We start from the raw sequence: 143,308 nt of genomic DNA on the forward strand, positions 1-143,308 counted from the left end.
AAGAGAAAAGTGAGCGCTGCTCATGGAGAACAATAGGAAGTAGTTTTTAGCTGGATTCGGAAAGCAGCGTGGCCTCCTCGAAACTAAATGGAAACAGCAGTAAAAAGAGAAGTTAATGCTCTTTTTAATTCAGCTTTATTCCGTGTGAAAATATGATTTGGGAAACTTTTTCAAAACTTGAGCCAGGAGTACCGACGCTGCAGCAGCCTTAAGCTGTTTAAGAACTCCAGTCACGTTCCTTTCCACGAAATAAGATCAATCCCCGCGCCATAAGAAAGAGCAGCTGCCTTTCTTGCTAGCTTTGGTTCGCGAAGGGAACTCGCTCCTGTCGCCTAATGGATGCTAAAAAGCGTGCCAAACTCTCTTGTCCTCCCTGGGCAACTTTTCTCGTTTCAAGCAAGGGAACGCCCCCGCACTTGTGGCTGTCTAGGTGAACCCGGAATCTGTGCTCTGTGGGCGAGTCTACATTAGTAAGTCTAATTCTCGTGACAAGCTCCTTCTTCGCCGAGGACAAAGCTGAGAGCGAGAGGCCGAGCGCGGGAGCGCGCGCGCCCTCATGGCGAAGCGAGGAGGACAATGCACAGCCGCGTGCGCAGGAATCATGGAGGGCGCGGGAGCGCGCCCCCGCCTGGGTCTCCTCGCCGCCGCCTCAGTGAATCATTTTCTTAGAAGTTTACAAAAAGACAAAATGCAAATAATTTCCCAACAGTTACCGTACGATAACCATGTGCGTTGTTAAATGCCGAGTTGCATAATAGCAGTATTTAATCTCGCATGTGCCAGACCCTAATGAACGCACAGTTTAAGAAAAAGCAAAAATCCGGGGCATTCGAATAAGAAGGTAAGAAGAATTCAGCTGGATTAGGCCATCATTGATCCAATGGTCCTTCCAGCCCAGCATCCTCTTCTCACAGTGGCCCACCAGATGCCTGTAGGAAACCTGAAAGCAGGATTTGAGCACAGGAGCACTCTGCCCTCCTATGGTTTCTCGCAACTGGTACTGAGAGGGATTGCTTCTTCTGACGGCGGCAGTGCATGGATGGGCATTGCGGCTAGTAGCCATTGATAGCTGCCTCCTTCATCTTTTGAATCCATCCAAGTTGGTGGCCATAGTTTGACTATGTACTGTGTGAAGAAGTATTTTCTTTTATTTGCCCTGAGTCTTCCAACAGTCAGCTCTGTTGGATTTTGTCCACGAGTTCCAGAGTTATGATAAGCAGAGAAAAACTTTTCTCTGTCCGCTTCCTCCATGCCATGCCTGCTTTTATAAACTTCTGTCATGTAACCTCTGACTTACCTTTTCTCTGAACCAAAAGATGGCAAATGCTACCACCTTTCTTAAGTTTCTCCATCTTGATCATGTTGATTGCCTTTTCCTGAACCTTTACCAACTCTATAATATTATTGCACACTGCCCTAATCTCCAAGTGCCCCAATCTCCAAGTGGTGTGAGATTCCAGGAGTTCTGGATGCTTGACCAAGGTTCAGTTCCCTTGGAGTGAAGAACTGCGGAGACAGTGGTATCTTTATGGTACAGTGGTACCTCGGGTTAAGTACTTAATTCGTTCCGGAGGTCTGTACTTAACCTGAAACTGTTCTTAACCTGAAGCACCACTTTAGCTAATGGGGCCTCCTGCTGCTGCTGCGCCGCCAGAGCACGATTTCTGTTCTCACCCTGAAGCAAAGTTCTTAACCTGAAGCACTATTTCTGGGTTAGCGGAGTCTGTAACCTGAAGCGTATGTAACCCAAGGTACCACTGTATATGATTTATTTACAACCTGAGCGTACAATGGAGGGGCCCACAGCATTGACACCCCAAGAGGGTCTTGCTTCTCCTATAGCTACAGCTTTGGATTCCAGCAGAAATCAGACATGACTCTCTCATACAGCTTCTCTCCCCCCCCCCAACTCAACCAGAACTGTACACAGTATTCCAAATTCAGTCGCAGCATAATTTGTAAAACTGCATTTTGATACTGAAAGATTGGGAGGTTCCTCTCTTTCTATTCTTCCCATGGAGGTATGTCTGCCTACTGTGCAAGCTGAGTGGTATCCCAACACTTCCAACGTAGTGGAGCATAAATTCCCACCGTGGTTCTCAGCCTTGTGCCCGATGCTGGGAAGTTGCCACTTCAGTTATAGGAACCCAGCCCGCTCCAATGATATTTTATTTAAATGGAGCAAGGGTGGCTCTGCGTGTACTGGGGCTTTTGTGATGGTGTTCTTTGAGTTCCAGGATGACAATGGGGCGTCCTCACTGGTGCAGGGGAGGGGACTAGTACTACAAGCTCATGTTGCAGATGTGCTTCTGGGACTGGCCCTGCATGCAATTTCCTCCTCTGGCTCAGAGTTCTCCATCTTATCCCCTGAAAAAGGGGAATCTGATCCCAAGGTCATGACACCAGTGGTCTTTAAAACTGTTCTCCCCATGTGTTCTCTGTTGTGCAGTCAAAAGGGTACTTATGAACAATTGTGTGTGTGTAGATACTGGGACTGGAACCCCCATGTGCAAGACTCATTTTTATTTAGTATTTATTTGGAGAATGCTTTTATCCCACTCTTCAGCTACGGATTGAGTTGTTTACATATAACAAAAAATACAGTCCATGCCCTCAGACTTACAATTTCCACAGACATAACACAAGCAGGAAATGGATTAGATAGAGGAAAAAATAAGCAAACTTGCATTCATATTCATAGGTAATTGTTCTGAAGACCAGATGGGATAGAAAAGTTCAAGGAGAGGAGACACCAAATATTGCTTTCTCTCAGCATAAGAACATAAGCCAGCTGGATTAACCCAATGGCCCATCTAGACTAGCATCCTATTCTCACAGTGGCCAAAGAGTGTGCCTGCATCCTTGCTTTTCTCTCTCTTACAGCCTGATGCAGTGGCTGCTGCCGGGCAACATTTAATGGAGGGTGAAATCTTACTTCTTAGCAGAGGTTGGGGCCTAGCATTCTTTCTCTTCTTTGAGGCAGGCATGGCTGTGCCGGGAGATATTGTGTGGGTGTATCACCATCTGTAGACTTGCTTGTTCTGTAGCGGTTTTTCACAGCAGCGCCATTGCCATGCAATCTGTGACTGATGATGGCATCAGTGGTGTTGCCATGGATGCTGATGATGCAGCTGGCATTGTTGAACCATTTTGTGCTTCTTGGAGTGGCATTCCCCCACTCCTGTTACCACAGATTTCTTTTGCGTGTGCTGCAGGAGCTACAGCCAGGACCCTGTGCTTTAAACAGTTGGGTAAATGGCAGGCTTTCCACAGGTGCTGGTTTCTTTCTCCAGCACAGAAAAACCTTTTTTTCTTACATTATTTCTGCCTGCTGTTAAAGGCACACTGGCCCTGCCAGAACAGTGTCTGGAAAGGTGATAACTTTGTGGAAGTAGATATTAACGGAGAAAACAAGCACATTCCACTGCCCCAGGTCCTCTTGCATAACTAGCATAACAGTAGCATAACTAGGACCAGGTCAGATGCCTGCAGCCTAACCCAAGAAAGCACATTCAGACACAGAATACCTCTGGTGAGGAGGAAATTATCATAGATGCATAGGCATCTCAGATGTTACTATCTACCTCCCCATGGTAAACTTTCCATGGGATGGGGACCTGGAATGCAGAAAAATATGCCTCAGTATAGAAGTGGTTGGCTAGAGCATTTTCTAGATAAATTCCAGATGGGTAGCCATGTTTGTTGCAGCAACAACTCCAACTCATCCTGTGGTGCCTTTAAAAGACATGACCGCTTGTTGTTTCATAGGCAAGAGCCTACTTTTCTGGAAGACATTGGTCTGGAGGGCCTGTGCTAGATAGCTAGTGATGGAGTGACCCCAGAGATTCTTAGTTCTTTTTTAACACCCCTCATAGATGTTGCCCCCCATTAGATTAGAACACTATTCCCCTGCAAGCATATCTCTTGTGTTAATGCAATGGTGGGGAACTGATGGCCCTCCAGATGTTTTGATAGACTATATCTCCCATCACCCCTGGCCATGCTGGCCGGGGCTGATGAAACAAAGCCAGTGTGGTGTAGTGGTTAGTGTGTTGGACTAGGACCTGGGAGACCAGGGTTCAAATCCCTACTCGGGCATGAGGCACACTGGGTGACCTTCGGCTAGTCATTGCCTCTCAGCCTAACCTACCCCACAAGGTTGTTGAGAGGATTAAATAAGGAGGGGTAGAACTGTGAACACCACCTTCAGCTCCTTGGAGAAAAAGGTGGGATATAAATGCAATGAATCAATAATAAATCAGTTATAAGCCTACAACATAAGGAGGACCAGATTTCCCTTCGCTGTTTAAATGGCTCCTCCGTTAACACAGCAATTGGATGGTCATGGCGGTAGGATTATAAAAAGTCCCACCTAGTTCAGTAAGTTCAAAGGTAACAGGTGTTCACAGAGCCCTGTGCTAATATTCCCAAAGACAAAACATGATGACCATCTAACAATGTATATTACTACTGAATCATTCCTTCCCAGCATGGGAGAGCAGGCTTTCTCTGCAAGTGGAATGTTGATTCCTGCTGCTCTCTAGTGGCAAAAACTGAAATGTTGCATTTGAAATGGAAAAGCCAGCTTCCCCCTCAAGTCTAAAAAACAAAATTAAGCAGACCTCGCAGGATTGTTGTGAGGCCAGCTCTATAGTGTGTGTGTGTGTGTGTGTGTGTGTGTGTGTATATATATATATATATATATATATATATATATATATATACACATGAGGAAGTATGGGATAGAAAGCAATAGAAAGATAAATATTGCTCCCTGTCCTCTTCCTTCAACAAAGCCTTTTTTTAACTACTCTGGCCTCATCTTACATTCCAAGTGCAATGGTCACTGATATTAGCAGCAATACTGTGCACTTATCTGAGAGAAAGCCACAGTGAATACAGGGAAGAGGGGTGTCTCAACAAAATGTCTCTGCTCCCTGCCAGTGTTAGGAAGTGGCAGCAGTTTCAAACAAAGGTCAGATGGCAAGCCACCATTTTAATTTTCCACAATGAGAAATGTCAATGGCAGGCCTCCAGGGCAGTCTGAGGTCTGTCATTTTAATGTCCTACAAAGCCCTGGACCAAGGTTACATTGGAGTCATTATAGGAAATTAAAAGATCAGCTCCCCAGACTGGAGGGAGCAGGAGTGGGCTCTACTATGGTGCTGGGGCCTCAACAGCTGCCCAAGAGTGCCACATGCTGATACCAGCCCTGGCAGTGGGACTTACTTCTGAGTAAACTTGCACAAGGTTGTATAGTTAGAGAGACCTTCACCAACCTCAAGATGTTTTGGTGTGCAATTCCCATCAGGCCCAGTCCTGGGAATTGTAGTTCAAAACATATGGAGTGTACTAGCTTGGGTAAGCTCAGTACAATCTGCCCCAGGGGTAGGGCCAGTGCTGCAACCTGCCTGCATTGGCCAAATAGGCAGGCAAGCTGCAATCCACTTCCCAGGCCTGGGTGAAGCTGAAAACAGCTCACTCAAACCCACGAAAACCCCTCGTCTTCAGCAGGACCACTGGATTCAGGGGAGGTGGTGTTGCCATCGCACAATGGCACCTGACCTGGCAGTAAGCATGATTACACAACAGATGAGACATGTTTTTCAAAATTTTATTCTCATCTTTCCTCATGCTTCCACCAGTCCCTTATTTTTATTCAAGGCCCTCCCAATTGCACCCGATGCTACTACTGCCCCCCTGGATCATTCCCAGTGCCCCTGAGGGGGCGGTATCACCCACTTGGGAAACACTAATCTATAGTATAGAAGCACTAACACATTGGCTTTCTGCAACTAGGTTGGAAGCAATTTGGTTTGGTTTTTAAACAGTTTGATAACCACGGTGGATTAAAATCTGTATGCATCAATGCATTAAGGAAGAGTATTCTAGTCATCATCTTTTTGGCAAGCTGCCTTTTTTTTACTGTGTAGTATATTTCTGCCAAACTACTTGAAAGACTTTCACTTTAAAACTCAGTTATTAAATTAATCTTCTGTAGTTGTAATCCATCAAATTTAAATGAGATTATATGCATGCAGGGAGAACCACCCGCTCATTCTCATTGGGGAATTCTTTGAACAGTACACTACTGGAAAGGCAAGCAGAGAAGGATCAGAGCTTAGTGGCAGAGCATCTGCTTTGGATGCAAAAGGTCCCAGCATCTCCAGGTAGGAGTGGGGATGTCCTGCCTGAAACTGAAGAGCTGCTGCCTGTGATATAGGCAAAACCGCTAGATGGATCAATGGTTTGACTTCCTGTAAAGCAGTTTCCCATGCTCAGTCTAGGTACATATGCACCTAGTTTAAACTGAATAGCAGACCACTTTTGCTTGCAGTTGGCATGCAGCTTTAAACACTGGCATTTCTCTTTATTAAATTAATTGTGATATCTTAGCATTTTATGCATTTTGTATTTTTGTTTTTATCTTTTCTGGTTGTAAATGGCTTTCCTGTCTTTAGGCTTTATTATATTTAAAGCAACATTAAATAAAATACTATTGGACAGTGATGGATCCAAAGTACCCCCAAGCTATGTAGCTTCTTCAATTGCAACATAGTTGCCATCAAAAGCAGGCAGCCACTCAGCCATCCGGTCTAGGGAACCACCCACTAACAGGGCCTCAGCCTTATCTGGATTGAGCTTCAGTATGTTGGCTCTTGTCCAGTCCATTATCGAGCGAAGGCAACTGTCTAGCACACCAACTGCCACACTTGCAGATGTGAGTAGTGCTCGCGCGTTTTCTTTTCCGAGCAGGCCGTACCACTCTGGGTCACGCCGGGGCGGGAACTGCGAGCGCCGCATCCATTCTCCTGAAAGGGGGCGGCGTGGACCATTCTCAAAGAGAGGGGCAGCTTCATTTGTGCGTCAGACCATCGCAAACGAAGGGAGAGGAGCTGGAGAAGAACGGCGGCGCCGCCTTCTAAGCCTGTACCATCACCCGCCGCGGTGCAGGAGGGGAGGGTGGTGTGAGGTGAGCCGGACGGTACCATTGTGGCAAGGCGCGCGACGGGGACGGGAGGTGCCTCGTGCGCTTGCGCGCGGGCGGCGGGCGGGGCCTTTCTCCCGGCGGGCCTTGTGGTTGGCGGGTGGCCGCCTGTCTGTCTTGTGTGGCTGGCTGAGGGGGAATCGCGCGTCGCGTCGGCTGCCGGTCAGGTCCGGTTTGGGAGGCTTCGATTACGCGGCGGTGGCGACGACGACGACGACGCGGCGGCGCTCCCTTCTTCCTCTTCCCCCTCCGCGGCTCTGGCCCGCTTCCGCGCGTTGACGCAGGTAGAGGGGCCCTCCCTGCCCGGGCCGTGTGGGAGGCGCCCGGTCTGCTCCGCGCCTGGACGTTCAATGCTCTCGGTGGGTGAGAGGACGACGTCGAGGAGGCGGCGGTGGCCGGGGCCTTTGCGGGAGGGGTGGATGAAGGCGCGGTGGGGGGAGAATGGGGGGAGGCTGAAGCACGACGGGGAGGGCCGCACAGGCGGGGGGCGTAGGGCGGGGAGCGAACGCCGCTTTGAGACCCTTTACTTCGATTGGGGGGTGTCCCGGTATTTGTGGGCTGCCTGGGGAAGGAAGTGGGAGGGGGCGGGGTGGCGAACTGGGGAGCTGCTCGGTGGGGTGGGGGAGAAAGGGTGGGAGGGAGGTCAAGACATTATGGGGGTGAGCGTTGAGGGTCAACAGTGGATCTGCACAGAGCCCTTTTCAGGCCCTTCAGCTTTCTTTTGATGGCGCTGTGAATTTTCCTGAGTGAAGAGTGGGTGAGAGAGGGAGAGCCACCCTTGGGACTTTCGAGTTAGGAGGTTTCCGTGGTGGTGAGTGGGTTCAGGGGGAAGAATGGGAGGCAGGCTGGCAGGGAAAGGAGATGGGGAGGATGCGGAATTTAAAAGGGCATGGGGATTGGGAAAGGGCCATTTTCATACGCTACTTCCTCTGGTGGTTGTGCGACTTGAAGTGAATGGGGCCACGCTTGAAATTTGGAGTAGGAGGAAGCGGCGTCTGAAGGAGAGAGTGGTTAAGCCTAAGGCAGACACTGGGAGCTGGCAGAGGGGGGATGTCTGGGACTGGGTCTGAGAAGCTGAACTAGAGGAGGGGCCTGGCCTGTTCAAGTGTGGGGAGAGAGATGTCCATCATAGTCATATATTTCTTCTTGACGTTTGTAAGCCTTTTTTTTTTTTGAGTGGTTGCTTATAACTTGGGATGGAAGATTGATTGTATGGTTAATGGGAATACCACAGGAAGGTTTGCAGAAATGGGGTAGGCCAAAGGGAAGAGAAAGCCTGATTTGGTGGAGGGAAGAATAGTCTTTTCAGACCTCTCGGTTACTCTTATATATTTATTTTTACATTTATATCCCACCTTTTCTCCATGAAGCTCAGAGTGGCATGCATGGTTCTCTTCCTTAATTCATCCTCACAACAACCCTGTGAAGTAGGTTAGGCTGAAGTGACTGGCCCAAGAACACCCAGTGAGCTTCATCGCTCCATTGTGAAGGAGGATGAGCAAAGTTGTTGATCTGTGGAGGAGTGGTGAAGCTGGCTTGGCCTGGCCTAGGGGCAGTACTTTGTTTTAAAAGATTACTTTTAAAAGAGTGGTCATCATGGAAAGGAAATGTACTGGAACAGCATAGAGCTTTAGCAACATGTGAAGGGAGGAGAACTGAAGGAGCAAAAACTTTGGATTTGGAAGTAATACAAGTCCTCCAAGGAACCTAAAGGTAAAGGGACCCCTGACTGTTAGGTCCAGTTGCGCACGACTCTGGGGTTGCGACGCTCGTCTTGCTTTATTGGCTGAGGGAGCCGGCGTACAGCTTCCGGGTCATGTGGCCAGCATGACTAAGCCGCTTCTGGCGAACCAGAACAGCGCACGGAAACGCCGTTTACCCTCTCGCCGGAGTGGTACCTATTTATCTACTTGCACTTTGACGTGCTTTCGAACTGGGATAATTTTTTGTTTGAGTAGCCCAGAAAAACATACATACAAACTTGGTAAAGGAGAGTCAGTGTGTTGTGGGGGATACTTAGACAAAAAAGTGGAGGCTTAAGGAAGGATTTGTAATTTGGAGGGGGGGGAAGGGAGGGGCTGCTAGACCACAAGGAATCAGTAAATGTTATGATGGGGAAATGCTACAAGGAAAATTGCAGGTTAGGTAGGAGCAGTAAGAGAGTAACAACATAAAACTGAGCCTTAGGATCAGGCCTGTGGAAGAATGGAGGAAGTGGGTGTGTACTGAAGAATGTCTCACAGGGGGACCTACAAGTCTCTAGAAAGGAGGAGAGATTATGCAAGTGAGCATCAAGGCTGCAGCTGCAAAGATGTACCTATGGCTTGGGGAAATAATTTGGAAGCTAAGTGGAGGTTTATGGAAGGTCTGTGTCGGAAATACAGATGTTGAGGAAGGTATTTACAGGAACTGACCGTGTTGAAAGACCAAGGAGAAGAATGAGTGTGTGTAGGAAGAGGTGGTGGTATATTGGAATGGAGTGCAGGACAAAGCCTGGAGTACGCATGCCACCACATAGTTTAGAGGTTTGTCAAGGAAAGCTGGAGCAGATTTGAAAGAAAGAAACAGAGGCAGAGGTTGCTGGGGAAATAAATGGGAAGTGAGGTTGCATTGAGTAGTCAAACCTAGAGTGAAGGAGTACAACAAGGAAGTGTTAGGTGATAAAAGACCAAGATGGTGTAAGGAAGCATAGTCTAGTTAAATCATTAAAAGGGGAGTCTTTGTGCTGGAGATAAGTTTCTTGGGGGGTGTATGATATAAAAGCACAGGACAGCCCTTGACATTTGAAATCTGCTGGCATCCCCTGGGTTTCGTTGGCCATGGTTTGTTACAAACCACTTTTTCCATGTGAAATAACTGTGTGTGTGATTTTGGGTACCTATGACAGACTAGCACTTTTCACAAGTTGTAGTATGAACATTCTCTCTGCTTGTTGAATGAACAGGGAAGGTTGTGACTCAGAACTGCAGTAGTAAGGAAAAAAAGGCACCTCCCTATGTGACTCAAAGTGCAGAAATGTTATCTTCACTTAGACTTCTGTGGGGTTGGAAAGTCTACAAGAGGTGGGAGTTGAGGTCTCAAACTAATAGATGATTTTATTTGTGGTAGTGAAGAGGAATCTTTTGAGCATGCCGTGGTTTAGCTATAGAACATCTAGATACGACTAAATTGAAACAGTTTTCCCTAACACTTTGTGAATAATTTTCAATTTACTGTCCACATTTTGAACTTTGTCCTTCCATAGAACACTGCACTAGTTAACTGTTGAGGGGATTAAGGAATAGAGCTGATGTGATTGTAGTGTTGCTTGTAATTTTTTAAAATTAAAAATAACCTTCAGGCTCCTGCTTCCTTTAGCATCAGAATCAGAAGAATCTTTATTTGCATCAACCACTAGCCATAGCATTAAAATATAATGTACTGATTCTTTTTGCATCTTTTCTGATATTGTGGTATAGTTTTACTAAAAAAAAAAAAAAGTGTCTTTGACAAAGACACTTTACTGATAAATGCTTTATAACAGGGTGGACAAAAATGATAGACCAATTTAGGTGAAACAAATCTGATTTTACCAAATTTAGTTTTCAGCTACAATGTTTTGTTTTACGTATACACTGGTCTAAAATTAAATCTGAATTTAAATTGCAAAAATTATTATTAAAACTGAATTTTTGACTCACTTATAAGAAGCTGCTTTTCTTTGTAAAAAGAAAATAGTGGGGAAAACATACTCAGTTATCATACAACACTACTGTTCATCTCCTTATATTTTTATATTGCGAGGAGATGACTGTAATCCTCTATGCTTTCTTGGGAGTAAGAAGCTCCTCTGAAATTGTGGGATTTAACATCAGAACTAAAGTAACATGGGATCAGGCAGCAGCACAAATCTAAACGGACAGGGGACAGACTATAATTCAGTTTTAGAACACATGTTTGGCCTGTAGATGTAACAGGTTCAGTCTCTGGCATCTCCAGGTGGGGCTGGAAAAGACCTTGCCTGAAACTCTGGAGAGCTATTGCCAGCCAGAATGCAGTATAGAGCTAGATGAAAGAGTTGTTTTTCTTGCTATAAGACAGCTTCCTATGTTTCTAAAGTGAATAGAAAATTTATTTTCTTAACAAGTGACCGGGTTGCATTCTTAAGAAAAAAGCTTTTATTCTTTCTAAATCCAGATAATTGCTCTGTAGAAGTGTATAGTGTGTCCACATTTAGATAATTTTATGGGACTACCGATAGTGATAGCCAGAAGTGCAAAATTGTGTGTGTGTGTGTGTGTGTGTGTGTGTTTTCTTTAAAGTATCTCTAACTACCAGATGTTGTAGGCTAATAGAGTGGATATTGATTGTGCTATGGTATCTGGCTGGCCATTTCTGATAATCAGAATGCAGAGGATAAATGGACTTAGTCTAATTAATGGATGCAGTCTGGTCTAACATAGTACTATGTTAAATAACACAATTCTATAAAAATATTATCCACTAAAATAATATTTTGGGTTTGATCTCCCTGCTATAAGCTCCTTATAGTAAACTTGCTTTTTGAAAATAAATTGCACTAACTTAATTTTCCGTGTGACCTGGAGGACATCAAATAATTAGTCATTTGGGTAAACAAAACTGCTGTTGACATAGGTCATAGAAGCTTGTGGGTGGGTCATCAAGTTGCTAGAAGCTGACATCAGGCTTTGAATGTTGACTATAGAAAGATTGGCTATTTATAAAAACAACACTTTCCATCCACCTACATATTCTACCCTCCATTTGGAAATGTAACTGGGAACACATTCACATAATTGGAAGCTTAAAATTGGGAATCCATCAGCTATCTTCTAATGATGTTAAATTTAATTTACTTTTGAGAATTATTTGCGTTCTCTTATTTTTAAATTCTGGAAAATACTGCACATTTCAGAATCAGTTTATGAAATAAAAATGCAGCAAGTGCTTCCCAATTTTCCCAACTCTCTGCCTCTGTCTGTAAGAGAGTTTGGTCAATTAACCTAAAAAGTGTAACTAAATTATTTTGTACATCGTCACTTTGGTATAAATACTGGAGTTCTCCAAAAGGCATGCTATTTACATAGTACTTTGAATCAGAGAGAGAGAGTGTGGCACTTCATAAATACTAACAGAATTTGGATCTCGGGCCACTTCAGAATTGGCCTTTTTAGGGAATCTGAGAAAAATAGTGCTTGTCAGCATGACACCTGTGGACACACATAGGTGACACTGATGCTTTTCCTGGTGCCTGAAAGGACCATTGAAATGTGAAAGAAGCATTTTACTGTAGCCAGTTGATTAAGCTGCGGTGTGTGCATAGTGCCCATTACAGTTTCTAAGGTTTGTAAATGTACCCATGATTCCAAAAGGGGTGAACTCTGATGTAGAAAGAGCATGTCTATACAGTATAAATAATGTTTCTTTGTCACTCTAGATTATTCACGTTAAAAGTATTTAAGGGGTAGACTGAAGTGGACAGTAACCTGAGACTGTTAGAAATATTGTGGAGTTTGCACAGAATACGGCTTGTAAAGGTGAATGAGGCGTTTGTGGTACAGTCAAACCTCAGTTGTTGAATGTAATACGTTCTGGAAACCCGTTCGGCTTCCGAAATGTTCATCAACCGAGGTGCGGCTTCTGATTGGTTACAGGAGCTTCCTGTACTCAAATGGAAGCCGCATTGGACGGTCGATGTCCGAAAGCCAGAGCATTTACTTCGAGGTTTTTGGCGTTGGGGAGCCGAAACGTTCCAAGGTTTGACTGTAATGGGAAGGAAGTGGGCACAGTGACTGAGGGATAGGAAATTTAAGGTGAGATGGTGAGTTTGCAGTAGAATATGTTCTTGTGCACATCCTCCTCTTCTCCATCTACTGTGGATATCTACTTAGTTCCATTTTTGAACTTGGTAGCAGTTGGGAATGAAATGTTTGTCCAAGAACTCATCTAGGATAATGGGCTCACATGCCCTTGTTACTAAGCTTTCAATAGCCTGCCAGTTTTTGTTTCACTCCCCTGTTTTTTATTTATAAAAGTAACTGACATTCCTTCTAGGCAGGTGAAGCATGGAAGAGTGTTGCTCTTGCTAGCCTGGTCAGCTTCACTTCCTCTGTAGTCAGTATGGGAACCAATCATGGTGGTAAAGCAGAAAGACTGCTCAGCTTTGCCAGTCAAATCTGTTGAAGGAAAGCACCAATGTTGGCCAAGCGAATGGTTAAAGACAAGGCTGTGCTTAATGTTTATGTGTTTTGTATACAGGCATCTCTCTCTCTCTCTGGGCCTGGAAACTTGAAAAATTCAGGGCACTTGGTTATCAAAACCTCTAGAACTTTGATAGCACTGCCTGGAAATTTCAGGCAGATCTAGCCACAGCTGGAAAACATTTATTTGTATCTGGTCATTTGTGACAACATTGCTTTCCATTTTCAGCACTTCAATTATATATTTTTTGTAATTGCTTTCAGGCTGTTAATCCTTAAACCCTCTGTGCAGCACCAGGATTAGGTTTTTGCATCTTGGATTGACCACATTAAAGCTTGCAGTTCTATGAAAAAACTATAAATATATTTTGTGTAGAACCATTTTAAGCACTGGCACCAAAATGAGCATATGTATGTTTTAGGCTGCTTTGCTTCCGAGGTTGTAAAAGGGAATGAACAAGAATGGTACTTTTTCTGGGGGTACTCAATGGTACGCACTGCTGGCACATTTTCCCTTAGAATAAAAGCCCTGTTTAAAAGTGTGGCACTTACTGTAACAACTTCATGGTGAGTCCCAGCACCCTTTTTTCTAGAGGAAAAGCACTGTACAATAATGTTAAAGATGACCAAGCAACTAACAGTAGCTTTTGTTAAGTTATTGCAAAAGGGCTTCTTTGTTAAGATTTGGGTAGTATTTGGGTAGCAGATTTCTAGAGAGTGCACTGTTAGAAAAGTAGAAATGGAAGTTGTTCATGATTACATCAAACCACAAAATTACATTGAAATTAATAGGCAGTGTTAGTTGAGTTTCTCAAGGGCATAGGCCTGCAGCTTTGCAACCCATGTCCACACAAAGGGCAGGAAGTTGTTGGACCTCTGTAGAGAAGAACAGAGAAAAGATAAATTTGTTCCCAAATGTGAGCAAACTCCATTATACAGTATAAGGCATATAAAAGAACTTCAGAGGAGGAAGTGCATGGTTGCATGAATGGACAAAGAGCAGGCACCTCTGTCCATGTTAACCAGCACCATGAAACTGTTGAAAAGCTGGCTGCTGTTCAGAATCTTGGCAGACTCTGGCGTGTATTTATTATTGGCTTGCTGAGATGTGACAGTATTTGATCATGGTAAAATTATATCTAACAACATTCCAAAACCTGTTCTCTTATTTCTGTGCTATTACAAGTTAAGTTTTAAGAAACAAGGAACTTTTGGAGATTTGTCCCTCAAATAATTTTTGCTGCTTTGAGAAAGCAATTTTTACACTACTCTTCATGGCAGTTCATTCTAAGCATATGAAAAATAATCAAGTGTGGAATTCAGCTAGAAGTAAAATGAGTTCAGATAAGCTAATCTTACAAGAGGTTGCTTGCCTATACCGGAGGGTAATCTCTGATGAATGTCTGACAAATTAGCAGGTTTTGCTTTGTACTATGTTGTTGTGCTATGCTATGTTGAAAGGTGATCCAAATAACCTTTTCCAAAGTATGTCTCTTGCAGTCCTGGAAAGGTACAGCTGGTGCAGTCCGTCTTATGGCCTCAGTCCTGAAGGCAACAAGCTGAAATGCAAGCTGCAAGGGGGTCTTCAAAGGCAGGGAGTATTTTTGGACTAGTTCTGTTTGCAGTAGAAAACTGAACTAAAAGTTGGGTAAACCAGAAATGTGGGCATCTAGTACAGATGAATTTGTTACTTTTAAAAGTTTATGGGTCAGCTAGATGCCATTGTAGTGATCCTGGTTAATCTCTCCTGGACAGCTATAAGCCCAGTGCCAGGCTGTTGGCAGGTTGCTTTATCTCGGACTCTGCTATCTGTGATTCATGAGATGAGACTAATGGCCTGCCAGGCCACGTTTATATAAAGTTTCAGTCAGTGTGTAAAAATTATTTAGGTCCCTTCCCAAGCTTCTCTGGGTTCCCTAAATCACAGATTACAAAACTTCCTTGTGTTCACCCCCGCTCTGCTTGTTAGTGTTACAGAACTCTAGTTGTTCTGAAATGGTGTGCGCTACCTTCTTTTGGGCCTATATTATCATTTGCCATTTACTTCACTACATGCTGTTCTTTAATTGCTACTTCTCAGGCAGCAAAAGGCTCTCATGTGCACATAAATTTATTGTGTACAAACCAATCTGCAAAGAGTAAAGCCCTGTTTTAGGCTTCATTTCTTCTAGGGCACAATAGGGATGAAATCTGGAATCTGCTTTGCGTTCCTAGACAGAATACTGGACTCCGCAGAAGGTGCCTTTGTGCATGTTGATAACACATTTTTCCGACTCTGAACTATAGGTTATTTGCATAGGCCAGAGATCTAGCACCATTTTCTCCTTAAAAATTAAACACCCCACACCGTATAATGTGCAACCTGGTCCTTTCCCACAAAATTCACTTCTGGTTCTGTTCAATCATCCTTTTATAGCCTCTTTCTAAATATATTCTCACCCACCTCACAATCAAACAAACTTCTTATTCTCTCGCTTAGTCCTAGAATTCAGTAGTAGGGCTGAACCCAGATTTGTAACTTGCCTTGGGGTCTTTGGGATAATAAAGCAAAATAAATCTCTCTTTATCCTTGGGAGACTGTGGTAGTGTTGCTAGTTCCCTTCAGTTTCATCAGTAGGACAATAAGTTAAAGCATTAGTTAATTTATCATGGTCAGTTTTAATTGGTGGACAAATTAAGATGTTGAGTTAATTTTGAGACTTTTCTGATATATTCCTGAAGTAAGGTTTGGGCATGTATATAATAGCTGGATGTTAAGTAGTTGTTACCTTACACTTGAGTATCAAGAGGTTTTGATTTTTAATAAGTGGGTAGAATTAACAATTTGACTTGACAAGCATATGTTGATTATTTTATGTCACTTTAAGACGTTCTGTGGTTTTGGCAGGAAAGAGAATTAACTTGAGATGCTCTTAAGCAGCTGCAAATATTTTTTTCTGGATGAATACCTTTGTAAGACCTCTTGCTCTTAAAGTTGGCTTGATAATCCAGGATGGTAGTCTAGGAACACTTTGTCAGCAGGAACTATGTTGCTCTTAAAACCTTCATTGCCAGGGAGTTGATACCCACATACAGATTTTCAGTTGTGCAATCGCTTGCTTAATAGCTAGACCTTGGGAGTAAATTCCCATTTATTTGGGAGAGCTTTGCCTGGAGTGCAGAAATAAGGAAGAAGATCTGGTAACTTTCCCTTGATGTAAGCGACTTACCAGTATCCTCTCCATTCAGTTTTGTATGACTTTACACAAAACTACTGGTTTTTTCATTGTTAAAAAGGAAATAAAAATGGATCTCTTCCTCTAAGTATTACACAAAACATCAAAAGTTCTTTGGTACCTGTTTATTCTAGCTGGAAGAGAAGAGGGGCCAAGCTCCCAACAGCTTTTGTTCTTCTCCTTAATTGGCACACTTGTTTCCATATTCTGTAGCTGCAGGTCTAGTGATGGTTTTGAAGTAGTGATAATGCTAAGATTCAAGTGTAGCATTCTGTAGGAGAAGATTCACAGTTGAATCCAGTTAATATTCCAGAGCTCCACTCACACAGGTGGTGGTGGTGCGGGGAAGACTAGACCTCAGTTAGGTGATTGAGCACACCTCTGTCCTTGCCCCTGACAACTTAACTAAAATGTTGTCTTGTTTTGGAGCATCACTTAATGGAGGCAATTAAGAACGTGCAAAGGAGTGACTAAGGGCATGCCAGTGGCCCACTGTTATCTGAGTTAATTTTTTTAATTGTACTTTATTAAAATTATATGAACAGTGAATAAAGGCACACATGACAACTGGGAGAATCTTTTCTGTGATTTGCCCTCCTGCTTTTGAGTACATAATGTAGAATTCTTCTACTTGGTAACATGTTGCCTAGTCACCACTGGTGACTAGAAACTGCCCCCTCCCCTGGAGACCAGTTGTTAACCCAGAGCCCCAGATTTGCAAACAAACTTTTGGACATGCTTCATGCTGTATTGATTGGATTTTGGTCAGTTCTTAGACCTAGTACATCTGGACCAGAAGCCACCTTTGTTTTGCAAAGCTCTGCTGTTTTTATCATCTTAACATTGATCAAGATCCAGTAAATGAAGGCAGAACCTCAGTCAGTAGATTTGTCTGTATTGTGTGACTATAGTCTTTGTTTTTGGAAGGAGATTCTACCTCTTTCTGTGTACATTTTCCTTTCCTTAAGGCCGTCAGACGGTAAGGTGTGAAATAACTCTAGCTGGCTGTTATTTTTGCTTCTGCCATGTGAAATCTATTTGAGGGCTAGCTCATAGTTACTCAATGGCCTGGTTTGGGCTGTTATTTAAGGCTTCATAAACCATGGTTGATGGAACAAAGGTCAGGGCTGAGCACTCCTCATGCTGGCTTTGGTGCAAAGATGCTAGCTTGTATTGAGCCAGAGTACCCTGTTGTGTTTGAAATGTGCCGCTCTGGCTTAATATATGTTAACAAATCAGGAATCCTGGCTTATTTTTCTAGTTTGTTATCAGATACTAAATCAGAGTTCCCTAGTTACAATGTAATAAGAAGCCTTCAAATAAATGCCACACACCCAGCCTCATAAACCATGAATGACCATCTGTCAAGCCAAGGAATAAAAAGACAATTGATTACTTCTTAGAAACACCTTTACTTCACAAGTTTGTGGACTGAGCTCTGCCAGTGAAAACACCTTCTGGCCTCAATTCTAGCAAACACAAGCTTAGTTTGAAAGTGGAAGGGAAGAGTTGAGAACTGAATGTTCATTAGACAAAACTGTGAAGAGTAAATTGGTGACAATTTGAGCCAGAAAAGGTTTTGATCAGATAGGATCTGTGAAAGGGAGCTAGTAATGAAGTTACTGTGTTTGTGCCACTGACCTTTTTGTATACTCCTGTGAACATCCATCTATGTATACTTTTTTAAAAAAACCAACAACCTGTAATTCTGGAACATTTGATTTTTTTCAAATTCCATTTTCTAAAGTTTGAGATTCCTCACTCCCCCCACAAAAAGTGGTTTTTTTATTTGTATGTGTTAGTAGACAGTTCACTAAAATATAGTAACCTTTGCGAATTCCTCTAAAAGCCTGGTTTGAACAATACATTTTTTCATGTTAAATCTGTGCCTCTAGATAGCCCACACTCAATTTCTTAAAATGTTTCTACCTTTGTGTTCTTTTCCTTACCTAGCTTGTAAGAGTTCTATAGTAGTTGGACCATGATACCTGATAAAGTCTCATGTAAAAATTAAAAAAGTATTACAACTAACGAAATTTAAGTTTTTCTGATAGTTGTTGACACAGTTGCAGGTGGATTTGCATTCATTTTTGCTGAACATCTTGCTCAGCATTCCACAGGTGAATTTTTTGCTGTCATATGTTGGTAAGGCACAGCTGAAGAAACTGAAGAGTAGGTGCATAGTCTAGGCTTGGTTGCTACCCATGAGAAATTTCATCCCCATGAGACTACAGAAGAGAACTACAGCAAGCATGTTTATATGCAGGCTTCAGTGTCTTCTGTGAACAGCAGCAGTTATACTAATTCCTTCCCTCTTGCATCAAGCTTACATAATTGAATCCCCAGTGCTAAATTGACAAATAGATGCTTTGCATTCCATACCCTTTAAATTAGAAAGTTTTCCTACTACAGTGCAGGCTATATGTCTCTGTACAACTTCAGGATCTGGTAGCATTGAGACTTTGTAGGGTGATGGACTGTCTGTGATTTGTTTACTGGCTTAAAGGTTGAACTCTGTTTTTATATGCTTTTGCATAATGATTTACTGGTTTTATGCTATATTTTTGTTTTAATTATGTGTATTGTTTTAGGTTGTACACCACTTAAGAGATTTTTAAACTACTAAGCAGCTTCTAAAAAATATGGACTCTTGAGTGTGGGACTCTGCCTCACTCCCTGCCTTGGAAGTAGGCTTTGAGACAGAAAGATGCATATGCATATGCAGCCTCCATCATACAGCATGGGTTTCTTGTACTGGAGCTGCTTGTTGGAAATCTTCCTTTCAGCATTGAAAACCAGTCATTCTTTAAGGTTAGAAGGGAAAGACCCACACAGTTCTGTTTCTGCAACAGGTGAACATGAGATTAGGCTGCTTTCAGCCTTTCTGAAATTTATATTTGGAATTCCCATGTTGTGAGGGCTAACATACAGTAATTTTCACATGTAATAAGTTTTGTAATTTGATGTGGATGCTTGGTAGCACTTTCCAGGACAAAACTCATCTGTATTAACCATGCAGAATAGTGTGGAGGAGGATACTGTTTGAATGTTTAACTGGAATATGTAACCAGGCTACATAAAATCCTTTCCTTGGTGCATTGTCTTAGATGATATACGTCATAACCTTGGTAAGGATCAACACTGAAGTGAGCAGGTTAGAATTTCCTGGTATTTGTTTTATACTGTGCGTCACGGAACAATTTGCCTTGTGAAAATGTGAACTGGACTGCTCTTGGCTTTCAAGTTCCTTTTGGCACAACTTGTGTGCATGTGGTTGAGGCAAACAGAGCACTTAATGAAACTTTCAGCTCACATGTTTGAGTTGAAACCAAATCTTCCACAAGCAGGTTATGAAAGGTAAAAGATTTTTATGGATAGCATATGTTTCTTGATATGTATTAAGGGTCATATTTGCTATACTTAAGGACTAGTTCACACTAAGTTGTGATAATTGCTTGAATCTGCATGCAGGGGAAATAGTGCTGTGTGAGATTTGGAAACCCTAGGATTGCAATCACAGACAAGGCATAAGGATCAGATAGTAATATGAGCACTGGCCTTGATTAATCGGAATGAGCATACAGATCACAGAAATGTTGTTTCACTTCGTTAATATATATTGTTCACTCTATGACTAAAGCAATTTCAGATACTTGTTTGCCATTTGAAATCTTAATGCTGTAGGTGTTTTGATGCTTCTGTACATATAATCTGTGCACAGCTGTCTCTAAACATGAACATTTCCCCCTCTCTTAGGTTTTCCATTCGAATCCACGTCACACATTTATGGCGATTCTGAGCGTCAGGGCAGATTTCTGCCGGGCCCAGCACAGCACCCTGGCTGACAAGTGAGCTAGGGGCCAGGGTCCTACGTGCCATAACGAAACTTTGCCTTGAAGACTCCAGACACCAAGACATAAGCCTCAAATATATGGGGATATTTTCTGCACATTGGACACCTTTTCCTCTTGGTGACACTAGAGAAGCAAAGCTTGGCCAAACACAAGTGGAAAGAAGATCTGCCCTTAAATTTTCTTTGTGCCTCACCAGTGCCTAAATGTAATAAAGGCTGCCTATTTTGTGCATGTAGTAGGGCAGAGTCTTGAGGAGAACCGCCTGTAGTAATTGAGGCTGAAGTTGAAGTGCAGCACGTTTTAAGCAAACCTGCTTTTCTTGAAGTGAAGAATCATCTTAAAGAACTTAACAAGGAAAGCTCTGATCTATCCCCAGACCCTTTAGTGATTTTTTAAATGTTTTCTGCTGTGAAACGTTGCAAGGTTTGATTTTTTTTGGGGCCCCATCACTCCTCCTGCCACTATGAACCGTCCCGCTCCAGTGGAGATTACTTATGAGAGTATGCGCTTCCTAATTACTCACAACCCAACCAATGCAACCCTCAACAAATTCACAGAGGTAAGGAGGCTATCTGTTATATTGTATGTTTGAACAGGCAGCCAAAGAGTGCACAAAAGATGCAGGCCAATGTAGTAGTCTACCTAGATGAGTGGTTTTCAAATTTTCTTCCGGGAAGCCTAGTGGAGGTGGGAAGCTTATCAAGGACTCTTCAGTGGAAAGACCAGTAATGGTAGACAACTGTACCCTGCAGTTATTGAGACCAGATTCCAACAGATGATAGCTAAAAGGTAACTTGCCCAATATTTCCAAACTTCCCCCTGGCAATACACAGACATAGAAATTGCTGGGTGAGTTCTAAAGTAAGTTCTTGATTAATGTGGGACTAAAGTAGGGCCTAGTAGAGAAATTCTCTAGAACTCTTATCCAAAACCCGCAGTCCCAGGATTTCTGGAGTGTAAAGCTGCAGTGACTCATATCTTGCATGGCCTATTTATTTCTGGAATCCCCATGCACTAGGGCTGCTTGCTAGTCTTTCTCCCAATTCACCTCTCTTCCTGTAGGGTTACCCCCAAGAAAAGGCACTCTTCAAGCAGACCCCCTCGCCTGGAGCCCACAACAGTATGTGGGTTGAAACAAGTTAACACATGAAATATGAAATATGAAAGCAGGAAAGGCCAGAATATAAATACAGTGTTCACACCTAGTCCAGGGGATAGTCCGGCCATTGATACTCCATGTCTGTAACTTTGTCACCTCAGTCAACAGAGCAACAGGGTTAGCAGGAATCATGAGAGAAGCGATGACCGGCTTCATGGTCTTTCAGGATTGTTTACATAGCACACACACAAACATTGTGATTCTCAGAATATCACCATGTTGAATATTATGAAACCGTTACCATGATGTGGACTTCAAACTGATTTTGGAAAATGTATTGATACACCATCCAGCCCTAGAAGGCACAAGACTGCAGTTACTAAATTGACCTACAAAGTGTCCTCCTCTCTCTTTTCATTCATCCTGTGTTAGCCTCTACACCAGATACTGGAATTAATCAGTGAGACTTAATTGAGGAATCATTCAGACACTAATAAATTTGGGGTGGCTAATCACCTGAGAGTTCTTCAGGGTGTTGTCACAACCGGGGAATTTTGCTCTCATTGTGTATTGTGGGTAGAATGTATGTTAAAAGTAAATTAAGGGATTTTGAAGTTCAGCTTGTTTTTTTTCACGTTTTGCAACTAAACCAGAGTTGTGTTTGTGTGCCTTAGAATTTATACTTGTAATGCATTTCCAGGAAGCCAGAAAACAAGGCTGTCCTTTAGACCAGAAATGTCTGAGGCTACATAACCCAGACAACCACATGCTTCCATTTAAAGAAGATTGGGGTGCTAACTTTGCTGTTCCACTTTGCCTTTGTGTTCCTTTTTCTTGTTTAGGCCACTTTACAAGTAATACTTTTCAGTACTTACCTCTCTTCTAGCTTGTAAAATGTTAAATGTGTTTTCTTTTATGCTACCATATGTTCTCTCTCTTGTTTTGAATAACTCGCTTCCAATTTAAGGACAAGGGTGCTTCTTAAACAAATGGGATGGTATCCAGCTAAGTCTTACTTGGGGTGAGCACACTTAAACCAATGGTCATGACTAACTTGGGTCCATTAATTTCTGTGGATTTACTCTGAGCAGAACTTGGTGGATACAACCTAGTATGATTGATGTTGGATATCACCTACTAGGCTTTAGATTATGTTTTAGATGATTTTGTGCTGCAGATTTAAACTTTTTGAAATAAATACTATTATTCAAAGATTTTCAAAATATACAGATAACAACCATGGTAACAAATATTAACAATAAACACTGTTGCAATAGTGTGCAATGCAAAGTCAATTACATTAACCTAAAGAGTCTATCCAAAATTTGCACACTTAAACTTAACCAGTTGCAAATTAAAAAATGAAGGAGAAAGGAACAGGCTTTGTGCAGCTAACAAAGCTTTTAAGAGCTCTGTAGTTCCAGCTGTTTTAAGAGAAGACGCTCGTTGACTTCTCAGTCTGTCACACCCATTGCTTCTTTGTGGATCCTTCCATTGGCAGGTCATCCTTTCTGCTTATCCTCCTTTACACCCTGCTGTTTCTGGACAGTTGAAGTATGTGCAGCAGTAATTCAAGGAAGAGATAGTTTTCCTTGGAAGGCTGCCCCAGGCTGTCACCTGTCATCAGTTATTCATACAGCTTTGCATGCCTCTGGAAGCAAAGGTATTTTTTCACTTGGTATGAAAAGTTGATTTGACTTCGTTTTTTTCTAAAAGGAGCTGAAGAAGTATGGAGTGACAACCTTGGTGCGTGTCTGTGATGCTACCTATGATAAAGCACCAGTTGAAAAAGAAGGAATTCAAGTTCTGGTGAGTATAAAGTCCTGAGAGGGTATTATGATTCAGCAGAAAATGGTGGGGTTTTTTGAACTGCCTAGTGGTCTTGCTTCTTAGTGAGATGGCACTGTCTGGGCTAGCCTGCAGCTGTGGAACTGTTCAAGACTTGGGCATGGATTCTGGGTCACTGAGCAATCTACAGTCCTGCCATATCAGGCGCATTCAAGTATTTGGCTAATCAGTTTGGGGGATTGAGTTCCAATGTCTCTGTGTTTCTCTAAAGATAGACTTTTGTGAGTATTAACTAGATAAACCTTGCCAGTGGGGATACCCATCCGCCTTCAGCTTTAAAGCCAGGAACAAGTGTGTGTGTGCATGAGAAAGTGAGTGACACGGCACAGTACTATGTTTTCTTGGCTGGAAAATGATTTTGTCCTGGGAGAAGGTGTGTGTGTGTGTGTGTGTGTGTGTGTGTGTGTGTGTTTGTGTGTGTGTAAATTGCAGTAGTTCAGGGCCGGGGGGACTACAGAGGCAGCAAAGTAAGCCTTCTTTGCTGCCTTCACTGTCACTAGGTAGGCTTGATGATGAGCCCTCACCCGTATTTGATTGCATTTGACCAGAGTTTTCTTCCACTCGCATTCGAGCCACCTCCCAGCTTGTTTCCTTGACTTAAGCTATGGAGTATAACAGGGAGCCAAGTGGGCTCCACAAAGCAGGAGGGGGCATTCAGGAACAATTGTGTCATCAACAAACCCAAATTTAAAAACACATGTTAAAAAGCGGTTGAAAACATTTTAACATTCTTTAAACAATTAGGACAATAATAACAGCAACAGAATCCACCAACAACCACCCCCCTAAACAATACCCCAACCCAAGATTCTGTTCATCTGCCTCAGCTTTTGTAGCTGGAGTTGGTCAGGGTCCTACCCTCCCAGGTCAGGTGGCAAAGGCCTGCAAGGGAGCAGGTTCTCCAGAAGTCACAGCCAAGATCATCTCTTGTGTCAAGCAATGCCTGGAAAATAATCTCTGCTGCAGCATGAAAAGGTAGTCATGAGAGAGATCTATGTTGCCTGATACTCAGACTACTCTCTCCTGGAGGTCAACAGCATCATCTTGTGACTGTAGGCCAGCCCTTCCTCTTGCCCTTGTTTTCTCTAGTGGGACAGAAGAATGGCCACATATGGTGTCCTTGATCTGAGCAATTGCAACAAGCAGCTTGCTGTGTATACCTCATTCCCCACCCTTGCCTCCACTGCCTGCAGCAGTAGTTCAGTCCATTCTGAGCAGACTATCTCTAAACCAGTTCCACAGGATAAGGAACTCTGCCCAGATCTTTCCAATGCCTTGACTTACCTCTGGGCTCTTAATTTGCCAGCAAAACCTGAAAAAACTGTTAGAAGAAAATGGAAATAAAAAATCAAGCTGTCCACCAAGATGTTCTAGTCTCCCAACAATTGTGTCACAACCATCCTGTGAGATAGGTTTGGCTGAGAGATAGCTACACTACCTCAAAGGATGGTTGCAAAGATAAAATGTTTGTCCAGACTTTACTTGTAGAGATGCTTAGGAGATGGGACACACAAAGCAATTGCTTATTCTACCCTAACATATGGTAATAGGTCATCAGAATTAGACATAAGCTGATTGAACTGGTAGTGTTCAATACATTTAATGCAGGAAAAGGCAAGGGAGGTGGGGTGGATAATGCTGGCATTGTTCCATGCCAGCTGCTGACACTTCACAGGTTCATGTGTCTGATTTTAAAAATAGCTTGTCTAAACAGCAGACATGGCTTAGGAAAGACAAGGTTGAATTATCTTCTGAAAATGTTTCTGCAATATAGTGCCTGCAGAAAAGCAGGTGTACTTTTGAAAAAACTGTAGACTTTCCTGAGGCTGCTGTGAGATCAGGATTGGCCCAAAATGCATGTCTGCTGTCATTAGGTGCTGAGCGATAACAAGCTGAGAGCAGAGTATAAGCTGAATGATTTGGTTGAACAAGCTGAAGTTCGATCTAGGAGACTCGTTGTGTGGCCTTTGGCAAATCCTTCTGGCTCACCATCAGTTCCCTCATATGTAAAATTAGGATAATTGGGGCCAGCTTCACAGGCTTGTTGTGAAGGCAAATAAACATGAAGCAAATGTAGTACAATATAAATATTACTCCCAGTAGCAATGAATGGCAGCGTCTATGCTTCTAGACTCTTTTAGGGCTTGTTAATCTAAAGGGTTGATCTTTTGAGCTGTGGAATTTCCTCAGCGCCACTTGGCTTGTTAAAAGAAGCACTCAGTGCTTTCCTGGATGAGGCCATGCTTAATCAAATTTAACTGAATGTCTGCTAGGGGGAACTTTTCATTTGAGTGATTCCACCACTGAATGTCAGTTCTTGTACTTCCTTTCATCGGCCCATTGGAAGTCCCCCTGGTGCTGGCATCTGGCCTGATAAGCTGCTGCAGTGGAAGCCTTGTTTAGCTGTTAACCTGTGAAAAACCCCAGGCTTTGCAGTCTCAGCATTGGTAGTCTTATTGTGGTGCTTGAGGTCTATTCTGGGAACTGTGATCAGTGGCTGACAGTTTCATGCTGATAACGTGGTGTTCTGTTGAGCAGGCATCTCAGCAGAAGAGATACAATGAAGGATTTGCTCTTTCCTTTCAGCTCTCAATGGATCTTTCCTCAGGGTGCTCAAAGGAAGACATGTTTTATCTTTCTGCCCTATTTGGGGGTCATATCTTTTGTCTATGGCCTTGGCTCCTCCAAGCCTGCCACCTCTAAGTTTCCTGTTTTCTAAGAGGATTCTACCCATTCTGTCTCTGCCCCTTCTTCTCAGAACACCTTTGTAGGGTGGCGTTCTTCCCCTTCCCTCCAAATCGTGAAAATACACTTTTGACGTTTTGGTTTCCATTTTCTAATAAAGCAAAAGCAATAATGGCAACTATAAAAAAGTAAGAGAAGAAATCAAAGCAAGAAAAGTGGGATACGAAGAGAGAGGAAGGAGCAGTAATAATATATAATAATTATAATAATAATAATAGCATTATAATTCCGGGCAATTGTCCTTCATAAACATAATATCCAATAATGCTTTTTCATAGGAATCCATGAGAAGAGGGGGCTGCCAGTCATGTTCCTTAACTTACACTGCACTTAAACAGATAACATAATTAAATATTTTGTTATGGCTAAAACAATAAAACTCCCTCACCCTGAGCCATGTGAACATTGTCTCCTGTCCCTCAAAAGATACCAGCCTTTTCTCCTTACTGCCCTGTACTGTTTGGAACTACCTCCTAGAGGTGTCCTACCTTATGATCATCAAATCACTCCTAAAAGCTCACCTTTTCCTTGAAGCTTTTGGCACAGCCTTTAATTTCAACATTGTACTGTAACCTAGCCTAAACGTGCAACTGAAACAACTGCATATTGCTTCCCTGTTTATCCCTGCCTCCCCTTCCATGTGTTTGATTTACCTGTGTTGAATTTAAGATTATAAGCTTCTTGAGGCAGGAATCTTTCCTCATGTACAGTCATACCTTGGGTTACAGACGCTTCACGTTGCATGTTTTCGGGTTGTGCACCGCGCCTAACCCGGAAGTACCGAAATGGGTTACATCCGGGTTTCGGCACTCGCGCATGCACAGAAGTGCTGAATCGCGACCTGCGTGTGCGCAAATGCGGTGCTGCAGGTTGCAAATGTGCCTCTCACACAGATCACGTTCGCAACCCGAGTGTCCACTGTTTTTGGAAAGTGCTGTACACACTAAAGGTGCTATAAATAAAATATTTTTAAAAATATACTATATGAACCAAATTAGCATCAAAACAGTGTATTGATGCCACAATAAAATGCAGACCATAAACGCTTACAACTGATATCCCTCCCAGATATCATATTCAGTATTCAAGGTATTGCTGTCACACACATGAAAGTGAGAGTATGCTTTTTTCTCTTGTTATTGCCAAAGTGGTATAATTAGTTGCCAAATTTGTTTTGTTTAATGTAAAACAGATTTATATCACTCTTCGTTTAAAAATTCAGACACAACACATGGAAAGTCAATTAAAATCCAATAAATACAGGTTGCAGGTACAACAATTTAGTGGTAGCAGTGCCCAGAGTGGGAGGGAGAAAAGGAAGGTGCAATGATTCAGGCAGACTTAAGTTGCATCTGCCCGAGAAATGGGATGGTTACGGGTCTTCTGAAAAGAAGTGGGGTGGCATTCCACCATGCTTTGAATACTGAGAGGAAGTAACATGTTCTGTCTCCTTCTTCCAAAGGACTGGCCATTTGATGATGGAGCACCACCTCCAAGTGAAATCGTGGATGACTGGCTTAACCTTTTGAAAACAAAATTTCGTGAGGAACCTGGCTGCTGCGTTGCTGTACACTGTGTTGCAGGGCTCGGAAGGTAAACTTCCTGTTCTCTGATTGGAGAGGTTGATTTCAGGATTTCCTGTTTCTTGCAGTTGAATCTGTGATTTGAGGTCTGTAGCACAACAAACCCACCAGTATATTGAGACACATTTGGTTGTCTGCTAGGATGCTGACTCATTGGTTTCAAACACTGCCGTCCTCCTCCCCAGCGGTTTTTTCAAGATTCCTAAATCAACAGGGATAGTTCTCATCTAACACCAACCCCATGCTCCATTGCAAAGCACTGCAATTAAATTTTAAGTTTTTTACACCATGAAGAAGAATAGGCCCTTGGGTTTTTAAGAGGAGAGCTTTTAAATCACTAAGTTTGGCTTAGGCACTCTTGAAGCAAGCTGCCCACAACTAGGACAGCTGCAAAGTAGTAAATGGGTAGATAGTTCCTTCCCTTGCAATCATGCTTATGCACAAGGTAAGAATTGTAATCTGCTGGTGCGTGCTGTGGCTCTTGATGATTTGACCTCTCCAGTGACCAGTCATTTTTAAGTTGCTTATGATAGCTGCTGGCACTCCCTTCTTAATTGCAATTGCATTCCTCAACATAATCAATATTGTGAAACAATGCACTTGCTAAAATTGGAGTGCCAGGAACCGCTGCCCTGAGCTACTTTGTGCCACATGCCAGCAGGACTGTTAACATTTGGTCAAGTGGATCAGTTTATCAAAACATTTTGACCTTAAATATTCCCTTGATTAATTGGAAAAACTTTAAAATAAATATTTTAAAGTATTTTTAAAAACTGCAGGTCGCAGGTACTTTTCTTTAAGATGCATTGCCCATCTAGTCTCAATTATAGTTGATAAACTTTTAAACTGAAATGTGCAAACAGTGTTGCTGTCCTATATTGGGCACCCATAAAGCTATCGATTTCATACTGCACGCAGCATTAAACAAAGCAGGCCAATATTGTTCTGTAGCTGAGAGAGAGAGAGAGAGAGAGAGAGAGAGAGAGAGAGAGAGAGAGCGCGCGCGAGCGAAAAGCAGTCTTGGGCCCATGGCTGCACTAATTGGATCTATTTTTGAGAGGTTTACTGGACCTAGTTTAAATTTGTATTGATTTCTCTTCTCCTTCCAGAGCCCCAGTTCTGGTTGCCCTAGCACTCATTGAATGTGGAATGAAGTATGAGGACGCTGTGCAGTTTATAAGACAGTAAGTGTTGCCCCTCTTCTCACTTTCTATAGCATTCTTTGCATTGAGCAATCTTCTGTCACAAGGTTGGTTAGCAGCTGCTGCTTCCTCATAGCATTGCTGAGCTTGTGACATACAAAAATGTTTGAGGCCTAGGCACAGTCCCTCCTTCTGGGTGGTGATTAGACAGAATTAGCTAGGCTTGTGACTTGGGCCACTTGGATATAACATTCACTTAAGAACAAGCAAGCTACAGAACTGCCCCCCCCCTTTTCTTTATTGGGAAACTGACCAAGTCTTTTGGAATACAGAATAAATGTAGCCTGTCTTGGCTGGCACTGCTGATCTTAGGCATTACTTTGCTACAACCCAGCTAGTAGAAGCCAGTCATTCCAAAGGAATCCAGAATTTGGGGGGGGGGGCTAGCAGAGAATGGAGCCCCCTCCTTCTGCTTTTAAAATAAGAGGCAGATGGCTCTTAGGCACATCATGCTTTTCTTTATTTATTTTAATGAGACACTTTGCTCCACATGAACTATAGCCTGATGAGTTCACCTCAGAGCAGAGATAAGCATGTCAGTACGGCCTGTGTTTACTGATTATTGCATTCTTACCCTACCTTTCCTCCAACAAGACAAGAGCAGCGCACATGATCTCCCCACCCCATTTTATCCTGTGTGAGGCAGGCTGGGCTGAAAGGTCATATTGGGAGTCATGCTAAAGTTAAAGCTTCAGCTTGTGTATTTAAACTGCAGTTCCCTGTTTTGTCCAGTTAAAGGCAAATTGAGTTGTGCAAACCATAATTAATTAAACCAGGATATTTATACAATCATACCTCGGGTTAAAGTCGCTTCAGGTTGAGCGTTTACAGGTTGCGCTCCGTGGCGACCCGGAAGTAACGGAACGGGTTACTTCCGGGTTTTGCCGCTCGCGGATGTGCAGCTGCTCAAAATGATGTCATGCGCAGAATCGGAGAATTGCGACCCGCAGACACGGGTTGCATTCTGCTCAGGATGCGAACGGGGCTCTGGAACAGTTCCTGTTCACATCCAGAGGTACCACTGTAATGGACACTTTAATAATATTTGTTTGTGCTGAAAGGAGGAAGAAGGGGAGTGCATGAGCCTAAGGTACACTGGAGTGTGTTCTCATCTCAACAAACGATAGATTTATTATGTCTGACACTGGTGAATGACCCAAAGTCACATAATGAGTTTCATAAACTGAGTAGGATTTTGAACCTGAATTTATTATTTTTCCTCACAGATTAGAATTTGGCTGTCACTATTTAGACTGGGTTCTTGGGTTACCTTGATGGTGTAGGAGCCATATCTTTCCAAACCCACCGGGTAACACGATAAGTCTGGGGCCATATGAGTTCCTTAAGGCTCAATATAGGGTCTGGGGGGATCTCATCAGAATGAAAAATGCACCTGTGTATGGTAAGCAAGTTTGTGGACCTCCCTGCCAGTGTTTAACGCATTTTCCAGAGACTGACACTAGCATTGGGAGGAGCTGCAGTGAGCTTTTCCTTTGTGGTTTAAGGCTAACATTGCAGAAAAGAAAAGAGTGACAGTAATGTAATAACTCTGTCTTAATTAACTAAAGCTTTTGTTGATCAACCTATTAAACTGATCAGAGCTTGCAGTCTTAATGATACTTTATAGATCCAGTTTCATCTGCATATGCACCTCATGTTTTCTTTCTCTTGGCTTCTGCCAAGCTTGAAATGAAGCAGAGGTACCATATAGGAAGTTAGGTGTGAGCTGTGCAGGCCTGGAGGTCTGTGCAGGTCTATTAAGAATGTCAGACAAACTTGCTGGATGATGCCAGGATCCTACTCTCACAGTGGCTCAACAGTTGCCTGTCGGAAACCAGCAAGCAGAATTCAAGCACCAGAGCAACTGGTATTGCTGCCTCCAACTGGAGAAATGCATTTAGTGTTTGTGCTTGAGATCTAATGTCTTGGATGTGCTTCTGTTTCAGGAAGAGGAGGGGAGCTTTCAATTCTAAACAACTGCTCTACCTTGAGAAATACCGACCGAAGATGCGATTACGCTTCAGAGATGCCAACGGCCACTGCATTATGCAGTAAGGGGGTGGCCCTCCATGAAGTCTTGACGCTATCATGGCTGTCTTTTTGGACTCGTGGAACCTGGAAATGTAATTCTGGAGTTGAACGACATATTTACCGTAGTGGAGTGGGTGCTCCTCTGCCTTTGTCCCAATGATGATGATTGTGATAAAAAATAAAATTAAAAGTAAACATTTCAGTGAAGGATTGTCTTCTCATGTTGCAGTCTGAACATCTGCCAAGAGACGAGCATTATTTGAACCTTCTGTATTTTTAACTTTTTGGAGAGAGATAAATTAATAAAATGAATTCTATGTCTCAAGGAAAACCAGAGTATCAGACTGTGCAGAAACCATTGGAGCAGGACAGCATCCCTCACTTAGGTCCTAGCCCAAATTTATTTTTTAGTTTTGTACTAGTTATTCCTCTTACTGGTGAAAGACGGCAGACAGAATTTAAGGAGCGCCTGTATAGCTAGTATGTGGTTGGCAGCCTTAATCCCAAGTGGGTGTTCCAAGAAGTGCTGTACATTGCGTTTGCAGCTGACAGGCATTTGGGGAGAGTTGCTTTTGGTAAACCTATCACGATGGGTGAAAGTCCTTTTCTTAACTGAACATTTTCAGTTATCATACAGTTAACATGTAAACAGTCATTTGAAATGAAGGATGGCCTACTTTGTAACCCTTGGGACTCTGTAACTGAGGATCTGATCCCTCTAACAGAGTGATGTGTGAATGTCCAAATCACACGCATTAAGGCAGATATTTCAGATGGGATCCTCTGTGCTGAAATGTTGCCCACCATTTGGCTGCAAATAGATTTCTCTAAATAATTTGGACGTTAGCTTCCTGCCATTTAGGCAGAAAAACTGACACAGCATAGGAAGAGAATAGGCATGTGTGTTTGATTAAGGTTAAAACAACTCCTGTTATAAAGTCTGGATGGGAAGGCTGTGTGCTGCTTGTCTGAATGAGCCTCGCCTCTCTGAAAGAAATAAACTTGAATGAAGTCTAGTTCTAATAGGGCTTTGGTGCCCATTGGCATCTCTTGATCTTGAGTTCTCAATGCCTGTATTTTTCCAGACTGGGCTCATGTATAGTTTACTGTAACCACTGATTGCCTTGTTTCTGACTTTTCATCGGGTTCTTAAGGGAGCCTTGCTGGTTGCACACAACCAATGCCTCATAGGCATATGCTGTATTCAGAGTGTAATAAGTACAGAGAATGTGTCCTGAATTTTGGTCAGAAGGGCAGAAGAGCATTGCTTGTGCTTAGCCAGTTTTAGGTGACCTCTCTAGGAAATTGCTTTCGCTAAGCTGGGTCCACAGTTGCAGTGCCAACAGAACCCATGTCCCTTTCTTCTATTTTAAAATTTGTTTGGCTACTCAAAATTATGAATTAGCTTTCAATTTAGTCTCTTGCACAGTGTCAAAGGCTTTGGTAAGTCACTCTCAGCAGCTCTTTCAGTGGGTATAGACAAGGCCTTACAGACCTTATAAACAGGGCACTATTTCTGCGTTGCATCTGGTCACTTAACATTCCCTTTAAACATTTTGAGTGCAGAATGTGGATCACAGTCTTTAAAGCTCCATACAGACTTAAATCAATCTAATTGTGAGGGTACTATGCCAATCAGTTTAATTTGTGGGTGGCTTAATAGACTTAAGTCTGAAACTGTTGGCCACAAATGCTATCTTTCCTTTAAAATATGGCATATATTTGGGGTGGGTGTTGGCATTATATTTAAAATATGCAAGTGATCATAGTACCATGGACTGTGCGTTAAAAAAAGAGTGCTTATCTGGAACAATGATTATAGGTTGAGAAATGTGGAAAAGAACAGGTTGTTGAATTTTCCTCCTCATTTTCTGTCTCATTTTGCCCTCATGCACATAAAGGCACAAATTGTCCTTGTAACTAGTCTCACTTCTACAACACATGTAAGAGTTTTTTGCTTTAAAAATTGCTACAACTTAAGATGTTGTAGCCAAATATAAAACAGCCCCAGACTTGTAGAACAAGTGGATTACTTTTGTTTTTCCTATGTATAGTTTTGTTTCTCCCCCTTTTAATTTCACATCAATGTATTACAGTATATTAGCTTGTATTGCAACCTTAACAGAACTGAGAAGGTGGGGCGGTTAAGCGCACAGGGATGCACGTTCTGTCATAGAGTAGAAATGCTAGAGCTTCATTGTGAGTCGGGCTCAACAGGCACAAACATTTCTGGTTCAGCACTTGGAACACAGTGCAATAAAGTTCTTACTGTATAAAGTCTCCTCCCTGGTTCTCAGTGAATTTTTGTTTACAACTACTAGCTCTGGTGATATGTCAGGGCAAGTACCTGAGGGTGGTGGTCCTGTGAATCGGATAGAGGGGTTTGTATGCACCACTTTAGTAGAATAACCATGCCAAACTGGTACAAGATACTTTCTTCAGACAAATAGCTGTGTGTGTCAGGTATGCAGTCCAACAAAAATTGATCCAGGAATGAGCACTTATGTTTTGCTGTGCCTCTTGGTATCTGGGAAGCTAGGAATGAAATGCACCATGATCAACATCAGATTTTTCTCAGGTCCAAGCTTTGGCCTCATACTGGCTTGTAAAGAGCAAGAGCCCAATGATCCCCTGTACTGACAGAGCCTACTGACAGAGCCAGTGTGATGTAGTGGGCAGACTGAGTTTGGGCCAGGATTGATATATATTGCTAAGCGATTCTGGTAATACGATGTTAAGATGATGGTTGCGATAAAGGACAGTCACATGAATGGTGCCCTTGGCACCTTGCATGAAGAGCAGTGTGCAAATGTGATATTGGGCTGTGGAAGCATCTTTTTCCTGGATGTGGTGAGCTGTGGCCATCACATGCATCGACATCCACAAGACTGTGCTAAAAATACGGCTGTTACCAGCTAGTACGATAGTGCTCAGTAGAACACAGTTGTCAAAAGTCCTTGGCTGGGTCTCACTGCATATGCGATATAAAACCTGGCAATTCACTAATTACACTTCGGCCCAGCTCTGTTATGGGAAACCATGATTTCCTGCAATGTGAATGAGTTATGATGAATTTTGTACACTCCAAAACCTTTTTGTGCACCAAAGGAGGGAATCTGAAGCATATGCTTTAAAAAAGAAAACAGGATTTGAAACCACCATAGCTCAGTTGGTAGAACATGAGACTTAATCTCAGGGTTGTGCACCACATTAGGTGTAAGATTCCTGCATTGCAAGGGGTTGGACTAGGTATCCTCGTGGTCCCTTTCAACTGTGATTCTGTGATTTGATCCTGGCTTGTTCTCACTGATTTGAGTTTAAGCCTGCTGCAATTTAGCAGTATGACTGTCATGGGGAACTATAGCTTGTTTAAAAATGGAAGCAAATGCTTCTAAACCCATCACGTACAAATCATGAAGGGAATACACAGTCCCAAGTCTCTGCAACTTATCCAGGAAACCATGGTTTTACACTAGGTGAACATTAGATGTTACAGATCAATATCTGCTGCTTTCAGAAAACAACTGGGTTTTGAGAAGGTGGCGCCTTCCATATTCTGACTCTATAAAGGCTTATTCATAGAAACTTATTTTTAGGTAGATGAAACTCTGAAGTTGCTCTTTATCTTTGCTTAGAATACAATCAATAAGCAGTGAGTACTGAATTAGTTTGAGATCGGAACTCCTGCAAGGATTGGGAGGGAGGTATTTGCAAGCTTATTCAGTGCTGGAGCTTGCATGGGTGTACTTGTCAGCTTACAAGACTAGTAGTGTTCATCTAAATAGAAAAACCTTTAAGGGAGATGTGGAAGTTCCTTTTCCAAAGTATCACCAATCTATTGTTCCCAATCATACCCCCAGTCCACAAGATAATCATTTTTTTAAATTCATACATTTATATGGGTATATTGACACGTCAATAACCCAACTTTCATAAGAAAGTCATAGTAGCTATACATTCCACCATTTCTTTCCGTCTCTTCTCTGATAAACATGATACCCTATTGCTTACCAATATAATTGTGGATTAACTCTGGAAAGAGACTGAGACTGCAGATCATAATGAACTGGATTTAAATACATTTGTAAAATACATGAAAAGAAGCAGACTATCCCTGAACAGGTTCCAACTGGATAGTGGCAGTTCACCCTCCTCAGGTGTGGCCTGCAAGAAATCTTTTCTGACTCTGGTCTATCAGGGTTTATAGTGGTACTTAGCTGCCTTCTCCACCCAGCAGTTTAAATTCTTCGATTTTTTTTTTAAGGTGGGTCATTGCTTCAACACTGGCTTATAGTACCTGGCATGCAAGTTTTCATTGAAAGGAATGGCTTCAATTGTCTATGCTTGGATAACTTACAGGTTAGGCTATTGCAATGTGCTGGATGTTGGGACTGTCATTGAAGATGGTTTGGAAACAACAGCTAGTGCAGAATATGGCTAGAACAAGAAGAAACGAACATAAAACTGGTTTTGGTCTGGCTACCAATTTGTTTTTAGAGCAATTTAATGTGCTTTAGAGCCGTACACAGTTCAGGACCCCTATACTGAAGAGAACTGCCTTTCCCCCATATGAACCTTGGACTCTTGGGATCAGCATCTGAAGGAAGGTGACAAGGAAAATTTCTTCCCCAGAGCCAATTTGTCTTCGTATTTTTTTTTTTAATTATTTGTACTGTTCTCTCTCTTTTTACATATTGGTTCTTGTGGGGTGGAGGCATTCTGCACATACCTTTTAACTGCACTTTCTAGTAGTTGTTCTAGGGGTTGTTTTTTTAAATGAAAAGTAACCTAAAGCAACTTACAAAATAAAAAGAACATACATTAAAACCAACTGAAAACTAAAACAGAGTCAAAGCTAATAACATGTTCCTATCTATAAAGACAGACCTAGGGCATCCCACCCACAGAAGGATGCTGCAGATAATTAAAGGCCAATGGCTTGGTGGACGAGGAACATTTTTGCCTGGGGCCTAAAAGACAGTAATTGTGCCAGGTGTGTCTCCCAGGGGAGAATGTTGCATAGGTTGGAAGCCACCCCCCAAGCAAGCCGATTGTGTCAACACCCTCTGCAGCCCCCTTGTTAGTGAACGTGGTAAATGAAAAAGTTCACTCGTGTCAGGTGAATTTCACCCCTTCTCTGATGTGACCTGTGAAAATGCAGCATTTAAGCGTTGATTTTTTTAAAATGCTGAATTATTTATTAATAGTTTTAAACTGTTTTTACTGATAATTTGCGCTTATGTCCCGGAGACGGGCGGGTGCCAACACGCACGTTGATAATTTTGTGTTACTCTTTTTTGTAAACCACTTTCGGAGGCAGGGAGGAATCCGCTCCGAAGGGGGGGGGAACCCCCATTTTTAAACGCTCCTGCTGCTTTTCTGTCAATTTTGCCCAGGCAGGACCCACCCACACAACTCTTAACAGCCGGCCAACGGCCTTTCGCTTTCAAACCCCAAGCCTCGCCTCCTCCTCTTTGTGACGTGCGTCTAGGCAAAGAATCTGCAAGTTTCCCGCTTGATCCAAGGTCACGTGGCGCAGATTCCTATTTATCCCCGCCCCGTCTTGGCGTCGTGCTGGCGTGGGCGGCGCTGCAGGTGGAGCGCGAGGAGGCGTAGGAGGGAGCCAGCGCCCGGGAAAGAGGCTCGTGTGGCAATCGTTAAGGGAGAAGCGCGTGCTTGTTGACTCTGCATTTTCCCTCCCCCTCCCCCCAATTGTTCTTCCCCATCCTGCGCCTGTTTGGCACACCCGTCTCGTTTTTTTGAATCGTTTGTGAGGAAGGGAGAGGGGTGTTCTAGAATCGATAGGAGAGACGGTGGTCAGCTCTGGAGGGAAATTGGAGTTATGAAGAGCTCTTTAGGTTCCAAGCCAGCCTATCCTCTTCCCAGATCAATATATATTATTTTACTGACGGTGGAAGTCTGGGCAGCTTTTAAAAGCAAAAGTAGTTTAAACCTGCCTTTCTGCGCATGCTGGCCTTTCAAAGTAGCTTGCAAGACACTTAAACACATGGAAATTATTTAAATGGGGGAAAACGTAGGTGTGTATGTGTATATTGTATACACGCACACTGTGTGTGTGCGCGTGTGTATGTGTAATATATATATATATATATGCAACACAATTCTGCCAAACAGGCTTGAGTAAGAACGCTTTCATTAGTGTGGTTTTTTTAAGTGATGAGGCTGTACCTATATTCCTGTGGAGGGAGTTTCATAGAGTGTACGATGGTGATATTAGTTGTTAGGCTGATATGAACATGTATTCTATGTGGATAGTAGCATCACAACATCTGGCAAGAGGGAACACCTCTAGATATGCTGGGCTTATCTGTTAATGTGAACATGTACATTCTGCACATGTGTGGCTTCTGCAGAGCATGTGCAAAGCTGATTTTAAAAAATGTTACTTTTGGTTCAGCCTATATATTTTGAGCGTGCATAGGGTACATTAGTCTTTAGAGACATTGAGGGGGGGGATTAGGAGGCAGAGCTGATGCTGTGCCTTACACCACACCACTACCATAATTAAAACCTTTTCTTTCCTACCACAGTTTGCAGCATTTCCCGAAATAGGCAGGTTGCAGTCAAGGTGGAGAAAACAACATGGGTCAATGAGCACCTTGCAGGAAAAGAACAGTACAAGCAACAGTTAGCTCTTACTCTGAAAGACATTGCAGATAAGGTCTCAGAAAGGAATCTGTACCATCTGAAAAAATCTCACACAGACTGTTGGCCTCTGAAACTTTGTCAGAACCTTGGCCAAGCAGAATGAAAGGTATAGCAACAAAATTAACAAAGCCTTGCTATGTGCTTTTGAAAGATACCAACCAGCAAAGAAAACAAAAACATTGTTTAATGCATCTGAATCCAAAGAAATTGCCACAGAAAATGCAAAACAAAAGGAAGGACGGTATTTATGAAAAACTAAGGGTTGCCCTGTTTGACTTGTTGGATAAAAATTGTACTAAAAATCTAAAGACATCCCCCAAGATTAAGAATGCTGGGGGACAATTGGAATATGAAAAAGTGAACAAGGTGGAAAGTGGCTTGGAACTTGACACTTCTGTTCAAGTGCTAAGTTCTGGAGAACCAGACCCTGGGGAAACAAATAATGATTTTGGCATTAAAGCTGAAAGAGCAAAATCTACAGATATATCTGCCCTATGTGATGAAGGTATTTTTGCAAGATTTTCTTCTAAGGAATCATGCCATGATAATTCCATTATCCATCATTGTCATGAAGAAGAAATTGAAAAAGAGAAAGAGTGTTTAGATACTTCTCCAATTCATGAGACGCAGTATCAAGAGTATCAAGATCTGGACACATCACCTAGCTTTTTAGGAGAAACATCAGTCAGTGACACTAGTAAAAATCTGATAGCTACTTTTCATACAGAAGCTTTACAGACTCACAAAATTTATTCCTCTTTTTCATCTGAAAATTCATTTAGTGAAACCAAGGTCTCCAAAATATCCCGAAGAATGGGTGCTTCTTCTCTGTTGCCTGCTACAACCGTTAAGAAAGCAGACATATGTCAAGTAAACTCTGAATTTGAACCTAACTTTGTTTCAGGGGCCAATCTTAAATTAGACTTGAAGGACACAGTTTCTGACATAATGAAAAGTGAGATGTCCATAGGAGAAAGAATTGTTTCAGATTCTATGGATGCATCGGCTGAAGAATTTCTCAAAGAACAAGTGGGTGTGGAAGAACATGAGACTCTAAACCCAAACAATACCATGTCTGGGAACAAGAATAAGGATAGTTGCTGGTTTCTTCTGAAAATTGATGAAGTTATAGATCAGGAAGATTCTGTGTGTGCCATGGATGAAGAAAACAATTTCAGAGACCTGGAGTGTGGAGATGTTATTTTAGATCATGGTCTTGACTTTCCACAGTTGGAGAGCAAGTCAGGGTATCAGTCATTCACAGATGGCACTGCAGTTACCAAGCTCAGTGAGAAAAGAAGAATATCAAGTGATCACCAAGAGGACTTGGATGGCGAGATCAACAATGTAGAAGAAAGTGTGAATACTCAGCCAGCCGGTGAAAACAGTCCTGTGCAGGTGTGGTTGTAGTAGTATGTTCACTGTATAGGCTGGTGCAAACACTACTGTAGTTAAGGGACCAAGAGTAAGCCAATTAGGATAGCATATTCCCTCCCCCTATTCCACATGCTTTTTATTGTAAATCCTTCCTACCTGGCCTTAGCAGCCGTTAAGTAATACCCATGTTTGTCATATGTATCTTACCTTTACATCCCAGACAGGAAGCTCAAAGAGGCTGGCAGTCTTGGTAAAACGTATTAGTTAAAATAGTCTAAAAATGTAAGTCCCAAATAACCTGCCTTCCCACTTCACCAGTGATTTCTAATTAGCTTCAAACCTAATATAGAATAGGGAAAATCTGTGGACTGTTTTAAAAATTATTGTAAACAACTTATGTCATTAGCAGGATTGACATAAAAACGTGCAGTTACAATTTAAAGGGGATACAAAAGGAAAATTTAGTAAACAGGTTTGAATTGGATATGCAGGGGTAAAAGATACACCATAAGTAACAGCAGAAAGGGGGGAGGGGGTCATTAAGATTTGGCACGTTGACTGTAAACTTGGTCAAAATATTTGTAAAATGGAAAAATAAAAAATAATTAAAAAAATTTAATTAGTTTCAAACCTGGGTTAAGAATCTTGGTGAAGTAGAAAACCTGAATATTTGTATTTTTTAAAAAATGGGATTTGTTATTTTATGCTATCAAAGTTTCAGGACTATTTATAACATAAAAATATCATGTATTATCTGGATTTTGAACACTGATGGTTGGAAAGGTGTTCTTTGTTGATCTTGATGGGAAACAGTGAGTGTGGGGGACGGGTGATCTGTTAGATATTTCTCTTAATCAGCCAACTAAAAAACAGATTGCTTTTAAAAGTTGGTTTATAATTGGTGTGTTCTCTTTCTGTCCAAGGAGGAAGAAAGCCTGCGACCACATCAATCTCACGGTGTAAAAATGGTCTTTTACGTATGTCATCTTCTTACTGTCCTCATTGCTTTATGGTTATGGTTTGGTGAGGATTAAGTAATCTAATTTTAATGCAGTATTTGAACTCTAGGCTTTACCATCTTATTTCTCAAGTTGCAGTATGCAACATAGCTCCTTTAAATTTAATAATAAAGAGGTAGGATATACCACTACAGCACTGGGATAGAAATAAGCTAACTCTGATTAATTATCCCCTTGAATAACCATTAATTACCTACCGTAGATGCCTTGCTCCAGGTTAAAACTGGCCAGCTTTAGGGTGTTAATTGTAATTTAAGATTGCAGTCTTCTCAGAAGTCCCATTAAATTGGGAGTAAGTAGGGCTAGGACTGCAGCTTCAATTATTAGCCCTTTGGGCATGTTAACATCAGAAGGGCTGTAGCTCAGCATGCAGGTCCAATGTTTGTTTAATTTCATTTCATGAAATGTACCACCTGATTATAAAAAAAGGTCAAAGTGGTTTCATGTGTGGCATCGCCAAGTAGGGCTGAGAATGTCCCTATGAGAGCCTATGCCAACCATTGTAGGCAGCACTAAGCTAGATTGACATTTCTTCCAGTGTTCTCTGGAAATACAGCAGATAAAAGATTGTGAGGTTATCAGGCTTGACGTGAAGAGTCATATTCCCCTGAATCACACCAACGCCTAAAGCTGGGCCTGTTCTCTGAAAGTTAATAAGTAGTTCTGTCTCAGTGTTCTGAACTACATAGGCATTTGGTTATGTACACAACTCTACGAATTTGTAAACTGATGCAGATTAACTTTGAGCTTGCAATGGCCACTTAAAATCTGATAATGGGGCAGTTTGCACAGCACTACTTTTGAACCCCAGTGTGTGTTTGTGATGGCCTGTGGAGCAGTCTGCTGCTGCTTCATCTTGTGGATGTACTGAATAGACAGGTGTAAATCAGCTGTCGCACACGCAGGTTAATCTGTGCCAGCTCAGAGTAATTACTTGCAGCCCAGCCTCTTTCTGCAGCTATATTTGTGACTATCTTGTAGATGTGTCTGTGCCAGAGCCAGCTCATATGTAGGACTATTTGATTTGTCCTACCAACAGCCAAATGGAAGGGAGAGGAAAGCAAGAAGCTACAGACTTTCCAAGAGGACCAGTTTTGTAATTATGAAGTGAAATGAAGGGTGAAAATGATCCTAATCATCACAATGAGTTGACAAATACCAGTATTGCAGAACAGAGGAATCAGATTCTTCTAGTGGACTCTTCTTCCCTTGAGATTTGTCTCTGGGATGTTGAGATACCACACTTTTTCATCTCTCTTCTTTCTCTAATTTTATCTTTCTGTATGTGGATTTTTGCCCTCTTGCGTCTCTGCCCCCCTAGGGCTTGCATGGCAGTTGGTTGCAGCAGGCCTGGCTATAAGCTTCCCCTAGCAAATGGTGCCTCTGGGCTGGCCAGGGGGTGCTGGTTGCCAGGAACTGAGATGGCCTCAGAGTAAGCTAGCAAGTGGGTGAGGGAGCCCAGCCAGCTAGTCCACTAGTCCTTGCTGTGGGGAATGGATAGACAAGTGGGGAGTGAAGAGGCACCTCTCTTTGGGGCAAAGGGTAAAGGACTGTGGACTCTGCAGGCAAGGGGTGACATAATTGGGCTTCTGAGGCTTGGAGCGCATTTCCTCACAGGGAAGCCGCAGAAAGAATGTAGTTGGTCAAGGGAGCTGCGGTCCCCAAAAGGTTGAAAACCTCTGCTTTAGATAGTTGGCACTTCTGAAATCAGAAGTGGTTCAGTGTGGGACGGCCAGGCACTGACTCGATGAACTGACCACTCGTATCCTAGTGCTTTTGGTTGAAGCCTTGCTTTTCCATGATTGGCTGGATGTGGAATTAGAATCGTAGTTCTACACAGTACTTCATGTAACTCAAGCAATGTCTATTCCTAACACCAAGATCTTCTTATAATGTTGAGTACTGTTTAGCAAAGGTACACATCAACATTAATTAAACACTTACACCCTCTGACTCTAATATTGTTCCTCTGAGGTAACAGAAGATGCAAGGAAGATTTTTTAAATTTAAGGTGTAAAGTTCTGAAAAGTCTTAATGGAACTTTGCCACCATTTGCTTGTGCAGCGGTTGGGCCTGATGTCATCACATGATGATAGTGAGGCTGACTTGAGATCTAGCAGGTCAAGTCAGGTCAAGTCAGCCCTTCCCCATTCCCATAATGCCCTGTTTTAGGGTTTGATGCAAGCTGCCACTTGAGGTGGAGGGGATCCCACTTGCATCACTTTCACCCAACAGGCAAATTGGGAGCTCTGTTACCTGTGGAGTGACACCTCTTAAACCGGCTCCTCCCCAGTCCAATGCAGAGGGGGTTGTGATTACAGTGTTAGTTGATTAATCAATGAGTTTCAGTTTATAATTTGTGAGACTGCTAGTGAAGGGCACATGTGCTTATTAACTGGTAGAGAAATGGATATGATCAACAGTTTTTTCAGGTTTCAGTCACTGGGGGAGTAATCTCCACTGAATACAATGGGTTTTGCTTCTGAATAGGATTCTGCTGCATACTGATTGACAGCTGCCTTTTGTTGCTAAGATGATTTTTTCTACATAACACTAAAACTTTCCTCAACCTTTCTTTTTGCTATAATGACAAAGTGACTTAAATAAGGAACTGTCCATAATTTTAAAAAATAAAATAAAATTGTGTGACCATGTAAATATTAATGTGAGGTAGCAAGTAGAGTCACATTAAACTGAGTGTACAGTCTGTCCACTTTAGATTTTGCATCTGCATTACAGATGCAAAAAAGGGCAAAAAACACTATAAGAGCCCCTCTCTTGTCCTGCTGCTTTATTAATGTCCAAAGAGAAATCTGAGAAGAGGCATTTGTAATGGAAACAAGCGCTCTGATCAGTTTATTATACCTACATTACAAACCCAAATGTGTCAATTAATGCCTTTTAGCCTCATGTATGAATTCCTGTTCCTGGATCCAATAAAGCAGAAAGCTTAGCTGCCAAATATAGATCCATTTTAGGATCATGGTGGAATTTACGACAGTTCCCACTCCTCCCCCATACTCTCCTAGTCTTATATTTAAAACCATTTTCTGTTTGATTCTATTTGTTCTATAATTTACTTCTTTTAGGAATTGTCTGGGTCAACAGTCAAACTCCTTGGAACTCAGACTCGCAGTGATGAAATGTTCACTTTGGGGAAGCTCATAGAACTGGAGGATTCATCAGATGACGAGGTGCACATTACTAGATCCCATTCAGTATATATTTCCCATTACATTGCAGCATGATGAAATAACTGAGTAGAATGATTAGCAGCTGACAGCAATAAAGGTTAAGATAGTTGAGGAAGCTCCTTTTTAATGAAGATGATTGGATAGGAGTTTGCAATAAGTTTCAGGCCTCTTTCTGCTTCGTAGTGATGTCAAGAGCTTATTAATTTGTTGGAAGCCGAACTTGTCTCTGTTGCCAGTCATGCTGCAGAGGCTGTGTGAAAGGAGAATGTGACTGATACCTCTCAGCACTGAGCTGGCTAAAGGGAGTATTTGTTCATCCATCCCTTTGTTCATTGTTGCGTTTTTTAAATCTTGCCTCTGGTGTCAAGTGGATTGCCTTGTTGAAAAATCCAGCAAAGCAAATGTCATGCAACAAAAATACCCCCTTTTTAAACTTCCTTTCTTGCTATCCTTGCTGCTGAAATATTATTATTATTCACTGAAATCTGCATGCAGCCATTCAGTCATAGATCTCAGGGAAGTTCACAACACAAAAACACAATATAAAACCGACAAAATAAGTAATATAAATAAGAACAAAAACAAACCAAGTATCTTCCCAGCAGATTTAAAAGGGTATCAGATGTTAATCAACCAAAGGTTCGATTGAAGAGGAATGTTTTTGTCTGGCATCTAAAGGTGTATAATGAAGGGGCCAGCCATATCTCCCGGGGGAGAGTATTCCACAAAATGGAGAGCCACAACAGAAAAGGCCTGTTCTCATGTTGCTACCCTCTGGATCTCATGAAGGAGGCACAGGAAGAAGGTCCTCAGATGATGATCTCGGTTTGGGTAGGTTCATCTGGAGAAAGGTAGTTCTTGGGATATTGTGGTTCTGAGCCATTTAAGGCTTTATAGGTCAAAACCAGCACTTTGAATTGGACCCAGAAGCTAATTGGCAGTCAGTGCTGAAACCATCTTGCCCCAGTGAGCAACCTGGTCGCCAGATTCTGCACCAGCTGAAGTTTCTGAATCATCGTCAGAAGCAGCCCCATGTATCACACACATTGCAGTAATCCAGGCTAGAGGTTATCAGAGCATAGACAACAAAACGTAGGCTAAGTGGAAGGGAAGGATCACAAGGGGAGAAACCCATCTCTGCACTTCTCCCCCTTAGAAACTTACAAACCATTCAGAGTGGAAAGCTATAGACCAGCAATATTACTGACAGATTGATTTAGGAATGCCAAGAAAGGCACCAAGTTGTCAATTCCTATCATAGACAGAAAGTATCCAGTTGGTGAGATGGGTAAAGAGAATATGAAGTATTGTACCATTTCTATTTTGTCAGTTTGATTACTTATTTGTGCAGCACTCACACTGCTTTATCTGAAAAGAGAAATTTAACATAATGAGCAGATCAAGAATCCATTTATTTTCAATTAATTTTTAATTAAGAGAATTTCAGTTTCACAGAAGAAAGTGAAAAAAGAAAAAGAAGAAAAAAGTGCAAAGAAGAATAAAAAGAATAAAAAATTTACACCCATACCCACTGTAGATATATAGAGTAGGGTATAGCAGACTAAATAATAAGAATAAGAATAAGAATTTATTTATACCCCGCCCTCCTCGGCCAGAGCCGGCTAACACCAATAAAATTACAGTAAAAACATAATAGGAAAAAACTAAAATCCAGGTTAAAATGCAATTTAAAATGCAGCCTCATTTTAAACATAGCCCATAGATCAAAAACCATAAGGGGAGGGAAACAAGGGTCAGACTGAGTCCAAACCAAAGGCCAGGCGGAACAGCTCTGTCTTACAGGCCCTGCGGAAAGATGTCAGGTCCCACAGGGCCCTAGTCTGTTGTGACAGAGCGTTCCACCAAGTCGGGGCCAGTACTGAAAAGGCCCTGGCCCTAGTTGCGACCAATCTAACTACCTTGCAACCTGGGACCTCCAAAATGTTGTCATTTGTGGACCTTAAGGTCCACGGGGCATACCAGGAGAGGCAGTCCTGTGGGTCCTAGGCTGCATAGGGCTTTAAAGGTCAAAACCAGCACCTTAAACCTGACCCTTTACTCCACCGGGTAAAGCACTGGATGAATGTGATCCCACAGCAAGGACCCCGTAGGGTCCATTCTGCACCCGCTGGAGTTTCTAGGTCAGCTTCAAGGGCAGCCCCACGTAGAGTGAGTTACAATAATCAAGCCTGGAGGTGACCGTTGCATGGATCACTGTGGCCAGATCAGGGCGAGAAAGGTAAGGGACCAACTGCTTAATATGGCGGAGATGGAAAAATGCCACCTTAGCTGTGGCTGCAACCTGCGCCTTCATGGAAAGGGAGGCGTCAAAGGTTATACCCAAGCTCTTTACAGAAGGCGCTGGCACTAATTGAGCCCCCGCAATATAATCAGTTACACTTGCATTTTTCTATAGATATGTAAGTACTGTTATTGTCATAATATATATATGATTGTTGATAGCCTACTATATCCTGTATAAATTATTTCCAAATGCCAATATATTTCTCCAAATGAAGTCTGTGTCAATAAGCAATCCGTTCATATGTTGTGAGCACTGTCATGTCTTCAATCCATCAATTAAAGGGGACCATGTCTTTATTCTTTCCAGTTCATCAATACCAGTCTTGGCCATGGTTAGGGCTCATAGAAGGAATCCGTTTATGGCTATTCAGCAAAAGGTCTCTTACTTTATCAATTTTTCCTGATTAAAGGTCCAAAGAAACCAGTAACTTAGTTCCATTTTTCTTCCAACCATCCTCACTGCAATTCCCACAGCACAAGGAAAGCCAAGGCAACTGTGCTCTTCTGCTACCAAATAGTAAAAATGAAGGGAAGCTGTATTCAGAAACTGTCATTCAGCACAAACCTTTGAATTTAGGTAAGTTGCTGCTTATTTACTGAACATGTATGGCTTTTAGCCATCAGTCCCCATGGGTGGGCAAAAGGTAAAATTGACAGGTAGACATCTGGGCACTTTACAGAAGATCCATAAATTCCAACTAAAAATAATTCTCTATCATGGCTGGGCTTTTGCTAGTTGCATATCGGTTTCTGTGTTCCTCTTGTAAAATTTGAATATTGATTTGTTAACAATGTATATAAGAGTTCTTGTTCATATACCTGATTTGCCACGACACAGATACAGATATATATTTCTATATGCAGATTATTCTAGTGTATGGCTTTTGAGACACAGTAGATAATTGACTCGGTACACTCAGCCACAATTTTACGCCTGACTGGTTGGTGGATATTGGAGTTATCAAATAGAGATATAGCAAAAATACAGAATAGCAGAATAGAGCTCACAAGGCTGAAGTCTTCCCTCTCACCAGTGTTACAAATAATGTATGAATGAATGACGAAGACACAGATCTATGGAGAATAAAAGCTATGTAGCCAGGATGTCTTATGTTTGCCCTCCACTGGTTGGAAATCGCATGAGGCGAATGCAGTTGCACTCAGGCCTGCGACTTCCCATAGGACCTTTGGTCTGATCCATTGGGACTCATAGGTAATAAAGGTAAAGGTAAGGGACCCCTGGACAGTTAAATCCAGTCAAAGGCGATTATGGGGTGCAGCGCTCATCTCACTTTCAGGCCGAGGGAGCCGGCGTTTGTCCACAGACAGCTTTCCGGGTCATGTGACCAGCATGACTAAACCGCTTCTGGCGCAACGGAACACCGTGACGGAAACCAGAGCGCACGGAAATGCTGTTTACCTTCCTGCCGCAGCAGTACCTATTTATCTGCTAGCACTAGTGTGCTTTCAAACTGCTAGGTTGGTAGGAGGGGGCTCATGGTATCACTGTGCACAGTGCTATATGTGGTATAAAGCTGTGTACACGACATGTATTTAAAAACACAACTTCCCCAAAGAATCCTGAGTACTGCAGTTGTAGCAGAGAGCTGCAGTTCCCAACACCCTTAAACTACAGTTCTCTGGATTTTTTGGGGGGTGGGGTGGGAAAGTCATGTCCTTTAAATGTGCATTAAATAGATGCTTTATATGCAGGCCAAGAGGATAGGGCCCTGCAATCATAACTTCTAGAAGGGTCCCTATCCCTGCTCAGTTAGAGCTCACTAGCTACAGATTTGTGTGTTCTACTTCTATATAGCTCAAACATTTCAGTAACCAGTTCAATATTGAAATGGTATTTGATAAATCCCAGGATATTTTCAGACTGATGAAAGGCTTGTTGAGTCCATGAGGTGTTACAAAACCACCTGTTGGTGTCCTAGAGTCAGAAGGTTTTCTCAGGGCAGAATGTTCTTTTCTTTTTTAAAAAGCAGCCACTGAAAAATGCTTATAGTACACCTTGTCTGAAGCAGTTAAGGGTTGTGTGCTCAAATAGTTTCAGCTCTGATGCTTTTCCAAGTGTAGAGAAAGCTGTTGGCAGTGTGGCTTCCCTGGGGAAGGAACTGTGAAGAGGGCAAGTTCTTTATTTCTTGAATGTTTTATCACAGCACTGGCAGTAACCAAAGCAAGCCCATCATGGGTACCAAACTGTTGAGAGTCCTGCTATGCCCAGAACAACAACTGCTATGACACATTGTGGCTCACACTTTTTTTCATTCTGTGGATATTTTAAAACTTACTGTAGGGCTGAGGCTAGTACTTTGGAGGGGAAGTAAACTCAAATTTTGATTTTAAAATGCTGCAGTTCAGCAGCTGGAGTACATTAGGCAAATTAGACAGTGTTGATAAAAAAACACTGAATTTGCATTTTTGCTGTGGTAGCAAAATGTTCCTTTTTATCCCTCGGTGGTTCCAAGTACTGTGGAATGAAAGCAACAGCATTTCACAACATCTTCACAGCTCTAGACTCCAGGGCCTGCTCATGCTGGCTACTTCCCCCTCCTTTTTATAGGCTATATCAATGAATGTTCAGATGTTAAAAATGGGGAAGTGCTCATGTAGCTGACCATCATGCAGTCATCCTGTAGCGTCTCAGTGGCAACAGGTGTTAGCTTGAGGGTGAATTGCATTTAACCAGCAATACAAAGGTGTTGTATAAAACAAGCACAGCCTGGGGCAGCAGTGGGGGGAAATAATATTTGCGCCTTGAAACAAAATTGTGGGGCCATTACTCCCCAAAAAGAATTGTTTATACAAGTTTTAATTATGTAGTACTATGATATATTTTGCTTTTGGCTGCTGATTACTAGAGAGCAGTCTTCAGCTGGGAGAAGAAAATGAGTGTTGGCTGTTTTGAGTGCATGTGTGTTTCTCACTTCTGTAACTGAGAATGTAGCCATTGATTTTTCAGAAAAGCTTAACCCCTTAAACAGATGGGGAACAATTTTTGTTCCATTCTAGGCAAAGTTCTGAAGGCCACATGCCAGTGGTAGGTGGAGTCGGAGGCAAAACTGGGCAGAGCAACAAATAGAAATTTTACCTTTGTACTGTAGGCTACTTTCTCTACACACACACCCCCCCCCCATCAAGAAAAACAAGAGGCGCATAGTTCAAGCACACCAGGCAAAAATGCTCTTGCTTTAAAGTAAGGCCAGTGATGGGTGTGGTCTGGAGAGTTCAAAGGGTCATACAGAGAGGTCTTTTGGCCCCCATGCCTGAGGTTCCATACCCCTGCCTTAAAAGCAGGCAGTACTGAGTCTTCATATAATTTCTGTTCTGTAAGTTCCTTTGGGAGAATGTTGGAAGATCTGAAAGTTCTTTCTCTTGTTCTAAGATGATGATAGGACAAAGAAGAATAAGAGACGCCAGGGACCTAGCAAGGCACCAGCTCCAGTTCACAGTTCTCAGCTGACTCAGGAACAAAGTCGTTGTAAGGTTGTGGATGCCTTGAGGGAAGCTCTTTTGAAAAGGTAAAAATGCCTGGACGTCTCAGTCTACACAGGAAAGGAACTTATGTATGATTCTTGATTGTAAGGTGGTAAAGGTAATCTGAAACATTTGTAGCATTATTCTTTTTATCCCACCATTCCTTCAAAAAGTACAAGACATGATACATATCATGATATCCCATGATATCCTCAAAATGGCCCAAGTCAATAACTAGCAGTTATACCACACTGGCATTACACATTTATCTGTTGCATTGAGATGTTGTGGACTCTGGGCTTGGCCCACTGACCAGTTTATTTGTGAAAGTGCAGGCATGTTTGCAGATCAGCCCTTGTGTGGATGCCCTGTCTAGGTAAATCAACACATTCCTTGCCTTCTGTGTTTCAGGTTGGATGATTTGCCTGACCTGTGTGTACAGAAAAAAACAGTCGTGAAGATAGCAAAGAAAGTGGAGCAGGAGATTTTCAAACGGTTTTGCTGTGTTGAACAAAACTACAAGAACAAGTACCGCAGTCTGCTCTTCAACTTAAAATCTGCAGAAAACCAGGTCAGAAAAACAAAATGAAAAAGCACACAAAACTCTTTATTTGCCTCATGATATTTTTAATGGGCAGTGTGATTCTCCTTATTAAGCAAAGATTGTAAATCGTGGTGAAAGATAGACATTCCCCCCCTATGTTTTGTTGACTTGTACCCTTCGTTACACTTGTCATCCAGTAATCTTTATTCCCTCTCTAGGGTTGAAAGATGTGTCTGGCCATCACTGTTATTTTTTAAATTGGCTGTGCTAGTAAGATATCCTTGACTATGCAAAATGGCTCACTCTCTCAGCCTTTTTTTAAACAACATGCAAAAGTTGCTTTATTGTTATTCTAATAAATAGTCTTTCTAATGAGGATTGCTTGTTTCACTTTATTTCAGTACCTCTTCCGCAAATTAATACTTGGGGAGATTACCCCCAAGAGACTAGTTCAGATGAGCTCCTTTGAGATGGCACCCCCGGAACTAGCAGAGTGGAGAGCCAAAGAGAACAAACGTGTAAGTAATCATTTTATGCCCAGGAAAAGGCAAAGCAGAGCGAACCAGTTTCCAGCTTGGACCCAGAAGTTGTTTCAGAGTCAGCAGCTTGCTCTATGCTTATCTGATGGCAATTTACTTACTAGAGAAAAATACGTCCTAATAGAAGCCCAGCGGTGGGACATGTTTGGCTTTATTTTTCCATGTGTATCCTAGCTTTAGGACTCTTTCACACATACGTGGTGGCAAACCTGTGCCACTGAGTGTATGCTTCAGGTCATAGTCAACCCTGGTTCCATAACAAGTGTATGTGTATGATACAATCTTGGTAAACACATGTTTATTGCATTTGTGCATTATATATCAAGTGTAAGCCCAAAAGCATTATATGTGAAGTGCCCCCCCCCAAAAAAATGCATATTTAGAGCCATGCCTACATCACTGTGCTATTTGCAGGCGCTGGAAATAATAGAGAGAGAGGAACAAGAAGCACCAAGGTGTTGCTCTGCAAAATTCAACCACAAAGGCATTGTAGAGATAGAGAGAGAAGCAGAAGAGGACTTGATGTTCCAAGAAATATTTGTGAGTAGATAGTGATGTTCAGACAAGCACAACCAACTGAGCATATACTGTGCAAATCATTTCATGCTCAAAGAAAAATATATAGGTGCCTGAGATCAACCAGATTGCATGAAGCAAGCATTTGAGCTGCATGTGATGAATTTCTGTCACAGGTTTCTGTGCAGATTGTTGGGTAGTAGAGAACTACTTAACAGCACCAGTGCCTTGAGTCCAAGCAGGTGCAGCAAAAACAGAGCCTAAATGTGGCCCTAGACTTTTCCCTGCTCGTCATTAAAATTTCCTGTAATCACTATAAAAGAAGAGCAATGGGTTGCACTTGCTTGTACTACGGAACCTGCGTAGGGACCCTGGGGGTGCAGGTCTGAAAAGTAATGGTGCACCTCACACTACAGTCCCTTCGACTTTTTGTTAGTGAGTTTGATTATGCTTTCAGTAGTGCTTTGGTCAGAGCCTGTTCTGGATAGGATCAGAGAGCTGCATAATTTGCCAGATGCTGTAAAGGGGTCAACATTAGCTCTTACAAGTGCTGCAAACTTTTAATGCCCCCCCCCCCCCGATTAGTTGACTATTGAGTTGTTTAACTAATGAGACTAATTGTAGTCAGTGAAACCAAAAGTTAAGGGCACAGTAACTTGCCACCTTGCATTATTTTTAGGGATCACAGTCACCCAAAGAGGTGAACCATAGTTCTGAGATTCCTAGAGTATCTGTGAGAGACCCAGATGATGTTCAGCGGAATCGTTCTGAGGAACCTAACTATCTTAGTTGTTTTGGTAAGTTACCAAACTTGTTAAGATTCTGCAGCAAAAAGAGGCTTTGCTTTTTTGGACCACCGAATTAAAGATTCCAGCCATTCTTTATAAGACTGACCTTCTGAGTTTGTGAGTTTTTATTTATTATTTTTTCAAATACAAAACTCCAAAGTCAATCTTCAAATCCAAGCGGCAGTAGAAAAATCTTGGGCCTGCCAATTAAATTTGACAACGGAGAAAAAGGATTCTTGAAAATTGATTCAGAATCTTTTAATGTGGGGGAAAAAATAGCACTGTTCCTTCTGGCTTTCTAGGACAAATTACTGCCGGCGGCGAGCAGGGATTTAAGCCACCTACGTACAAGCACGCTTTAAAAGAGAAAGCAAATGCCACCAAACATTGGCACCCAAGCACCATGTTCTCAGAGGAAGGAGAAAGGCCTCTTCATGTGGACAGGTCTGTATAATTCATACTTCTCAACCCCCAGAACTTTAATATTGAAGATAGAAACCCTATAAATAACGCAACACTTTTAAAAATGTGATACATTAAACCTTAAAAGAAATAAGTCAGTCTGAGATGTGTGAAGCTTTGTTCATTTGGTGGATATCAACACAGTTACTTTTAAGCTGTAGCAGTAACTCAGGCATGCATTGCCATTTCCCCTTCATACAAGGGTAAGAGGAAAATTTCCATTGGATAGCCTTTTAGGTCCAAGAGAGAAATGAGATAATAAAGCACAGCACATCTAGATTTATAGGGGAAATGTGATTCTTACTCTTCTACCACCCATCCAACAGATAGAAGAAAAATTCTGAGACTTAGTCTGGTGTTTTTGGAACCTTTGTAGTTGTTGGCTGTCATATTTGGTATCAGTATGTCCTCTGTTATTGGCTGAGTTGTTGAGGAATAGTTCTGAACGTTCCGACTTAACAAACGTTTAAAAAACAATGATCCACAGAAACAGATGGCTTCCATTGCAACAACTTCCAGAGGGGTACTTTTGTTAGTCTTTTGAAAAGAAAAGGAAAAAAGCACTTTAAAGACTAATAAATTTATTATGGTGTTAGTTTTCATGGATTAGAGTCCACTTCATCAGATGCATTGCAATACCTCTCAGTTTGTTTGTGTGTAAGGGGGCGGGGGAGTGAGGGAGTATAAAAACTGGAGTTCATTGGTAAGGAAGTACAAAAGTACAGCCTGTACCAATTTAATTAGAGCTTAACTGTATGCAAACACTATGAAACATTACAACAATTGGTGATAACAGAATCTGCTTAGCATTGCTGAGTAAAATAACACCTGTAGTTGGACAGGAAACAATTGTCTCTATTCAGGCCCAAATGAACTAGAATCAAATTTCTTGATAAATTGTAACTCGGTCTTTCATGTTGGGATTTCCCTTTGAAGTTCCTTTGTTCAGGGATAGCTACCTTAAGGTCCACAACAGAGTGTCCCAATAGCTTGAAATGTTCTTCCCCAGCCTTGCCGATCCCGCTTTGAATAGCCAATAGCTGCACTCTTTGGGATAGCTAGCAGCGAGAGGAGCAGGAGGAATAGCAGGCTCCATTTACCACATTCCTTTGTGTCTGTTTGGATTGGACCCAATAAAACAAGCAGTTGAAAAGAATGACATTTAAAAACAGTTTTTAAAACAATAAAACCAGAAGTTCAGTTCAGGGGAATGCTTGCGTAAACAGGTGTGTCTTCAAGAGCTGGCAGAATGCCAACATTAGAAGACATTTCCTAAGAGCTATTTGATGGTGGAACGTGCATCCGGAAGTGGCGAGTTCTTTTCTGAAGGTATTTAAGCAGAGTGGATAGCCATCTGTTCGGGATGTTGTAGTTGCAAGATCCTGTATTGCAGATCCTACATTGAGCCCCGGGGGTTGGACTAGATGGTCTTCGAGGTCTCTTCCAGTTCTACAATTCTGAACAGAACTGGATTTGCATATTTCCTCATCTCTTTTAGCCCCATCTCACCTCACATTCCAAAGAAACATCGACGAGTGGAGAAGCAGCCCAGGAACTCCGCCATCTGGGAAGGAGTCATTCACATGTTCAGTGTGAAGCAATTTGTGGCAAAAGCATATCCTGTTTCTGGATCCAGCTGTAATCTGTCACAGGTATGAGCAGTGGTGGCTGGTAACACTTTGACTTGGTAGTGCTGTGTCATAGTCCCGTTGCCAAGCAACAGCGTGCAGAGCTTGGTGGAGTGCGAGCCCAAACAAACAGGAAATAAGAGTCTTTGAGATGCACCTGGCAGAGTCAGCATACAAAGTCAAGTCCGTTCCAAGGGTTGGGCAAACAGCAATCCACATAGACAATCCAGAGGTTGGGGAATCAGATGATCACGAAGCCAAGGGTCCAAACAGAGAGCAGGAAGCAGCAAGGTAGGGCCAGGAACCACAGGGTTTGTTTCCAGACTCACTGCTGCTGAGAGCTCTGTTTAAGAAGGCTGGAGCCAGCTGGTTCTCATCAGTGCCTTCTTTGTGTCCTTGAAGGCTGATCAGCTGCAGGTGGAGTCACTCTGCCTTCTCCCTCTTCAGGCTGCTGTTCAGCAGGAGAAGCTGATTCCTGGCCCATGACAGGTTGCAGTTTTTAACCTTGCTTCATCACAATAGGACTCATACAACACTTATTTAAGAAAGTGTGCCATTACAGACGTGCAGATTGCTACCGTCTCCTTGATGGAAAACACCCATTATTCTTTGCACATCTATGGACAGGGAAAGAGCTCCTAAGCAAGAGGGTTCAAGTATCATTTTCAGACAATATTGACTGCATATCTCTTATTTAGAAATTAAGGCAGACCTCACAGCATAAGTTTGTGAATTCGTGTATTGATTACAGCTACATATCCATTTCCAAAGAACTAAAGAAACATGCAAAAAGTTTTAAAATGTGAGGAACACTTGCTTCCAGTTGCATGTAGTTATCCTCACCCCAAATCAATTTTAACTTTTCATTATCCAAAACACATTTTTTTTCTAAATTAAAAGAATCCTTACCAACACCTGCTGCAGCTTTTAATGAGTGAGTACAGGGAAATGGTTAATGCACAGTTTGTTGCAATACATACACAAGCTATCCACCATTCTCCCAGAAAATTCACAAAAATAAATGCAAAGTGACCAAATAAAAAAATAGATATTTTTAAAGGAAAACGACTCACAATGTGCCCGCTATTGCTTGGTTGGTTGCTCTCTAGCAAAGTCACAAAACAAAATACTAAAATAAAAAGGCTCTTTTGGGGAAGGAAACATGTTAATTCTCTGGTTACTAAAATCCAAGGGTTTTTTTTGAGCAGGAACTTGGTTCCCTTACCTTTTTAAAATTAATTTAAAAAATTGGGGGGGGGGCCTGAAACAGATATACACCTAATGCCTGAGCCAAAAATCCACCTATATCTGTAATCAATAAAGTTGTGGCCATTTCTAATCCAGATCATTGTTTGCCTGAGTTTATTAATCACATCTTACATTTAACCACTGCCTGTATGTGTGTGGCACTGCGACTGGATCCCGCATTAAACAAACAAACAAACAGACAGACAGACAGACAGACAGACAAGCTTTGTGTTGAGTTCCTCCACATTTTTTCCAGAAAAAAGTACTGCTAAAACCTATGAGGAGATCTGGCCTTCAGGGAAATGGCTCTGAGTTTGCTCAGAACAGTTGTATGATTTGATAAGGCTGGAACAGACTAGGTCCTCTCTAGTCAATGTAGATTGCCTTCATAACAGGAAGGAGGGGAAACTGTTCAGCCAGAGCCCATAAATATGATATTGCAAGTTCATTTTATTTTAGGTAGTTTGTAAGTTTTCATGGCACTTTGTAAGTAATTGTCTCTTTCTCACATATTTGATAAATGGTGTAAAATTATTTTTGAACAACTGAATATTTTTCGCCTACCTGCTGTAGGCACTATCTTTATTAACGGCACAGGTTGCATTTTTCTAGCAGGGCTCAAAAACTGGCAGTTCTCCTTGAGGAACATGGGAGGGACCTCTTTACTATCCAATACTTTTGGATTAAGTGTGGCTAAGTGATACAGAGAGTAGATTGGCCAGTGAAAAGGAGATGGATGGAAATATCTCCAGAGGGACAGGAAAGAATGGGTGGCTTTGAAATTGGGGAGGGGGAGTCCTTTAAAGATGTGTTTGACATTCTCCTTGGGAGGGTTGTGCCCAGTAGTCCAAGTGTAAGAGCCTCTACTGGGTATGAGCAGGGCTAGATTAGGTACAGCGCAATACAGTGGTGCCTCACAAGACGAAATTAATTCGTTCCGCAAGTTTTTTCTTCTTGCGAGTTTTTCGTCTTGCGAAGCACGGTTTCCCATAGGAATGCATTGAAAATCAATTAATGCGTTCCTATGGAGACCGCTTGCCAGGCTGGCGGTGCGGAGAAGGGCTTTTCTCCCCACCGCAAGCCTTCAGGACAGGTACGGGAACAGAGGGGAAGGCGCGCAGCGCTTCTCCTCTGTTCCCGGGGCTTGCGGTGGGAGGAGGGTTTTTCCTCCCCACCGCCAACATTCAGAACAGCATTCTGAATGTTGGCGGTGGGGAGGAAAGCCCTCCTCCCACCGCAAGTCTTCAGGACAGCCATCCGAAGGCTGGCGGCAGGAGGAGGTCTCTCCACCCCACCGCCAGCCTTCGGAGCAGCCTTCCGAAGGCTGGCGGCGGGAGGAGGTCTCTCCGCCCCACCGCCAGCCTTCGGAGGAGGTCCGAGGACAGTGGGGAAGACACGCTGCGCTTCCCCGCTGTCCTGGAGATTTCCCTATGGGCTTTCGTCTTGTGAAGGAAGCCCATAGGGAAATTCGTCTTGTGAAGCGCATCGAAAAACGGAAAACCCTTTCGTCTAGCGGGTTTTTCGTCTTGCGAGGCGTTTGTCTTGCGGGGCACCACTGTACCTCCACATTCCCTCCACCCATTTAAGAACTTTCAGCAAGTTTGCCACTACTCTTATCGGAGCATCCCTTTTATGTTGCTGACCAAGTCCTAATAGCTCTGGAGGAGGGATAAGCAACAGCTAAATAGGCCTTACTGTCTCTGTTAGAGCAGCAGGGTAAAAAGAGAGGACAAAATAAGGTATCTTTCTACTCTTCCCTGGTTAAGTTGAAACTGATGTTCCAGGGATTCTGATATTGCGACAATAAGTCATAAAGCTGGTGTACTAAGACAGTAAATTATGAGATGAAAAATCCATGCTTCAAATCATATTCCTTCCATGAAAGTTTTAGGAAGCCTCCCTTCACTCCCCATCTTCAGTAAGGAGAGAACTGCTGCCCTTAAAACAGCCCTAGAACGGCTGCTAAGATAATGTTCATTCTAGATCTGTTTCCACTAGATCAGTGTATTGTTGGAAAACCAAATTCAATCACAGACATGTGGATTTCTCTTATGATAGTGATCTTCCTTTATGCTCTTGTGATTCATCCAGGCCTTACCACATCTTCTACAGGGAAGGGGCTGTATTCTCCCGGAGGATGTCTGGTCCTATCTAGACAGCATATGGCCAGCAAACAGCAAGGTATCTCGCTGAAAGGTTCTTATTTTAATCAGGCTCTGTTGCTTATTTGATACCACAGTTGACCTTGAAGGTTCCCACAGCCCCATCAGGAGCATCCAATGCAGATTTGTGCCTCCTCAGGATCCTCCTTTGTAAAGAGTGGGATTTGGAGCCAAATTACATGTTACATAGCATCAGCTATGTAGCAGATTTTTTGCTTCTGTAATTACCATAGGTAATTCTGCAGGTGCATGTGTGTGTCATCTGTATAGGGAAGGTAGCACAGATGCAGCTCTGAACAAAAGTTCTCTCATCCAGACCTTGCTTTTCTGCTGGTTGATATTTCCACTGAGTCCTTGGGTCCAGGGATATATCATTCAAGGATTGTAGTTTTGCTCTGAACTGTTTCAGGGTTGTAGCTTAATGACATTGTTTTAAGGTTTTTGTGTTAGGGCTGGGAGATATCTGGTTTTCAACATCGCGATATATCACCACCTAAGTGTTGTGATATACCAATATCACGGTGTCTGAAATAAGGCTGAAACTATGTAGAGGTGAACAGTAAGGCTGGGCGATATCTGCTTTTCAACTTTGTGATATATCACCAGCTAAACATTGCAATATACTGATAAATCATAATGTCCGAAGTAACGATGGAGCTATGTAGAGGCATTGGCTGGTTTTACGGTTTTCGCCACATTGTGATTTTTGCATAGCACACAGACACACACACATTGTGATTCACAATATATTGTCAGGTCAAAAATGATAAAACCAGTATCATGATATGGTATTGAAACTGGTTTTGGATGATATATTGCATAGCCCTAACACACATGACATATTCATGACATATTGTCCGGTCAAAAACTATGAAACTATCACGCTATAGACTTCAAACTGGTTTTGGATGATATATCATCATATTGCCCAGCCCTTGTGTGTGTGTGTGTGTGTGTATAAGTAAGTAAGTAAGTAAGTAAGTAACACCCAGTATACTGCAACACCAGATGCGCAGCATAAATCAAAGAACAGTATGAGCCCTTGTAGCTAGATTGGAAGGTGAATAACATTGCTCTTAGCAATCTAGGGCCTCCTGATAGTTACATCTGTAATTTCTGAGCTAAAGAACAAATTTAGTAATTACTTCTTGCCTTTCCTATACATGCAAATCTGTTTCATCAAACAGATGGTGGTGGGGCATTTATAAGGAAAGAAACCCATAGAAGACATCTGAAGGCAGCCCTGTTTAGGGAAGCTTTTAATGTTTAATAAGTTATTGTATTTTAGTGTTCTGTTGGAAGTTGGAATTTATAAATAAATTATTATTATTATTATTATTATTATTATTATTATTATTATTATAGTACAAGGATTTTATCTTACTATGTTGGTAGTTCCTAGTAAAAAAAATTATTATGTCAGCACCATCCAGAACTCTCTTCTGTTACGCTTTCCTGTTTCCAGAAGTGTTGCAGTTGCAGATAGTAAAGGACCAGACTGTGGGCCGGAATAGGTAGGGCTAACAAACACTTTCTGAGGATGCAGGATCTTTCTTGAACTACTGTCATCTTCCTGCCTTGATTAGGGAAGGTTCTTTCTCAGAGCCTCTTAATGGCTAGAAGTGAGCAATGTATACAAAAAAACAAACAAAAGTACAAATAGAACGAAAGAGATGAAGAATGCAAAAACTAGAAGCTTAATGTGGGAATAGAAGGGCTGAAAGCCTCACATCCACTGGAAACTAAATGCATTCTTCTTCCCTCTCTGTCAGAGAGGCTGCAACTGGAGAGGACACCACTTGGGAACTCCCAGGTATCTTGTGCAGCATCTGATGTCCCCCAACCCACCCCTAGTTGCTGCCAGATGTGGCAACCTAGAAGTTACCAACAACTATAAAGTGGTAGCAGGGAGCCAGATAAGACACTCATCCTCAGGCCCTGCCTTCTGGCTTTGAGTCAAACTGCAGCTAGAAACAGTCCAGCATGACCTAACCTTACAGGAGTGGATGTGATTTCCAGGCCCCAGACTTGATGAGCCATTCCCTGCTGCTACCCTTATTCTTGATTGAAGAAATTTTCATCCCGACCTGACCTGATCTGTAGGATTGCTTGAGGCCACAGTGGTGCACCAGCGGCAGTAAGTCAGATGGCAGAAGGGAGGTGTTAGGCTTTCTTCCAAAGGAGGTGTGAAAAGCACTTCAGCCACAGAGCCCCTCCTGATCTGGCAGCTGTGTTGTGTGGGCCTGAATGCCCTGACACTTACAAGAAGAGTAGGTGCTCAATAGGCAAAATGTTCCTTTTCATAGGAGCTGGGTACTCCCTGATAATTGCTTCCTTTCTTTTTCTTCCCATGTTTGCACAGGAGATGGGAGTGATAAGATTCCACCCCAGCTTACCCAAAGGCTTCGACCCTTATAACACGCTCTATTCCTACTTGAACAATAAACAAAGATATGGCATCGTGGACAGCAACCAGATGGAGATATTCATGGTGCCATTAGCAGCTTACCAGCCTGTGCCTTCTAAACTGCACGCATTTGGTGGTCCAGGTAGGAACTGGGAACAAATCTTTCTCCTTTCTCTTGAAGTTCATGGAAGTGGAGTTGAACAATTATCATAGATATCTTTCTGGAGAACACACTTTGTGCCACATTAAGTCAATACTCAGATTTTCCTTTCCACTGTAAACTAATATGGCTATTCTACTACAATTTCTTTTCTGCATGAATTTTGTTTGTATAAGCAGTTTTGTTAGATTGGGGGTGGGAAAGACCGAGGAGGGAAGGACATGATAGAGGTTTATAAGATTATTTGTACTGTGGCACAGAGAGGGTAAACAAAAGAGAAATTTTACTTCTCAGCATACAGAAGCTTGTAGAAATCTAATGACACTGATAGGCAGAAGGTGTAAAAGCGAACAAGAGGACTTTAAAAAAAAATGTTTTCTATTAAAGATTTTCTGGGGTTACAAAAGTACATACATCATCTCTATTTTCAGATCATAAAGTTCTTTCTACAGATCAGTTATATTCAATGTGAAACTTTGATGTATACAGTACATCAGTTGGGGGAGAAGAGAGTTGGGGAGAAAGTGGGGTGGGGAGAGAGAAGGGGCTAGTAAACTTTCATTTTTTCAGTCACGTGGGTAGGTTTTCTTTCCATTCATTTATTATTTTCATTGATTCACCAGAGATAACGTACTGGATGGTGTGAAGAATGACATATCCCTTGGAGTAACTCAGTGAAAAATACCCAGGCCATGTGCTAATGGCAAGAGTGCCAAGGCTCTATATTTGCTACCAAAACAAATCCAAATTTTGGAACTAGGAAACAGATGTTTAGCATATATTATTGCAAAATATCTGCCAGAGAATACAGGCCATGGAAAGAAAATAAGAAGTACACTGAAGGATTCTGGGGCTTCTGAGTCCTCCCTAGATGTTGGCCCTGACTCCAGTATGCGCATGGAGCTGGTTTGTGTAGCAAATTGGATCATTACTGATTTTTTGGAGCTGCCTGTACTCATTGGAACTGCTGTATGCACATTGGAGCTTCTGGAGTGATGGAGCTTCCCAGAGTTTGAAAACGAATCTTGAATGTTTGGCGTATGAGGCAGATATGTGTATGCCCCCCTGAGCAGAATCCTTCAATTGCTGGTCATCTTAAAAAGTCCACTTTTCTGAATCCCTCTGCCGTTGGCCTTTTTCATCATGTTATCTGATATGACCTTTGCATGCCTACTCTGAGACAGCACAGAATTTGATCATCTGGCTGGAGCAGGATATTAAAATGTATTTGTTGACATTTGGAAGTGGTGGTATCCTTTTATTTCTCATTGCAAAGCGCTAGGGAATCATGTGTCCATTTATCAAGAATGCTATTTCCTAGGACTGATGTGAGGGGATGAAGAGAGGCAGGCAGGGCAGTGGGAAGCACCAAATTGATTGAAGTGATTCCATCATGTAAATGAAGTTTCATAATAAGGATTATTCTACTACATCACTTCGGTCTGTGTCTGGTGTTAAACCCTTAGACACACACCATAAATTTTACATTTTCTAAAGCAGTACACGTCTGCTTTTTTCTAAACAGGTTAGATGATTGCTAGTGGGTTTAAGGACTTGATTTTTTTAAATTATTGAATGATTTGCCCCTCCCCCCAGTTTGCTTTTAAAATGTCAGGGTGCATGCTGTGGTCAAATTATTGTAGTTTTCTAGGAGCTAAGGCACCTGTTTTAAGAGCAGCTGAGATTCTCATGCTTTTGTCCCTGGGTTGTCACTAGAGTCACAGAAACATGTCATTTCGTTTATTTGCTTTCTTTCTTTCCATAGGGCTTGAGCCATGCCACCCTTCTTTGTTGCTGGGACTAATTCTGCCCAAGAGAACATGTACAGGCAGTTTGGAAACAATGTCAAATCCTTTACCAAAAGCCAGGAGAAAGAATATCACTTTAAAGGACAGCACTGGAGCTGATAGCTTTTCTCTTCCACAAGTGGACACTTGCCAGACATGGCCACCACCACAATTGTCCATAGATAGCCTTCTCTGTGGAAATGAGGGGCCCTTGCTAGTCCTTCCAAGACAAGAGCCTTTATCAGCTGATGCTGTCTTTGTTCACCCTGAAGAGCTTGGTGGAGAGACATTTCATAGAGATCCTTCCTCTTTGCGGCATGAAGAGGCAGGAAATGAAGCCAATCACTTTCCTGTAGGTGATACTCTCCAGTCACTAAGTAGTTCTTGGGCAGTGGAACAGTGGAACAACTTGAGTCTGGGAATCTTGGGAGCACAGCCACATCAGGACAGGGATCATGTGCAGCTCTGTGGTGATTCTGATCAATCATATATCTGGAAGACTATTGAGCTTCTTTTGTCTTCTGAGCCTGTGTGCCCAGATCAACATGAAGCAGATGGAGCAAACATAATAGATTCCTCATTCTTACAGAGCATCCTTTGTGCTGATGCTTTGCCACCTTGCGAAGTGTCACAGGTTCTATCTTCGCCCCAGATTCCTTGCATTGCATATGTTGCTGGAGAACCCAACTCATTGTTGCAGGAAACTTTATCCCTCATCCAGCAGGTTGAGTCCCATCTCCAGACTCAGGGGCCTAATGCACAGATGCCCTAAGAGCCTTGTGGCCCTCAAGGACTAAACTGTAGTTGTTTAAAAACAAAATACAAAGAAAGGGAAAGGTGGCTTTAAAGATTGTGGTGAGGCATAGCAGCCATCTTCTAATGCAATTAAGAATTTATCTCTGGAAAAAGCGGGGGGGGGGGGAAGGAAACCTAATATCGGATTTGTGCTTTTCCAACTTTTAAAATATATATTTGCTTTTGTTGTTGTTGTTCGTGACTCTCATAATCCTTGCCCTCTGGCAAGATTTGATCAATATTCAGAATGTGCTTGTGGTGAAAAAAACATTATGATCATTGGGGATGATTTTGCAAGCCACTAAGAGGTGAATACTGATGAGCAACTTTACTAAGCATTCACGTAACAATTTTGGTCAGTCAGCCAGCTGTATTGTCCTGCCATGGAGAATCTTGCCATGCTTCTGTACCTGGCCAGAAAACTGGAGAACCAGTGGGAGAGATCATGTGATCTTCACCTTTTGTTAGGAAGATGATACCACATGGACTGGTTTGCCAAGTAATGTTTGCACACCACTTGTTAAAGGGCCACCTCTATTTTCCTGGAAAGCTTTCTTGCTACCAAATTGGATGCAACAGTCGCAGGTCAATGTATTGAGACTTGTATCTCTGCCAACCATATTGTAAACAGCAGGTGGGAATTCTGATGGCAACAACAACAGCATTCAGGTAGGGGGAAATCACATTGGGGAACAGACGGTGTAAGCTGCAAGTGGTGGAAGGTTTATCACCCTCCGTTACCCTTCAAATTGGACTCCCTCGTTTCTAAATGATCAGAGCAGATCTGGGTTTTAAAATAATGCATTTGTCACTGTGGTTCATCTTGATTGGTTCTGTAAATGGTGTGAGCCTTGGCATGCAAAATCTCAAACTGTCTGTGGCAAAGCTGATTGGTACACCACAAACACATTTTCAGTATAGCCTGAAAACAAGCCTTCTCCAGTATGACCATGCAGATTCATGCTTAATAACTTCCTGAACAAACGGGTTTGATGGTGAGAGATACAAGTGAATAAAGTTCCACTATTTCTGGGTTTTTTTGAAATTAGATGTGGTTGTGTGGGGTAAGAGAAGGTGACCCTAGTGGTAAAAAAACTGATGTTATAAGATGAAAGTTGGGTTGGTACTGGTGTTATCTGCACACAGAATGCTAGCATGACAGATTTTTCTGTTTTTCTGTTAAGCTGTTCATAGCAATAAAAGCTTTGTTAATTGTTATAAGAGGAATTGTCTAGATGTATTGTGTATGAAGAGGTTCAAGGTAGACCCGAAGCTTCATTGAGGTTGCAAAAAGTTACTAAACTTAGTTTTCCAACAACCTGTATTCTGCAGAGTTGGTTGATAGCATTATGCTAGTAAAATGCAATAGAACCACAAGATTGGGAAGGAACATCTGATCCAGAGAGTCTTCTTTCTAGCAGCAGGCCTCTCTATCCCCCTCCAAAATCAGCTTGTAGCATGCAAAAGCAGAAAGCAAATGTTTCTTCATTAACTACAGAAAGGCACCTGCAAAACCAATAGTCCCAAATGCTTCAGCTCAAATGCATTTCTTTCAGAATAGTTGTTGCATGCTCGTGGTGTAAGGCATTCCAGCTAACAACCTAGCTGCTGCATTCTGCACTAGCTGCAGCTTCCAAACCAAGTTCAGGGGCAGCCCCATACAGAGTGGATTGTCCTAGCCCAACCTTGAAGTTAACAGTGCATGGGTCACTTCACCAGGTTATCCCTGTGAAGGGATGGCTATAGCTGGCAAACGAGCCATAGCTGGAAAATGACGCTCCTTGATGTGGAAGCCAGCTCAGCCTCCAGCAACAACAGCAAATCAACCAGAACTTACAGGCTATGGGTTTGTCCAGTTTTTTTGTCCCACTTCTAGAAAGCATGGGTCTGAGCTTTCTGTTTGCCCTTCTGCTTTCCCTGGTAAACTACTCTTCTGAGCACAGGTGGGGAACCTTTTGGGTCTAACAGCCCAGATTCTTGACAGGTGGGTGGGGCAACTCACCTGTAAATATTCTTACACAGCACTTCGCAAGCACCCAAAAGCCAGCTGGTTGTTGGGTGCTTGGAAGCTGCAGCTCAGGGGGCTTTGCCAGGTCCGCTTGGTGCTTTCCAAGTCCCAAGCATAGAGCAGAGAAAGTTTTCTGCAGGGATCAGCTGCATGTTTGAGTTCCACATGGGACATCAGGTGCGAGGTTGGTGAGTGTATGCCATATTGGGACCTGTCCTGGTCCAAATTTGACCCGTTGGCTGGCGGTTCCATTCCCCTGTTGCAGATGGAGTTCATCCTCATCCTTTTCAGGTAAGCTATCCAAGCCACACACTCAGTCCATTTTACTGAGATTCACCTTCAGCTTATTGGCCCTCACGCAACCCACCGCTGCATTCAGTATTGCTCCAGGACCTGTGGAACTTCACTTGACTCATGGTTTAAAGAAATAAAGCAAGACCCTCCTGCTGTTGTTGGTGCAAATAGGAAAGTAGGGAGGCAAAACTGCAAAAGTGAGCAAAAATAATAGATCTTCCAGTTGCAAACATTGTTTCATAATGCATTTATTTGATTTGCTGGAAACAATCTTTAAATATAGCTGCATAACTTTCCTTTAAGTGGCCCTGTATTGTACAACATGGATTTATTTTTATGGCAATAAAAAACAGACTTATAATCTTCAAGCTTGATGGGTAGCCTTAATTGCAAAAGCAAGTCATTTAATGGAGTTATTTTTAACTTAAGGCACGTGGAACAATGACTATGTTTTTAAACACTCCCCCCACAGCCATAATAGCTTATTATTATGGCAATCTGTAATTTGACTTTTAATGCATGTGGTATCTATTTCAAAATTGTGCAGTACCTCCCACTCCCCCACATTTTTCCTGGTGAGTTAAGGCGAAGGTGCCATTTTCTGGAGGCATACAGATCAGCCACACATAAATAAGATAAAAGTGAGCTATCAAGGACCTTTGATGTTGCAGGATAGAGTAGCTGCTAAAGGATTACTTTGTGAGCTTCAGTTTCTTAGAACAGATCGTTTGATTGAGTAGCTGCTCTAGCTAGCTTCACATGGCAGGCAGAAGCTGTAAGACATGTCAGTAACAGTCTGCAGCATCCCTGATCATATGTAACAAATCCATCCACCAGCAACAGGGCAACTGCACAAGCAAGTAAAGAAGAGGGTCCCTTGGGACAGCAGTGATCGAGTGTAGCATCCATGTGTGATCCGAGAGGTATGCCCCGAGGATCTTATCCATGATGTGATGCATGCAGGTGACCCAAGAGTTGTCTTCCACTGTGGAACTTAAGCCTTTGCCTGTAGATCCTTCAAAACTCCTCTTTAGAAATGGTCGTGAGCAACTTTGTGGTCTGCCTTTCATTGTTCTGTTGGGTGGTGCACTTTCCTTGTAGTACCTTCTGGGACCTTCCCTGCAGGAAGGACTGAAGTCTCCATGAAACTGCCTCCCAGAACCATCTTGGCTAGTTGGTGCAGAAGGATACCATGGCCAATGTAATGAAAAGCTGCTGACAGATTCAGAAGAATCAACAGAGTTGCACTTCCATAGCCATCCTCCTCCTCCTCCTCCTCCTAGGGCAGGTCATCTACTAGTGCAGCCTTCCTCAACCTGATGCCCTTTTAGATATTTTGGACTCCCATCAGTCCCACCCTATACCATAACAGAAGGCTGCATTAGGGCAAACAAAGCTCTTTTCAAGTCATCCTGGATTTAGTGCCTGTGGCCTGTGTAGACCAGTAAAGGTAAAGGTACCCCTGACCGTTGGGTCCAGTCGCAGATGACTCGGGTTGCAGCGCTCATCTCGCTCTATAGGCCGAGGGAGCCTACGTTTGTCCGCAGAGAGCTTCCGGGTCATGTGGCCAGCATGACTAAGCTGCTTCTGGCGAACCAGAGCAGCATACCTTCCCGCCGGAGCGGTACCTATTTATCTACTTGCACTTTGACATGCTTTCGAACTGCAGGGTGGGCAGGAACTGGGACCAAACAACGGGAGCTTACCCCGTCGCGGGGATTCGAACTGCCAACCTTCTGATCTGGTAGACCAATACCCTGTGCTAAAACCCCTGATTAGTTTCTGAATACCATTACAATGTGGTGTTTTAAACTCAAAGGCCTTTAGTTAGTGTCCGAATCACCTAAGGGTGAGGATTAGTTACTTATGTGGGATGTGTTTGCCTGCATACAGCGATCTTTGAGGTTTCTTCCTCGCCCAGAATTAAACAGCGTCTCTTAGTGGTAGGGTCATTGCTTTGTAATCAATTCCCAAGAAGCTCTGGCAGACTAAGCCCACCCTCGTCTTCCAAAAAGCGGCAGAGGATGCATTTTCATTCTCGTCTTCTTAATGCAAGAAGGGGCTTGCTTTTAGCTGAACTATATATCATTTTACTGCTTATGGATTGCTGGTGTTTAACTAGTATAAATGGTAATTATTCTAGAGATAGTCTAATGGCAGTTTTTCTTGTTGATTTGTAAGCCATCCTGAGAACCTTTTGGGCAAATGCATGGGGTAGGTGCTTTAAATAAATTAATAAAGGGAGGGGGCGGGAGGGAGAGTGTCTTTTAACGGCTGCTGCTAAAAGCAAACTTTACAATCCCCAGTTGCCCAATAGTTGCGTCTGGTAATTAGAGTATCTCTATTACCCCATTTGATGGAGGGAGATAATTGCTCTTTAAAAATGATGCTTGTTTGTTACTAGCCTTGAAACCCACCGTTCTACTTTCCATAGGCTGCATTTGTTGTTCGCGGGAGTAATGATCAGTTCCACATTATATCGTGAGGCACAGGTGTGCCTAAATTAAAACTTTATTAACATAGCCAACATATGCTACCAATTCCACTTTGCATATAGTACAAAGGAAGGATTGTAGCCTGAGAGAATCCTCCATTCCAAGAGAGTGCAATCTTTCAATTCCAGCTGGTCATTATGAAAACTATTTAACTTTAAGAACTGGTGCCTGGGTTTTCTCTTCCCCTGCTTCACCCTTCACCTCTTTTCCCTTTTGTGTTGCGGCTTTTAGTTGCAAGTCTTTCAGTTTGTTTTAATCTATTGTAAATCATCCACAGGGACACGGGTGGCGCTGTGGGTTAAACCACAAAGCCTAGGACTTGCCGATCAGAAGGTCGGCAGTTCAAATCCCCGTGATGGGATGAGCTCCCGTTGCTCGGTCCCAGCTCCTGCCAACCTAGCAGTTCGAAAGCACGTCAAAGCGCAAGTAGATAAATAGGTACCACTCTGGCAGGAAGGTAAATGGCATTTCCGTGCGCTGCTCTGGTTTGCCAGAAGCGGCTTAGTCATGCTGGCCACATGACTCGGAAGCAGTACACCGGCTCTCTCGGCCAATAAAGCGAGATGAGTGCCGCAACCCCAGAGTTGGTCATGACTGGACCTAATGGTCAGGGGTCCCTTTACCTTTACCTTAAATCATCCACACTGGAAGCCTTTCTGACCCTGAGGAGCAGGGCACAAATGCTATTCAAAATGAATGAATGAATGAATGAATGGAAGGAAGGTTGTCTGGCTAGGGCTGATGGGAGCTGTAGTCAGAAGCCTTTGGAGGGCACCACTTTTGCAAAGGCTGCCTTACATCATAAACTTTCCCAGACTAGAGATCACTTTGTGAGATCCATGCTGTGTAATCCTCAGCTTGGTGAAAGCTGCACTAACATTCATTCATTCATTTGATAAACAAACAAAAAAACAATCTGCCCTTTATCAAAAAAAATCCCAGGGCGGTGTGCAACATTTAAAACACATTACAGAACATCAATAATAAAAAGGTGATGAAAACATTAAAACAGCATATTTTTATTTATTTATTTTTATTTTTAAGCCTAATAATAAAATTGTCATTATAAATATTAAAAGTCTGCTTAAATGAGCAATTTAAAAAGTGCTTCCAGATATGAAAATAAAATCTAATTGGTCTCTCCAAGGAGGGTATTCTGCGATTTCTATACAACCTGCAAAAGTCCTTTCTCACTCTTCACCTCTGTTGCTCCAATGAAAGGGCCCAAAGCAGGTAGTGCCAGTTCTTTGAAATGTTGCAGGTACCCTGTTGGCACCCCAGGTAAGTCAGGTGAACTCCACTGCTTCCAGACCCACTTTTGTTTGGTCTTGTGTTGGCTCTCCTTTGGACTGCCTTCAGGGGTTGGTGTTGCTGGCAGCCTTCATGCCTCAGCAGAGTTCCCATCTACTAATAAGCAGAACTCTCCATGCCGCCACCGCTGCCCCTTCTCCCTCACAATGCTGCTCACTAATGTCTCTGAGCATGCGGCCTTTATTTTAAATATCTCTAACCTTCTCTTCACAGGATTCCATGGCAGCCTACAAAAGGGTGAATAAAATTGATTTGCAGAACATACAAGTGTGATTTGAAACCAACAAATAAACATAATAAAGCACAAGACAATTAAACAACACCAGCACCCAAATGCAAAACAGCACATTCCCAACAATTATCTAGAATCTAAAATTCCTGGGCAACTAGAAAGGTCTCTTCACCCCAGGACACTGGTTCACTGCGGCCTTTGTGAGGAATAAGCCTTCTATCATTCTGGCCAACGTTCCCTGGGACACCCCCTTCAAGGCACATGAGAGGAATTAGAAAAGGAACACTACCTCTGAAGAATATGGGACTCTCTCCCTTCACCACCCTCCAGCCCAAATGATCAGTCCCACCTCAGTTGCCCATCTCTTGACCTTGCAACACTTTGTGCCCAGAGGACAGCTCTATGAAGACAGAACAGGTATTGCGCTGGCCCTGCAGCCTTGTTTTAAGGCCAGTTGTGCCATCATCAGGGCAGAAGTTCAGGGCCCCAAGCAGCAGAATGAGTATGAACAGGGCTAGCTTACTACATTTGGAACGGAGGTAAATAACACACAACTGATGCCTGAAAAGACTGCCCCTCCCAGCCCTGGTAAGATATTAAGTCCAGAGTCTAAACCTACCCTAACTATGTCATTGTTTGCAGCTTCTTTGGAACAGGAGCTGCTTTTTTCCTGCTTCTTTCTCTCCACCCCCACCTCCCTGACCTCCTACCCAGTTTGAACACAAACTGGGTTTGTTTCCCCCTTGCCGTCTGATCTTTGCTGCTTTTCAAACAGGCAACCAAAGAAGTGTTTTTGGGCTTCAGGGTGGCATATGTGATGGTCAGAAAGCAGCAAAGGGCTGGGGTTCATCCGCAGAACTTCCAAGTGTCTGAGGAGGGGTCTCCTTTGCCCTAGCATGTGCTAGCTTCTGTCTCCCGCTCTGTGCCCTGGGACAGCAAACAAAGCAAGGGGGTAGTGGTGGTGGGTCCTGCTGATAACCAGGAAACTTTCTGTTTCAGCGCTAAGTGCAGCCTTAACTGATGGTGTTGCTCCTGTCTGCTTAGTAGGGCAAAAGCTTCTGGAGGACCAGGAGGAAGACACAGCAGGGACTGTGCCAAGGAGGGACAGATACCATACCCGCCAACATTTCTGCGGTGAAAATAGGGACGTCCCATTCCATAATGATAATTTTACTGTTTATACCCCCACACATCTGACTGGGTTGCCCAGCCACTCTGGGAAGCTTCCAACATATTGTATATGAAAACATAATAAAACATTTTTAAAAAGTTCCCTGTACAGGCTTTCTTTCAGGCGGCTCAGGGGTCTGAATACTGGAAGATTCAGGAGGGGTTAAAGGAACGTACTTCACAATGCATCGTTAAACTATGGAACTCACTCCCTCAGGATACAGTGATGGCCACCCAATTCACAAAGGAGAATCTTGCTTGCTGGTTTCCCACAGGCATTTGTTCAGGCACTGCGAGAACAGGCTGCTGGCCTAGATAGGACATTGGCCTGATCCTGCAGGGCTTTGCTTATGTTCTTATGGCACAGGCTCCTCATCCCTGTTGTAAAGATGATCCAGCTAGAGGGAAACAACCGTGGGACTGGATCTGTTTGGGACTACTTTAGCTTTGCGGAAGGATGTGTGAAAACCAGAGAGTTTGGTGCAGTGGTTAGAATGTCTCGCCTAATCTACCTCACAGGGTGGTTGTTGTGAGGATAAAATGGAGGGGGTGGGCGTGAGGGAGATGTTTCTTCAGTTAGTTCAGCCTTTGGCAACATCTTGAGGGTGCCAGGCTGTCAAAGGCTGATGTGTTAATTCCTCCTAATGAGGTTTCCTGTGAACAGCTTCTCTCTGCTCTGTGCAAGAAAGCAGTGGAGAGGTTCAAGCTTGATCTGGCTGGGAAATGGTGCTAAAGTGCATCGTTTTATTATTCCACCTTCAGTTCCTGCAGGGCTTTGGAAAGAGGTCTCTCTGCTGCCCCCTATTGGGCAGAGCACACCATTGGCACTTCAGTGTCCCCTTCTGCTCAGTATGATGTTTTATGATGCACTTTCAGACAGTTGCTGTTTTCGGATGGGATCCAGTCACAGGCCAGCAAATTAAGGCTGCTCATGAGCCACCATTGGCAGCAACAGCAGAGGATATATTCTACATTTAAGACAATATCTTCTCTTGCTAATTATACTGTTATAAATATGTATTCTATATTTGACCTCCTCTAGTAATGTACTGGGGGAATACAAGTGGGCTGCTGTGGGGTCAGGCTCGCCACCAGAGCAAGCCACCCTTTTAACATCACCTTTTGGGTGACTGCCTTGCCCTGTTTTAAAGTGTTTTTACCTGTTTTGGGTTTAATTTTTGTGGTTGATTTTTGTTTTGTATTGTTGCTGTTGTGTGGGAGGGAGGTGATGTAAAAATTGGGGTTTGGCTATTGCTGCCCAACTCCCCATGGGACTCTGAGTCCCCTAAGTCCATGAGAAGAATGGATGGAGGCAGGATCCAGTGGAAAGCAAGGCAGATCTTTATTTTTCTGTTGCAACAGAGTTCTCCTCTCCCAAGGAGGGAAAGACGCTGAACAAAAGTGTGCAGGAACCTTTAAAGACTTTTGACATTGCCCAGCCCCCTTAGCCAAAGACCCCCCCCCCAGTCATCATGCATACATCATAGGAGGTGGTCTACAGCAAAAATCCTGTCTGCCAGGATACCTAATAATGGTTGTTGATTGCATTACCTGGGCAGACTGGCCATTCTTTTGTGATGGTTAATACTTTAAGTTCCCGAATCCAGGTCACAGGCTCACCCTGTTCATACACAAATATGCCCTTGTCAGGATTTGTAAGCGAAAAGACAATGGGAAGCCTTTCCCCATTTGCCTCCCTTACTGCAGAGGAATATTTGAAGTCGTTGGGAGAATCAAAATGGCTTCAGGATTGCTCTCCTGTACTATTTCAGACACATGGTTCATGAATTTAGATATGTGTGCATTTATGAATATTTATTCTATATTTGAGACCTTAAAATTCTTATAACAGAGGGAAGCTGGGGAGAGTGGGGGGACCGCAATCACAATGGTTCTGTACAGAATCATAGAGTTGGAAGAGACCCTGTGATTCATCTAGTGCAACAGAGGGGACTATGCAGCTGTCTCTTACGGTGGTTAAGCCTGTAGTCTTGGCATTATCAGCACTGTGCTCGAACCAACTGAGCGTAAGGGTAGCTATGGTGTGGGCAGTGGGGCAGGCCAGGTAAGGGGCACACAGCAGAGGCAGTTAGTGACTCTGCCACATGCCAGTTCCAGCCCCACACCTGGGGAATTGCGGTGCACGCCACGCCCCCTGGGACGCGCGCCAGCCATGCCCCCGGATGTACACTGCTCCCAGTGCCGGAACAGGTAGCTCCACCGCTGGCCCTTGGGTCTGTGGCTGCTGTTGCTGAATGCTAGGTTGGCTCTGAAGACCTCCCTCATCTATGATCTGATTGTGGATGAGGAGGCAAATCTGGTCTGAATCACTGAGCTCTGGGTGGGTGAGCAAGAATGAGTTGGTCTCGCCCAACTGGGGACTCAGTGCAGCAATAGGGCAGACTTCAGGGTTGGGGAAGGGGGGTTGCTGTAGCCTACAGAGATTCCACCTCTTTCTCCAGGTTCTCTGTCCAGTTGAGGAGGGAACTAGATGGTTTGTTCTTGGCACTGGACAACTGGCACAGATTAGGGATTCTGCTGGTTTACCACCTAGCAGGCTGCCTGCCTGCCTGAGCTGACAGAGCTGGTTTTGGAGGTGGTGTTGAGGACTCAGAGTACTGTTTCCGGTGGACCTCAACATCCATGTTGAGGTGACTGGCTCTGGGGTGGCTCAGGACTTCATGACTGCCATGACAACCCAACATGTCATCAGCCCAATGCATGTGGCAGGCCATACTCCGGACCTTGCTTTCCCAACTGGATAGGAAGAAGGTGATCTGAAAGTGGGGGATCTAGACAGCAGTCTCTTGTTATGGCCAGATCATTTCCTGTTGAGATTTAGGGTTTATACATACTTGGCTTTCCTCCACTCCTTCCAGATACAGGTAAAGGGACCCCTGACTGTTAGGTCCAGTCGTGGACGACTCTGGGGTTGCGGCACTCATCTCGCTTTATTGACCAAGGGAGCCGGCCTACAGCTTCCAGGTCATGTAGCCAGCATGACTAAACCACTTCCGGCGAACCAGAACAGCGCATGGAGATGCTGTTTACCTTCCCCCCAGAGTGGTACCTACTTGCACTTTGACATGCTTTTGAACTGCTAAGTGGGCAGCAGGAGCTGGGACCAAGCAACAGGAGCTCACCCCGTCATGGGGATTCAAACCACTGACCTTCTGATCAGCGAGCCCTAGGCTCACTGGTTTAGACCACAGCGCCACCCGTGTCCCATGACATGGATTGCACTTAAAAGCTCTGTGTCCAAGCTAGAGTCACATAATAGTTTTCCAGAGAACTAAATGTTCTCTTAGGCATCAGTCCTGTCCCAGGAGTATACACAAACATTTATTTTATCCTATGGTCTTATTTGACCAAACAGGTGCAGCAGGTTTCTGATGCACTAACAAAACCTGAAAAACCTTTTTGACCAGCAATGAAAGTGAAATTTGATTCCTCTTTTAAGCTGCCTCCAGCCCTCTACAAATGTTAATATATATCTTCAAAGTTAGTGTAGGCATGGCTGGGCAAATACTGAGAAAATGATAATAGGGAGAAAATGACCCACACAGCACTTAAATCTCTCAGCTGTGTTAATGGATTTTGCGGATGGCAGTTCAAAGCAACTCTTGCTATAGGATGCTTGGTAAGTTTTATTAAGCAGGAAAATTTCATAGATGTTGATGAGCAGAAGAGAGGATGGCTGCTGGCAGATGCAGCCAAGAGTTGCTTGGCCCTTTCAAATGTGTATTTAAACATCAACCTAGAAATAAATGATGGATTTTCAAAGATAGTTCTGTCATGCGGAAGAGTTCCCCAGTTCCCAGGAGAAACGTCCTGCCTCATTCCTGGTACAGTCCAGTGGGGACACTACAGATGTTGCTGCATTGTAAACAAAACAAATTAATTAAAGGAAAATTAGAACATCGGCACATTCATAATTGGCTAATCCACCAGCCCCTAATATAATTAATTATGTTAATGCAGGTGGCAGCTGCCATGGAAGGAAATATGCTGCTGACGAATGCTGCCAGCAGAGCATGGGGTGTCAGAAGGGAGCCATCGCTCCTGGGTAGGGGGCTAACTGGAAGGGCCTGTCTCTGGTGCAGCTCCTGCTCCATCAACAGAGCTTGAGCAGGAGACATTCCCAGGAGTCTTTTCTCCTTTGCTCAGACAGGGAAACAGAAGACACCTTTCCGTGAGGCAGGTGGAAACAACAAAAACCGGAAGAACGTAGGAAGCTGCCTGATGCTGAGTCTGGCTGCACTGGTCCATCTAGCTCAGTACTGTCTGCACTGACTGACAGTAGCTCCTCAGGCATTTCCCACCCTGCTTGGAGGTGCCAGGAACTGAGCTTGGGATTTGCATGCAAACAGATGCCCTACTGCTGACCTTCCCCTTAAGAGTCCAGTTGCACCTTAAAGGTTAATAGATTTCCATAGAGCAGCACTCTTCCCCAGGCTGGTGGTGCTTTCTGGATGTTTTGAATGACAGCTCCCATCAGTCCCTGCATTGCAGGGGGCTGGACTAGATGACCATTGGAGATCTCTTCCAACTCTACAATTCTATTGTTCTATGTTCTGGAGGGCATCAGCAGCCTGGGGAAGGCTATCTTGTAGCCTAAGCTTTTATGGATCCTCAGGATTTAGTGTGTGTCATTAGGAGCAAATGCAGGCCCAGATCCCACTCCTGGGCTGCATGTGCAGAAACACTCTGCAAGTGGATTCATAATGGGAATGGGGACAGGGGACCGTTTGGACGTTCTGCCACCCAGACTCCCAAATCCTGGAGAAATAATCAGCAACCAAGTGGAGATGGCCATGCATGTGGCATGAGAGAAGAAGAGCAAGAGTTTGGATTTGATATCCCGCTTTATCACTACCTGAAGGAGTCTCAAAGCGGCTAACATTCTCCTTTCCCTTCCTCCCCCACAACAAACACTCTGTGAGGTGAGTGAGGCTGACAGACTTCAAAGAAGTGTGACTAGCCCAAGGTCACCCAGCAGCTGCATGTAGAGGAGCAGAGACGCGAACCCGGTTCCCCAGATTACGAGACTACAGCTCTTAACCACTACACCACACTGGCATGTGGAAGGGTAGAAACTTGCTGGAGCATCCTGGCTAGGCTGAAATGAAGCCCCCGCTCTCGAAAACTATTTCACATTCCCAGTGCAGAGCAGCAGGGGGCAGCAAAGCTCCAGCGAAGCCTCTGGCAGCAGCATCATGTCATGGCAGCCACACAGAGAGAGCAGGTTGATTGTGTAAGTAGTGAGAGTACAACATGAAAACAAACCTTTTAAGGTGTATCAGCCAAGATACCACCCCCAAACACACACACACCCTACTCTCCCTGCTCCAAAGCTCAGAATGTATCGCAGAGGGTCCGTCTTTTAGAAGAGTGAAACATTTGCAGCCTGGCAGCCATTGAGTAATAGAACCGTAGAGTTCTGTGGAAGGGACTGCAAGGGCTATCTAGTCCAACTCCCTGTGATGCAGGAATCACAGCTAAGGAATCCCTGACAGATGACCATCCAGCCTCTGTTTAAAAACCTTCAAGGAATGAGAGTCCACCACCTTCTGAGCTAGTCCATTCAACTGTTGAACAGCACTTACTGTCAGAAAAGGGACGCGGGTAGCGCTGTGGTCGAAACCACTGAGCCTCTTGGGCTTTCTGATCGGAAGGTCAGAGGTTCGAATCCACGCAATGGGGAGAGCTCCCGTTGCTCTGTCCCAACTCCTGCCAACCTAGCAGTTTGAAAGCACACCAGTTCAAGTAGATAGATAGGTACTGCTGTGGCGGGAAGGTAACCAGCATTTCCATGCGCTCTGGTTTCTGTCATGGTGTCCCATTGCACCAGAATTGGTTTAGTCATGCTGGCCACATGACCCGGAAAGCTGTTTATGGGCAAACGTCAGCTCCATCGGCCCGAAAGCGAGATGAGTGCCGCAACCCCATAGTCCATGGGTAGGCAAACTAAGGCCCGGGGGCCAGATGTGGCCCAATCGCCTTCTAAATCCAGCCCGCGGACGGTCCGGGAATCAGTGTGTTTTTACATGACTAGAATGTGTCCTTTTATTTAAAATGCATCTCTGGGTTATTTGTGGGGCATAGGAATTCATTCTTTATCCCCCCCCCACCCAAAATATAGTCCGGCCCCAAACAAGGTATGAGGGACAGTGGACCGGGCCCTGCTGAAAAAGTTTGCTGACCCCTGCCATAGTCGCCTTTGACAGGGGTCTTTTACCACCAGAAAGTTCCTCCTAATGTTTCGTCAGAGTCTCCTTTCTTATTTGCATCCTTTGGCTTGGGTCACACCCTCTGGAGCAGCACAGAACAAGCTTGCTCCATCTTCTATGTGACAGCCCTTTAGATGTGATTGCAAAGAGGACATAAGCCATGCACTGGCTGGGGCTGGTGGGAGTGGTCGCTACCCCAAACAGTACCAGGCTGGAGATGTGTGACATAAGGAATTGCTCGATTCCTGGCGACTTGAGCTGAAAGAACGATCAAAGAGCCTTGCCCCGCCTTTTCTGACCTGGGTGCTCTCCAGATGTTTCTTACTATTAACTTGCACCAGTCCCAGCCAGCACATGGGAGGTGCAGCCCCAAACACCTGGAGGGGACCAGGCTGGGAAGGCTGGCTTAGATCATTACAGTGAGAAGTGATGGAGAAGCAAGTCTGCCTAGAAGCTCATGCCCCCCTCCAAGTTGTGGGGTGCAGTGGTGCTTAGCTCTAGTGTTCCAGAGCATAAGTGCTTCTGAGAGTTGTTAGGAGACCCTTATTCCCCTCATAAGAGACGCGGGTGGCGCTGTGGGTTAAACCACAGAGCCTAGGGCTTGCCAATCAGAAGGCCGGCGGTTCGAATCCCCGCGACGGGGTGAGCTCCCATTGCTCGGTCCCTGCTCCTGCCAACCTAGCAGTTCGAAAGCACGTCAAAGTGCAAGTAGATAAATAGATACCACTCTGGTGGGAAGGTAAACAGCGTTTCCGTGCGCTGCTCTGGTTCTCCAGAAGCGGCTTAGTCATGCTGGCCACATGACCCGGAAGCTGTACGCCGGCTCCCTCAGCCAATAAAGCGAGATGAGCGCCGCAACCCCAGAGTCGGCCACAACTGGACCTAATGGTCAGGGGTCCCTTTACCTTTATCTATTCCCCTCATGGAGTTACAATTTCCAGAGTTTTCTGGGAAAAGGAACTGGCTGTTAAACCACTCTGCCAACTGTAGCTCTGTGAGGGGAATAAAGGTCTCACAACGACTCTCTTCACCTTACAGTTTTCATAATTCTTTGCGGGAAGCCATGGCTGTTTAAAGTGGCACGATACTGCTTTAAATGTATAGTGCAGACGGGGAGCAAAACTAGAATGAACTGGATTTGCCTGCTGTTTGCTCTGGTGCCACCTACTGTTGGGCTCCTCGCTTTTCACCCCACCAGTCCCAATGGGCACCAACCACAACGGCCAGTGACACGTTTATATGGAGCAATTGAGACATGACTGCATGCTCTCTATGTAGGCAGCTATTACAGAGTAGATCATTTACTCTCCGCCTACTTAAATTTCCAGGGAAGGACCTCTGAATGGTATTTGGCCTATTTACTGGCTGGCATGAACAGAATAATAACATAATCAGTTGCTAGATTTCTTTTTTCTGCTGCTGCAAGGACTGGTAAAAGGATTTTGTTAATATAATTATATCTTGGTTAGCTTCTGTGCTTTATTTATATAAGTACCATATATTTTAACTCAGTGTATGTTACTAATGGCATGGTTTTGGAGTTTTAATTTGTTTTACTGGGTCTGTGACCTTATAATAACATGTGCTTGTTGTTATTTGTCTTAAGATTTGTATATTAAAAAAAACCAAACCCTGCTCTTACACCAAAATAAAAGGCTGCTAGAGCAGCTTATAAATCTCTCACCAAAAAAAAAAAAGCAGTATCGTCCCCCAGACTTACTGAAAAGGCATGATACTAAAGGAAAATAAATTAGGAGGGAGGAGGAAACAGGCAAACCCAGGTAGGTTCAAGTTCTTAGTTACAAGTGGGGTAGAAAACTCAAGGAGAGGGGGCAGTAAAAGTTGCTGGTGCAGTGGCAATGGGTCTTGTCAGCAGAGGGATGATTTCGCCTTTGCCGCATCACATTCCTCCAACCCGCCTTCCAAGTAGCCAAATGGCAATTCTAGTTGCCAAGCAGGGCTATGCATGGACGGTGCTGCTGGAACTCTGAGCTGTGTGCTCTCCTCCTGATCCATCCTATAGCTGCTGAAAAAGCCTGCACAAAATCCATTCCTGCCCTCTAATGCCCTATTACGCCACGCAGAGCCACGGCCAATTCGAAACACTTAATTAACAGACAATTGAAGTCGTCTCTCTCTCTCTCTCCCCCCCCCCCCTTCTCTCTTTCTCTTTTTCCACCCTCCTTTCTCTCCTTCCCTGCCACTTTTGCTCTGCAAAGCTTGGAGGAAATTCTTCCTGGGATTGTGATGGAGAAGAGACTAGTCAATAAATCTCCCGGCCTGCGCAGACGTGCTCAGAATAATCCTGTTGCTCAGGCAAGAAGTGTATGCTGAGCACCCCCAAATTCAACAGGAATGCTGTTCATTGGCCCAATTCCCAGGGAATTACCCTCTCTCCTGGGTGAGACGGATTCCCCCCTGCCCCCCGCCGGAGACTGAGTCCCATGGAATCTCCCTGCCTCCCTCAAGGCTAGCCTTTGCCAACCTGGTGCCCTCCATAAATTTTGGACTACAACTTCCAGGAGTCCCAGCCAGCTGTGGCTCATGGGCGTTGTAGTTCCAATGTATCAGGAGGGCACCAGGTTGGTGAAGGCAGCTCCAGGCACTCCCCATCCTAACACTTTGGACCAACTCAGTGCATCAGAGAGAAACTCATTCCTTTCAGCCTGAAATCTCTCCCGGACTCTGGATGGCAAAGCAGTGCATCACTGGATTTGGCCAAGAGGCGAGTTTGTGCCTTGCAGCTGTTTCTGGTTTTATCTGGACAATTGTCAGTTTAGTTGCCACCTTGTTGTGCCTTCAATAGCAGTCTGACAGGCATTATTTCACTGGTGGTCTTCCTTGGAGAAGAGTGGCAGGGAAAAGCTCTTCTTTAATTCCACTAGGTTGGGCTTTTAAAGGCACAGGGGGAGGGCCAGTAAGGGAGGAGGAAGGAGTAGTCATGTTCCCTCTTTAAAGTGAGAACCATGATTTCTCAGTGGCGTAGCGTGGGTTGTCAGCACCCGGGGCAAGGCAAGTAATTTGCGCCCCCTAACCCGTGGATTTGCGCCCCCTAACCCGTGGATTTGCGCCCCCTAACCCTAACCCCCAGATGTTGCGCCCGGTGCGACCGGCTCCCCCTGCACCCCCCACGCTACGCCACTGTGATTTCTGCAGCTGTTAGAGCTGCCTGAGGGTCGCATTCTATTCTGTCGGTGGGCAGGACCAGAGCAACGACATGCAAATGTTCCCTTTGTGCAGTAGGCTACTTTCTCCATACACTCAGACCCCACTCTCCATCCTTCATTGATAAAAGCAAGGGACTTTAAGAAGAATAAACATTAAAGGGTTGAAGGCAGAACAAAAAGCATGTTCTAATTGTTTGAACCAAGAAAGTTTTAAACCATCAAGGGAGTTCTGAGTGCTAGGAATTTTAATTTTTTTAATTCTCTGTTTTCCCGACAAAAGCGTTGCCTTGAAATTGAAATGTTGCTACTTCATATTTCCTCTGGGGGAAAGGAATGTGTTTTGGTAAGAGAGAATACTGTGAAGATCCTAAGGTGGACATGGGAGATTGTAGGTCTTAAGGTGGAGACGGACTTGTGAATAAGGTGAAGAATGTTTAGTATGGCAAATATACATTGCTGGACAGTCCATTCACTGTTGGCATGCTTTAGCAATTGTTTGATGAGCAAATAAAAGTTATTAGAGCAGAGATTGATATAATGGTGAATGAAAGCGGACCAGAGAAGGATGAAATGGAAAATGGAATTAAAGAGGGCACAGGGACTTCAGAGAACAATATAAACAGGAGATGAAATGCTATAAAAGCAAAGGGCATGATCAGAGTTCAAGGGCACATCCCAGCCAAGCAAGAACACTCAGGAAGGGTGCAAACCAGGGCTGGCGAGGGGTGTGGCCTAGGGAGAAGGGGTGTGGCTAGGAGGGGTCTGAGGGCGAGGTGGAGAGGCCTGGAGGGCTTCTCCACAGATTTCTTGCACTGAACAAAAACCTTTTCTCAATGAATACCTCACACTCCTCACACGCTGCTGAATGCAGCCTTGACTTTATAGCCACCTCTGCCTGTACACATATTCCTTAGAGGAAGGGAGGGTGGATGAGTCATGTTCCAGGCATTTAGCCACCCAGGGCAGCTGGGGTGCTAACGCTAAGCAGAATCCAGACATAGGGGATGGGCAGTTCAAGACATGGCCCAAGCACTTAGTGCAGTTTCACTCGTTTTTCCAAATTACACCAACAAAAACCACCCTGTGCTGGAAGCCATCATACCCCGTGTCCTGAACCACGAGGTATCTGGCAACTTGTCCCACTGGAGTGCACGATTGCATGGCAGACGCTAGCACACAGCCCAGCAGGCCAACAGGGCCAGAGAGGCCAGGTTCCCACCTCTGCAGTCAATCCAGGGGTTGAGGCACTTGGAAGTCAATCCCACACCAGCAGTCCCAAAGAGCTCCCTGGAACATCCAAGCCATGGTCCAACCATCATGGGCAGTTGAGCAGACCCAGCACCTCTGCTGCCCTTTTATACCTTGCATGCTGACTGCAGCATCTGGGCTTGACGAGGCATGGGACCCTCCCCTGTTCCTACTCCAGCTGAAGAATCACATCCCTCATCCCAGAGCTAGCGAGCCCCACCTGGCCAGCTAGGGAGCTGGGCTGTGGGTCCTTGACTGCCTCAGCCTCCTAGAGCACCCCTCCCGCTGCTCCCTATGTTGCAGAGCCCACCGTGTTCATGGAGACAGGGGCCCCTCTGGCTCTGGTGATGGGTCCTGCTGCTCTGGTTCCTGTGCACTGACCCCCACATGGGCATAGCCAACGGGGGCAGCTGTCCCCCCAAATCAAGTAAATGAAGAAAAATACTAAACTAACTGATCACAAATAACTCGGTTCTGCTCCCACGACATAAAACTTGCCCCCATAAAATAAATCCTGACTACGCCCATGGACCCCCATGCCCTCACCAGCTTCCATCACCCAGTGAGTATTTCCTGCAGCACCCACTCCTTCCCCTTCCCCAGCTTGCCCCAGTGTGTCCCAGTCCTAGCTATACCCCTCCCCAGGACCCTCTTCCACCTCCCTGTGGCCCTGCCAGTTCATGACACCCAACAAGTGAGCAGGGGAGGTGACTGCTGGAAATAAGTTGGGTTTGTGCTTTGCATCATTTGCTATTTAACACATTTCCTTACCTCGGATATGTTTGCAGGAACTTGAAGCCCAGCTGGGGACTGGGGAGGGCAGGAAATTAGAAAGGCAAAGATGGCTTCCATAAGCAGGATTCTAGTTGTGCAGCAAAGATCAGTGGCTACACACCCATGCATGGAGCCCCAGAGCTGTGGCAGGCCCATGAAAAGCAAATGGAAGTCCAGAGTAGGAACTTTGTAGGGCAGGTGTGTGTGGCTAACCTTTGTTTGCCTCAAAGGCAGCAATGCCTCCCAGCAAGCCTTTCACAGGCCTAGAGATGGGAAGGCCTGGAAAACCCCCGGAAAATTTGAAAAACAACAACCCAGTTTCCCCCCCTGTTTTTCCCCAAAGTCTCTTTTCCCCGGAAAAAACGAAATAAAAAGTGTGTGGAATATTCAAACTATCTCAAACTGTTTTTTCTCCAATCCTTCTGGGGGGAAAATGGCTATGGAAGAAAATGGAAAAAATGGGGGGGGGGGACAGGAAAAAAACAGGAACCCCCCCAATTTTTCTGTGTCCCCCCCCCCGAGGCCTTCCCATCTCTTCACAGGTCCTATGCCAGTTACCCAAAGCCATACCTGGCAAATGCCCCGAAAACCCCCAGACCTCCTGTTTTTCCGCATGAGATTGTAATGGCCATTTTGGGTTCTGAATTCTTGTGTCCTCTCATGCTGAAAAAAACACTTTTTTGGTGCATGAGTGAGGCATGGGTCACGTGACTCACCCTGGAAGACACGTTTGTCCAGGTTTGGGGCATGAAAAAGTTGGATGGTAGGCCAAGCCACTCCCTGCCCCCCACTGCCTCTTCTCAGGTCACCACACACTCCCCTACATCAGAGCATGACCCCCAGAGCCCCCTGAGGCCTTTGCCAAAGATGTCAAACCCTCCCCCCCCCCGGAGCTAAGGAGCGGCAAACTCCCAAGAGCCTGGTCCTCATTGAAGAGGGGAACGCACAAGATCAAGAACAGCCTTTAATTAGCACCCTGGGCGGCTTCTGAGTGGTAGACGGTTATTGTCATTGAACTCCAATCAATGGCTGGCTGAGGGACCAGTGGGATAATTAGGGGAGAATAGAACAGGTTAGCTGGATGTCAATAGGGGGATAACTAATTTTCTCTCTTTACCGTTCAGGCAGAAGGAGGGGGCTCTGGTCTCCAAAGGCTTGGGATAGCAAGGCAGAGGCAGCTGCTCTCTGTGGTCTGCTTCCCTGGCAGGTGACCCCCCCCACCTCAAACCAGATTCCCCCCTGGGCCAACCAGCCACTGTCCAACCAGGTGTGTGTGTGGGGGGACTGGATATTCACACTTGCAAAGCTAGCATGTTGGAGAGGAGGCTTGCTGAGAATCAGACTCTCCCTCATAGGGTAGTTCTGAATGGGCAGGGACTGGTGGTTGTTGCTGCTGCTGTTGCTTTAGATATGGCAGAGCAGTCAAACATTTGCCCCCGCACCCTCCACCCCTGCAAGCTGAAGTGCTTGCACAGGGCATAATCCTGGCTCTGGATCCCTTGAGAAGGGGCCACATGCTCTGGTGCTTCTTCAGCATCTAGCATATAATGTGTTATTAATAGTCCCAGTATGAGCAACAGAGGCGAGGGAATCTCTCCATTTTGGTTTCTCATCTCTCAGTCCTTTGCATCTCCACAAAGTTTTTTTTAAAGTCTTCATGAAATTTCAGAAGCATTTTATGGTGACCCCCCCCCCCCCCCCCGCTTAATGTAGACAACTTTTGGTCTAGGGTATTTTTATCTTGGCTGCATGCAAGGTTTTCCCTGAGCATCTTGGTCTGACCATCCCGTCCCTGAAATCTAAAATACTGCACCTGGCAGAAGGGGGCAGAGATGGCAAATGCTGCTGCATGCTAGCCCCACATTGGTTTCAAACAAACTGTGATTCCAGAGAGCTGACTCCCCTCCCTCGGTCCCCTCATGGCTGGCTGATGCTCCCTCCCCCACTAGTTGGGCCAGTGGGCTAGTTTTGCTGCAAGCCCAGATTGTTGTGATCACCCTCCAGCCTGCTTGTGGAAGGAGTCCAGTGGTGTGTGTGTGTGTGCCCCTGCTGAGCCACATGCTACAGAAGCAGGCGTCCAAACCTGGCAAGCGCACAGAGGTGGGGCGAGTGATGGCAAGGAAGGGAAATGGCAAAAGCAGGTCTGTGCAATGAGAGAGAGGGAGGGAGGGAGGGAGGGAGAGAGAGAGAGAGAGAGAGAGAGAATGAATGAGTGAGTGAATGTCAATCTGGCTGGGCACACCACACAGCCTTATCGAGCCAGATTGGTGGTGGTGGTGGGGGAAGCTCTTAGGGAAATGAACTTCATGAAATAGCACCCTGCTATGAATGGAGTTTTAATGAGCAGGGGACATGGGTCTAAGTGGGCAAATGAATAAGCCTATTAAAGGCAGATGAACGGTGATGTTTTTTCATGATGCAATGAGCACTGATTAAAAGGGCAGTGTCAGTCACTTCTAGTGGGAATAGATGATAGCGCTTTCCCTTCCTTCCTGGGAGGCTTTTTTTCTTTGGAAAGGGCCTGTTTGATTACAGGCAACTGCACAAGGACATATGAAGAGCCTTGCTGGGGAACGAGCCCTGTGGCCAGGGGTGGCCTGCCCTGTTTCAGTGCCGGAGGCAAAATGGGAATGTGACACAGCTACTGCCTTCCACCAGAGCCTCACTTACTGGGGTTCTGCTGTTGCTGCTGTTGCTGCGGCCTCCAGCAAGAATGTGTGAGGTCTTGCAGGATTCTTGCAAGATCTCTCCAGAAGCCACAGCCATGCAATCCTAGCAATGGCAGCAGGGGTGCGCGGAATATCCATGGGTACACCACATCATGGGATTCTCCTGCTCAAGGTGGCTGCTTCACTCCACCTCATTTGTGGACCGGACCGGTGGGAGGAACATGATGACTATTGTGTGCTCCAGTGCTTTTTTTCTAGAAAAAAAAGATACCTGTACTCACCAGGTTTGTGGCGATCTACCACACTGTGACATGCTCCCCTCCTGCCTGATCTCCCAGTACCTATAAAGGCATGAAGTGGGAGGGGAAAAGGCAGGCAGGCACAGTCTCAGATTGCTTGGGAAAAGTCTGAAGAGGAGGGGACTTAGGCAACTGTGGGAAGGTGGAAATCTCCAAAACTGTCTCATAGGGGCAAGACCTACTGGAGATGAGATGCTGTGCTCATTAGGCCTTGCACTCCTGTGCAGATCCTGTTTTCTCTAATAAAGAGTTATCTTCATTCACACAGTGTGATTTACTGCTGGCTTGCTCCTGACACTTCTCCTCTGCCCCCTGATGCCTGCTCCTTCTCCCCCTGCCCCACTCTCTTTGGTGCCCCAAGCTGCCTCCAGTTGCCTTAAGTAGGAGTGGAGGAGGAGGCGATGGCAGCGAGGGTGTGGGGACAGAGGAGGTATCAGAGGCAGGGGGCATTTTGTGTTTTGTCTCAAGTGGGCTGGCCCTGCCTGCCATATAAGCTCCTTTACTCCTCCCTCTGTGAGACTTCTGTATTCTCTTGAAGGGACTTCTCCCTTGTCTCACCCATGAAGGCTGCCGGATGGATTCAAAGACCTGGTCTTATTAAGCCTCAGGTCAGCATTTGCGCTGTTCCTGATAAATCATCTTTCGACGACGAAAAGGGAAGGCGATCTGACTGCCCTGCTCCCTCCAGTGAGCGCATCTTGAATGAACCTGTGTGGCGAGGATTTGTTTAGCCTAATGAAAACATCAGATCAATTTAGTTGCTATTAAATCAATACCACATGGTCCCTATTACAGCAGTGGTTGACAGCGAGGCCTGTTGGAGACCCCTTCTAAATCGCCCAACTCTGACAGTCGTTAAGGCCTGGTTTACCCTGATCGAGGGCACTGGCAGCCAGGGGCAGGGGTGGGGGAGAAATGCCACTCAGTTCACATTTCAGTGTGTGAACTGGCCTCGTTTGCACTTCCTGAAGGAACACACAAAGCACATTGTGTCACCCCTTTGCCGTTCAGACTTCTTTGAATTTTGCAACAGGTGTTCTCCAGCCAAAACACATGCCAAAATGTGTACACCGGGGGGGGGGGGGGAAGTGTGCATATATTTGTGAAAACAGCATACAGCAATTTATTATTTAGGGTTGCCATATTTTGAAGAGCAGAAAAGAGGACACACCTGCCAACTTCTACTTTTAACTATGGATCACTATGATGACTCTACCCATGAAAAAGAGGATGTGTCCTGGAAAAAGGGGACATATGGCAACCTTAGCATGCATCTTAGGCAAAATGGCATGCCAAAAATGTGTTTAATTGGAGAAATGTGCGCTGAATTGTTTTCAAAACACACACATACACATAAACATACACATGTATGTATGTATGTATGTATAAGGGATGCGGGTGGAGCTGTGGCCTAAACCACTGAGCCTCTTGGGCTAGCCAATCAGAAGGTTGGCGGTTCGAATCCACTCAACCGGGTGAGCTCCCATTGCTCTGTCCCAGCTCCTGCCAACCTAGCAGTTCGAAAGCACACCAGTACAAGTAGATAAATAGGTACCACTGTGGCTGGAAGGTAAACAGCATTTCTGTGAGCTCTGGCACTCATCATGGTGTCCCGTTGCACCAGAAACGGTTTAGTCATGCTGACCACATGTCCTGGAAAGCTGTCTGTGGACAAACGTCAGCTCCCTTGGCCTGAAAGTGAGATGAGCGCCACAACCCCAGAGTCGCCTTTGACTGGACTTAACCGGGGTCCTTTACGCTTTACCTTTTACCTATGTATGTATGTATATATTGCAAACTGATTCAGGAATGAAGTGAACTGAATTTAGGACTGGAAAAATGAGACATTGAGAGTAGCCAAAAGTGTTACAGCCTAAAGTCCTGCCATGTTGCAACAACCTCTGCCCCAAGGTGTCTGTAGCTGACGGAGCAGCCCCAGCTGGTCAAAAAGGCTCCCTGAGCGGCAAAGCTGGATCCATTGACTCCCTACTTACTGTCTTCTTGGCACTGAACTCCAGCTTATTGTCCCTCCTCCAGCCTCTCAAGGGCTCAGGACTCTGGCCCTGAGCCCCACCATGCCTGAGGAAGCGGCCTAAGGGCAGGCCACGAGAGTCGGGCCTCCTTGTTATCCCCTCCACCTCCGTGCTCTTCCGAAGGCAGCAAATGGCAGTCACGTCTCATCAGGGAAATGTGAAGCAAATTCTGCCTGAGCAGAAGGCGCACCCCGGCTTCTCTTCCTCCCTTTACAATTTAAATGTCAAAATCATTATCTGCAGCAGAGCACAGCCGTCAACTGCTTGGAAGGGAGGTGGATGGCAGTGGGAGGGGGGCAGAGAATTGTAGGGGAAATGGCATATCCTGCTGAAAGGCTAACAGAGGGATGGGAGCAACAGGAAACCGAGGAATGTAAAAGGCTGCGCCAACAGTGAGATCCTTACAAGTAAACATTATATAGAGTCATAGGAATGTAGAGTTGGAAGGGATCCCAAGGGTCATCTGCAACGTGTGCCTTCCTGTGGAACACAGAGCTTGGCTCACTTGTTAAGAGCCACACGAGAATGCACGAAATGGCAGGATCCATTCCTTGTACAGTTAGTTCAGAACGCACAGCTGCCATGCAGCTAACTGGGACTAGCTGATACCTTGCCAGTGCTTGAAGAACACCATTGCCAGCTGCTGCTCTGTTTCTGGGCACAATTCACATGCTGCCGTCGCCTTCGGGGAGAAATGTGGGAAAGTGACCCTTCTTCAACATGACTCTGCCCACACGTGTAGCCTCAGACCCACTTCTGGCTGCCTGAAACATGGGAGGTGGTTGGGTCAGCCCTTCCATTAGGTAGAGAGAAGCATTCACCTCAGGGCATGGGCGCAGCTGCCCCCCCTAGATCACGTAAAACAATAAAAATGCTTAACTAACTGATCAATCACATTGGTCCTGCCCCCCTAACAAAAATCTTGGCTACGTCCATGCCTCAGGGAGGTGGGGGAGCAATGGCATGGGGTTGGGGGACACCACTGTTTGTGCTAGATGGCCAGCCCTGGGCCCCCTAAGCTATCCTGCCCTTGGAGGCTGTGGATGACACTGTCATCCCATCATCACCAGCACTGAAGTAAGACCCACCTACCAGTCTGTTTGGATTCCGTAGGTGGAACGGGAAGGGGCCTGCCGTTATTATTCTTACTACCTGCCAAAGGTCCCAGGACAGGCTACAATGGTGTAAAACTACAATACTGAACTCAGTTAAAATAATTTATGATCAAAAGAATTGTGTGGGTCCTAAAATATATATCTCAGGTGTCAAAGGCCTGGTAAAGATGTGCTTCTTAAGTGCACCCTGACCTTTAAGTAGTAAAATGTCTTGGACCGGCTCTGGTGGGTGGAGGGGGAAGACGCCTTTCACAGCAGTGAGTGGCATGCCACTGTTGACATTTCCATTCCACCTTAAGGAACAGGCGTGTGGAATTGTTGCATGTCACATGCCTGTTTACGTTCCAGCACAGTATGCTGGGAACTTCCGTTGTGTGTATAGCTTTTGCTTTTGCTGTTCTCTCTGACACAACATGAGAGAGAGATGACATGTTTCTTTGTCCTGATTTATGCTTAATGAATCTGTAGTTGTAGTATGCTTCCACAAGCCTCACACCTATTCTGTGTGCGCAGTTCGATCCGCTGACCGTGTGCCCTGGCTGAGTAAGCCCGTGTCGCTGATTTATGTTGGGCAGAGGTGATGTTCCTCGCAGTGGGATGGCTGAAAGGAGATGACCCAGCTGGGGCTAGCCAGCTGGCCTCCCGGCCCTCTGCATGCCGAAGCCACTTGGGGGATGTTTTCCTCATGGAAGTGCATTGATGTATTTTGGGCACTTGCACAAGACCTTTGGAAATTTTTTTCAGGCTTTAAAACTTTTGCATTGTTTTAAGTGTTCTTTTCTTCTTAATTGTGCGGGTGTGTCTTGTTTTATGATTTTTAACTTGGAAGCTGCTCTGGAAATATTATATATATTTCCTAAGCGTTCTTTAAATCAATGAGCTTTGCTAGATCCGACCAAACAGTTGATCCCATCCATCCTCCTTTGTCCACAGCAGGCAGCCAGCTCTTCTTGGGGGTGCCTTAAACTTCCTCGACTCCTGAGTGCCTCTGGCTGCTCATGGCTGTAGAAGTGAATGAATGAATGAATGAATGAATGCAAACAAGGCTTCCTCTGACAGGCTTTGGAGTTACCAAAGGCATACCATGGGCTTGCTATGGCCAATAGCCACAAATATTCCATGAATCCATTTAAGTTAGATAACCTGATCTGCCAATACCTTTGGGTCTCTTTGCATCCCATCCCCATAGAGGATTAGGGGCTCTTGACTCACTTCTCTTCCATCCAAGGCTACACAGTCACTGGATGGACCTGTGTGTTTTAAGGTTTGGGTCAGATATAGGTTACATGTCAGATTTCAATTTCTCAGAGATGTGGAACAGTCCTTACTTCTTCTGTACCCCAGATTCCACGCTGTGGAAACCTGATTTCTGTGGCACAGGAGTGGGACGTCACCATGATTCCAAGTGGTTTGTTTTCCCCTTGCAGGCTGGCTTCAACTTGAGCCACACTGCCAAGAAAGATGCCAGCTCACTCCAGCAGTACTGGGATGCCAGCTGCATGGCCATGGCTTCAAACCCCACTGGGATTGGCTACACTCTGGGCTGCCTGGTTGGAAATCCCAGAGTGCAGCTGATCTCAACAGACTTCCTTGAACACACTTAGGCCTCCACTGATCTTGGGGCTCAATCCTGACCAGATTCAGTTGAAAGCAAACAGAGGCATGCTCAGTAATGCCATTTGTACGTTCTGCCCTTGGATGGTGACTGGCATGGGTGGGGGGGATGGATGGAGGAATGGAGAAGACAGTGGTCAATCAAGAAGGCCTCTCAGGTTTTGCACATGCTCAGGAGATGGGGGCTGCCCATCCACAGGAATTAAGGCAGGAGAGGTGTAAACTCCAGGGGATATTTTCCTCTCTTGCCTGCCAGACAGGAGGAGAACATATTGTTGTGTATTTAGGAAACAAAATAATAAAAAAGGCAACTGTCCTTGGTATCAGCAAAGTATCCTTGCAATTGGAACAGAGAGCCTTGTGGCACATTCAAGACCAGCACATTTATTATGGCAGAAGCTTTCGAGGACTACAGCCCACTTTATCAGATGCATGAAGTGTTATCCTGAGCTACATCTGATGAAGTGGCCCGAAGTCCATGGAAGCTGATGCCATAATGAATGTGTTGGTCTTCAAGGTGCCATGAGCCTCTTTGGTTGGTTTTTCTGCAATAGACTAACACAGCTGCTCTGGAAGTCCTTGTAACTGGAGAATGCTGAAGATCCACTGTTGCTACACTTTTCAGAAAATGGTGGTTCTTATGCTCCCTAGCAGGGAGGGAGACACATAGCCTTCCTTCCTTCCTTCCTTCCTTCCTTCCTTCCTTCCTTCCTTCCTTCCTTCCTTCCTTCTCACTCTAAAGCTTGGGACAGGTTAAAAGCAGTAACAGCAATACAAACACCAGCAAAATGGACTGCCTCTCTTCATATGCATTGACCTGGAGCCTGCAAGCAGTGGCGTAGCGTGGGGGGTGCAGGGGGGGCCGGCCGCACCGGGCGCAACATCTGGGGGGGGCGGGTGCACTCGCACTCAAGTGCTAAAATCCATGGGTTAGGGGGCGCAAATTACTTGCCTTGCCCCGGGTGCTGACAACCCACGCTACGCCACTGCCTGCAAGTGTGCGCCTTTTCTGTGGTGGCTCCCCGTTTGTGGAGTGCTCTCCCCAGGGACGCTCACCTGGTGCCTTCATTACATATCTTTAGGTATCAGGCAAAAACGTTCCTCTTTTCCTGATTTTCATATGTCTTCTATTCCAGCCTTTTCTGATCTGGGGGCCTGCAGATGATTTGGACTACAACTCCCATTGGCCTTAGCTAGCACAGGAGTTGTAGTTCAAAACTTCTGGAGGCAACCAGTTTGTAGAAGGATGCAGCCATTTTTATTTTATTTTAAACTTGCTCAACTCCTCCTCCCTATCCTCCCTTGGCCAGTGTCAAGTCTGGCTATGTGTTATTATCTTGTGAAAAGTAGACCCATGTATGCAGTCTTCCCGTGACTGCTGAGATTCCTGGCTTTGCCAGAGATAGGCAGATAAATCTGGAGAGGACGGTAGGCAAACACTCACAGAAACCGGATACTCTGCTCTCCTTCCTCCACCCTATTTACTTTTATCTCTAATTAAGCATCTCCTTGTCCCTGTTGCTCCACTTCAGCTGCCAGGGGAAGGTAAGCAGGAAGTCTGCCCTCTGGCCTCATATTTGGGAAGCTGTCTTAATTCTCCCCGATCAGAGAGCCTAGATTTAGAGGGACAACATTTTGCTGGCTGAGTGCAATAATATCAATAACTGGGTGCTGCCAATGGCAGCCTCTTCCCCCATAGGTCCCCCAGTGTGTGTTTATTTATTAGGAACATTTATAATCAAAGGTCCCAGGGCAGAATGAAAATCCCAAATGAAAAATATAAAACTAATAATGATACAAGATTTTTTTTTTTTAAAAAAGACAGCAACAGCTCCACAATAAACTCAGAAACCAATAAAGTCCCAGGGAGCGGCAGTGCAGGGAGCCCCCCTCCTCTCCCTTGCTCAAAGACCAGTACAAAGAGGTGGGTCTTCACCGGCTGAAATAGCAAAAGCAAGATGTTGGCTGGGGTGGGACACCCACAAAGCCCAATGTTAGCACTTCCCCCCTCCCACAAATTGCAACAGATCATGGAATCAAAGAGTTGGAAGGGACCCCAAGGGTCATCTAGTCCAACCCCCCACTATGAAGGGATCTTAACTAAAGCATCCATGAAATGCAAAGAGTGATGTTGCCACTTTATGTATTTCCCCCCAACCTGCAACTATGCATTGCCGGGGAGATGCAGGAGGGAAGCATGTCCAGGGGCTGTCTGGAGACAAATTTGCTGCTTGAGGGGAAGGAGAATAGTCATTTGAGGAGGGCTGGAAGACCAGTTACAAATCTGAGAAGTGAATAAGTTGTCGTGCAATGGAAGCCATACAAGGTACCTGGTTTGATGGCATCATTATCATCTACCTATTTTTAAACCGTATAAACCATCACCCTGCATCTGAACAGAGAGGCATATGCAAAATTGTAAATTACAAGAACAGAGCAGTGAGACTAAGCAGAATAAAGCTGTCCAACCAGCTGAAAACACGATCTAAAATGCCGGGGCAAACAAAAAGGTGTTAGCCTGAATGCAGCGCTTGTGCCAGGGGAAGCACCTCCCTTGGGACAGAGGGCATTTCAGAGCTGGTGCACCTCCTCTCCTTTGCAGATGCATGAGGAACGTCTTCTAAACATGGAACACCAAGAGGTGTCTCCTCACCTGACAATCGTAATGCACAGCTTGGTACAGGAAGAAGGGATCCTTCAGGTATCCTTTAGGGCTTTCAGGCAAAGGACGATCACCTTGAACTGGGCTCAGGAGCATACAAGGAGACAACATAATTCCTTTAGAACTGGTGTCACATAGCATCAAATGGCTCACATGGCTCCACCTTGGGAAGCCGTTCCCAGGATGCAGGAGGAGACTAAGGACTCATCCACACTTCCCTTTGTCCCACAATTTCTTCCTTTTGGTCCATGGCTTCTAAGCACGGCTCCAAGACGTTTTTCTTTCATCCCACTGGTTTCCCCAGAAAACCAGCTATTTACTGCTGAATCAGAACAAACGTCAGTTCTCAGAAAACTCAGTTGATATTTGCTCCAATTAAGCAGTAAATAGTGGGTTTTCCCTGGGAAACAAAGCAAAACTTCTTAAACCCATGCTCAGAAGTCAGGGACCAAACAGAAGTTTGGACTAGCCCTAAGTCATTTTGTCCTCTCCTGCTCTGTTTGGTTGTGAGAATCTCAGTGGTGCTGCTCACCTCTTGCAAAGCTTATCTCAGTTCCCAGGCAGAGCTCCTCTAATCACTCGATGACTTGATTCAGCAGCTCAGCTCTTGCGATTCAGATCTTGCGAGAATTTGCACATGACTGCTGGGCTGATGGTTTCAGCGAAGGAGAGAGTTGCTCTACAGCAATTTAAATGGAGCGGAAATGAAAGCAAGTGACAAATTCGTCAGGAGGGTAGCTGAACAATTGTATCAATAATGTAATATCCAAAGAGGTCAGCTTAACAGGTCTCCCATACATAATACATTTTTCAGTGCCTGCGTGATTCTGGGATGCAAGCCGCAGCCTTGAAGAGAAAACCCTGAGGGAGAAGTTTCATGGCAGCTTTCTTAAAAGTGTGGCATTTGCGCAACCAGGAGCCTCCTTCTCTCTGCTCTGTTTAAATTAGTAGGAAGTAATTTAGAGTGAGGAAAATAAACCCTCTGGATGCTATAAATTAAGAAAGCAAGCATTCCACATTTCCCAACATAACTTTAAATAAAAGCAAACCCTCCCTCAACCCCACACCAGCCTTTTGTGCATGTTGCCAAGAGATTTTAGCAGGAGAAGGACTTTATAGTCGAAAATCCCATATAACGTACTCCAAATTACCTAGCACTCATTTAAAACAATTACAGTTTTTATCCTTGGATATTTTTTTAAAAAAGATTGTTCACTGTGGTTTAAAGAAAAAACAAAAACTGGAGGCTTAGAAAAACCCACTGTTTAATTTTTATAGCTCTAAGGGGGAGAGTGTTGCTGCATGATATGGAACATTGACTACTACCTCAAACAATGCAGGTGATGGAGAGGGTCTGAGTAAGTTCCACTGAACAGGAATTCGACCTGGGAACCTGGGTGTCCAGAGGGGGAGGCACCCCCAGAATAAATAATGTTCCCCAGATTTCCAGCTTCATTTCTTTTTTCAAAGAGTGAGTTTCTTAGCATTTGTAGAAGAAGTATTCTTCTGGTTTCCCCCCCTTTTTTTGGTTGTGATACTAGCCAGCTTCCCCTTTCAGTATTTTCCCTTGCCCTCCCTCCCTGGGGAAATCCCTGCAGATGTCCAGAAATTCGTCCATTGATCAGCTCAGCAATTGACACACATTATTTTGTAAATTTGGCAACAACACTGTAGAGTAGGGCAGTGTTATTACTCCCGCACAACAGGATTTGAAACAGGGGTTTTCCAATTTGTGTCAGACTTTTATATAATAATAATAATTTATTATTTATACCACGCCTATCTGGCTGGGTTTCCCCAGCCACTCTGGGCGGCTTCCAACAACATATTAAAATACAATAGTGTGTCAAACATTAAAAGCTTCCCTAAACAGGGCTGCCTTCAGGTGTCTTTGGGGGTGCTTTTTTGATGTAAAGCCATGAACATCTGGAGGGGACTGTACCAGAATCCCTTGCAAAGACACAGAAGATGTAAGCTGGGGATACACTTCTGGGATTCCCACTTTGGGTTAGATCAGCTTTCCTCAACCTGATACCTTCTGGCTGTTCTGGATTACAACTACGACCCGGCCTCAGACAGCACAGCTGATGGGAGTTCAAAACAGCGAGAGGGTTCTGGGTTGGGGAAGCCTGGCTTACACTATAACAAAATGTGCTGGTCCTTAGGGTGCCATATGACTCTCGGTAATTTCAGAACAGGGATGGGGAACCCCAGTCCTCAGATGGAACGTGGTCCTCTAAGCCTCTCTATTCAGCCCTTGGGAATATTTCTAGGTCACAACTCCTCCCAGGCCACCTCCTCTTGTCTGCAGGCCCCACCCCTCACTGTCCCTGCTTCACACCTTCTTTGTGCGCTTTTGCCTGGCTGGGATGTGGCCTTGAAGTCTGACAATGTCTCTTCATTGCCTGGATGGAGAATGGAGAGGTGTGTATCTATCAATCAATCTACGGTACAAAGTTAAAACTCGCAACCATTGCTCCGCCCATTTTGACTACTAACCCCGCCCACCATGGCATGTGGCCCTTGGCTTGAAAAAGGGACCCCACCCCTGTTTTGGGGCAAGAGAGTCTAACGGCTGCATTTCAAGCACCAGCCTCCAACTGCCCCACTTGGCTTCAGTGCCCTTTGACCGGGAGATCCATTTGGGTCAGGCTGCCCACCGCCTCACCCTGGAGAGCAGTGCTGCCAGAGCCCTCCAATCCCTCTATTTGCCCATCCCCAGACGGCTTCTGTCCTGCCGGCTGTTACTCTTCTAATCTTGAGTAATTGGATTTACAGGGAGTGCTGTATCCAATTACGGAATCCTAATTAAAGGACCAAAGTTACAAGTGTGATGTGTCTTGCTTTCAGCAATTATGATTAATTTTGCCAGAATACACACGCAGACGTTGATTATGGGATCTGCAGGCAAACAGGAGCTGAATGCTGATAATTGAGCCATCAGCGGGGGGAAGAAAAGTACTCTGGCACCCAGGGGGATGATGGCATTTCTGTATAGGCCTCTGTTTCTGTGGGGCGGGAGGAGGAGGAGGAAGAGAGCCCCCCCCCCCCGATGCTGTCAACATGGATGGTGCAGAGGTACAAAGTGGTGGTGCGGCTCAAGCAGCTGACTTCTTGAAACATCTCGTCTCCTTTTCACAGACTTCGCAATGTGGCAACTGGAAAAGCCTGCGGGGGAAAGGGTCACGGAAAAGAAGATTTGGCAAATGGGTTTTCTGCACGCTCACAGGCTGACAGTCTTCCACCATCTCAGTCTGGCTAATAGCTTTGGTATTTGGCGCTGTGGTTTTGCCTTTTTCTTCAGAGAAATGGAAAGGCGGCAGCTTAGTGGTAGAGGTACTTTGCATGCAGAAGGTCCCAGGTGGGGCTGGGCTGTTCTCTGCCTGCCCCATGGAGAGCCACTTCTAGTCAGTGTGGACAGTACTGAGCTAGGTGGACTGTTGGTCTAACTCAGTATATGACAGCTTCCTATATTCCCATGCTAAATAAGCTTGGGCTATTGTCATGAAGAATATAAGCAGAACCTTCCTGCTTATGACACATCCTGGAATGGACAGTGCAGGTGGTTATTGCAAAAGTCTTCTGACTCCTATCTGCATCTTCAGTCCAGCAGTCTCCTCACATGTGATTCCTTTTTCTTTTATGGGTTTCTTATTTCATGCTAGCAATTTTAAATGGTAACGCTTTTAGAGCATGTATTTCTAATGAAAAGCTAAAGGCTGCCTCAGAGATCTTTTCAACTCAGTGTGCTTTACCAGTTGAACTTCTGCAGCCAGAAGAAAGGACCACTTATTTCCAGGAAACCGTGTATAACATTGCATCCATTTTAGTTCTAATAAACTGGCTGTTGTGCTCTGTACATCTGCTGTTTGGTGTGGATACCAACACAGCTGCTTTTCTGGCCTCTACTTGGAGACAGAGAGATAAGACTTGTCCTGATGAGCTCCAGCACTTCAGAATATGCCACTCTACCCCTGCAATTCTGAAAGGAGCCATGTTGAACCAGCAGTTCCAAAGGTTGCATTTTTAGAGGGGAATGGAAGAGAAGAAACCATGGACAGCTCCCTTGTGTCAAAACAGTCTGGTGTTGCTCAACATATTCTGCACCATTTCTTTCTAGTGTAAAGAGAGAGGCCTAGTGCGTAAGCAGAAGGCACAGCAGCTTCCTCACCCATGATGCAAACCCAGCAACTCCTGACCACCATAATTTACATGTCAGGAAGAAAAAAAAGCTGGTTAAGCCACCATTCTTGCCAGCTTGCCACCCTCCCCAATACTTCAGGCATATTCAAAAAATATGCTTTTGGAACCAGCACATGAATGTTTATCACCACCCACCATATGCATGTGAAAAAGAAACATTTTTTAAAGGAGCTGCAAAAACTGATCCAGGGATTTCAAGGCGGATGGTTGGTTGGTGACATCATGGGCACCAGCCAGTTGGAACTGTTCACAGCCTCCTTCTGCTAAAAACTTGCAGAACAGAAGGCATATTTGAAATAGCGAAGCTGCTTCCTAACCACCCCCAGATGTTACACCTGCCTTCTCCCGAGATGTACATGTAAGGCCAAATCTCTCCCTGCCATAATTGTACCTGTGTATATGTGCATTTAGCCATCTGGCATTTACCTTTAGTCTCTATAAAAAACCCCAGCCTGCTTCTGAAGCAGAAGGGTGGGTTGCAACATCTCAAAGCAATCATGTTTTCAAGAGCCCCCATGGCCCCGACGGCATCTTCTCCCAGAATCAGTCCCGGGTATTGTGTGATCCTGGCAAAAGGATTACAAGTGAAGTGGGTTGCTGAGGGATTTCTGTGCTGGAGAAGAAAGGGCAGTGCAGGCGTCGGGTGCCTTGAAACATTTGTTTGGGGGAGGTGGGGAAGGGGTAGGCATGCGAGATGGTTCACCAACGTCTCAATAATGGATGTAAAATAAAAAGGATGGGAGAGGAAGAACACCCCCACATTTTATCTGTTTTCTCCTCCCCTTCCCCCTGTTTTCAAATAGACAATTTGATCGAAACAAAGCAACAGGCAGAGCTTTTGGATGCAGGCAGGTAATTATAGTTCTTGCCTGGTCTGATTTGGGTAAGCGCTGCCTTCATCAAAGGAAGGGAACTTTGGGGAGTTGGGGAGGGGGAAATCTTTTGTTCTTCATAGCAGGCTAGGATCAGGCGGGATGGGCTGTGGGGAGCAAACAGCAACACAAAGCAAAAGGAAGGCTCAAAACGATGTCTTCTAGCTCACAAAAGAAATAAGGAATGAAGTGGGGGCACCCAGGAAAAAAAACCAGGAACCTCAGTGGAATACAGAACAGCGGAGGACAGGATTCTGGCAGGAGAATGAGCAGCTCCTCAGAAGGTCTGTCTGAAATAGAAAACGAGGAGGTGAAGGTGGGGGAGAGTGTTTTAGAGGCCAGCTTCCGCACAATTTGAAGTACTGCAGTGTGGTGTAGTGGTTAGAGCAATCCGCCCCAATGTAGTGTTTTGGACTACAACTCCCACCAACCCTAGACAGCAAACGGGGAGTGGTCACTCAAAACATCTAGAAGGCACCCGGATAGGGAGGGCTGGGTTAGAGTGTTGGATAAAGGCAAGGGAGTACCTGGTTCAGATCCATGCTCAGTCATGAAGCTCAGCAGACAATGTTGGGTCAATTGCTCTTTCCCAAACTCATCCACCTTGCAGGGTTGTTGTGAGAATAATGTGCAGAAATTGTAGGAGAAAAAGGATAATAATATATACTTGGTTGTTGTCTCACAACCCAATCCTATGCATATTCACTCATAAGTTAAGACCAACTGAATTCAATGGGGCCTACTCCCAACTAAATGTGCATAGGGATTGCAGCCTTGATGGCTGTTTCTGCCACCCCTGCTATCACTCCCCTGCAACATAACTTTGTTCCAACTCTCTGACTCCAGATCTTATTATATACTTACCTGTGACCTTTACTTACTCTTAGCCACCCAGGAGTCTCCTGCTCTAATAAATTACAGTGGTACCTCAGGTTACATACGCTTCAGGTTACATACGCTTCAGGTTACAGACTCCGCTAACCCAGAAATAGTACCTCGGGTTAAGAACTTTGCTTCAGGATGAGAACAGAAATCGTGCTCCGGTGGCGCAGCAGCAACAGGAGGCCCCATTAGCTAAAGTGGTGCTTCAGGTTAAGAACAGTTTCAGGTTAAGAACGGACCTCCGGAACGAATTAAGTACTTAACCCGAGGTACCACTGACCTCCATTCATTCCTCCTTATTGCTCCTACCTATTGCCTAAAATACCCTCCCAGTTTCTCGATGCAGTGCAAATAGGTCACCAGGGGAGTCATTTCACCTTCACACTCTCCGTCTGGGCAATTTCTTGCTGAATAAAGGCACAAGCTATCCCTTTGCCCTTCCTGCAGGGCCCGTCCTACCGTTAGGCAGAATGAGGTGGCAACATGTCTTGGTCTGCCCCCGACTTCCAGACACCTTGCCTGCCTGGCTCAATAGGGGAAGGGCCACACCTCTGGCATCTCTGTATAGGACTGAGAGAGACCCTTGTCTCAGATCCTGGAGGGTAGCTCCAATATTGTGCTTGATGAACCAATGGTCCGACTCTGTATAAGGCAGCTTCCTAGATTCCTGCTCCTTTGCTCCACATATGAGCTGCTTTCCCAGAAACTGGAAAACTGGAGCGTGCCTGTACTTGGACCTGGACACTTACTGGAATGCTTCACAGAAAACCATCCACACCCCCCCAACCCAGCCTAGGAAAAGACACTTCAAGAAACAATTGATGCTGCTTTTTATTTATTGAAACAATTGGTGCCTAATTTTATTTATTGAGACAATTGAGGCTTAATTTTATTTATTGAAACAATTGGTGCTTAATTTTATTTATTGATGTAAGATTGCATATAACCCCCTCCCTTTCTATTTGCAAAAGTCCCAGGGTGACTGTCAAATGGAAGATAAAACAATTACAAATACTGTAGAAATCCATACGGATAAACCAAAGAAACAGTAAAAATAGATCTGTAGGAGAAGCAGCATAATCAATACAAACCACCAGCTAGATGATGTACCGGGAAGCCTGGACAGATAAGATACATTCACTGGGCATCAGAAAGACATTAGGTTCAGTGCCAGGTGAGCCACCCTGGGGAGGGCACTCCATTGCATGTGGTGTGTGTGCCACAAATTAGAAGCCCCTTCCCTGGGCACCACTTGCCTAACTTCAGAAAGCTTGAAAAAGGCTCTCTAAAGGCAAGTGTAACATACAGACTGGATTCAGCAGCCTAGTCTTGAGGTTACCACTGTAAGCATGACCAAGACCATGGGCTTGAGCTTCATTGCCCAAGCTGCTGCCCTCCAGGCGTTTTGGACTACAGCTCCCATCAGCTGTGACAACCAGGGCTGATGGGAATTGTAGTCCAAAACATCAGGAGGGTTTCAGCTTGGGGAAGGCTGCATATGAGGTCTCTGAAGTTGTTGGTCCACACTGCAGTCTGGAATGTGTGAGTTGACCTGTGAGGTTTGGTGGAGATGGTCTTAGCTTTGTGGGTGAGCAAACAGATAGATGGCCTTTTGGTCTCTATGAGTTCTTAGTAGTGGTAGCTGGTACCCGCTGGACTGAGCAGGGCTGCCAGGAAGTCACTGGGGCCTGGCCAGTTTGGTTTTCTCTCCATCCCCTTCCCTTCCAAAGACACAGTGGACACTTACAGTGCTGTTGTACAAATACTTAGCACCTTAAAAACTCAACAAATTTATGATGACATAAGCTTTCTTGGGCTACTGGTCGTTTCTCAGATGCATCATTCTCGCTAATCCATGAAATCTGACATAATTATACACTTGGTAATAATCATTTTGCTTCTGCTGTAAGCCATGGTTAGCTGGCTACCCCTTTGATTGAAAGTGTACCACAGTAATATACTCAATACGATACAAGGAGACTGTGGCAGAGAGGAGGAATCTTAAATTGGGCTTCTAGATCTCTCAGTGGGCTGGCTTTTTTAAAAAAAATGTTAAAAGTAAAGACTTTTTCTAATTGGCTTACCGAGAAGGAAAATGTGTAGACATGATTGGGAATTATGAACCTTGGAAATAAATTAGGGTTCTAGATCTTCTGGTGGGCTCCAATTTGTTTAAGGTCTGAAAGCAACTTGCCCCTTGCCCCCCTGCACATACTCCCATGCAAGTGTTCCCAGGCAGTCCCCACTCAGATACTGAGAAGTTTCAGACTCACCTTTCTCCACCATCCCATTGGCTTTTCCTTTTGTTCCTCCAGGCCTACTAAACTGGGTCAGCATATTTTCCTCATGAACCACATCCCATGTGTATTCTTACTTGCTTGCCTTTCCTGTCAATCTCCCTCTATCCCCTCTGGAGACTAGTTTTCCACCAGTTGAGCCTTGGACCTGTCACACGTGCAGACCACCACCTTGGGGTAGCCTTCATTGCACTGGCCAGCCCTTCAAGACTCTAGCTCCCAAAGGGAGGCCCTTTCCTCTGCCCAGGATAACATATTCTGCTTTTGACATCTGCTGCAACCCTCCGGGAAGCCTGACACAAGAGGGAACGGTGGTTGTTGTTTTAACCTGCTTGGAATGAATCTTAAACAGGCACCCTTTGGATGTGGACCATGCGCAAAAAAGTTTGGAGGCTTAGAGAAGCTGAGCCCCTGCTGCTGATACTTCCTTACATGCCCTGGCACAGGGAGGGGGCCACCGAGCCGCTACCCTGAGGATTTTGGAAGGAGCTTCTCACCTTCGTTTTCCTAGAGCGAGGGCTTTAGAAGATACTCTGGATTTTTCACAGCCTGCTTAGTGGTTTCAGATGATGCTCAGTGCTGGAGCTTATAAGGCGATTAAACTCCTTGATTTATTTAATTCCACTTTGGAGTTTTAGTCAGGGAGATGAGCAACCAATTGCATGTGTCGACATAGGTGCAAATGTGCAAGAGCTGAAGCAAATGGGATACATTCCCAGCGGAGGTGGCGGCTGTTGTATTAGCATTTAGTGTTTTAGAGAACCAGGGAGTGTTGTTCAGAGACTCACAAGGACAGCCTCTGGCTTACTAGCATAACATTCAGGGCAGCGGTGATAGCTCCTGGGCTGCTGCTACCTCCTTAAAAACTTATGCTTTTGGTCAGTCTGGTGAATAAGCAGTCTCCAGATCTGCCTTCACCTATCAGGTGCCCTCCAGATGTTTTAGCCAACAACCCCTATCAGTCTCAAAAAGCAGAGCTGTGCTCCCATTACCCCCAGCATCATATGGCCGCACTGCCTAGTGTTGTAGTCCAAAATTTCCAGAAGGCACCAGGCTGGCAATGGGTGCTCTAGACAATCAGGTGGGGGAAGCATGAAAAAAGTAAGTTCTTTTAGTAAAGGGACCCCGACCATTAGGTCCAGTTGTGTCTGACTCTGGGGTTGCAGCGCTTATTGGCTGAGGGAGCCGGCGTACAGCTTCCGGGTCATGTGGCCAGCATGACTAAGCCACTTCTGGCGAACCAGAGCAGCGCACAGAAATGTCGTTTACCTTCCTGCCAGAGCGGTACCTATTTATCTACTTCCACTCTGACGTGCTTTTGAACTGCTAGGTTGGCAGGAGCAGGGACTGAGCAACAGGAGCTCACCCCGTCGCGGGGATTCAAACCGCCGACCTTCTGATCGGCAAGTCCTAGGCTCTGTGATTTAACCCACAGCGCCACCCGTGTCCCAAGTTCTTTGTAGGTGTCTTTAAAACCAGAAATGACTAACAGGTATACAGCAGTTCTGCAGGGCAATAACTTATTCAGAGGCAGGCAGATTTCAGGTTTGCCAGATCAGCCAAAATGAGTGGGGTGCAGAAGACATACGGTAGAGTGCCTCTGAGCCTGTTCTGAGCCTAGGAAATCCACAAGGATCAGAAGGAAGGAGCAATGGTCAGTGGGGTTAATAAGACTTGGCAGCTTCTCTATCACATCTTCAATATATCCATCAACTATCCTGGGAAAACCAGGACATCCCATATTTGTGTGTGCAAGAGCACAACAGCCATTTTGGGCAGCATCATCTTGCCCCAAGACCTTACCCCCAAGCTCTTTTTCCTGGAGCTGCGACCTCACACAGTGTCCCAAAACATGCACTTTCAGGTGCTGTTCTTCGTGTCAGAGCATGCCCCTGAAAAAGTGCTTTTATTTTGGGCTGCAATCTCATGTGACTCACCTGAGAGCATGGCCCAGAAGACGTGCATCCTAATTTTTGGCCTGGACATGTTGGAGAGTATGATTTCAGAAAGAAATGCTAATACCAAAATCAGAGGCGACTCCTCCATGCATTCTGAGACTTAAGATCTGGCATTGCAAATAGGGGCCTTGCCGTGAACTTCAGCAGATAGATGGATAGGTCTGTGAAAGAACCTGGTGAAGGCAATCATATAGCTCTGCTCCCCAGTCCTCATGCAAAGAACCACCTGCCTTTTCCTTGATCAGGCCCTTGCAGTTAATTTCCTTAATTTGCCCCCCTCCCCCCAAAAAAGCTGGCAAGTGCCCACAAGGCTAAATAACTGTTTCCACACAGAGGAGAAAGGCAGGGAGGAAGGAAAGGCTTCCAAATTAGTGAAAATGGAGAGGGAGAGGATGCCTGGAGCTGATGGACTCACTTTTACTAATAAGGCCACTTGATAGAATTGAGCAAGATTCTCCCTTTTGACTTTGACCTTTAACTCTCACTGGCTAATTAGTCTCCAAGATGACAAAACCTGATGAGGCGCGTTGCCTCCGTGGTCTTGCTCTGAGACAGCTCTTTGACAAATGTTGAAGCTAGACGGCACTGAAGGAAACAGGCAGAATGTCCCCCTTGAGGTCTTGCCTGCCCCTCGCTCTTCTCTTGATAGAAACAGAAATGCATTCCATTCACCCAGATTCCTTTGGCTAATGCCAAGGTGGCCATTTTGTTCTCCCTCCTCCTTTCTGACTACTTTGGTTCCTAAATGCACAAGCCCAAATTGTGCTACTTCAGATATAAGCTGGCAGGCAAACGTTGCTGTTTTTTGTGGGGTGCTGGTGGCGTCCTCTGTTCTCCTCACCGGTCCTCTGCTCATTGCCCCAGCTTCTATCACCTCAGATGGGTCTTACTGTCCACATTGAACATGGCCGGGTTTCTGAGCCGTTGAAAACCCAGGACAGAAAGCTTATCCAAGCACAAAGTCATTTAAAATAAAAATTAGATGCACTTTGTTTTTCTGAAGAAATAGCTCTTTCATCTGTAGATTGTTTCCTGATGGGTGGCAAAATAGTGACTCCAGACCACATCTTGATTGAGATACCTTGTGAGTCCTGAAGTGGACGCATTTGTTCCTTGACTTTGGTGTGCTCTCCTCCTTCCGCACCCCTGGAAAATGCCAAAATCTGCATGAAATTGCTCTCCCAACAAGCCAGGGAAGGAAATCTGTAGCTATCAGGCTTCTTGGATGGAAAGCACGGCATCCGTCAGCAGAGGAATGAAGGGAAGCAAAAGCAATCATGGCCTTTGTCAGCTCCAGCTTGCTAAAATGATGTTGCTTTGCGGCGTGTGATGGCTTGTTGGGATTGCTAGTGGAACTGTATGAGATTGCGTCGGAGTGAGTTTGCACAGAGCAGTAATGGAGCTGCGGAGGAGAGAGGAGGAGAAGAACAAAAAGTACAGCAGGCGCAAGTTCCGAGAACACAGACCTTCTCCTGGGTTGCCTCTGATGTTAGGGCTGCATAAGGAAAGCCACTGTGTGGCGCAATATAAGGGTAACCCGAGTTCAAGTCTCACCTCGGCCCTTAGACGCTGAAGCAAGCATCGTGTTACGGTGAGCATACTTTGAAAGCAGCATGCTTGGAACATTCACTTCCAGTTTGAAGAAAGAGAAGTTGTTTCGGGTAAGAAGAGTTGAACGACGAGTACATGGCAACCTTGCCTTCCTTCCTCTGCTCTGCAGCAGAGGCTGGAAAAAGGGTGGGGAGAGGAATCCCCTGACCAGAAGTTCTCTGGGCAGCACCTCCCACAGACCAGGCAGTGCATTGATCTAGGGTTAGGCTTAGGGCTTACTGAATTGGCAAGTTGGTTCCCACATCAAAAAAGATCCTGAAGGGATTTACAAGGTACAGTAATAAAAATATTCAAAACATAGAATAAAAACAACCAATCACTGGTTGCCCAAATGCCCAGGCAAACAGAAGCATCTATGCCTGGCATCAGAATGATGACAAAGTTGGCTCCCTGAGGACAGCACCCCACAGACAGGCAGCATCCCTACAACAGAGAAGGCTTGTTCTCTCATCATCACCCTAGAAGAACCTCAGATGCAGATTTCAAGAGTCCAGGCAGGTTCATATAGGAGAAAGGCAGTCCTGAGCTGCATCGGCTTTTAATTGGGCCCAGAAATGCATTTGCAGACACAATCATTCATGTTCTGCACTAGCTGTAGTTTCCGAATCAACTTCAAGGGCAGCCCCAGGTACAAAGCATTTCACTAGTCTAACCTGGAGGCGTGGACAATGCAAGCCAGGTGGAGATTCAGCCCAGTGAGCCAAATCTTCCCTGCTGTGGCATGAGAGCGAGAGAGCTTCTTCCAGTCTTTCTTGTGCTGCCTGGGCAAGTGATGGTTGCCACTGTTCTTGGAGGCTCTGCTGCCGTCTCCCACCTCTGAACAACCCCCTTTGCTGTGCGACCCACAGAAACAGAGTAGGTGACCAGGCAGAGGGGGCTGCTCATAATTTCTCTCCATGCAGCATCAGGGTCCCAATCCTTCCTTCTGCAGTGCCTAGGAAGGGTGAGCAAGAGAGAGGAGGAAGAAGCAGTGGCTGCCTTCACTTGTTTGCACCTTTCCCCTCCTCTCCCCACAGCAGAGCTCAGAGGCAAAGGCTCCATTGGTCTTAACAAAACGTATTTGGCCTTCAGACTGGATAAGATAACCCTGAGCAAATTTCTCTGAGGGCACCTCTAGCTGGCCCGTTTATTGAGCATTCATCCTGATTTGTTTGTGGGGAGGTTATGCCATTCTTCCCCATGCTTGTCCCTGTCACTTTCCTTATCACAAAATGTCCAGTCTTTTGAAGAAGCGAGTTTCTTTCACAAGACCTCCCAATCAGCCATAATTGCACAGCCTGAATCTGCTGGTATGTGACTGAATCCCTCTTGAAAATAGCTGCGGTCTAGGAGTGCCCTCAGTCCCATTTTTTGGTTGGTAAAATGAGAAGGATTGTGATTTGCATATTACCAAAACATCAATATAGGTGCCCTACTGTGATATTGAAACTGATTATCCAAATATGCAATTTCCCCATTTCATTTTCAAGATGTTGCCATTGGCTGATTAGATGGGCAAACTATATATAATTCAAAAGGAAAAGGCTATATTTAACATTTTCATCCTTGTTATAATGAGGCGGTTGCAGCTGCATGACTTGAAAAGTTTAAAGGACATGTGGAATTGCCACAACCATGTCCAAGTTGGGTTTGAGGAATTCCCTTTTAAAAGTGGAAGGGGCATGAAGAGGAAGTGTAGCCAATGATATGGGACTAAATTTCAGATGTTTTAAAGGGGCAAGCACAGCAGTGTCCCTTCCTCCCACAATTGGGACCACCCCACACCAAGATAAAACCACAGCTTTGGGGGAACAATTTGAACCAGGAAAAAAGTTACAGAAAGTGCTCAAACCCTTCTCCCAAGCACTGCAGCCCCAAACTCAAACCACCCTCCCCCTTTAAAAACAACAAACTTCTCTCTTGTCCTGTTTTTGTTCTGATTATAAAAGCTCTTGGAAAGAGGGGCAGAAGGAGGGTATGACTATGCCACTGTGGGGGGGGGGGAGGGAGGGAGGAAGATTTAGCTCCCCTTCCCGTTACTCAGACCCAAACCTCTTCCCTCTAATGTGCTTGGAGCAGCTTCTGTATTAAGCTACCAAGCCTAATCAGACCTCAATGCACCAGAAGCAAACAAGCCTCTGAAAATAAACACCTCCCCATTAATATTGGCTTTGTGGTGTAACCAACTAAAGCACAATCTGCCCATTACAGCTAGTGGCCCTATGACTGGTATCCAGTTCTTTGAAGACAAAAGACAGCCAAGGGGATCAAGCTGTACCTTTAAATGGAACCTGCTGCAGAGCATAATGATGTATTGCATTTTTTTATGTATACAGTGGTACCTCAGGTTACAAACACCTCAGGTTACAAACACTTCAGGTTACAGACTCCACTAACCCGGAAGTAGTACCTCAGGTTAAGAACTTTACCTCAGGATGAGAACAGAAATTGCGTGCAGCGGCATGGTGGCAGCGGGAGGCCCCATTAGCTAAAGTGGTACTTTAGGTTAAGAACGGTTTCAGGTTAAGAATGGACCTCCAGAACGAAATAAGTTTGTAACCCGAGGTACCACTGTACAGGGAGATAAAGCAGGGTTACTCACTTTTGAAGGCCCAGAAAAGGAGGCTTTTTATTTATGAAAAGCCCAATCCATAACTGCTTAAGAAAATGAAAGTACAGTAATCTCAAGAACAAGCTAGAAGGTGGTGTCTTAGCTCCAACCTGAAATAAATGGAGACATTGCTACAGTTGCTATGCCTGCCTTTGTACCAGCCACAAACACCAATGGTCTTTAGTTCCCACTCCTGAAGGTTCCAAGAAAGGAATGCAGACTTGGGAGGGAAAAGTTCCCTGCCCTTGGTTTCAACAGTTATTGTCTGAAAGCGGAAAAAGCAGAATGGAATTTTAACTGCTCTGGTAATAGGGGAAGTGCAATGTCTCAAGCATCAGCCAGTCAGGGCTGTGCACAGCCAGGCAGCTGCAGCAGCAAACTAGCAAAATGGGTTTCCCTAAACTCAGCCATCAGGGAGATGAGGTACGGATGAGAATAAAGTGGGAATTACATTTCTACTCAATTCATGTGTATCTGTACACACCAGATAATATTTTGCATGTTAAAAATGCCATACATAGGAATAGTATTGCTTTAAGAATAAAAGATGCGTACTAATAATCTTACAGCATTCACTGCTAGAATAGGACACAGCCTCTGCGTTGCTTAGCAACCCTCATTATAAGCAGGGTGGGGGGAGAGAGTGCCACAGTCTGTCTACACCCGCCATTAAAAATGGACAAGTGCTGCAAACTCTTGTAATATTCCCATGATTCAGTGGGCCTAAATTTTGCCATTCATTTTGCCTCCAATTCCATTCACTGAGGCCTCACTGGAGCAAGGTTGCCAAATGACCGGGTAAAATTGATCTGGCTTGCTCCTGAGCTATAAAAATAGCTTGATTTGTGGGAACCAGAAGGCAAAGTTTGTTTTGTTGCCTGGAGATAAACACTTTGTCCCGCTAATGTTGCAGCTCACTCTGCCATTAAAGGCAGAGGAGCAAGCAGCCAGCATAAAAGTTGGCAACCCTAAAGCGGAAGTACATAAGCGTAAAATTATTCCAGTGAAATTTTCTTTGCCCTTTTAGGAGTGCTTGCTCTCATAGAATCATAGAATTGTAGAGTTGGAAGGGACCCCCAAGGCTCATCTAGTCCAGCCCCCTGCAATGTGGGAATCACAGCTAATGCAGGAATCACAGATGCCCATCCACCCTCTCCTTTAAAGCTTCCAATGAAGGACAGTCCACCACCTTCTGAGGGAGTCCATTCCACTGGCAAGCTGCTCTTGTTACCAGAAAGTTCTTCCTGATGTTTAGTCGGAATCTCCTTTCTTGCAACTTGAAGCCATTGCTTCAGATCCTACCCTCCAGAGCAGGAGAAAACAAGCTTACTCCTTCTTCTTCTTTTTTTAAAAAATATATTTTTATTAAACAATTTCAACAAAACAAATTATCAACCCACATAGTCAATTACATTATTCCCCCCTTTTTACCCCCCTCCCCTCCCTCTTCCTCCCTCCCAAGACTTCCCTCAGCTCCCTTCTCTGATTTGTTTGTGCTTATTATTCTCTGCATGTTAAAAATTGTACATATCATTACCTTATCTGTCATATATTCTACTAACAAATTTGTGGGTGTTTATTCAAAACCTGCCAAGGAGTCCAAGTTGATTTGTTGTTTTTTAAAATAATTTGTAAAAAGTTCCCAATCTTCTTTGAAGTCATGATTGTCCTTCTCACGTAGTTTACGTGTCAATTTGGCCAATTCCGCATAGCTCATCAGTTTTTCTTGCCACTGTTCTTTCATTGGGGTTTCCTCGTTCTTCCATCCTTGTGCTAACAAGACTCTTGCTGCTGTTGTTGCATACAAAAATAAGTTCTTTATTTTTCTTGGCAGGTCTTGTCCCACAATCCCTAACAAAAATGCTTCCTTTTTTTTACAAATGTCATTTTAAACATTTTTTTTCAATTCATTATATATCATTTCCCAATTTTTTAAAACTTCTCTACATTCCCACCACATATGATAAAAAGTACCTTTTTTTTCTTTACATTTCCAGCATATATTTGACCTGGTCTTTTACATTTTCGCTATTTGTACTGGTGTAAGCTTACTCCATCTTCCATGTGACAGCCCTTGAGATATTTGGAGATGGCTATCATATCTTGTCTCATTCTCCTCTTATCCAGGCAAAGCATAGTCACCTCCCTCAACCATTCCTCTTAAGACTTGGTTTCCAGACCATTGATCATCTTGGTTGCCCTCCTCTTCATCCCTTGCAACTTGTTGATATCCTTGCTAAATTGTGGTGTCAGGAACTGGACAGGTGATTTGTAAAAGCATCCTTTTCTTGTTGCTGTAAGCTCTGTTCCACCTGAGGCTGCCCACCCACCCTGTAAGTGATCACATCTGTAAGTGGAAGCTATCAACTGGGGTACTGGCTGTTTGGTTCCCCAATAAACTTTTGATGAGCACAGGAAAGAACATCATTCAGAGTTCTTTGCCACATGTTGGGAGATGCCAGCACTCTTGCTCCTAAATCTGTGGTGCTGATAACATGGTCAATCTCTCACCTCTTCCTTTCTTCCTGCCTCCCTTCCCTCTCCCTCCCCAATCTCCCCACTTTCTCCCAGTTCCTATAGTGTTCAAACACGGACTTTGATCTCTTCTAGAAAGTCCCTAGCTCACTAGGGCTTGGTGATTTACTTGGGTGCTGACTTATTAAAATAGATGAAGGTTGTGCTTTGATCTTCCTCCATCTTCCCTAGCCCCCCCCCCCCCCGCAGCCAGCCACACTCCCACTGTGAGACTACTGGCAAAGGAAGCCTCCCGTCTCTGGGAGGCAAGGGCAAATATTTTTGCTGTGACGCTTAGAGTGAACAGACCCTGTTATTGGCAGATGCTTTCAATGTAAGTGATTGAGGCAGGGTGAGGTGGGCAGTAGTGGTTCAGTGGTGTGTGGAAAGAACTCTGCATGTGCTCAGAGGAACACTCATTTTATCTTCTAGGACTGACGTTCTTTACTACTAGGGGCTGGGTTCAGCTAAGCCAGCATGCTAGCAGAAGCCAACTCAAGGGCAACAGGGCTTCTTCCATCTCCTCCCACTGTATCCTCCTGCGCCTCCCCCAAATCTGCTCTGGAGGGTGGGGAGAAGCCCTGGACCAGCATGGGGTAGGAAAGAGAGAGGAGATTGTTTTGTCTTGGAGGCAGAAATGCTTCTGCTGATGCAACAATCATCAGAAGAGTGTGACATTGCATCCTTCCCTAGAATGGGATGTAGGTGCAGAATTCAGAGGTGTGAGAGTCTCGGCTTTCTTTGTTTCAAAGCAAGTTTCTAGTCCTCATGGTTATGAAGTGAAATCTTTAAAATGGGGGTTAGGGAAGTGGGCAGAGTCAATTTTCATTTGCTCAGGGGCAGAGCTCCAGTGGCAGGCATGACTCTTGCTTCCTCCCCTTGACTTAGCCTAGCCTCTACCAACTGGGGGCTCTCCAGATGTCTGGATCACAGCCAGCCCCAGCCAGCACAGCCATGCCCACTGGTGCTGACAGAAGCTGTGGTCTGAAACATCTGGAGGCGACCATGTGGGTGGAGGCTGTTGTCTCAGAATACATTATATAAACTATGCAAATATCTGCACACACACATATGTAGGTTTAATTGCAACCCTTAGATAGTCTGTGGATTTTCTTGGTGTAGAATTTGGGATTAATTAGGCACAGAATTTTCAGGTTTTTTTATTTTATAATATACCCTGTTCTGTCCACTGCAGTGAAAGGAAGAGGATTTTTTTTTAAAAAGCAGAAGGTGAAAATTAAATTAAAAGAAAAGCAGAAACAGGTTTGAAATGTGTGTGTGTGTGTGTGTGTGTGTGTGTGTGTGTAATGGAAGGACCTGTGGTGAGGAACATCGCTTTGAGGACTGGAACAACTTGTTAGAACTTTAAATACGACACACGTCTGGATTTGCTAAAATATGAATAATTAACCGGAACCCCTGTGGGCTGCGCACTTCATGTATTAGCGGCCAAGTGTGATCCTGCCGGGAGTGACCCCCTGCCTGGCTCGTCTGATTAATCTCTGCTGCTGCCGCCGCCTTTGTACAAACTGCGCCATGAAAGAGGCTGGCGCTCTCCGCCAACGCTGGCGGGGCCCAAATCTGCCGTAAACGCCAGACAAAAGTGGCGGCAGAAGCTGCCTTCAAAGGGGGCCAAGGGCTCTTTCTTTGCTTTAGCTTTGAGCAACAATAAAATAAAATAAAATCGTTAATCAGCCACTGAGTGCAGCGGGGAGCCTGGATGGGTTTTGAGGCAGAACAAGAGGCTCCACTGCAGTGGGAAGTCTAGACTGCTGCTCTGAGGCTTTGGCTGAGCGGGGGTGACAGTTTTTCAAAGACTTGGATGAGGGGAGCATGGCTGGATCATTGTGGCCTGAGGGACACCCAGGGGTCTCCCCCCAGTCCTGCTGCAGTGTGTGGCTCTCAAAGAGATGTTGCAATGTTTTAAAGCATCATCAGCAGCAATAAGAACAACAACAAAAACTCCTACAAAATCTGTTTGACCAAAGAGCAAGACCCTGCTAGACCTGTTTGACCAGAGATCAAGATCCTGCTAGACCTGTTTGACCAGAGAAGACTAGGACAGAGAAGTCTGCCTGTGAGTGCTGCAGGTAACCATGGTTCTCTCATACCACTTTCATTTGCATTATCCCCACCCAGGAAAAGCATCTTCCTTGTGCCCTGCCAGCCATACTGGAGCTGAGCCAAGGCAGGATGGGAACTGATCAGGTGAACAAGGAGACCAAAAAACTGTTGGCTGGTGGAGACAAATTGTGAGACCTCTTGAGTGTGAAGTTTCTCCACCCTCCTGTGCTGGAGAAGAAAAGTAGGGTGGGAGAAGGCCTGAGGGAATGTTGCCATGAGCAGACACCACGTTCTGATGTCCACTGAAATGAATTGCCTTGATAGCCAGGAGGAGGCAAATCGTCCAAGTTACAGACGATTAACAGCTGGAAGGTCGTAATTTCCGTTTCCTGTAGAAAAGGCTGTGAGGTGCTTTGCAGAGTGTGACTTGGCAAGCCGGCTGCTCATTATCCCTGTGTGACAGTGTGTTGCGGCGGTTTCTGTTTCTGGGCTACACATGGCTGTCGTTGCCTTGACGGTGCTGCCCTCAACCTGCCTCTGAGCTGTGCAGGGAGCAGCAAGGAACACAGAGGGTGTGTGATGGCATGCGCAGAAGAAAAATTGAAGTGAAGTGTCATCAATATGCAACTCTGTGTCTCTGTTCCACCTGAATCAGGAGAGGCAGCTGAGGTGTTAGACCACAGTGGCTTGGAGGCAGTGATGGGCTGGGTGTGGGCCAATAAATGGAAGCTGAATCCTGAAAAGAGAAAGGTGTCACATGTTCTGAGTTCTCATGTCAGGGAAGTGGGCAGACAGCCTGTTATGGATGGGATCATACCCTCCTGGGGTGCTCCTGGATTCAATGCTGTCGCAGAGGCTCAGTAGCCTATCTCTGGTTCCAGCTGTCTTGCCAGCTATGGCTCCTTTTGGACAGAATTGTCTTGGCCACTGTGCCCATACTTTGGCAACTTCCAGACTGTGGATGTCATGCTCTTGGGCAATTGTCTTTTTGTAGTAAGGAAAGTGATGGGAAAATGAATCATAGAATCATAGAATCATAGAATCATAGAGTTGGAAGAGACCACAAGGGCCATCGAGTCCAACCCCCTGCCAAGCAGGAAACACCATCAGAGCACTCCTGACATATGGTTGTCAAGTGCACTGGGAAGTGTTGAGTAATCATTTGAGGGAATGTGTAACAAATCAAGATGAACGTTCAGTAAACAGGTTGGAAGTGACCTCTGTGTCTTGCAAATTGCTATTTTCATACCACACAAACACCCCCCTCCTTGAGCTTTTGATGGATATCTCAAGCAAATGCACCTCTCAGGAAACCATCTCCTAACAGCCATTGACAAGACAATCAGCCGATTATCTGGACTATTAACCAGCAATCTGCCTAACAAAGGAATGGTTGGCCATAACAATATACGGTACTTAATCCAGAGGGATTGCCACATGGCTTTTCCCACAAATAGCCAGTATAGATGTATCCCCCATCCAGCTATTCTGCTACAAGTGGAGGTTGTTTATGCCTCCTCACACACTGCCCAAGTTCTACTTCAGGGCCACTTCAGGGCCCTGTGGGCATGTACTCCAATGTGTAAACTCTGAATATGGGATCCATACTGCGGAAAAATTCGGCACACTCACGCGCACACATGCACATGCAGACGCACGGCAATCCTGCCTGAAGATCAGCTTCAGAGGCTCTGCCTTTTGGCCCCCCATTAAGAGAGATGTGATTGGACCCAGTACTTCCTGCCTTCCAAAGAGCTTTGAAGACCCATCCCTTCCAAATGGCTTTTGGTTTAGATGATTATATTAAGGATGCTGCTGGTTTGCAGATTATAGACTTTTAGACTGTTAGGTTTGGGAGTCTTGTGTGAGCTGGTTGATTAGCCATTAATGTGCCAAAGTTTTTATCCACTGTAGTTATTGTTCTTGGTCTTCAATATCTGAAGTTGGTGTTTTAGATTGTGTTTTACTGAAGTTGTGGTTTTATTATATATATGCAATGCAAGCTGACTTGAGAGGATGTGACTTTTGTCTTCTAAGAAGAGAATAACCCTCCACCTTAATATAAATAAAGATTCAAACGGCAGGTGAGAGGTGTCTGTCTTGCATGAACCAAGGCCCATCTATCATAAGGATGCCTCTGATGTGCAGAGAAAAGGACCTGTCCAGGGGGAGAGTTCCACCTTGGTCTTCTCTGTGACATGCTAGATTTCTCAAAGCAAGGATTCTACTTCTGCCCTCCCCATCATCTGTAGACTGAAATTGAGCAGTCCAGGAACAGTTTTACCACCTTTGTGTAGTTTGTGTGACTTGTTGTTGAAAATATTCTAGGGTTGAGGGCTGCCTCTATTTAAGCTCTCAGTTGAGACCCCCCACCCTGCACCAGGCAAATCCTTCAGTTAGACTAGATCAGGCATAGGCAAACTCAGCCCTTCAGATGTTTTGGGACTACAATTCCCATCATCCCTGACCATTGGTCCTGTTAACTAGGGATGATGAGTGTCCGAGTTTGCCTATGCCTGGACTAGATGACCCTCATGGCCCCTTCCAACTCTGCAATACTATAATTCCCAACACCTCTTTTTCTTCAACACCCTCAAGATTATTATTTACAGCACTATGGAGCTGGCAATGTCTCCTTGTGCTGATAGACAGTTTTTCTGCAGACATCTGAGGAGCAGTGTGCCCTGCTGTGTGCAGGTGGGGGCCCTGAGAACTCCGCTTTCCTTCAACCATGGAGAAGCCTGCCCTGGGATACTCAAAGGTCAGGGCCCTGCAGCTGGAAGCATCTCTACATTAAGGAGACTGCCTGTTGCCTGTTTGACAGTTGCCTTTGTTCCATGGAAAAAGGGGAGAGAAGGGAGCACACACAAATAACAGGCAACAGGGTGGCTCATGCCTGCCATGTGTTGCCCCTCCTTCCTCTCTTCTTCAGTCTCCTTTGATGGACCCTGTTGCTGGAGGCCTTGTTGACCCCAAAATGGAGATGATAGAGGGAGAGGCAGAACACGGCGTTAACTCAACAGAGCAAGGGAAGTTTGGGAAGAATCACTTCTGCTTATTAGCTCGATTACCCTACTGGGCTTTTATTGTCTGCTCTGCTTGGGGGCTGCTGTGTTTTGGAGGAGGCTTGGCTGGAGAGGCTCTGGATCTGCTGCATACAAAGCCTTTCAGGAGTCTGTTTTGGATGGATACATTGGCTGACTATATATGCGGGTGAGCTGCTCACCCAGCAGTTCAGCCTTAGCGCTGTGAGTCTTGCAAGCAGTGGGGATGGCTGCTCTCAACTCTGTCAGCCAGCAGCATTGTGCCAGGCTGACCCTCCATCGTGGAAGCCCAATGGGCAGGTTTCCCCCCATGCTACATCTCCAAGGAGGAAGTGAGTGTATTTTCTGGCACATTTCTTTCCCCTGTCTGTGCCACAGTTCTGAACAATGTGCAAACTCTGTGGGGTCCAGCACCAACTGATTTGTGTGGGGTTGCTGTTTGCTTTGCCACTGTGCTGTGGTTCCCTTCTCCCTTTCCTGGTGCTTTTTGTCACGCATGATGCTAGAAGTTTATAAAATTATATATAGCATGGAGAAAGAGGGTAGAGAAAAGACGTCGCTCCTTCTCACAACACTAGTGAATATCAAATAAAGCTGAATGTTGGAAGATTCAGGAGACACAAAAACAAGTCCTCCTTCACATGAATGTCTTTAAAAGAGGATTAGACAAATTCATGGAGAACTATCAATGGCCACTAGCTTTGAGAGCTATGCCCTGACACCATGGTTGGGGAAAGCTATGCTTCTGAATACCAGCTGCTGGAAGCTGCATGAGGGCAGAGTGCTCTTGTGCTTGGATCTGTTTGCAGGTTTCCACAGGCATCTGGATGGCCACTGTGAGAACAGGATCCTGAATTCATATGTTCTTATGCAAGCGTAGGACCTGAATTACCATTAGAGGCTTTGCACAGAGTGTACCCCTTCCACCCTGACAAGAATCTATGAAGACAGTTTTTAAAAACCCTGATGGTAGGTATCAATTGTTCAGTAAGATGCAACTGATGCCCCTGTGGAAAAAAAAAGTGGTCTGCTGTTGAATGCTGCAGAGAACTTGAATACCTTAAAACAAATGTCAGGAGACAGCTGGTTGTTTGTTTGTTTGTTTGTTTTAAAAAGGTGATTAAACCCATGGCCTCCCCTGCTGAAGGGTCTGCCTATCTTTGAGAACTTTCAGGCCAGATTCACAACCCATGTGGGACAACGAGGAAGCTGATCTAAGGTGATGTAATGTGGCAAGAAGTTGTCTGAAATTTTGTGAGTCAGGCTTGAACCCCTCTAGCAGGCAAAGCTCTCTGGGTACCAGGGAAAGGCTACAGGTAAGCCGATGGCAAAGGGCATTCTTTTCCTGCCTGGACAGTTGGTTTCTTCCAACTTCTACCTCCTTCACGTGTGTCTCTCTGTGTGCCACCCACAAACATTTGGACTCCTGTCATTTTGTTCCGTTAACATTCCTGCTTTTTCTGAACATTTTTTGCCGCTTTATGTGCATTCACAGGCAAATGCCTCACTGGATTATTATGCTCACAGCAAATGCAAGTGAGCTGGTGCCTGCATGCAGAAAGTGCTCTGGCACTACTGAGGCCAAGCTTGTTAAACCCACTAATAAATTTTGCTACCATATATTATGCCTAAATAGATGTATTTTCTATGGATGAGCACAGGTCCCCTGTATCTGTGCATTAAAACACACACACACATGCATACACAAACACACCCTAATCTGTTTCTGCATCTGCTTTCATCTGTAATTCTGGTTCTGAGCTGCTCAGTATAAAACAAAATTCTGGTTTCCCCACTCACTATACCAAGGAATCTAAAAATGGTTATCACTCCCCCCCCTTTTTGATCAAAGTGGATGAAATATACAGGCAAATTTGCTCCTTCAGAGTGGATTAAGCTTGCCAAACTGCGGACAAATAGGTACAGGGGCTTTCTGAGGGGGAAGTGAAAGGGATTAGCTTTCCTCCACAATCCTGTCATGACTCCAGAGTCCAGCAGCAATCAAGATTGCAGAGGCTGCAGGGTCTCCATCTGAGGAGCCAGACAAGGCACCAGGCCAAGTCAAGGGCTCTGAGCTTGCCGGTGGAGTCTGTGGCTTGAGTACCTCAAAACGATTATGAGGTGCTACGTATTTTTGCTTGTGCATTTTAAAACTTTGCAGCTGCACACCAACTTCCCTTTGCAGTGCTTGTCTCTTCCGATGTGCCTTTAAGCATGAGAAGCAACACGCTCCCTTCCTGACCAATTTTGGAAATGGATAAAGTTGCACTGTATCGAGGAAAAACATCTCAGGTTTTCCTTCTCCCTTTAATGTTCTTATTTAAGGAGTTAATTTTTCAGCAGTGGCTATTTTGCACACGTTTTTGTAGCGATGCTTTGATCTCCAAGCTCTGTAATGCTTTTCCAACTTTGGGTAATCAAAAGACATGCTTCTGTCAAAGGCTTCTTGACAGGAGCCAAGACCCCCATGAGGGATCTTTGATCCATTTCCCCCACTGGTGAAGCAACCTGTCACGGCTGGTAGAAGGTCACCATCTTTGATCTTCTCCATCCGCTAAGTCAGCTGCTGGTACCTCCAGCGACTCCCCTTTCCTGAGGACAGGAAAGTTCTTTTCCTTGCCACAATGACAACCACATTACCCTAAATTGTCTCTCCCTTCTCCAGTCATTGAAAACTGTTCGCATCACTTCACAAGCTATTGACAAAAGCATCTTCAACCCATCCACTCTTCTTCCCCACAATGGATAAAGCGAAAAGCTGAAATGCTTTCCTTCCCAGAGGATGATAGAAAGATAGTCTAAATGGTAAATGATGGTTGTAGGTTCTAAAAAAAGAAAGAAAAAGCAATGGTACATTCTGCAGTGCATTCTAAATTAATTTTCCTGGGAATAATAGGAACCTTTTAGGGGGATATAAAGTTCTTTCCCAATCAAAATTCAGCATAAGGAAAGCTGTATTCAGAATCTCATATTCCATCCATGGAGGGTGTCTTCAGTCTTTTGCAAAGAGGGGGCCATAAATTCCCCTCATTTTTGTCACTGCCTTGTTCTCTCTTAATTTCATTAAATTTTGAAGCTCCAAGAGTTATCCCCAAATCCACTTCCACACTTGGAGCCATTTTCATTCTGCAATTTATGGCGGTCCGGAAACCTTTAATAGCACTAAAAACCTGAAGCTGAGGAACACACAGGTGGGCAGGGGCTGTTGCTGGAAGTGAGTGATTTATGACAGTTCACAGAGAATATTGCAGGTCAGGCTCTAACTGGTTTATAACAACCCTCCAGTGCTGCCCAGAAGTGTTAGAGCCCCTGTTGCAGGCTGGGGCTTAGGCTGAAGCTGAAAGAGTAAGTTAAAACAACCCTGAGGTGTTATCCACTGCCTTCATTGCAGCTTGGGTTCAGAGAACAGCATACTACAGTTCTGCAGGATAGTTTGCTATTATACTCCTATGCAGACCAGGCAGCTGTACGAAGAGAACGTGTTGTACAGCAGCTCTGCGAGGTAGTCTACTGTTAATATTATAAGTAAGAAGCGAGGGTGAGTCTGGCCAAAAAAATTTAAAATTAACCCCCTCCATACTTAAAATGCCCTCTTGGGCTCCCAGGCAAACTCATGTATACAGAAGACTCATGGTTTCAGGCAGACTGCCTGCACATTTAAGTGTTCAAAAACTAACTAAAACAAAATTACCCACGAAGTAAGATTTAAGTTAGAGGAAGTTAGAACAACCTTCATTGCTAACTCTCCCCCCCCCCAATTTACTCAGCCACAGGCTCAGATAAAGTACATGCAGCAGAGTTATGCTGCAAAAATTTATTGCAGTGCTCCAGTATTGTAGTCTAATGTTCCTTTGGTCATGGAGCTGGAGCCGAAACCACTCATGTGCAGAAGGGAAACATCCGAAGACTTGGGCTCACCATGAGGTTTGCAGACGCTCCACAAATCCACCCGTGCCCCCAACACTACAATAACTCAATGGCACAGAATGTTGAGGTGGGGGGGGGAGCTGATAACCAGGTGTGTGTGTGCGAAGAATAAAGTGAAGCAGCTGAAACAGGGACACAGGGATAAAGGACAGAAAGGACCATCTCTTTGCCTGGATAGGGCACTTCCTAGTTCTCACCGGGAAGCTCTTTTTAAATGAATAAGTGTGATCTCCGGTCTGTGCAGATGCTCCTATGCACATACAGCATTATGGGCTCCTTTTGGTGCATGCAGCCAAATTTGATGACCGGATCACCCTGGGAAGCTTCTGCCGTAATAAATGTGTTAATCTTGGAGTGTCACAAGACTCTTTGTTGTGTGAATATGAGACTCAAAAAGCTGAATCACTGGCAGGGGTATTTTGCTCCTTTGCTTACCTGAATGGGGGCCTTCAGACAGAAGAGGGCTCTTTAATCTCAAAGATTTAGCATCTTGAAGGGAAGACAGGAAATTAAGAATATGAACAAAGTAAAAATAGGAAGTGTTGAATATTCTGAAATATAGACATGATCTAACTTTAGCTAGCCAGAGTGTGGTACTACTGAATGGAAGGCTTAAGGTTCTGTCCTTGCGGGATGACAGCAAAGCTTGTTGGTTATGAAGATAAAGAGAAAAGGTGGATTAATATGAAGGCAGCAAAATCTGTGTCTGCTGCTTTATCCTTAAGCCACCTCCTTCCCTCATCCATTCTTCACATCCCACCCCATTCCTCTGCAACAGCTTTGTTTATCTTATTCATTTATGTTTATTTGTTGCATTTATATCCCACCTTTTTCTCCAAGAAGCTCAAGGTGGGGCATATGGTTCTTCCCCTTCCTCATTTAATCCCCATAACAACCCTGTGAGGTAGATCACCCAGTGAGCTTACAAAAAGATGGGAGAGTTCTGGAGAGTTCAAAAACCCGCTCACTATTTCATGGATTTTGATTCATCCTAATAAAGATATTTAGGGACACTGGTGGTGCTGTGGGTTAAACCACAGAGCCTAGGGCTTGCTGATCAGAAGGCCGGCGGTTCAAATCTCCGCGACGGGGTGAGCTTCCGTTGCTCGGTCTCTGCTCCTGCCAACCTAGCAGTTCGAAAGCACGTCAAAGTGCAAGTAGATAAATAGGTACCGCTCTGGTGGGAAGGTAAACGGCGTTTCCGTGCGCTGCTCTGGTTTGCCAGTAGTGGCTTAGTCATGCTGGCCACATGACCCGGAAGCTGTACGCCGGCTCCCTCAGCCAGTAAAGCAAGATGAGTGCCGCAACTCCAGAGTTGGCCACAACTGGACCTAATGGTCAGGGGTCCCTTTACCCTTTAATAAAGATATTTATTTAAGCATGGATTCCTTCCCCCTTCAACAAACATGCCTTCCTTTAGCATACATTTTTTTCCTGTCCAAGAAGACTTCTTTCCGGAGTAACACAGGCAAAAAAACATGAACGTAGCGTTAGATGGGAAGGGGTGGATTGCAAAGCAGCGAGGTTGACCCTGCTGTTCTGCAGGTTGAGGCAGCAGCTGTCCCAGTCAACTGGTTTTGCGTGGCAACAAAAAGTTCATTATTTAATTTATTCTGGTTTGAGTTTTACTTCTGAAGAGAGGCACTGTGAGCTGAGTGATAAAGCCGTTTGTTTGGCATGCAAAAGATTCCAGGTTCAATCCCCAGCAATCCCTGGCAGGTCAGGGGAAAAATAAGTTGGCAGAGCACTGGGGTGATATCCTTCACAGCTCTGATGGGGATGCAAATTGACATCTTAAAACAACAACTAAAAACTGAATATATCACAATGAAGCCATGCCTGAGAAGCATTTCAGTCCCAGCATAGCTCCTCAGGGGATGTGAAAGCATATCAGGCCACCATCTGGCTTAAGCTAAGCCGGTCTGGGTCTGGCTGGTGCCTGGAAGCACATGCATGATGGCTTGGGTTCTGTGCTGGAAGAAAATAAACCAAATAAATAAAAGTCAGCCTTGTAAAATCCTAAGATATATGTGCTATCATCCACACCTAGGGCAAACTTTTTTCTTTTAATCTTGACTTGGCACACCTCTGAGGTAAAGTGTTGGTATAAATTGCTGCTGATATTATCAGTGTTTTCATAAAATATTTTCTTGTGGAACTCCTTAGGAGATTCAGCCCCTGTGAGGGGCTTACGGCACCTAGGAAATAAATGGGCCTCTCTAAATCTCTTTTGTCATCATGGTGGTCTTTGGCTGAAACGGTTCAAAGCTTTGTTCTCACCTTTACAGAAGCAAAATGAAGTTCTCTTTCCAACGGCTTTCAAGTTCCACCTAGTCCTGGGCCAAGGTTAAAGTAAAGGAAGAACAGCCCTGGGGTTTTCACATTGTACAAAGTGAGGAGGAGGAGCCTGCACAAACTTAACTAAATGGGTTTGAGGGAAGGGAAGATGTGAATAAAAGACAGACATTCAGGAAGGAAGGAACAGGAAAATCACAGAGAGAGAGAGATAAAGATGGACCTGCAGAACAGCTGAAGAACAAACTGGTTGTGCCAAACAGGAATAAATAATCCCCAAAGGATTCTGCTGGGGGTTGCAGTGCAGAGGAACCAAGAGACAATACAGTGGTACCTCAGGTTACATACGCTTCAGGTTACAGACTCCGCTAACCCAGAAATAGTACCTCGGGTTAAGAACTTTGCTTCAGGATGAGAACAGAAATCGTGCTCCAGTGGTGCGGCAGCAGCAGCAGCAGGAGGCCCCATTAGCTAAAGTGGTGCTTCAGGTTAAGAACAGTTTCAGGTTAAGAACAGAACTCCGGAACGAATTAAGTACTTAACTCAAGGTACCACTGTAGAAGGGTCAACCAGGCATTTCAATTTTGAGGGAAAAAAGAGAGTGTGGATTTGCATAAATTTTACATATGCTAATTCATAAGGACAGATGCAAATCTATAACTTAAATAGAAGGCAATGCATCTCACCCTAGTGGGGAAGACCATGTCCAGGTGATGTGCTCGTCTGCCAGCTCAAGCTGCTGCTGTCCAGGTGCTGAATGCAGATAGGCAACTCCAAGGCAACCTCCCGCTCTCCCTTCTTAGGACTCCTTATGTTTAAACCAGACATGGACTGGGCAGATGATTAAATAGAGGATGCTTCCAAATGGAGAACTGCCTTTGATGAAGTAGGGCACATGGCCACTCTCTTACTAGGCCCATCATGTGGTGAGTCTGCTCGTGCTGCCTGGCAGTGCCAGTCTTGGGGCAGAGAGAGAGTCTGGTGGGAATTTCAGCCCATTGAGCAGAGTTGATGCTCTTGCCCGTCATTCTTTGCCAGTGTCCCCCACTATGCCAGACATCTTGCCAGCCCCCTGCCACGCCTTCTCTTTGCCAACCTGCTGGCAGGACGGCAAGTTAAGTGAGGCTTGTGTTGGGCCCTTAATAAGATGTGATTCACTCGTTGAGCTTAATTAGCAATTCAGCTAACGGTTTGTAATTCAGGCACGACCCTGATTGCATCCGAATGCTACTTTATTTCTTCGCTGCTGTTCGCATTCTGAGCACTAATTATGCTTCTCTGCCTGCTAATTGCTTTCCAGCCTTCCACTGCTGCCTCTTTCCAGTAACATTTATTTTTCATGCCTCTGTGTGTTTAAAGGTACGAGGGCGGAGGATGAGGGCATCCGGGTGGAGCTGAGCTCAAGCCAAGTTGAAAGGAAGACGGGGAGGACCTCCGACTGGTTCCCCGCTCTCCACTCCTCCCCTGCTCTGCTTCCAAACTCCAAATGCGTCAGAGGAGGGGTGTGTGTGTCAAACAATGCTCCTCTCTGCTTCCTTCAGGCCAGCTGTCAAGGAATTGTTGTCATTAATGCTGCTTGGAAAAATCCTGTTGTTCAAATAATAAAATACAGTGGTACCTCGGTTTAAGAACAGCCCTGCTTACGAACTATTCAGTTTATGAACTCTGCAAAACTGGAAGTAGTGTCCCAGTTTGTGAACTTTACCTTGGTCCAAGAACGGAATCTGAACAGTGGAAGGGCACCGGTGGCAGGAGGCATCATTAGGGAAAGCACGCCTCGGTTTAAGAACGGTTTCGGTTAAAGAACGGACTTCCGGAACGGATTATGTTCGTAAACTGAGGTACCACTGTATTACAATGGTACCTACCTGAAAAGTGACTGTTGGGTAATCAGGAACGTCGAAGGTGCCTTCAACTCCTGTTCGGATTAGATTTATTACATATTCTTGCCACTTTTCATTCAAATGAATCTCAAAGCAGCTTACAAACAAAATAACAACAACAAGGTAGAACTTAATGGACCATCACAAACACAGCATAACTCATATAGAATAATTAACAAATCATCCGTGAAACAATTGCAACATATAAAGCACTGTCAACAAAGCTGCAACTAAAAAAATAAGCTACCGTAAACACCACAATTAAAGCAATTACTGTATATGATTAATAAATCAATACAGCATTTATAATCTATAAAAGAAAATTAACAAACAAAATAGCAACCAAAAATAAGACAAACCAAGCACTCTGCTGCCTCAACTGGGGGAAGTGAGGTCATAGTTTCTTTCTTGCACTACTGAACTACTACAAAAAACACCTCCGCTGATGCTCCCAATTGGGTAGGCTGTCCCTGCTAGGGCTGCAGTTCCTCAGCTGTTCCTTTGCCCCTGGTACACCCCGAAGCAACTTTAAAGCAAGAAACAACAACCAAGTACATCCCAGGTTTATAAACAAAAACCAAATGGCTGAAAGTCTTGTTCCTTCACTCCTTTGCTCTCCACTTTAGTGCCATGGGGATAACAACACCTCCGTCCTTGCAGGGATGTTGTAAGGACTGCAACAAGCAAATGCATGTGAATCATGTTGAGGGCCTGAAAGCACCATATCAAAGCAAGCATTAGTATTGATATTAGCAATACTGCAATACATTTTTCAGGGTTCTGGGGTGAAATAGGGCCAGGGGCTGAGCCCTGGCTAAAACAAAGTCTCATTTGGGCCAGTTAGAGTAGGATTCTTTGCTTTGAAACTGAAGCAGTCAAGTTTATCCTCTTTTCTACCCATTTCCTGTGAAGAAGTGGACATGGACAGATGGCAGAAAATGCTTTTCCATTGCATAGCAACAGATTGGAAAATATAATTACTGTGCGGCGTAAGGGCTGTAACAGCTGTGACCCCCCCTGCAAAAAAATCCAGTGTGTGGATTGCAGGAAGCAAGAGGACACAAAACATATAATTCAGCCTGAACTGAAGGGAGAATTGAAAACAGCCAGGGGGGCGGCTGTGTATTGATTCTCCTTGATCAGCCTGTAGGTTGTGCATAACAGGAGAAAACGAGGGCAGCTGGTTCCCTGACATAGATTATCATATTTGAAAAGACTGTGATTGACTGTGGGACTAGTCTTGCAATATTGCTATCAGGGATCATTCTTCTGAGAATGATCCCAGACTAAACTAGCTGAACTGAGGCCTCACTTAAATCCATGAGACTTAAGCTGAGTCGTGACTAAATTGATCATTGATTTCAATGGGATTTAAGTTCAGCTAATTTAGGGCTCATCCAGACTTTCATTTAGTGCCGAGATCTGTAGTCACAGGTCTGTGATTTCCAGATGTGGGTCTGGGCAGTTTTCCTTTTGTCCCTTTGCTTTCCCTGGAAAAACTTGATGTTTACTGCTGAATCAGAACAAATGTTTATCGGGTTTCCCTCAGATAGATATTTGTTCTGATTCAGTGGGTAAACAGTGGGTTTTCCTGGGGAATGTGGCAGGACCCAAAAAATACAAACAAAAACTTGCTCAGAGTTGTGCCTGGAAATCATGGAGCTGTGCCTACAAATCACAGCATGGACAGAAGTATGGGTGCTCTTCTGTCCCAGGGCAACACTGAGCTGGAGTGAAGTGTTCTTTGTTTTATTATATTGCATTTTCTCCGCAGAGCACAAGGTGACATACATAGTTCTCTCCTTCCTCATCTAATCAGCACAAAGTTAGGTTGAGAGGCAGTGACTGCTCCGAGGTCACTCAGGGAGCTTCATCACTGAGTGAAGATTCGAACCCTGATCTCCCAGGTCCTAGTCTGAGATTGGAGCCGTTACACCACCCTGACTCAATAGCAGCACATGTGCGAAGCAAGTTTCTTCCAGCTGTTCCTCCTCTGGCAGTTGGATTTTAATTTAACCATGAACCAATTAACAGCTTCAGGCCCAGTGAAGACACACTGTACGTTGGTGGAGGTGGAGGGAAAGGGGAAGCTGCCTGATATTGTCAGACCATTAATAGTGTGATGTCATAGAAGTCATAGACTTGCATGATCATCCATCCAGACTTGAGGATCATCCAGTCCAACTCCCTCCAATGCAGGAATATGCAGCTAGCCTGCAACCTTGGTGTTCAGCACCAAACTCCAACCAACTGTGCTATCAAGGTCTACACAGGAGATGGAGAACCTGTGGTCCTCCAGATGTTGCTGGACTACAACGCCCATCATCCTTGAGCATTGGCCATGTGGGCTGAGACTGGTGGAATTTAGGAGTCCAGCACCAGCTGGAGGGCCACAGGTTCCTTGTTTCTGGTCAACACTGACTGGCTCTTCAGGGTTTTAGAACCTGGGATGTTCTGCTTGCAGAGCATCCTGCTTGGCTGCTGCTGGCATTTCTTTCTGTATGCATGGAAGCTGGGAGGATAAAGATGTATGCTCCAGGTGGCTCCAAGATTCATCTGTGCCAAGCAAAGCATGAAATCACCAGTTAGCTCAAGACAATTAAGTCCTGATCTGATCAAAAGGTCCATCATCCAATAGCTCCCTCTGAAAATGGCCCAGTCTCCTCCTCTTCATTTTGATCCATTTAGCTTCCCATAGTTAGTGGGATATGCACTCGTGGGGCTGCTCTCCAAACACCTTCTTCCTAGTTGATCAGGAAGAAGATTCATATCGGAAAGAAGGAGAGAGAGAGAAAGAAAGAAAGAAAAAAAATTGAGCAGGAGAAGCAAGCCCACCCAAGCCAATTATAATGCTGTAAAAAGAGCCAACCAGCGAGAGAAGCCCCAGGAAGCCAGCAGTCCCTATTGATCCTTCAAATCTCCCATCTTCAAACAGGGAGAGAGGTGTAATGGTCGGAGCAGGGACCGCTGGTGCTTCAAAACCAAAATTAGCATTGTAAACTCTCTCTCGCTTTTCAGCTTCAAAGATCTGCAATTCAAAACGTGGGAAGTGGAAGCTTGTTAAATGGAGGCAAACTTCAAGAGAATCCCTGGTTGAAACACTTCTCTTTTTTTTAAAAAAAATGTTCCCAGAATAATTATATCTGATTTTACTTTTGTGGTAGCTTTCTCTGTTGTTCCTCTTTGACATATCTGCGCCATTTAATGGGGCATAGTGTTTTACAAGCGGCATTACTTTCAAGCTTGCGACGCTCCTCTGAGGTAGACCGCTCTTGAGGGCTCATCCACACTTACCTTTCGCTTAGCACTTTCTAGGCATAGGTTTGTGGTTTAAAGTGCTGTGCCTGTCTTCTTCTTCTTCTTCTTCTTCTTCTTCTTCTTCTTCTTCTTCTTCCTCCTCCTCCTCCTCCTCCTCCTCCTCTTCCTCTTCCTCTTCCTCTTCCTCTTCCTCTTCCTCTTCCTCTTCTTCCCTCAGTGCTTTCCTTTCAAAAACCCACTCTTTAATATTGAATTGGAACAAACGGCAACTCAGGTTTTCCACATATTGCTGATTGCTCCGATTCAGCTAACTTTGTTTTATATTTGGTTTCATTTATCTGTGGAAGATGTTGCACACAATTCCTTTCCCCACACATTTTTTTTCTTTACAACAGTCCTTTGAGGTAGGTGCGGTGGAGAGAGGTTGTAATTGGCTCAAGGTGACAGATGGAAATGCGAATATGACATCTATGTGTGCAGCAAGATCAAATGTGGGAGAGGCTTCCTGATGTAGAATAGGATGTCCCTTTTTTCGTCAGAGAAATGTTGGAGGGCATGGAATGGGCCTATGCTGTAGGGGTGCAGGAAGCCAGATTCAGCTCTGGGGCTGCCTGTTGGCTACTCTAGTTCCACACCCAGATGCATCAGCGGTGCTTTTGGTGACACAGAGAAGACAGAAAGAGCTGACTTTGTGTAGGAACCTAAGAAGACTCTTGCTGGTCAAAGGCCCATCTAGCCCAGCATCCTCCTTTCAACACTGGCCGACCAGTCACCTATGGGAAGCATGCAAGCAGGACCTGAGCACACCAGCACACTTCCCACTTGTGAGTCCCAGTAACTGGCATTCAGAGACATAATGCCCCCAACACTGGAAATGGTACATAACCATTGAAAGCCTTATTCCCCATGATTGTGTCTGAAACCATCCAAGCTGAAGGCCGTCTGTGCCCAGGGACCTGCTCCTCATCAATTGCCTATAATTATTGCCATATATTATGTTTTCGTTCCCTAAGCTGGTGCCCTTGAGATGTTCTGGCTGGTGACTCCCATCAGCCCCAGGATCAAGCAGCAGTGCTGTCTGGGCCTGATGGAGTTTGTGGTCCATAACATCTGAAGGGCACAGCCTGGGTAAGGCTTGTCTATTTCTTTAAAGAGGAGGATGCAGCTAAATGCGGGTGGCTACAGGAGGCATGTTGAGCCTCAAGCCCAACGCTGATGCCCGCGAGAGATGCTGTTGCTTCCCTGCCACTGCTACCCTCTTCAAAGGGAAGGACTGATTCATCAGCTGCCTCCCTTGGATGTCTCATCTGTGTCTCTGCAGGTGGAGGGAGCAGTAATGAAAGTGACAGGATTTTATTGGGCAGGTAATTGATTCAAGGTGGCCGCCGTGGTGCCAGGTCTACCTCACCTGTGCAAATCATGTAAAGAGGGGATCATCTGGGCGAAGAACACATGGTGTGTGTGTGTGTACACAGTGTGCCAGGTGCTCTCTGCGCTGAAAACACAGCTTCTGAATGTGCAAATATTTTAGTTGGCAACTTGGTAGCGGCTCCCTTGGGAATGTCATGATGAAGGGTGTGATGTATGCAGTGGAGAGAATTGGATTCCACATGCCACCCGAATTATTATGGCTGGGAAAACCCTCCAGAAAGCCCGTGATCACAATTAATTATGTCACATTTAGTGTGTTAGGGATTTACTGGCTGTGCATAATTTACTCCAACCTGCTTCAATACACAGGGTTGCCAACTTTTCAGCAGACCACTGCAGCTGTGCCTTTAGTAGCAGTTTGATCTACTCATCAAGCTGGTCAGTTGGCTGGGTCCTCTGGCAAAAGTAAATCCCCATAGACATTCTCTGTGCTGCATCTCAAATTTCGTGCCCTGCATGACTCCAAAATCCAGAGCCTCCACCTCACACCCTCCAGTGGACTTCATCATTGAGGCACCTGCTGTGGTGCCCCAGAAGCTCCATGCCCTGTGTGACTGAACCAGTTGGGCTCCCCTAGGTCCACTTTTGACAGCCAACAGGTGAGTGCAGCAGCCACAGCGCCGCCACCACTTTGCTCTGTCTTTTGCTTCTCCGGCCCTTGTCTGGAACAAATCCCTCCCCCCCCCAACCCTGGTCCTCTTTCCCCCTTTACGATCTGAGCAATCAATAACCCGTCTTTCCAGTGCGCTCCCTCGCCAGCTTAAGAGGCCCATAATCGCTACTTTGTTCACACACGGTGGCATCTCCTGCTAAAGGGGGAGCCAATTCGTTATTGCCTTATCTTTTTGTCTGGCAGAGAAGCCAAAAGGGTCACACTCCCGAGCAGCTACAAAACAGCTGGAATAAATCATTAGGAAAGAAGAGAAAACAGACAAACATCTTAAGTGGATTGTGAATAAGGTTGCCAGCTGACCAGGGGAACAAAACCCAACTTGATCCAGACTGCTCTTGTGTCTTTATTTATTTATTTAGAGGCATGTGTTTTATTGCACCCCCCCACTTCATCATGCAATTCCATGGCAGAGCACAGTACAATTAAAATACAAAAGCAGTATGTTTTAACATCTACCGGATGTGCAGAAGTCTGCATGGGAAGCTACTAACAGTATGGAGATAAGCACCAGTGCTACACTAGAATGTCAGCACTAGAACTGGCAGACACCCAATGTAGCTGAATGATGGAGGATTTGGGACAGATCAAAGTATTTCTTCTTCTAGCACATAGCTAAACTATGGAACTCGCTTCCACCAGAAGCAGTGATGGCCACCAGCCTGGGTGGCTTTAAGCGATTGGCTCAATTCATGGAGGAGAGGGCTATCAATGGCTACTAGCCATGGCCGGAGGCACCAATGCTTCTGGATTCCAGTTTCTGGAAGCCACAGGAGGGGAGAGGGCTCTTGTGCTTGGATTCTGCTGGCTGGTTTCCCACAGGCATCTGGTTGGTCACTGTGAGAACAGGATGCTGGACTAGATGGCCACTGGCCTGAACCAGCAGGCTCTGTGTGATTAATAGCAGGATGTGTCAAAGAACCAAAAACTTGGCAACCCTAGGTGCCCAGCTGCAACAGTTCAGAGAAGACTCAGGACTCAGTTGCCCATCCCAGTCAGGTTAGCTGATGGGATCATGGCCTTCTTTCTCCCCCTGTTCCTGCCTCCTCCCTATAAGAAGGCAGAAACTGAGCAGGCCCAGCATTTTGAGCCGCTTTGGGCTTCAGTCACATACCAGCAATATCAGGTTGTGCATTGAAAGGTGTTGCAGGGGCCTTGCACAACAAACCGGCTTCCCCAATGCATCAGACATTTTTTGCAATAAGGTAAGCAACAAGGGAAAAGCCCTGGGAAGTGTGGGGATACGACTTGCTTTGCTTTGCTGCAATTGCCATCTAACCTCTCCACAAATGAAACAGAATGAATGCTCATTAAACAACCAGCTTCATCTTTTTTCCCTGCAAACAAAGCAGGATTCTCAGGAAACAGATGGTCTGGAAGCATCCCTGATCTCCATATCAGGAATAGCTTCACCTCCTTGATTGGGGTCCATTGGGAAGGGCAAGGAGAACAAAAGCCCTTTGCCATGGTTCAGTTTGGCTTGCAAGCCAAGCCCTCTGTCCTAGGAGAAGCCCTGTTCTCCTAATTTCAGGTCTGCAATGTTTGGGGTTTTTTTTAATAAATAGAGACAGCAGGGCTCAGCCCTGCCTGTAGATGACTATAGGTGCTTCCACACCACAGCTTATTGTGGATTCAGTTCTGCTCTTGCATGGAAGTTTTGCATGCCACCACCATCAAAATTCAATCCCATGTCCCCCACTTTTAGACTGGATTTACTGTTTCCATGGAAAATCCATTAAGTAAAAAAGCCCAGAGAAACAGTAAATTCAGACTAAACGGTGGGGGGTAGGGGTGGGCATGGAACAGCATTTTGATGAGCATTGTGTGGATGCTGCTGAGTCCACAATCAATTGTGGCGTGGAAGCAGAGCTGAGCACTTAGCACCGAAAACAAAGCACTGAAAAGGAGGCATGAGGGAGAAAATTGATTCCGTTTGCATCTACAGGCGAATCGATCAAATCTGCGCTTTCTGAAACAATTTGAGCCAAAACGCAGCTATCCTTCAAAATTCCAAATTTTGTGATGTATGTCTCCAACCAAAGAACCTGCACAAAAATGCATATATTTGGGGAAAGTGTGTATGAAAATTAATATATTACTGAAAAGAACATACAGAATTACATTATATTAGGGGAAGCTGACTGCAAAAATGTGTACATTAGTCAAAGGTGCATATAAAAATGTGTATAACGGGATAAATTCACACTAGGATGCTGATGAATTTTCATGTGAATTTATTTGTGTGTGTGTAAATTGCTGCAAGATGTGAACTGGATTTAAGACTGGAAAAATGAGAAACCGGGAGAACAAAAATGGAAGAAGAAGAAGAAGAGGAGGAGGAGGAGGAGGAGGAGGAGGAGGAGGAGTAGTAGTTTGGATTTGATATCCCGCTTTATCACTACCCTAAGGATTCTCAAAGCGGCTAACATTCTCCTTTCCCTTCTTCCCCCACAACAAACACTCTGTGAGGTGAGTGGGGCTGAGAGACTTCAGAGAAGTGTGACTAGCTCAAGGTCATCCAGCAGCTGCATGTGGAGGAGCGGGGATGCGAACCCGGTTCACCAGATTTTGAGACTACCGCTCTTAACCACTACACCACACATATGCTTCCATCCCTACTAAAAACAGAGGCCTGTTAAGACAGGTTTTTCTGGGGGGAGGGGGTACACTCTGTCTAGGCTGAAAGATTCAAGAGATGTGCTCCCTCTGGGGGTTACTGAGTGTGCCAGGGGCATGCGTGGGAGGAAGGGAGGGAGGTTGGTTGCCATTTAGATTTTCCATGGCAGGCAGTAAGAATATTGCAAGGCAAGATCTGTGAGGCAAGATGTGTGATCCTTGGTGGGGAGCTGTTTGTAACTACAGTCAAGAGCAGGTGCTTGACCTTTTTTGGGTCGGCTGATGTCATCAAGGGGCCTCTTGCAGTGGTGCTAGCGCCACATTTTTTCATGTGTTTTCAGACAAGATGCCCTCCGAGGGCCCCTTCCCCTCTCTTTTTCCAAATAAGGCCAACAAGGGTGGGGTTTGAGGTGGCCAGCCCCTGACACCAGCCTTCTTTCATGTACAAAGCAGGGCAAGAGGAGGTGTCCCATTGTGTGTGGGTGAGGGGCCATGGCCTCTTTCTCTCCTTACCCCTTTATGGTCTTTGCTCTAAGCTGTTTTCTTCCAGAAGTGCAGGGAAGTAGTGGCAGGAGGAGCAGGGAATGGCTCAGGTCGCTTCCCCTCTGCACTTCTTTGGATTTGCAACACCAACCCATGGGGCAGGTGTGTGGTGAACCAACGTGTCAAAAACTGCCCCTCCTCTGTCTAGTCTCTCTCTGGCTTGGTTCTTCCCACAAGGCCCTAGGCCATGAGCTTACACAGCTCTGAAAGAGGTTTAAACAAATTCATGAGACCCATTGCTCCATTTCATTAAAAAAAACCCTGACATCTAGCCTACTTTCCAAGGAATTCAAGGCCACTAACAAGTCAAAATGCCCATAGAATTAGATTATTCTATGGTAGCTGTCTCCCCATCCCACCCAAAGTATTTTTCTTGTTCTTTTGTAGGATTCTGCTGCTTCAAAGAAACATTTCATGCTCTCCATTCCGGTGAGCAATGAGGAATTTCCACGAGTTGTCAGTTTCCTTGAAAAAGAGACAGCGCTGGAGATGATTGTGCTTCTCCAACAGCTGGTTATTTACTAGTGTGCAGGTACAGTGGGTGGAAAGCCTAACAGTCACTTGGGTTTGGACATTGGTCCTAAAGCAGCAGCAGCCTTCCCTGTACCCCCACCCTGGGAAGCACCCAAAGGTGCTCTCTCTTCCTCTGTGTCCACTCTACTGAAGGACGAGGAGGAAAGACGTGGATTGGGAGCGAAGGGCACAGTGAAAGGGAAAAGTTGCAGGGCTGAAAGAGGAGTGAGCTTCTGGGAGACCCAGTTCCACATCTGGCAGAACCTTGCAGTGATTTCCCCATGCAGGCCATTGAATTGCTGTGGCTAACAAGGTTTTTCTTTAATGAACATGGGAAGCTCCCTGCTTGCCCGGGGGAGTTTGTAATGAGGAAGGGATCACATTCAACCTGCAGGTGTATTGTTCTTCCAGACCAAATGACTCCTCTCAAATATTACTTTCCAAATATGTTTGTTTTTGCAGATAATTAAACTGCAATTACCTTACAAATAACGCTAACGAAGCAATTAGACAAAGTGAGGGGGAGAAGGAGAGCAGGCAGGCAGGAGACTTGCTTTTAGCTTTTGCAGTAAATTCTTTGTTTGGGCACATTCAGGTGTTCAGTTCTTCTAAAGCTTTGGAAACAACACAACCCTCTGGGTTTAAGCACTTTGGCGGTTCTGGCAAAACTGTTTACTGGGTTCTTCTTCATTCCTGAGCCCTAACAGGGGACCTACACTTCATTTCTGTAAACAGGGAATTCCATCCACGATAATTAAACATTTATGTAAGTATGGGGAAGGAGTTTCCCCCTCCCATATCCCTGATTTTAAGCTTGTTACATGACTAATTATAAGGCTACATCAGCTGAATCTCATTCTGACATTATAATGAAAAATTTGGCAGCAGGGAGCAGGTTCTATAATATATAGTTAGGAAATGGTTCAGTTAACTGATTTGAAATTTGGCAGTGAAAGAAAAGTAGGTTTGAGGACAGTCCATACCATGATTGGGGTAGAAAGGATAAGAAGTGTTGGATGAGTTCAATGTTTGGTGAGAGACTCTGGCATGTGGACAAGTGCTGTGTGTGTTTTCTTCATAGATTCTGCTGGGGTGGTTTTTCCTGGAAAGAGGTATCTGTTTGTGCTGTCTGTTGTTTTTAGGTCAGTGAGAATATCTAGTAATTGCTTCTACCATGAGTTCTTATTAAAAAGCCATTGTCCTGGCCATTGTAAGTCAATGGACTTGCTTATTCCTCTGTTGCTAGACAAGACTTCCAGCCAATCTTAGCCACAGGAAATTTAGACAGCTTATTAAAAAGCCATTGTCCTGGTCATTGTAAGTCAATGGACTTGCTTATTCCTCTGTTGCTAGACAAGACTTCCGGCCAATCTTAGCCACAGGAAATTTAGACAGCTAGACTGTTGCTAGGCAAGATTCTCACAGAGCAGGCATTAACCTTGAAGAGTTTTCAGTTGAGGTAATAGGTAGGTGTGGAAGAAAACAGGAGGAAGAAATCACAAGAGATGAGTAAAATAGTGTATGAGTCATGGGCAGAGGGGGGATACATCTGAGCTGCATAGTGGCTGGATATCAGACATGCAGTTTTTGAAAAATGGGGGGGGGGGTAAAGTGGGAAGGAAGATTCATGGGGGCACCGTGTGGCTGTGTGCTTTATCTGCTGAGTGCCCTCTTTTTCCACTGCAATCTTTGAAGGCTAGGCTTGCCAATTGACCTGATAACCTCAGCTAGGCCTGTTTCTGCAACTTTACCACCCATACAATGCACATGTCAAGAAAAAAAATAAGCCCCACTGAGTAGAGTAATAGAAATGTAGAGTTAGAAGGGACCCAAAAGGTCATCGAATTCAACCCCCTGCACTGCAGGAATCACTGCTAAAGTAAACATGCATACACTTGCAGCTTAATTTAATATGGCACATGCTTTCAAGCATTACAGCTCATTTCATCAGACATGATCCTGAGCTACAGGTATATATAGTTGGCAGGGATTTCAAATGGTGAGGTCAGCAGGAAATGAAATGTGAAAAAGTCCAGATGGTGATAATTACCTTATTAGCAGTGAGCATTGACAAAACCAGTGTCTGATGATAAGAAGTACATCCTGGCATTGGTGAGCTAATTGATACATGTACTTTGATTTTCATTTGATTTAATATGTGCATTCAGCTTTTCCAACCACAATGTTGAGCTCAAAGTGACTCACAACCATAACAATAGCATTAAAATTTTACTAAAATTGAAACTGCTGCAATTGAAAAAAAACCCCACAGTAGCATACTAAAAAGGCAAAAACATACATATCAAACAATGAATTCCATTCAATACGAACTTGTAATGATTAAAAACATCAGAAAGAGCTGCTCAGCACCAGTGCTGTGGCCCACTTGACCTCCTCTCTCTGCGAGGGGGCTTCATCACCCAGTGTACCAGCATCAACACATGCCCAGACATGTTCCCTCATAGCATTTAATGTTGACTTCTTTTTCACCCTCAAAGAGAGAAATTGATCACTTCTATGTTGTTTTAGGAGGAATAGGGCAACAGGTTCCATTGAAGACCCACATTGTCTATGGTCTTCTCCCCGTGTGTTATATTTAAGATCATTCTTTCCCACAGTCCCTTTGGAGGAGTGCCCTGTGCTCTCCCCCCATGGGGGATCAAGTCCTTTACCCCTTCCCCTCCGTTCACGCCAATTCAGTCCACACATGGCAGCACTGAAACTCTCAATGAATTGCAATTCAGTGGTTTCAGACTGCAATCTACCTTTGAAGCTCTTTTGTTCCATTATGGCCACCTTAAGGTCAGTTACAGAATGTCCTGGAAAGGTGAAATATTCTCTCACTGGGTTTTGGATATTGGTATTTTTCATCATGTCAGGTTTGTGTCCATTTATTCTGTCTCAAAAGGAGCCACAAACAATACTAAAACTTGTTATCCTGTCTTTCATTTAGCCTCTGTTTAGTCTTATGGCTAAAGTGGCTGCCATGATGATCTTCTCCACATCCAAATTGACTGCAATTCCACTGCTTCAGTCTCCGTGCGTACAGGACTGTGACATTTGCAGCAGCCTGTATTTCAATTCTGGCCAAAGAGACGCCTACTGGAGGGACCCTGATGACTTGCGGAGCCCTGAATCCACGTGGACATCTTTACTGCTGAAACCAAAGCCTCATTTTTCACGAATAATTATCCTAGGGGACGTGACTCTAATCTCATTGCCCTTGTGTTTGCTCAAGGAATCTCCAATGAGCTCAGCCTTTGTCTTGTGACTAATGAACATACCAAATCAAATTAGAAGCAAGACTAATTGTCTGGAAATGCACTGGGGTTTGTAGGGCTCCTGGAATGAGTTGCAGAAAGGGTGAAGGACCTTCCAAAAGGATCCTTCCTGTTCCCTTTGTGAAAGAGGCACCAGCTGCCCTTGGCCGACTTGCAGTTGCCTTCATAATAAGTTGCAGGATGGATTGCTGTCAACAACTAAATTTGCTTCTGCAGAGTGCTGTGTCCCTGATTGATCCAGTCTTGGTACCTGGTCAGACAGCTATTCTGCTGACTTTGAAAGCACCTTGGCTTGGCAATCACGGTGTATCTGGAAATGCCAGGGATTGAATTTGGAACCTTCTGCATACGAACCATGGAGGTGTGGCTCAACTAGATTGGCTACAGCTTCAGTCAACGGTACCTAAAGAGCGAAAGAGGAACTGAAAAAGATGGCAGGCAAACATGAATGACAAATTAGATTTGCTGAGGACCATATGACTGTTTTGTGGTACAGCACCACCACCACCCCACTCCGCCAGCTGCATACAGAGGTACAAACTCACTTTCAAGAAACCTTGTTTTCCTTTTGTGGCTTCTGCTTTAAGGTGATGCCTGTACTAAAGTTATGATTTAGAAGCCAGTTGGTCTCTGCTTTTTAACCATTAGCCCACGCCTGTGGCATAAATGATAGAGCAGTAGAGTTAGTTGAATGCCGCCAAGCTGTACTGAAAAGCATGAAGTGCAAAGCATCTAATCATCAGCAGGTGGAGCTCTTGCTTTACAGTAAAGACTATGTGTTTGGTGTGTATTTTTCTTTCCTAGTCAGGACTCTGTAAAATTATGTATGGGAGGGAGGGGAAACCGCAACACTTGCCCACATATGCTATTTAGTTCACTCCCAACAAAGTATACTACTCAAATAGAGAGTGCGTTAGACAAAGGAGAACTTTGCACCAGGAGGGAGTTTGGAAAAACAGTGAGTGAGGAAAATGGGAGGATGGGAGACTTCTATTATTTTATTTTGTAATATTGCCCATTAACCATGTCGTCTGAGCAGTTGACAAAAAAATTAAAGTAATAAAATATGAAACAATCAAATAGCTTAGAACTACATCAATACAAAAATCCACATAAACCCAATATAAATAGCATAAAATAATTATTAAACAGCATTGGGACTTAGCCAATAATAATTTGACTAAAATACAATGAAGCATAGTTTTAAAATTCCTGGTGGAACAAAGGTCTCCTTGACTGAGAAAGCCAAACCAAAAGTGTGTCTGGCCACATGGCATGTTGGGTCCCTCTCACAGTTGCTGGGACAGCCGTGAAATTGGGAGCTGCTCTAGGATTGATGGCTATGGAATATGTTGAAATACTCAAGAACAGCCAGATCAGAAATTCTCTCCACTACTCCTGAGATCATCTCCATCATGGAATCATAGAATTGTAGAGTTGGAAGGGATACCGAGGGTCATCTAATCCAACCCCTTTGCAGTGCACGAATTGCAACTAAAGAATCCCTGATAAATGGCCACTCAGCAAAAAATAAGAAACCATTCCCTCCTCTTGAAGGTAATCAGGGTGGCCCTCACCCAGGAATCAATGAATCTTATCAACTTTGGTATCTCAGTTTCTGATCTTAAATCCACATTTCTGCAGCCATTTGCATTGAAAAAACAAAAAATGCTCTCAAAAATTCGGCAGCGATTTAGTGTGAATTTCTCCTTGCGAATGCATTTTTATTTGCCATTTGGACTAATACACACATTTATGCAAGCATTTCCCCCTAATATTTTCCTGTATTGCTTTCTCTACAGTGTGGAGTTTCTCACACCTCCCCCCCCATAACGTATGCAATTCTGAATGCAATCCTGTTTGGAGAACTGCATTGCAAAATTCAGAGAAATGTGAAGTTCAAAGGATTCCTCTGTTTTGGTTCACATACTGGTTTGAGAAGTGTGAATTAGGTAGTTTCTCATTAAAATCCAAATGAAGCTGAATTTCTCCACCATCCCATCTCTCCCCCTTGTATTACTCCAAAGGTGGCAAAGGAAGAAATGTGTATTTTTTAAATCACTGGTCTTCAACTGTTGGGTTATGTACTTACCAGACTGGATTATATCAGAAGCAGTAACGACTGTCCTTTGGTGGCTGACAGAGAGACAGTGTAGCAGAGGAAGAGGCACGGTGATGGATCTCATAGACAAACAGATATAGAAAATGCTGACAAACTGTCACTTGTATAAAATAACTAACTAACTGGGGCTCCTTTGTTTCCTGGGCCAGGAAAGGTTGATTGCCAGCGTTATCCACTGCAAGTCTTTTAGATGGCTAGAAATAACATGAAATAATGTAGAGGAGCTGACTATCACAATGAGAGACGTTAAGCAACCTGCTGCAGGAAGACCACAGCAGGGGTTTCTGGAAATAAAGAACCTTAAAATGCTTCACAGCACCAGGCTATGCAATAGATTTGAGCCTTTATTGCTCTACTCTTGTCTAAGTGTCTGACAACAAAGTAAGCAAGAGGCACTTAGATCACAACTTGACAACCAACAAGCTAAGGTCCTGCAATGCTCCTACATCACAGCTACATAGCAGCTCAGGTTTAGCAACATTCATCTTCGTTTGCCTGCTGCAGTGTTGAAGCCTCAGAAAGAGCTGCTGCCACTTTGATCTGGCTGCTCCGATTCTGCTAGCTGAGCAGGACTAAGTCAGGATGGCATAGCAAGGTAAGGGACGGCAACCTGAGAATCTGCCGTTTCCTGCACACAGTGGGAGAGCTGGCTGGTGGGGGACAGACATCCTTCTTGGCCAAGCCCCTTGAACAGATCAAATAGCATGACTGGCCTCAAGCAAGCTGCGTCTTGCAGCCTGACCTAGCAGGGGTGCTCTTTCACTGACACTTGTCCCTTGCTTGATTTTTCTCCCTGTGGAGAGAATACAGAAACTGTCAAAGGCAGGTGATGGGTGAATAGCTATTGTCAACGTTGGGGTGTGCATGTGAGCTGTCATTCCATCCTGGGGTTCCCTCTGGGGCCTAGTGAGGCTGAACTCAGTGGAAAGCTTCTCTCCATGGTTTGATAATTAGACTAGCTGAATTGGCCGAGCCATTTAGTGAAAACTCTCCACCCCCCCCCCCATGAACGAGGAGAAAAGTTTTGAACTGGATTCTTGTGAGAACGTTTTGAATCACTCTCTGCTCCCCTGTCCCATTTTGAAGAAGAGATGTACAAATGACCCTCCTTTCAGCTTTTTCAGGCCACAAGTGTGTCAAGGGGAACAGAAAGCCCACAGCTCAGCGGGCCTTTCCACGTGCGGCTACTTTGCTGTGGCTCATGCTGGCCTCTGTTCTGAGGTAACTTCATGTGTCAAGATTTTGACTGTGTAACAATGGCCCATTTTCAGACTGGTCCACTTATTTATTTTCATTTACTTGCTACATTTACATCCCACCTTTTACCTCAAGGAGCTCAAGGCAACGTACAATGCTTCCCTTCTCCTTTTCCCCCATGCAACAACTCTGTGAGGTAGGTTAGCCTGAAAGGCAGTGACTGGCTCAAGGTCAACCAGTGAGCTTTGTAGCTGAGTGGGGATTTGAACCCAGGTCTCCCAGAGTCTAGTCTGACACTCTAGCCACTCTAGGGACCGATGTGAATTACATTTGTAGCTAAAGTTGTCTACCAGAGTGGTGTGGAAAATCCTTCTGTGCACCCCATGCCCCTCATTTTGAAGGAAATTTGTCCAAAAATGTTCCGTGTCAAGACCTTTCTTGTAATCTATATTGTGCAGAAACACATTGGCAATTTCTGTTTCCCTGTGAGAGAACAAGTGAGGTCCAATTCTTTCTTGGCTTCAGTGCAGAGACTCAACTTCTCTCTCTCTCTCTCTCTACTCCACTCTCCCCACCCCTCCAGCCTTCCAGTATCTCTATAGCAACTACTGCCTTCACTTGAGCCTGCTCGTCTTCCACATGGTGCACACAGAACTCAATAGACAGAAGGATTCCTCTCCGCTCTGTACTTAACATCCCTTGGGGAATAAACTCCAATATGTGTGGTCTCTGGCTTATCCGGCATTAGAGATGATACAGCTGAATGAAAGCTGCACAAAGGAGGGACAGGCCTGAACTATGGAGGCTGTTGATTTTCATAAGCAAACTAGGGAGCAGTGGTGGACTTTGGGGTCTCTAACTTCAGTGACGCCCTGTGTGCCCCCTGCCTCTTGTGCTCCATTCTAAATCATGGCTGCTGTGTCCTCCTGCAGCACCCCGATACTCTGTGACCAGTGTGACCGAACCGGTCATGCTCCCCTAAACCCGTCTCTGTAGGGAGACACTTTCTCTATCGCCATTGTCCTATGCAATTTGGATTCCTCTCTAGGAAAGTCCAAGGTGCTCTTTCCAGTTCTGGAATCTGGCCATACCTTCTCCCATAAAGATCTACTTTTAGAGTGCCTGAGAAGAACTTCCTCCTTCAGAGGAGACCACTCACTGTGCTTCTTTGTATGCCACTGCTCTGTGTGTGCGTCTTCTCTGACAGAAGGTGATTCTCCTGCAACTTGTGTGTCAGGGAGTGACTGCAGAATCCAAAATCACCCCGCCCCCAGTGAAGGCCATTGGGAACGAGGCAAGGTCAGAGCGGTGACTCATACACAGAAGCAGTGGGCAGACTCCTGGGGGAGTGGCTAGTTCTGTAGCAGAGGTGGGGAAACCTTGGCCTTATTATATGCTCCAGCCCATTCTCTCCTGTTCCTTCTATCTGTCTTGCAGTGATTTAGCTGTTAACAAGTGGGGTAAGAGAGGCTGGCAGGTTGGCTTACATGTGAGGCCCAACCCCAGAGCACAACAATTGAAGTGCTGTGGCACCCATGATCTGGTCCATTCACACCCAACACTGATTATTTATCCCTAGTGAGCCTGATGGGAAAGGGTTGAGGCCAGGTCAGGGAATCATTCAGAGACACAGCAGGCCTCCTCCCTTGTGGGTCCTTGGCAGTTCTCTCTGTTAGCTTTCTGAGAGGGGTCAAAAACAAGCAAGCTGGAAGAATCCACTGGCTCTGTTTGGGCCAATTGTCACCTACACACACACACACACACACACACACACTGAGATATGGCAAGCCCAGGCCTCCTAATCGTGTAACTCAGCAGTGTCCCTCCTCTGATTGTGTTTGTTTCTAACGCACACCTCCCAATCTTCAGTCCTTGGAGCTCTTTACTAAATTGAATCGATTTCCTTTGAGCAGCGAGCTGAGTTTTATTTAAGGGCAATTAGGCAGGAGGGGAGAGGCGGCTTCGGCTTGATGACACGATCCCTGCCGACTCCTGGGGGAAGGTGGAGGGTCAAAACAGGCGTAAAGAGGGAGATCTGCATACACTGGCATTTTAAAGCAAAAACGAAGCCCCAGGGACACATTTTTGCACGCACTGATTTTTATTGGAGCAGAAATGCCCAGGTAGGGTGGGGTGGGGGAGGGTTTTTAACCTGCTCCTTTTGCACCACTTTTCAGATCTAAATCATCCCCCAAGGATCCTATGAGCACCCACAGTGTCCACAAAATAGATTGCATGTTACAGAAACTTCTATTTTTCCATTGGGTTGGGGGACTATTGGCAGCATTGGGGGCACTTTAAATTGGGGAAATTTCATGGAGAAGTGGGGGCAGTTTAGATAGGGGGAAAGAGTAGCTCCCCTTGTTCTCCCAGGGCCACTGCTCTGATCAGATCTGCAGTCCCCCCCCCACAGCTGTTTTGAAATAAACTTGAAAGCCTTGGGGGAGCCACTCGTGGATCTTCCACATCTCATCTGGTTTGGCCAAGAGAGAGGAGGGGGCTTATTTTAAACTAGGGCTGGGCAGACTTAAGGTTTTGGGGTCTACTTAAAATAACAAAAAACCTGGAAACTGGCAGCTAGTGCAAATCCCACAACATGGTGTCCTATGATGACCCCAAACTTTTGCAGCTGCAAAATAGAAATCAATCAATCAATCAATCAATCAATCAATCAATTTGCATACCACAATTCCTCTGAAAATCTCAAGGCAGTTCACAAAATAAAAACACAAAATACATAATAAAAACAAGAACAAACCAAACTAAGCAAATAACTCCACTCCCACTAAACACAACGCAAACACAGACACAGCATTAAAAGCAGGGCTCCATATGACTGCCTCAACAGCATCATGAACACAAATCTTCATGAATGCACAATTCAAAGGAAGCCTGTAGGGCCCCCAAGTTTCTACTGAGGCTCTTCAGTTTCCTTCCTGCCCTCCTCCCCACCAGTGCTGGAATTTATAAACCTTTTCTCCAGGGTGTCTCACCTCTCAGCTTTTTGAGCTGGCTGTGAGTATCTCCAGTGCATGTACATGCACACATGTGTACAGGAAGCTTGGTCTTTCCAAAGCAAGATCTCTTCAGTGCCAGAAAGGCAAACCTAGAGAGAGGTCAAAGAGAGGCCCTTTGAAGTTCCACAAGGATGTTTGATGGACAGCTGACATTCCAATCTGCCCTCACTGGCCTCCTTGTCCAGCTTGTCTCCACACCGGAGCAGGAGGGTCGAGGTCAGTGCAGGAGGTGATGCTTGCCCAGAACCTTTGTGCCTGTGAGGGATGGCAGATGCATGGAATGATGGGAGAACAGACTCGAGGTTGGTAAAGAGATGGTGGCAGACTTGAACTGCATCTGCCCATGCAAAAGTGAGGAATGCCACACGTTGCTGCAGACTTCATGTGGTTTTAATACTCATTGCTTTTAAGGAACGTTTTGGTAGGATTGAATTAAATCCTAGCATCTTTGGGGGAAATTTTCAGACTGAAAATTGGAAACCATTTGGCACAGCCCTTCGGACATCACTTGCCTGGAGACAAAGCCAGGAACAAGGTGATGAGATTGTGACTATCTCACTCTGTTGTAATACACAGTTACTGACTTATACTTGCATGCATGCAAGGGTTAACTTGAGCTCAGGTTGCCAGTGAGGGGTGGTGGGGGTGGTGGAACTTTAACAGGCTTCCTGCAGCATTTTGTTTCCTCCCTCCCATTCCCCCCCTCTCTTCATGCTTTCTGGAACAAGGAAGGAGCCACGTGGCTATGGCTCCCAACTGCAAGAAAAACCAAGTGAACTGAATCTCCCCCAAAGGGAGGTTTTAAAGCATGCATCTTTGCTAACCTAAAGACTGCATGATGCTTTTGGTAAGGAAACAAAGTTGTTTTTCTTTTTAAGTCATTTGGAAGCTTTTTTCATTTTCACTTTACAGTACTGCCAATGGATGGCAACTTGTTTGCTGTTACTTCTTGACGCTCTTTAAGTAAAACATTCACTTATTTGCAAAGCTAAGTGTGTGATTTATTTTAGCTGAAGTATTTTCATGGGGAATGTTTGTTTAAAGTTGGATTAGGGCAGATGTAAATCTAGCAAAGTTTTAATGTGCCTGGAGTAATCACCATTGTGCTAACTCTGCTAAGAAGAATTTCTTTTCCAAATCTCTCTCTGCAACACACTCTGTGCTTTCCTGAACATCGTAGTTGAATTTCCATGGCACTTTGCCTGCATTTAGTTTAATCCAAGGTTTACCAGGGTTTGGCCCTAGAAGTACTTTTCAGTGCCAAGTTGCATTCCTGGGATGCAGGGTGAGAATGAGAAAATGAAATAAAACAGAAACTCTTTCAGGGAGGAAGAAAACTTTTGGGAAGCTGAAGGACAGGGTTTGGCACATTACTAATCTGAATGGTGGAAGGAGAGACTGGTATAGGGGGAGCCCGACTGGCAGGCTGTGATCTCCATGTATCCTCCTCCTTGTGAGCTGCCCAGAACCATCTAGCTGGCTGCTGGATCTGACCCAGCAGGACTCTTCTTCTGAGTGGTGTGTGTATGTGTGGAAAGGGGAAGCTGGTGAGGACTGGACCAATTCCCCCACAGCCCCTTTCCTACCTCTTTTCTGCTTGAGCTTTGCACATATTAGAAGACAGGTGGAGACATCTGTCTTGCTGCAAGATGCTGATGAGTTTGATCTCTTCCTTACAAGGTCTCCCCTGCCTGCCTGCCTTTGTGTGCGCGCAAACAGCCTTTCTCAAGGATTCTGGGAGTGATGAAGAAGAATGCAGGCCTGGGAGGTGTGTGGGATGAGAGTGGGGACACATACAGCTGACAGTTCCTTTTATCGCCCCCGTTAAATGACTGTTTCACTAACTGATGTTTAATTATCTCGCAGAGGCTTGTTAATGGGATTTTGGTGGCCTTGAGTTGCTTGCAATTCAAAGGCTTCTAAATGTGTGATTATCACTCTTGTACGAGGCATAAAAAGCAGCTGCCTCTCTTTGCTGCTGTTGCCACAATCACAAAAATGGTTGTTGTTTGGAGGGGCCTGGCTGTAACTTACAATTGCTAGAGATGAGCTGAGGATTTGGGTGGTTTCTTTCCCCATTAGGGGTGAAGAATAACCTGCAAAGGAAATAAGCACAGTTGTGTGTCCCCTAGAAATCAGTCCCATGGTTGCAAGCTTTGCCTAAATATACATACTTCCAACATTTTGCAGATGAACCGTCTTTTTAACACTCTTCCTTCTCTCCCCTCACCCCCCACTTTCACTAAGGTAAGCTGCTGAAAGCTCATTTCTCTCTTTCTGTTCTACATGTAGGGTCGTCACCTTTTCATTGGCTCTTGCTACTGTGTCTTGGTCATATGGTATGGCAACAGCAAAATGTCACATTGCTGGCTCCATACTGCAGAACAAGTCTCTGTTAGAGGCACGGCTACAAGGGCAAAGAGAAAAGTTGGCCACCTTGGCTGTAGGCATTCCTGCTTTCCTATGCAAGAGCCTGTTGTGCTTTTGAACTGGGGGTGTCAGTTCACAGAAAGACTGAAGATGCATCCTTATACAGTGGTACCTCGGGTTACAGACACTTCAGGTTACAGATGCTTCAGGTTACGGACTCCACTAACCCAGAAATAGTACCTCAGGTTAAGAACTTTGCTTCAGGGTGAGAACAAAAATCGAGCGGTGGTGGTGCAGCAGCAATGGGAGGCCCCATTAGCTAAAGTAGTACTTCAGGTTAAGAACAGTTTCAGGTTAAGAATGGACCATCAGAACGAATTAAGTTCTTAATCCAAGGTACCACTGTATATTCCCTTTGCTAACTCCAAGGAAGGAAAACTAGGCCATTAAAATTAAAAGCTCCCCCGAATGGCAAAATAGGGACAGGGACAGAGAATTGTGACTCCCCTGGGTCAATAGGGATGAGAACATGGGCAGCTGAAATTCTGTCCATCATTGGGTGACTGACTGCTCACCTTGGGGTGTAAGACCATAAGAAGAGCCTGCTGGATCAGGCCCATGACCCATCTCGTCCAGCATCCTGTTCTCAGTGGCCAACCAGGTGACTGTGGAAAACTGGTAAGGAAGACTTGAGCCCATCAGCATTCTTCCCTCCTGTGGTTTCCAGCAAGCAGTGCTCGGGAACGATTGCCTCTGATCATGGAAGCAGAACATAGCCATTGTGGCTAGCAGAAACTGATAGCTTTATCCTTCATGAATTTGTCCAATCCACTTTTAAAGTCATCCAAGCTGGTAGCTATCATTGCCTCCTGTGGGAGTGAGTTCCATAGTTAAAGTAGGAATGGATTTAGACACTAAGAGAGGATATATTGTTTAGTTTTTATCCATCCTTGCTCATGTTAGTGAGAAACTTGGAAGATAA

General features: G+C 44.8%; 2 protein-coding genes and 3 long non-coding RNA genes across 19 annotated transcripts; 3 read left to right on the forward strand and 2 right to left on the reverse strand.

Moving 5' to 3' along the window:
* Positions 1-6,622: 6,622 nt before the first annotated feature.
* On the forward strand, positions 6,623-33,045 carry PTP4A2 (protein tyrosine phosphatase 4A2). 3 transcript variants are annotated; one of them, XM_083625393.1, is made up of 6 exons: positions 6,623-6,721; positions 20,160-20,816; positions 23,073-23,165; positions 27,412-27,542; positions 28,642-28,716; positions 30,681-33,045. In XM_083625393.1, the coding sequence occupies exons 2-6, from the start codon at positions 20,721-20,723 to the stop codon at positions 30,787-30,789; spliced, it is 504 nt and encodes a 167-aa protein (XP_083481519.1). In that variant the 5' UTR covers positions 6,623-6,721; positions 20,160-20,720; the 3' UTR covers positions 30,790-33,045. The 3 variants fall into 3 exon arrangements, with proteins under 3 accessions (XP_083481519.1, XP_083481517.1, XP_083481518.1); XM_083625391.1 differs by lacking the exon at positions 6,623-6,721 and adding an exon at positions 6,875-7,347; XM_083625392.1 differs by lacking the exon at positions 6,623-6,721 and adding an exon at positions 16,736-19,760.
* Positions 31,645-36,813, reverse strand: LOC310767891. The gene is made up of 2 exons (XR_014551100.1): positions 36,771-36,813; positions 31,645-36,740 (listed from the first exon to the last, which is right to left on the reverse strand). It is a non-coding gene; the product is annotated as an uncharacterized lncRNA (long non-coding RNA).
* SPOCD1 (SPOC domain containing 1) lies at positions 36,287-63,068 on the forward strand. Of its 12 annotated transcripts, none has more exons than XM_083625146.1 (16): positions 36,287-36,406; positions 37,317-38,832; positions 39,735-39,788; positions 42,920-43,024; positions 43,703-43,855; positions 45,803-45,905; positions 48,720-48,855; positions 49,223-49,382; positions 49,757-49,873; positions 50,309-50,434; positions 51,090-51,207; positions 51,501-51,642; positions 53,159-53,312; positions 56,628-56,717; positions 59,061-59,247; positions 61,031-63,068. In XM_083625146.1, exons 2-16 carry the CDS (start codon positions 37,534-37,536, stop codon positions 61,822-61,824), a joined length of 3,738 nt encoding a protein of 1,245 aa, XP_083481272.1. In that variant the 5' UTR covers positions 36,287-36,406; positions 37,317-37,533; the 3' UTR covers positions 61,825-63,068. The 12 variants fall into 12 exon arrangements, with proteins under 12 accessions (XP_083481272.1, XP_083481275.1, XP_083481277.1 ...); XM_083625141.1 differs by having other exon boundaries at positions 36,292-36,421; XM_083625147.1 differs by having other exon boundaries at positions 36,342-36,410.
* Positions 63,069-72,986: 9,918 nt separating this feature from the next.
* On the reverse strand, positions 72,987-74,731 carry LOC310769275. Its single transcript, XR_014551597.1, has 2 exons — positions 74,644-74,731; positions 72,987-73,233 (listed from the first exon to the last, which is right to left on the reverse strand). It is a non-coding gene; the product is annotated as an uncharacterized lncRNA (long non-coding RNA).
* Positions 74,732-109,400: 34,669 nt separating this feature from the next.
* On the forward strand, positions 109,401-121,271 carry LOC310768518. Of its 2 annotated transcripts, none has more exons than XR_014551349.1 (4): positions 109,401-110,909; positions 114,320-114,519; positions 120,229-120,351; positions 120,785-121,271. It is a non-coding gene; the product is annotated as an uncharacterized lncRNA (long non-coding RNA). The 2 variants fall into 2 exon arrangements; XR_014551350.1 differs by lacking the exons at positions 120,229-120,351; positions 120,785-121,271 and adding exons at positions 119,419-119,764; positions 119,999-120,220.
* The last annotated feature ends 22,037 nt before the right edge of the window (positions 121,272-143,308 follow it).

This window comes from Podarcis filfolensis (genome assembly GCF_964270895.1).
Source record: "Podarcis filfolensis genome assembly, chromosome: 8".
Taxonomy (NCBI): domain Eukaryota; kingdom Metazoa; phylum Chordata; class Lepidosauria; order Squamata; family Lacertidae; genus Podarcis; species Podarcis filfolensis.

Coding starts and splice junctions, on each gene's coding strand:
- PTP4A2 (XM_083625393.1), top strand. CDS start 20,721: ATGAACCGTCCCGCTCCAGTGGAGATTACTTATGAGAGTATGCGCTTC. Junction 23,166..27,411: donor AAGAAGGAATTCAAGTTCTG/GTGAGTATAAAG, acceptor CTTCTTCCAAAG/GACTGGCCATTTGATGATGG. Junction 27,543..28,641: donor TGTGTTGCAGGGCTCGGAAG/GTAAACTTCCTG, acceptor TTCTCCTTCCAG/AGCCCCAGTTCTGGTTGCCC.
- SPOCD1 (XM_083625146.1), top strand. CDS start 37,534: ATGAAAGGTATAGCAACAAAATTAACAAAGCCTTGCTATGTGCTTTTG. Junction 45,906..48,719: donor GCACAAACCTTTGAATTTAG/GTAAGTTGCTGC, acceptor TCTTGTTCTAAG/ATGATGATAGGACAAAGAAG. Junction 59,248..61,030: donor GCACGCATTTGGTGGTCCAG/GTAGGAACTGGG, acceptor TTCTTTCCATAG/GGCTTGAGCCATGCCACCCT.